Source organism: Hypanus sabinus, chromosome 20 (genome assembly GCF_030144855.1).
Source record: "Hypanus sabinus isolate sHypSab1 chromosome 20, sHypSab1.hap1, whole genome shotgun sequence".
Taxonomy (NCBI): domain Eukaryota; kingdom Metazoa; phylum Chordata; class Chondrichthyes; order Myliobatiformes; family Dasyatidae; genus Hypanus; species Hypanus sabinus.
This window is the reverse complement of record NC_082725.1, coordinates 50,879,991-51,024,169: the sequence shown is the minus strand read 5'-3', so window position 1 is coordinate 51,024,169 and position 144,179 is coordinate 50,879,991. Positions and strand designations below refer to the sequence as shown.

The following is a 144,179-nucleotide window of genomic DNA, read 5'->3' as shown; positions in this document are numbered from 1 at the left end:
GCCTTCCACACAGTGGCATTCTCCCTCTCCACCTGTCCATTTCCCCGGGGATTATAGCTCGTGGTCCTACTAGTAGCAATAACCCTAGCCAGCAGGTACTGGCGCAGCTCGTCACTCATAAAGGAGGACCCTCTATCACTGTGGATATAGCAGGGATATCTGAACAGAGTGAAGAGCTGGCGCAGGGTTTTTATGACAGACGTGGCAGTGGTATCGGGGCAGGGGATGGCAAAGGGGAACCGCATGTACTCGTCGATTATGTTGAGAAAGTACACATTGCTGTCGGTGGAGGGAAGGGGGTCCTTAAAGTCGACACTCAGTCGCTAAAAGGGGCGGGTGGCCTTGATAAGTTGTGCCTTTTCAGGATGGTAGAAGTGCAGTTTGCACTCAGCGCAGACTTGACAGTCCCTGGTCATCGTCCTGATGTCCTCAAGGGAGTAAGGCAGGTTCCGGGCTTTCATGAAATGGTAAAGTCGGGTGTTCCCTGGGTGGCAAAGATCTGCATGGAGGGCTTATAGCCGGTTCAGCTGTGCGCTGGCACATGCTCCCCGGGATAGGGCATCAGGGGGCTCATTGAGCCTTCCAGGCCGGTACAAGATGTCATAGTTGTAGGTGGAGAGTTCTATTCTCCACCTCAAAATTTTATCATTTTTGATTTTGCCCCACTGTTGGTTGCTAAACATGAACGCAACTGAGTGCTGGTCGGTCAGCAAGGTGAACCGTTTGCTGGCGAGATAGTGCCTCCAGTGCCTAATAGCTTCTACTATGGCCTAGGCTTCTTTTTCCACTGTGGAGTGCCTAATTTCAGGGCCTTGAAGCGTACGAGAGAAGAATGCTACCGGCCTTCCTGCCTGATTGATGAGGGTAGCAGCCAGCACAAAGTCAGAGGCATCACTCTCTATTGGAAGGGAATGGTCTTGTCCTCCACATGCATCGTTGCTTTGGCAATGTCCCCCTTAATGTGGCTGAAGGCCGCGCAGGTCTCGGCTGAGAGGGGAAACGCGGTGGACTTGATCAGGGGGTGGGCCTTGTCTGCGTAGTGAAGGACCCATTGGGCATAATAGGAAAAGAAGCCCAGGCACCGTTTGAGTGCTCTGAGGGTGGTGGGAAGAGGGAGCTCCAACAGGGGGCGCATACGGTCACGGTCAGGGCCGTTCTTCACAACGTACCCAAGGATAGCAAGTCGGGTGGTTCCGAACATCACTTGTCCCTGGTAAGGTTAAGAGCTTTGGCCACTTGGAAAAATCGTTGGAGCTTGGTGTCGTGATCCTGCCAGTCGTGACCGCAGATGGTGATGTTATCCAGATATGGGAACGTGGCCTTCAGTTGGCACCAGTCCACCATTCGGTCCATTTCCCTCTAGAAGACAGAGACACCATTTGTGACACCGAAGGGGACGCGCAGGAAGTGATAGAGCCTGCCGCCCGCCTTGAAGGCAGTGTAGGGGCAGTCCTCCGGGCGGATGGGGAGCTGATGGTAAGCGGATTTCAGATCTATGGTCGAGTACACCTTGTACTGAGCTATCTGATTGACCATATCCGCGATGCGGGGTAGGGGGTACGCGTCAAGCTGCGTGAACCTATTGGTGGCCTGGCTATAGTCCACGACCATCCTATTTTTCTGCCTGGTCTGAACAATGACCACCTGGGCCCTCCAAGGACTTGTGCTTGGCTCAATGATCCCCTCCCTGAGTAGCCGCTGCACCTCCGACTGAATGAAGGCCCTGTCCCCCGCGCTGTACCTCCTGCTTTTAGTTGCTATAGGTTTACAGTCGGGGGTCAGGTTGGCGAACAGTGGTGGAGGAGGGATCTTGATGGTGGAGAGGCTGCAAGTGGTGTCAGTAGCGCAGCTGTTGGCATGGTGCTGGGTGGGACGTATGGGTCGGTGTGTGTGTGTGTGTGTGTGTGTGTGTGTGTGTGTGTGGTCAGTAGCGGGGTATATGACGAAGTCCCACAGATCTGAGGATTTCTGACAGTGATTGGTGGGTGAGGTCCGTCATACTCCATTGTCATACTTTTCAGGCGGCTCTGGAAGTCGAGCCCCAATAGCACAGGGGCACACAGTTGAGGCATGACCAGTAACGCAAAGTCCTGATATTCTGTGCCCTGCACCACCAGTGTCACTACACAACCCCCCCCGGATGTCTGTGGAATGCGATCCAGAAGCCATGGTGATCCTCTGGCTTACCGGCTGTGTCACGAGTCCGCAGCATTGCACCGTGTCCGGGTGAATAAAACCCTCAGTGATGCCCATGTCAAACTGGCAGCTAGTCCTGTGCCTCTCCACCAGGATGTCCATCATTGACCTTGCGAGCTGGTGTGGAGCGCTTTGGTCGAGGGTCATGGAGGCCAGAGTTGCATCGCCGTCTTGGTGCCCGGTAAGCACCCATGGGTCAGAGGCGGGGAGAGTTGGTGCCGACAAAGATGGCCGCCCCCATGCCTCGCACGCGGCGGGCAGGCGAGATGGCGGTGACCAAGATGGCGACCCCCATGCCTCACACGCGGCACTGCTCGACCCCGCTCGTGGTTTGGACTTACAGGCCTTGGCGAAGTGGCCCTTCTTTCTGCAGCTGGAGCAGGTTGCTTCTCGGGCCGGGCAGCATTTTTGGGGGTGCTTTTCGAGTCCGCAGAAGTAACACTGCGCAGACTTGCGACTGGCAGCAGCTGTGGTCGACTCGCCAGCGGGTTGCGGGGTCTGCAGCGTCCACGGGGCCGGCGGAAGATCGCGCGCCTGGACAGCGTCAACGTTGTGCAGAGCAGCCTCCAGCATGTCGACCAGCTCGATCTCCAACTGTAAGGTAAGATCAGCGTGTTCCAGCAGCCGCTAGTGCACGTACACTGACCTGATCCCCGTAACTAAGGCGTCTCTTACTAGCAGCTCCGCATGCTGTTCCGCCATCAGCCCCCTGCAGTCGCAGGCCTGCACAAGTGTCTGCAGGGCCTGGACAAACTCAGCGCTTGACTCTCTGGCCCACTGCCGCCGTGTCGCTAAGCGATGTCTTGCTTAGACGGTGTTCACCGGCTGCCGGTATTGTCGTTTGAGGGCATCCATTGCACCCTGGTAGTCCGTTTGGACTCTGATCATGGAGTAGACCCTTGCACTGACTCTGGAGAGGAGAACCCTGTGCATCGTGGCAGGAAAGGTAACATGAATCTCCTCCAGGTACGATTCGAAGCATGCTAGCCAGAGTTCGAAAGCACTGCCAGCTTCCTGGGATTGAGGGTCGAGATCCAACCTGTCGGGTCGTAAAATGCTCTCCATGTTTTAAAATGCTGCTAATAAAATTGATGCACCATCAATACCTCTCGGAGATGGGAGGTGAACGATGGGCTTTTATTAGCAGCAAAAGGGAGCACGGCATCTTGGAGACCGAGGGAGGAGCAGTGCCTCCAATCGCCTTTATACAGGGATCTATGGGAGGAGCCACAGGAGCAGTCAGCAGAGGGGCGTGTCCAGACAAGTATACATAGTTTACCACAGGGCCCCTGCCCCCTCCTTCTTTAGTCCTGATGAAGGGTTTCGACCCAAAACGTTGACTGTTTCTTTCAACGGATGCTGCCCGAACTGCTGAGTTCATCCAGCTTTTTTGTACGTCTTGATTTGACCACAGCATCTGCAGTGCACTTTGTGTTAACTCATCTCCTTCTACCTTAGGCCATGAACTTATCAATCACCCCTGCTGTGGACCACTTTCTGGAGGTCCATGATGCTGACTTCTACAAAGAAGGGATCTGTATGCTCCACAACCGCTGGACCAAGTGTGTAAATGTCGGAGGGGACTATGTTGAAAAATAAATGTGCTAGGTTTTCTAAAACTGACTCCTTCTACCTTAGGCCGCGAACTTATCAATTACCCCTCATATGATCTCAACAGACTCACATCACAGTACATGGGAGAAATCAAACGCAGACTGCTGATCACTTTCTATAACACACACCTTCCCATTGCCTGTACCTTTAATTCCCACACTGACATTCCTGTCTGTGGCCTCTTACACTGCCTACAACAAGGACCACTGCAAGTTTTAAGAACAACTTCTCAATTTTCTTCCAGGCTTATAAGCAGTGTCGAGACTCAATAACTAAACATCTTGCTTTAGGAACTTTCTTTTTCTTTCTATTTGTATCATTTTATTTATTTAGAGATACAGTGCAGATGGATCCTTCTGGCACTTCGAGCTGTGCACCCAGCAACCTCTGACGGCCTCGATTTTACCCTAACCTAATGACGGGACAATTTACAATGACCAATTAACCTACCCTGTATGCCTTTGGACCGAGGAAGGAGATCAGGGCACCCAGAGAAAGCCTACACATTCCACAGGGAGAACGTACAGAGACACCGCAGTGGACACCGGGAATGAACTCTGAACCCCGATGTCCCAAGCCGTAAAACCGTTGCGCTGACAGTCCTGTTACCGCGGCACCCATCAGAGCCATACGTTTTTGTCTCATTATTTTGTCTCAGGTTTTCTTTTTCTGTTAGTATAGTCTGATTTGCTGGGTATGTTCTGCAGCCTCATTGTTAACAAAACATTATACAGTCAAAGCACAATGTGCTCCTCTCTGCTATTCTAACTGCTCCCATAGGCCTATTCATTCTCACCCTATTGGTGTTTTCCTTTGTTCTACAGTCCCTTGTATACCTTTACTGCTATTGAAAATTAACTTGTTTACTTTCTTCCCCAATACTGATTAAGGATCCTTGAACTAGATGATAACTTTTTATTTTTCCACAGATGCTGCCTGCCTTGCTTAGTGTTTCCAACATTTACTGCTTTATTTGAAGGCAGTAGTCACCCTGCCAACAGATGGCAGTGTAGTACACTTAACTGCATCATCCTTGCTGAGCCAGTACTGTATACATTATCCTTGTTTATCACAGGTAACTTTTACCTGCTAGCCTGATGGTTAACTTAATGGTCAGGCAACTAGAGATTGAGACAATTGACCTGGAGTTTGAGTTACTCTATCAAAGTACTTCAGTTAAATCATTCTTGTGTGACAAGTTAGTTTCATGAAACTACCAGATTGTCATCAAATCCTGACTTGTTCTGACTTTCCTTTGGCGGACACCCACATTTTATGAAAGAATAAAGCATGCAGATATGATCAATTCTCTGCATTGAGGAGATGTTTTGTTTCAATAACAAGGTTTTGTACAATCAGACTAAGAATTTTATCATCTGACACAAAATTATAATTTCTGTTAGAACAAGCAAATTTACCAGCATCTAAACTTGCCTGATTTTGCTGCAGACAAACAAGGCCTTATCTGAAAGATAATCTAAGAACTTTTGATATGATTTCTTTCATGGAAGTGAGGTTTCATTGGCTGCCTGATGACTGCATTGATCAGTCATGTTTGTTTTATCTTCCCTTTCACTGATCACGGATTATTCATCCTATGAAGACCTAAAGAGTTGCATTATGAAGATTAGATTATCATCACTTAAACTTCTTTAATAATACTGAGCCAATAATAATGGGGGTGTTTTTTATTTTGTGTGGAGCATATTTAAGGTGTTATCTAGTTGGTGCTTAGGTTATGAATGGACTTCTTTACTCAAGGTATTTCATAGAATTCTATCTTCAGACTGGGTTCTATAATGCTTGTGGGATGAATCTATTTTATCCCAGCACCTGTAGCAATAGGTCTATTTAAGATCAATATTCACTCAGTGGCATCTTTATTAGGTACCTCCCGTACTTAATAAAGTGGCCACTGAGTGTATGTTCATGGTCTTCTGCTGCTGTAGCCCATCCACTGTAACATATGGTTATTTATAACTATGCCTTCCTGCCAACTTGAACCAGTCTGCCCATTCTCCTCTCACCTGTCTCATTAACAAGGCATTGTCACCCACAGAACTGCCACTCACTGGATGTTTATTGTTTTTTTGCACCATTCTCTGTAAATGCTAGAAACTGTTTTGCATGAAAATCACAGGAGATCAGCAGTTTCTGAGATACTTAAATCACCCGTCTTGTACCATCAATCATTCCATGGTCAAAGTCACTTAGATTACTTTTCTTCCCCATTTTGATGTTTGGTCTGACCAACAAGTGAGCCTCTTGACCATGTCTGCATGCTTCTATGCATTAAGTTGCTGCCAGGTGATTGCCTGATTAGATGATTGTATCAACGAGGAGTACCTAATTACGGGGACCCCTGTGTATTTCATCACTAACAGATCTGTACATCTGAGCAGACACAACAGTGCTATAAAATATTACTATATATTAATGGACTATTTTGTGTTATGTGTTCTACAGATAGACTTCTTAATTATGTGGCATGGAGCAGATCTTTTGTTGCCCCTAAATCATTTAGCTCCTGCCTGGGGCCACAATGTTTACTCCAGCAAGCCACCTGTGCACCTGCAGAAGAAAAGCTCCCTCACTGCAAATTGCACTCACAGAATGGGGTAAGTAGCCTGTAAATCCTTGTTCCCAGCCTCACTGGATGTCAAAGTTACCATGAATGCTTATGAAAACCATTGATATAGTCACAATAAAGACAGAACAAGAATAAGATAGTGTGTTAGACATGGCTACTGGGACTTCAAAAAAGGGTCATTCAAAAGAGTTAAAAAACAGGAATTCATGGCAATCTGCTTCACTGGGTTGAAGACAGCAAAAAGCAGTTGCGGATGGATTTTGAACTGTTTGGAAATTAATATTATCTGGCTGATACTGCTGTTTATCACATTTTATTACTGACCTAGAAGTAGGTATTGGTAAAGCAATCTGCAAGACTGCAAATGAAAGGAAGATATGCATAAGTGTCAGGACTGAAGATCATGTTCAACTGTTACAGGAAAATATAGCTATGCTGAGGGAATAGACTTGTGATTAGAAAGTGGTGCTGAACTGAGAAAAGTCAGTGTTAACTATGTGGGCATTGTAACCAGTGGACATATGTGAACGTTATTTGGAAAAGAGCTTTAGCAATAATTAATGGAAATCAAGCTGAGCTGAGCACGTCCTACCCAGTAAAATCCTGAACTTCGAACTACCTACAGGCTAGCGTAATTTAAGTCACTTCGGCAGTTTTGTGGTTCTGCTTTAAGTCTTTCACCACTGCCCTGATTTTGACTCCTCCTTATCTCTTCTTACCAGGTTTCCATCCCTGACAGTACCACTCCCAACCAACTTCATGACCTCCTATCAGTCAAAAGATAAAATATAAAGGTAAGCTAGCGAATAATATAGAAGTGGATACCAGAAGTTTTTTCAGATACATACAGAGAAAAAGAGAGCAAGAGTGGATATCGGACCACTGGGAATGATGTCAGAGAGGTAGTAATGGGGGACAAAGGAATGGTAGACAAATTTTGCATCAGTATTTGCTGTGGATGACACTTGTGGTATGCAGAAATTCGAGCTTGTCAAGGACAGAAATGAGTGTAGTTGCTATTATGAAGGAGAAGGTGGTTGGGAAGCTGAAAGGAGTGGTGGTGGATGAGTCACCTGGACCAGATGGATTACATGCAGATTTCTGAAAGAGGTAGCTAAGAGATTGTGGAGACATTAGTAGTGATCTTCCACGAATCACTAGATTCTGGAATGGTTCCAAAGGTCGGGGAAATTGCAAATGTCACTCCGCTCTTTAAGAACAGAGGAAGGCAGAAGAAGACAAACTATAGGCCAATTAGCCTGACCTCAGTGATCGGGAAGATGTTGGAGTCCATTATCAAGGATGAAGTTTTGGGGTACTTGCAGGCACATGATGAAATAGGCCGAAGTCAGCATGGTTTCCTTAAGGGGAAATCTTGCCTGAAAAATCTGTTGGAACCCTTTGAGGAAATACCAAGCAGAATAGTCAAAGAAGAGTCAATAGATGCTGTTTACTTTGATCTTCAGAAGGCCTTTGACAAAGGGCCATACATGAGGCTGCTAACAAGGTAAGATCCCGTGGTATTACAGGATTTATATTAGCATGAAGATTGGTTGACTAACAGAGGTAAAGCTTGGGAATAAAGGGGGCCTTTTCTGGTTGGCTGCTGCTGACTAGTACTGTTCTGCATGGGTTAGTGTTGAAGCTCTTTTTTTCATGTTATATATCAATGATTTAGATGAGGAATTGTAAGTTTTGTGGCCAAATCTGCAGATCATACAAAGATAGGTGGAGGGACAGACAGTGTTGTGGAAACAGGGATTCTGTAGGTGGACTTAGACAGATTAGAAGAATGGACAAAATGGTAGATGGTTTATAGTGTAGGGTCATGCATTTTGCTAGAAGGAATAAATGCATAGACTATTTTTCTAGATGAGAAAATAAAAAAAGATCAGAGGTGCAAAAAGACTTGGGAGTCCTTGTGCAGGATTCCCTAAAGGTCAACTTGCAGGTTGAATCAGTGGTAAGGAAGGCAAATGCAATGTTAGCATTCATTTTCAGAGGATTAGAATATAAGAGCAAGAATGTAATGCTAAAGCTTTATAAGGCATTTGGCAGACTGTGCTTGCAAAATTGTGAGCAGTTTTGGGCCCATTATCCAAGAAAAGATGTGCTGGCATTGGAAAGGGTCCAGGGAGATTCACGAGAATGATAGGGTTAATGTATGTATGTGGAGCATTTGAAAACTCTGGGCCTATACATGGTGGAGCTTTGAAGAGTGAGGGGGGAGTCTCATTGAAACCCATTGAATATTGAAAGGCCGAGATACAGTGGATGTGGAGAGAATGTTTCCTATAGTGGGAGAGTCTAGAACCAGAGGGCACAGCCTCAGAATAGGAGGTTGTCCATTTTGAACAGAAATTAGGAAGAATTTCTTTAGCTCGAGGGGAATGTACTTTATGGAATGCATTGCCACAGACGGCTGTGGGCACCAAGTTATTGGGTGAATTTAAAGTGAAGGTTGATAGGTTTTTGATTAGTCAGGACATCAAAGGCTACAGGATAAGGCAGGAGAATGGGATTGTGAGGGATAATAAATCAGCCATGATGGAATGGCAGAGATCATGCAAATAAATATGCACGTGGGGTCTTTCATTGGTTCTATTATAGTTAATATTCTATGGATTTATTGAGTATACCTGCAAGAAAATGGATCTTAGGGTTGTATATGGTGACATAGATGTACTTTGACAACACATTTACTTTGAATTGTGAATGACCTAATTCTGCTCCTCTGTCTTATGGTTTAAAAGTGATAGTGTTGGCCAAAAGATTGACCAAAATAACGCAGGTGATATACAGTGACATATTGTTGCCAGCTCAAAAAACTACTAGATATACTTGTTCTGAACTACAATCGCTGCAATCTGCAGCCTGTAATTTCCTTTTAAGAAACATACTTCTGAACCATCAAATCAATCTAATGATTTTATGATCTCCTGAATGATTTAGTGAACTTGACTCTCAGGAATGCAGGTTTTGTAGCGTCAAAAGTTGGCCATTGCCAGCAGAGGGTGTGCCTGGCCGGACTTCAAGCCAAATTTAAGTGTCGAGGCCTGAAAATGGAAAACAAACCAGTGTTCAACCCCACTACTCCGTGCCAGCCAAGATCCTCTCTCTGAACCTGTCTTGTCTGCCTGCATTTGACCCATCTCCCTCTCTTCCTGCTGCTACCATTGCACAGCAGCTGCAGGTCTCTCAGGTTCCATGCCACCAGGTTCAGGAACAGTTATTGTCCAACAACCATCGGGCTCCTGAACCAGTTTCACTCGTCTTAGTGCTAAACTTACTTCACAGCCTGTGGATTCACTTTTGGGAACTCTGCAGCTCATTTCCTCACTATTATTTGCTTATGTCTTTTATTATTTATTTGCACGATTTTGCACATTTGTCGTAATTTGTTATGTGTAAGTTTTTCACGGAATCTGTTGTATTTCTTTATATTCCTGTGGGTGCCCGCAAGAAAAAAAATCTCAAGGTTGTATATGGTATACATATTTTGATAATAAATGTACACTGAACTTTGAAAAGTGATGATCAGTCTTGGCTTCAGTCCTACCACACTCCTCAGATCTCTCTTTTTGACAACTCCCCACATGTCCCATTACCAGGTCTGGACATGCTTTCTTGGCTGTTTTGCTGATAATATGATATTAAGGTTGCTTTGTGGATAATTAGGAATTACATTTAATATGATTAATGCTTATATGTTACCTGTAATAAAATAATTGAGTGAGTAGGTACAGCAAAACTTTGCTTGTGATATGGTGCAATATAAAAGATACTTAGCTGTAGGCCAAGTATCTTTTATGAAAGAATATGAATTTAAGTCACAAAATGGAAGGGAAAGGAAAAATGGATTAAAACTGGTCAAATTTGCTTTTAAAATACAGAGATTTGAAGTATCAAGTTTTTAAGCCATTAACTGGGCCAGAAATCTTTAAAGAACACTTCAGGGAAGTAGATGTTAACATCCCTAAGGATTCTTAAAATGTTTGTTTCTTCTGCTGTTACGAAATAATTGAAATGTACAGTAGGGAGCAATGATAATAAAGCCACAAGAAACCAAGCATTAGTAAAAGCAAGGAGAAAGTTCAGCAGAATTTGAAATGGTTTAGCTCGGACAGCAATTGAGTGATAAAATAACATTGATGGAGAGTGACATTAAAAATCTCTTGTACACTTCTCAAGAACTGCTATTTTAATGTAGTGTCACATTTGACTCGATGAACTTGTATTTGATTGTGACATTGCTTTTGGATTAGAACTTCCTAGAGCTTCCTAATTGATTGCTTGGGAAATTCCCACAGCAGTACAGTTTGGAGTCAAAGCATCCTCTGAATAAATGGACCAATTTCTTCATGGTAACAGTAGCAGCTTGTCTGACTTCTGCTGTGTTCACCATGGTGGAATGGACAGTGAAAAGGTATTCATATTCACTAAATGCTTGAAGCCTACTCAGTTGTGCCATTGAAACCATGGGTTTGGAGTGCATGGACATCAGGTATTGGGCCTTCTTTTGCCATGAATAAGTGAAACGTAGGCAAAATATTCTCTGGAGGGTATTTCAGGTCCCTTCATCAGAAAGAGGGAAACAAGTTGGTTGGAAGTGTCACTTTCACGCTGTCTCCCACTCCCATTCTGACCTATCTGACTATTTCTGTTGGTCATCATATTGGCTAAGGTTTTGTTCTTTAGGTATTCTGTCCCACAAGCTTAACAGCAGCAATAATGGGAATGCCTTAATTTCAGATTTTCAGACTTCCACCATGTGTAGTATTTGACTTACATTATCTTGTTTTCTCTCATTCCTAGTTCTGACTAAGGGTCTTAGGTCTGAAATATTAACTATTTCACTTTCCTCGGAACTGCCCAACCTGCTCAGTGTTTTCCAACATTTTCTGTTATTGCTTCACTAAAATTGTCATCTTGCTGGTTGTGGGATCAGCAACAATTGATATAAATATATATTTTTTAGCGATAACAGCGTAGAGTTGGCCCTTCTCGACCTTTGAATCATGCTGCCACAGCAACCCCTGACAAACCTGATTAACTGGAATCAAATCTTGGGACAATTTTCAATGACCAATTAACCTACCTGGTACATCTTTGGATTATAGGAGGAAATCAGAGGACCCAGAGGAAACCCATGCATTCCATGGGGAGGATCCTTACAGAGACTACCGGAGCTGAACTTGGAACTCCAACACCTTGAGCTGTAATAGTGTCGCTTTAACCACTACACTACCATGGTGCCCAAATGTATTAATGCAGCTTCGTGCAAGGACCCATTCCATTCCCTCAGTTTTTCTGGTTCTATACCATCTCTGTTGATTATGACACTTTTCACATGAGTACTTCCAAGATGTTTCTGTTGCTTTTACTCATCGATTTCCATTGTCTATAATTGTTAGGGCTCTCACCTGTTCTATTTCTTGCACATACTCTCACCCCACTCCTTCCATTCAGAGTAAGGGTAGGGCTCAGTCTCATTTGTTGAGAATCTCCATTAATTTCTGTTCTTATTTCAGTCCAATCTTAGTTGTCAATTGTAGTAAGTAGATGATGCTTATGTAAGTGTGTATTTAGAGGTTGAGCTCCAAGTCATCGCAGTATGTCCACTGAAGTGCATAGGTGTACGGGCTTTAAATTAAACATTCACAAAACCAATACAAAAACAGAAAATGCTGTGAACATTATTTCTTCCTCCCCTGTAGAGGCTGCTTGACCTGCTGAGTGTTTCCAGACTTTCATACATTAGATTTCACACATCTACATCTTTGCTTAAAAATTTCATCCGCAAAACCAACCTATTCTCACTGCATTACATTGCCCCTGATAATAAATGTCTATGACAAGACCTTAGAAAACATGAATCACATTCCATTTCATAGCAGCTACATCTCAATGTGGCAGGCATATTGATGAAACTTGTCGTTGACCTCAGTGTGCCTAACAGTCTTTGGCCTTCTGAGTTAAAGAAGGTTTGAATATCAAGACCTCAAATGTAGCATAAAGCCTACTTTCTGCTGGGCAGTAGTGATCCCTGTCCACCAGTACTCTTTTGAGACATGAACTACTGATAACAAACACCTCAAGACAATAGTAATATATCACAGATGCTGCCTCCATTAATCAGTTCAAGAAGGATAAAAGATCCATGTCAGTATCCTTTCTCAGGCCAACACCTCTAGCATTAAGGCCATAAAATATGCTCAATTGCATCTGATGGGCAGGACAATTTGTGCAGATGCTCAACACCTGATGCTTGAAAGATTCATTCTGTTTCAGCATGGCAAGATATCAGGTGGACAGAGTAAATGTTTCAAAGATGTTCTTTCAAAGGGCGTAACATACGTATTGATTCCCAGCTCAAAGTGAAGGAGTGTTTAAAATGACAGTAAGAACATTAAATCCCTTCACTCTGTCTCTCATTTAAGTTTTGTTAATAGTTATAACATTAATTTCCATAATGATTTTGTACGCTTTTTATAGCAAGTATGTTAGAACATAAGAAATAGAAGCAAGAGTAGACCATCTGGCCCATTGAGCCTGCTCCGCATTCAATAAGATCATGGCTGATCTGACCGTGGATTCATTTCCACCAACCTGCCTTTTCCCCATAACCCTTAATTCCCCTACTATGCAAAAATCTATCCAACCTTGTCTTAAGTATATTTACTGAGGTAGTCTTCACTGCTTCATTGGGGAGAGAATTTCACAGATTCACCACTGTCTGAGAAAAGCAGTTCCTCCTCATCTCCATCTTAAATCTACTCCCCCAAATCTTGAGGCTATGTCCCCTATGTTGTTCAGTGTTTCCTATCGATTTGAAGATCAAAAAACAACTTCACACCTATTCTATAAACTATCTTTGTACAATAACAATTGCTTTATTTTAGGATTTATTATGCTCTTTGATCATACACCTAGATCACTATTTCTGAATGGGATTTATAAAGTGGCAAAATTTAAATATTTTAAAGAGTAATATGGAGTAAATGTAAAATAAATTTATATGTGTATGAAGAAGTGCTGCGCATGCTTGATTCAGTATATTTTTTATTGACGGGAAGTTAGCCAATGGAACAGGAAAGAAAACTTGTCTGCTGTTTACACAACCACTTGACAGCATTAGATGAGGCAAATTTTGGGAAAGTTCAGCAGAATATTCTGCAAAGGACATTTCCTGCATCAGTCTTTGTGATGAGTAGTTGTGTTCATTGGAAGAAGAGTCACAATAAAAGTAACCTGAAACTACATGTTAAGTCATGAGAGATGCTGTGAGGTTATGTTTCTTAATATCAGCTTCCAGTTTTGATTGCCATGTCAACCAGTCATTCTTATACTAGTTTTCGCAGCTTCCAAGGTAAATAATTCTTCAAGTACAATAGTAGCTAGAATTTGCTGGAAGAGAGTACCTTCCCATTTTACTTTCACCTTCACTTGGAACATTTCTGGTCCTGTGAATTACTGGCTGTGAGCTTCAGTACCCATAATCTTTTTTTCCCTCTGGGAAATTGAATCAGAAACTAGAAGACATAGGTTTAAGGTGAGAGGGAAGAGATTTACAAGTGATCACTTCTTCACACAGAGGGTGGAGTGTATATGGAATGAGCTGCCAGAGGAAGTGGTTGAAACAGGTTGAGGCATTTAAAATACAGTGATATTGCTAGTTCAGTGTCAGTGGAAGAATATGTATTGTCCATTGGTGTATCTTACTGTACGCTAAATACTGAAATAAGACTCGTCAATCTCAAAAAGCAGTAAAGTCCCACTGCCAAAGCTTTCTCAAAAACAGGATTGGCATTGGTGGGAGATTTTACAAAATGATATGTCTACCCACCGGTGCTTCAGTGTGAATGGAGGGTTAATCTTCAGTACATCACACAACCAGTTACCAAGTAAAAAGCAGAATGGGCAACAAGCATAATGGACCAAATGGGAACAACACACACAAAATGCTGGAGGAACTCAGCAGGCCAGGCAGCATCTAAGGAAAAGAGTACTGTCAATGTTTCAGGCTGAAATCCTTCAGCAGGACTGGAGAAGAAAAGATGAGGAGTCAGAGTTAGAAAGTGGGGGCAAGGTGATAGGTGAAACCGGGAGGTGGGGAGGGGTGAAGTAGAGAGCTGGGAAGTTGATCGGTGAAAGAGATACAAGGCTGGAGAAGGGGGAATCTAATAGGAGAGGACAGAAGGCCATGGAAGAAAGAAAAGGGGGAGGAGCACCAGAGAGAGGTGATAGACAGGCAAGAAGATAAGATGAGAGAGGGAAAAGGGGATGGGGAATGGGGAAAGGGGAGGGGTGGGTGGCCATTATCAGAAGTTTGAGAGATCGATGTTCATGCCATCATGTTGGAGGCTACCCAGATGGAATATAAAGTGTTGCTTCTCCAACCTGAGTATGGCCTCTTCACAACAATAGATTAACATGTTGGAATAGGAATGGGAAATGGAATTAAATTGGGTGGCCACTGGGAGATCCTGCTTTTTCTGGCAAACGGAGCGTAGGTGCTCTGTGAAGCGGTCTCCCAATCTACGTCGGGTCTCACCATTACCAAAATACTAATCATTTGGTGAAAATAGGTGATTTGCTTCCTCACACATAAACAGCATGCCATATATTCCCTGAGTCACAACCAAAGCCAATGCACTCAGTTTGACAGTAAATATTTACATAGACATTCATCTTTGCTCATAGTTTTTGATCAGGTCTATAAACAGGTCTATAAACTGGTTTATAAACAGGTTTATAAACTGAGGAACGTTGTAGATATGTTGACAGTGATAATATGGTCAGCTGTTCTCTTAAACAGTTTGAACATATATTCTCTCAGGTGGCCACTGCCCTATGCCATATGTAAGACTCTGGCCCTTGTTACATTAGACCATGAGTGACCAGAGAGCATCACGTAATATGCTGGAGGAACTCATCAGGTCAGGCAGCATCTATGGAGGAAAATGAATGGTTGAGATTTTGGGTTGAGACCCTAAATCAGGACTGAAAAGGAAGTTTGCAGAAGTGTGAATAAAAAGGTATGGGGAGGAGGAGGAGTGAGAGCCGGCAGATGATAGGTGAATCCAGGTGAGAGGAGCTTGGTAGATTTGAGGGTAAAGGATGGGGAGTGGTGGGGGAGAGGAATGATGTGAGAAGCTGGGAGGTGTAGGTGGAAATGGCAAAGGACTGAAGAAAAAATCTGATACAAGAGAACAGTAGACTTTGGAAGGGAAGGAGGTGGGGAATCAGAAAGAAAAAGTGTGGGTGAGGGTGAGGTGAAGGTGGGGAGGGGAAGAGGAGGAATAAAAGGGCCACAGGCAAAAGGGAAAACAAAGGGAAATAAAGCTGACTGGTTGTTGGAAGTTAGAGGTCAATGTTGATGCCCTCAGGTTGATGATCACCAACTTGGAATATGAGGTGTTACTTCTCAGGGATATCCTGGCTGTTTTGCAGACTGAGTGAAGATGCTCAAAAAAGCGATACTCCAGCTGGAATGAGGTTTCACCAATGTGGACAAGGCTGTACCAAGAGCACTGAATGCAATAAAACACCAATGGATTCACATGGTAAGTGCTATATTCCAGCTGAGTTCTAGAGTTCCTCCAGCATTTTGTGTCTGTTGCTCCAGATTTCCAGCATTTGCAGTCTCTCTTGTGACTTGAGTGACCAGAGAGCCACCTTTGTCATATAGGAAACTCCATTGCCAGTTTGTATAGAGTAAAGTTCCGTAATGTGGGAATGGCCATATATCTGTTTCAGTGACGTTGTTCAGTGAAGATTTAGTGTGAGCTCCCTGGATCTTTTTCAAATAGTTCCATGGAATCTTTTATATCTGCCAGAATTTAATATTTCATCCAGTAGATGCCATCTTCAGCAGTAGAGCATTTATTTAGTACGCCAGTGTCAGTTTACGTTTTTGTTGGCAAATGTGAATAGGGCTTGCTGAAACTTCTGACTTAGATGTGAGAGTACATACGTTGAATGGAAGCTAACATCTAAATTATTCATGTTACATTGGCACATGGGAGTGGATCATTGAATTCCCCTTATGACACTGGCTAGATTTCAACATCTCACAATACTAAGTTCTCCACCAGCCTCACTCCTCTGCAGCCAGTAACTGACCTGTGACAAAGCTGATTTCCTCCACTTGCTCCAGAGTCATTGTGAACAGAAGGACAGGCTGTGTAAACTCAAAGTGGGCATGCATGATTCCATTCCACCTATGAAGCCAAAAGGTGTTTAGGATGCATTAGTTTTAGGTATAAAGATGTGGCCTCAACTCAGTTCCTTCTTAGAAGTTGCATGTCAAACCAGCAAAGGACAGTGAGCCATGCAAGGACTACATATTCCTTCTCCCTGAAGCATCTGTCTCGGTAAAAGTTAAGTCAAGTCACTTTTTATTGTCATTTCGACCATAAGTGCTGGTACAGTACACAGTAAAATCGAGACGACGTTTTTCAGGATCATGCTGCTACATGAAACAGTACAAAAACTACACGGAACTGTGTAAAAACAACACAGAAAAAACTACACTAGATTACAGACATACACAGGACTGCATAAAGTGCACAAAACAGTGCAGACATTACAATAAATAATAAACAAGACAATAAGCACAGTAGAGGGCAGTAAGAGGGTGTCATTCCAGGCTCTGGGTATTGAGGAGTCTAATGGCTTGGGGGAAGAAACTGTTACCTAGTCTGTTCGTGAGAGCCCGAGTGCTTCAGTGCTTTTTCCCAGATGGCGGGAGGGAAAAGAGTTTGTATAAGAGTCCTTCAAAATGCTGTTTGCTTTGCGGATGCAGCGTGTAGTGTAAATGTCTGTAATGGTGGGAAGAGAGACCCCGATGATCTTCTCAGCTGATGTCACTATCCGCTGCAGGGAACATAAAAATAGCCAATATAATATAAAAACAGCCAATGTAATCAAAGGCTGCAACCACTCTAGTCATTCTCTCCTCACCTTCCCATCGGACAGAAGATACAGAAGCCTGAAAGCATGTACCACCAGGCTCAAGGACATCTTCTGTCCCACTGTTATGAGTATTGAATGGTAGGATGGACTCTTGATCTCACATCTATATCATTATGAACTTGCACCTTATTATTTACCTGCACTGCATTTTCTCTGCAACTGTAACATTTTATTCCGCATTCTGTTCTTCTTTTACCTTGTATTACCTCAATGCACTTTTGCGATGAATTTGTCTGAATGACCGGTCTTCAAAACAATCAGGATCAGAATTGGGTTTATTGTTACTGACATACTGTAGTCATGAAACCTGTTTGCAGTAAGTCACAAAATAAATAAGTAAATAGTCAAATAATGAGGTAGTGTTCATTAGTTCAGAAGTTTGATCATGGAGCTGTTCTGTGAATTTTTGAGTGCCAATGTTCAGTTTCCTGTACCTCCTCCCTGATGGTAGTAAGGTGAAAAGGGCATGTCCCAGATGGCAAGGGTCTTTAATGATGGATGCTGCTTTCTTGAAGATGCCCTTGATAATAGGAAACATTGTGCCCATAATGGAAATGGCTGAGTCTACAACCCTCTGCTACCTCTTGCAATGCTGTGCATTGGATCCTCCATACCAGGCTCTGATACAACCAGTCAGAATGCTCTCCGTGATACATCCATAGAAATTTGCTAAAATCTTCGGGGCACACCCAGTATTCTCAAACTCCTAATGAAGTATATCCACTGGCATGCCTTCTTTGTGACTGCTCAATATGTTGGGCCCAAGATAGATCCTCTGAGATGTTGATGTTGAGGACCTTGAAGCTGCTTGGCCTTTTCTTGACTGATCGCTCAATGAGGACTGGTGTGAGTTCTCCAATTTCCCTTTCTTGATATCCATTATCAGTTCTTTGATCTTGCTGACATTGAGTGCAAGGTTGTTATTGCAGCACCGCTCAGCCAGTCAATATATCTTCTACATGCCATCACGTAGCCATCTGAATGATTTTCACTGTGTGTCAGTACATGTGACAACAATAAACTAATTTACCACTTTATGTCCATTGTGCAAAATGGGTGTATGCTGTGGGGTGGAGGGGGTGGGGGAAGGAGTGTGTGGTCCTTGAATGGTCCATTCTGCTATGCTGGTTTGCCATGCCCTTTTTGAGAAGGAACTACAGACAGGCTGCAATGCTTTTTTCCTAAAACTGAATATGTTTTGCATATGCTACTATGTACAATTTTGTTTACTTTCCCCTGCACTGCAATAATTATTGTGCTGGATGGATTCCAGGATGGTTTCCATTGTTAAGTAATCTTGGCATTACATCATTCCTCTTCTCCACTCAAATGTACCAGTGCAGTAAAAAGATGAAACTTTTGCATGGATTCTTTGTTGACATTTCTGGCATGCAAACACAAAACTTGCACTACCAGGATCTTCTCAAATTTTCAATCATCAGGAAATGATGAGATATATTAAAGATATACTGTATTGCATATTTTGAATAGTTTACTTTCAGGTTATGAATAATGAATTAAAGGCACAGACCTGGGACTGACTGATGTGAATCTAAATCTGAGCTCCTGCTAGTATGGCCTGATGTTGATCTAAATAAATTTTTGTCAGGAGCTAATTTATCCACTTAATGTTCTTCACTGGATATTTGGAATTGCTTGGGTGTGGGTGGTGGGAGAGAATGTTAAGATTTATGAACAAAAGTACAACTTCAGAAAGTTGTAATAAAAATCCAACAGCTCTTGTGGATTGTTGATTCATAGACTCTTAAATACATGGGAGTCATACAGCAAAGAAGTAGTCCCTTCAGCCACTGTGTCCCTATTGACAATGGAAATAATCCCATTTTCCTTCCAACGTCTCCAGCAACTATACCCTGTCTCAGAGGTTTAGGCAATTGTGTTAATATGCAGCAAAGTACCAATACGATTGTCTTCTACGTACTATAAATGGCCTTTGTTACATATAGCAAAACAGCCATGAGCATTTATTTTGCAACTTTAATGGACCTTCACTGGAGCTTGAACAAACTAATGAAACAGGTGAAAGGGTGGGGTAATCAAGAAATGTGTCTAAAAATCCCCCTGAGTTGGTGTTTGGAGTATTAGTGGACACAGGTTCAGGGAAGCCACCTGTGCAACTGAAGGCAGTTGATTAAAGAGAGAGGCTGTAGAAGAAACCAGAGCAAGTGGAAATGTTAGTATAAGGGAGCTGTAGGAGTGAAGATGATTATCGAGATTGTGAGGATGTATTGCAAATTTCAGACGTTGATATTTCAAAAGCAAATGATCATCAGAGATGGTGTGGACTGATTGATTGTTATATACATTTTGAAAACAGTTTTGATAGCAGGGAGAGAGTGGAAGTTGCAGCCAGACTTGAATAGCTGTAATTGACTAGATATTGAGTCAATTGAGCATAAGCAGTCCTATGGAGCTTAGACCATATAAGACCATATATTTTGGATATATACCTCAAGAATGATTGAAAAGAGATAAATATTTAATGAATATACTGATGGTGGCTGGTAAAAAGACTCTTACTAGGAAATGGTTATCACAGGAGAGCCCAACTTTAAATGCATGGATGGAAATTACAATGGACATTTACAAAATGGAGAAGATAACAGCATCTGTTAATCATAAGCTAGAACAATTTGATTCATACTGGGAAAAATGGTTTAACTACATAATGTCTCATAGGCCTGATTTTATTCTCACAAATCAATGAATATGTTGTAAAAAAAGATCACTCCCTACTTGTACGTAGTTTTTTTCCTTCTGTTTGTTTTTTTTTTCTGCTCTTTTCTATAAGTGTATATCTCAGATAAATACTTTATGGAGATCTGTGATATATATATATGATTATATGATATATATGTACAATGTCTGAAATACATCTTATGGAAATGTTTGTTTGATGATGAACTTCAATAAAAAAATAAGTTACAAAAAAAAAATTTATGACACATAAAGAGGATATTCTATCCATCACACCCGTTAGCAGTTTTAAAGGAGTGCTCAACCTAATGCCACCTTTCAGCACTTGATATGGGTCTTTAAATACACATCCAAGCTCAGTTTGAATGTGATTAGAGTTTATATGTTTACCACCCTTTCCGGCGGTGAGATCTAGGTCTCAAGTTTATTTTTCCTCATCTCCTCTCTTATCAATTGCTGTAAATCTACACTACCCTGATTTTAGGCCTTAATGTGGAGGAATTAAGTCCTCTTATTTACTCTATCTTAGATATTGGAAAAGAGCAGTACAGGAGTGAGCTAGGTCAGCTGGTTGTGTGATGACAGAACAACAACTTTGCATTCAACATCGGTAGGACTAAGAGATTGATTGTGGGCTTCATGAAGAGGAAGTCGGGAGAACACGCACCAGTCCTCATTGAGGAGTCAGTGGTGGAACGGGTGAGCAGATTCAAGTTCCTGGGCATCAACATCTCAGAGGATCTACCTGGGCCTAACACAATGATGAAGAAGGCATGCCAGTGGCTCTGCTCTGTTTGGAGTTTGAGGAGAGTTGGTGTGTCACCAGACACTTGCAAATTTTATGGATGTATTCCATCATACATTCTGACTTGTCACATCACACACTGGTATAGAGGCTTCAATACACATGACTGCAAATGGCTGAAGAAGGTTAAGGACTCAGCCAGCTCCATCACAAGTACTGCTCTCACTACCATCAAGGATATTTTCAAGAGGCCATGCCTTAAGAATGTGGCATCCAACGCTAAGGACCCTCACCATATGGGACTTGCCCTCTTCTTGTACTGCTATCAGGGAGAAGTTACAGGAGCCTGATTCAGAAACAGCTTCTTTCCCCCAATATCAGATTTCCAAATGATCCACGAACACCACTTCATTATTCCTTTTGTTTTGCGCCTGTATTGTATTTTGTAATTTATGCTAATTTTATATCTTTGCACTGCACTCCTGCTCAAATTTCATATTATATAAGACAATGATAATAAACAAAAATTCTAATTCTATCTGCCCCCCCCCCCCCGACCTCTCCCCTCTCAAAGGGTTCATACACATCAGTTAATTGTTCCTTCAGTCTTTGTTTCAACTCTAACTCCTGGTAACATCTTTAAAGATACACTACACCATTTCAGTTACATCTTTCCTTTGTAGCTAGACTATACACAGAGTTCAAACTGTGGGGTATATTTAATGATACGTCTAATTTAAATCTAATCTTCCTGTCCTCATTTTCAATGTTTTGGCTAAAAGAATAAGGAATCCTGGATGGCTTTCTAACCTGCTAATTGTTTACTAATTTGCCCACTTCTGAAACTACATAGACTGTAATTCATCAATGGGTTGTATGGGGTATCCAGGGAGAGGTAGCATCTCTGGTGAAAGGGCTTGTCACCATTCCAGGGCAGCTCACTCACCTTTGGTCCCCACCAGACACTCAGCTCTCACCTTTGGCTCCAAGTAGTTGTTTGCATGCAACCATGGTCACACCCGGTACACTGCTTCGACCAGTCAGGCTAAACCAGGTGATGGTAGCCAGCAGGCCTCATGCCCTGGTGAGATAGGAACATGCAAAGTCAGCTCCAGTGGACTGGGTGGATGAGATCTACAATAAGATCCAATGGACAGGAAGACTCTACTGCTTCACTCTATGGAGAGAAAAAAGCATGACAAGGCATAGAAGATAATACTGCAACCAAGGAAGATCCCAGTTTGTGATGCTGTTTGTATCACTGGACCTGGACTTCTGAGAGTGGAATTGCCCCAGTGCAATGGCTTTTCCTCTTTAAAAACTCTACTCCACAAGTTTCCTGTTATCATTGTACATGACAAGACTACCACAATTCATCAATTTACCTTTTCCTCCCTTTTTAAATAATAATCTATCATTTGCAATTCCAGTCTTCTATCACTATATCTTCAAGGATTGTAAGATCATTCTCTGGCCCTTTGCAATTTCTTGTCCTATTCTTCTTAATAAGGTGGGATATATTTCATTAACGTCAGGTGAATTATCCAGTTTTAAAGATGCTAAGCATCTTCACACATATTAATAGACACATTGAGCTGCATGGCATATAGAGGCCCTTTGGCTCACCACATTTATGTCATTTGTTTTCCCTACCTTCCAAATCCCATTTACCTGTACTAGGTCCATAGCCTTCTATGTGTTGGAGAACTTGTCTAGATGGTTCTCAGATGTTGTGACAGCACCTTTAGACAGCAAATTCCAAACTCCAACCACTCTCTGTGAGAATGTTCCTCCTCATATCCTCTGAACACCTTCTACCACTCATCTTAAACCAATGCTCTCTTGTCTTAAACAGCCCCACCATTTAAAAAATGTTTCTACCATGTAATCTATTCACAATTTTATATACCTACTGTACATCAGGACAAGCTTCTCCCTCCTCCACTGGAGAGAAAATAAACAAGGTTTGTACGAGGAAATCTTCAGATGCTGGAAACTCAAACAACATACACAAAAAGCTGGTAGAACACAGCAGGCCAGGCAGCATCTATAAGGAGAAGCACTGTCGACATTTCGGGCCAAGACCCTTCGTCAGGACTAACTGAAAGGAAAGATAGTAAGAGATTTGAAAGTAGTGGGGGGAGGGGGAACTGCGAAATGATAGGAGAAGACCGGAGGGGGTGGGATGAAGCTAAGAGCTGGAAAGGTGATTGGCGAAAGAGATACAGAGCTGGAGAAGGGAAAGGATCATGGGACAGGAGGCCTCGGGAGAAAGAAAGGTTGGGGGGTGGGGGGAAGCACCAGAGGGAGATGGAGAACAGGCAAACAACTAAATATGTCAGGGATGGGGTAAGAAGGGGAGGAGGGGCATTAACAGAAGTTAGAGAAGTCAATGTTCATGCCATCAGGTTGCAGGCTACCCAGCTGGTATATAAGGTGTTGTTCCTCCATCCTGAGTTTGGATTCATTTTGACAATAGAGGAGTCCATGGATAGACATATCAGAATGGGAATGGGACGTGGAATTAAAATGTGTGGCCGCTGGGAGATCCTGCTTTCTCTGGCGGACCGAGCATAGGTGTTCAGCGAAACAGTCTCCCAGTCTGCGTCGGGTCTCACCAATATATAAAAGGCCACATCGGGAGCACTGGACACAGTATACCACACCGGCCGACTCACAGGTGAAGTGTCACCTCACCTGGAAGGACTGTCTGGGGCCCTGAATGGTGGTGAGGGAGGAAGTATAAGGGCAGGTGTAGCACTTGTTCTGTTTACAAGGATGTGCCAGGAGGGAGATCGGTGAGAAGGGATGGGGGGGATGAGTGGACAAAGGAGTTGCGTAGGGAGCGATCCCTGCGAAAAGCAGAAAGGTGGGAGAGGGAAAGATGTGCTTGGTAGTGGGATCCAGTTGGACGTGGCGGAAGTTACGGAGTATTATACGTTGGATCTGGAGGCTGGTGGGGTGGTAGGTGAGGACAAAGGGAACCCTATCCTGAATGGGGTGGCGGGCGGATTGGGTGAGGGCAGATGTGTGGGAAATGGGAGAGATGCGTTTGAGAGCAGAGTTGATGGTGGAAGAAGGGAAGCCCCTTTGTTTAAAAAAGGAAGACATCTCCTTCGTCCTGGAATGAAAAGCCTCATCCTGAGAGCAGATGCAGCGGAGATGGAGGAATTGTGAGAAGGGGATAGCATTTTTGCAAGAGAGAGGGTGGGAAGAGGAATAGTCCAGATAGCTGTGAGAGTCTGTAGGCTTATAGTAGGTATCAGTAGATAAGCCATCTCCAGAGATGGAGACAGAAAGATTAAGAAAGGGGAGGGAGGTGTCAGAAATGGACCAGGTAAATTTGAGGGCAGGGAGAAAGTTGGAGGCAAATTTAGTGAAGTCAAAGAGCTCTGCATGTGTGCAGGAAGCAGCGCCAATGCAGTCGTCGATGTAGCGAAGGAAAAGAGGGGGATGGATACCCATATAGACTTGGAATATGGACTGTTCCACAAGCAAAAAGGCAGGCATAACTGGGATCCATGCGGGTGCCCATGGCTACACCCTTGGTTTGGAGGAAGTGGGAGGAGCCAAAGGAGAAATTATTGAGAGTAAGAACTTATTCCGCTAGATGGAGGAGATTGGTGGTAGAGGGGAATTGGTTAGGTCTGGAATTCAAAAAGAAGCGAAGAGCTTCGAGACCGTCCGGGTGGGGGATGGAGGTATATAGGGACTGGACGTCCATGGTGAAAATAAGGCGGTGGGGGCCAGGGAACTTAAAATCATTGAAAAAATTCAAAGCGTGAGAAGTGTCACGAACATAGGTGGGAAGAGATTGAACAAGGGGGGATAAGACAGTGTCAAGGTATGCAGAAATGAGTTCAGTGGGGCAGGAGCAAGCTGAGACAATGGGTTTACCTGGATAGGCAGGTTTGTGAATCTTGGGTAGGAGGTAGAAACGGGAAGTGTGGGGTGTGGGAACTATGAGGTTGGTGGCAGTGGGTGGGAGATCCCCAGAGCTGATATAGTTGGTGATGGTATCGGAGACAATGGCCTGGTGCTCCTTAATGGGGTCATGATCAAGGGGTAAATAAGAGGAGGTATCAGAGAGTTGTCACTGTGCCTTGGCCAGGTAGAGGTCAGTACGCCAGACAACAACAGCTCCCCCCTTATCAGTAGGTTTTATAGTGAGGTTAGGATTGGTGCGGAGGGAGCGGAGAGCAGAGCGTTTGGAAGGAGTGAGGTTGGAATTGGAACAGGGTGTGGTGAGGGTCAAGACGGTTGATGTCCCGTCGACAATTAGCAATAAAGAGATCCAGAGCAGGGAGAAGACCAGAGTGGGGTGCCCATGAAGAGGAGGAGGGTTGAAGACGGGAGAAGGGGTCATCGGTGGGGGTAGGAGAGTCCTTGTCAAAGAAGTAAGCTCGGAGACGGAGACGGCGGACAAAGAGTTCAGCGTCATGGCGTAAACGGAACTCGCTGAGGTGTGGACGAAGGGGGACAAAGCTGAGGCTCTTACTGAGGACAGAGCGCTCTGCCTCAGAGAGTTGAAGGTCAGAGGGAATGATAAAGACCCGGCACGGCTGAGAGATGGGATCAGAGGAGGGAGGGAGGCTGGTGGTGTCAGTGGAGAGAGAAGTGTTGGCTACTTTTACAAGTCTTATGCTACTTTTCCTTATAACCATAATGCTCCAATCCAGGCACCAACCTGGTGAACACTCTGCAGCACAACTTCAACACACCCTTTTTTGTGAGGGCAGATGCAAAATATTCTTTCAGAACTTCATCCAAATCTTCCACATCCATACCTTTTTACCCCAATAATGTTTACTCTTTTCTCTTATTCTGTTCATTAGTATTCATAAAAACATCTTTGAATTTTCTTTGAATTTATTTGCTTATTTTTTTTGTTGCATTTTCTTTCTTTGGTTGCCTTTTCTATACTTTCTATGGTCTTTCAGGTTTTGTGATCCTGGTGTCAGAGTTAAACTTTTCTTTTTTAACTTACCCTACCTTGTCATCGAGGAGGCTCTATATTTGGCTTATGCATTCTGAATACCCTTTCTAGGACCATGTGTACTCCGAATCTTTGTATCACCTTCCTAAATATTTCTTGTTTTAAAATTGGTTTAATTTGAAGAGGTAGTTTCCAATGTATCTTGGAAATCACTTCTTGGTCCAGTAACTTTGGCTGGATGCCAACTGAGAACATTGACTCCTATTTTATTTTATCTTTTTCCATATCTATTTAAAATCCAAACAAATTTTGATCACTGCTGTACCACAAAACTACTCTTTTCACTGTATACTTGTGCAGTTTCCTTCCGAGAAATTAAAATTCTGAACTGCCCCCACACTTGATGGGTTTGCTACATACTGGCTAAACACATTGCAAAGTTGCACTTAAAGAATTTTATGCCCTCTTTTTTTACACCAACTGAATCATTGTATATATTACGGTGATTGTAATACCCCTCAAATATTGCCCTGTGGAGGGAAATGGACAATTGACCTTTTCGGTCAAGACTCTTCATTTGGAATGGTCTCAATCCAAAACATTAATGTTAACTGTCCATTTCCCTCCGTATTGTTGCCTCATCTGCTGAGTTCCTCAAGCCCCTTTGTGTGTTGCTCCTGATTCCTGCATCTGCAGTCCTGTTTGTCTATTATTGCTTTAATGCTTTTGCATTTATCAGAAATTTACTCTTGTATCTCCCCATGGCTGATTGGAAGTCCACAATACATTCCCAAGAGAATGAATACCCTTTTTGTTTTGAAGAACAATGAACATAATCAGTTTCATCGAACCATGCGTACAAACTGAGGACAAAAGTGTAATTGTGCGATATCCATAGGCACAGTGAATAATTCATGACTTTCAGGATGGATGGTTATGAACCTGGGAGTTGACAAGGAGCTCAGGACCCTTGGAGAAGAAGGTAAGATGGATTTGCAGTGAGTGAGGATAAAACAGCAGAATGTTTTTTTTTGTTGCCATTTGAATGATATTGTACTTTGGAAAATGAGGGAAACTGTTAACCAGAAGTAGGAACAAAGATGAGTTGTTTAGTTTTAATAGGTCACAAGAGTAGCTTGAAATGATGTGCTTCTGAATTACTGTATTGTTTGCCTTTTTATTCATGATTAATTATTATTTAGTTTGGTTAGAATATTAAAATTACGCCAAAGTAATGAGTAAAGGGCAGATCCTTCACTGGTGCAAGGATAATGGGAGTGTTTGCTTTTGCTTGTATACTCTGAATCATCAAAACTTACAGCTTTATTACATTGAATGAAAATGTTTACTCAGAGCCCTGAGAAAATGGGTGCTACCCACCCAGAATTATTGGTTTAGCAGCATTAAATGGACTCCAATGGCCTTCTTTAAAGTAGATCCACTAATATATATGGGGCACCAATGAATGATGTTGAACTATCAAATTCCAACTCAGATGATTTTTTTAAAGAAATATTCAAATTATTCTTTCTTTTCTACTTTTATTTTATAGAAAACAAGTCTGTTTTAAACGTTGACAGTGCTTCTCCCTATAGATGCTGCCTAGCCCGCTGTGTTCTACCAGCATTTTGTGTGTGTTGCTGTTTTAAATGAGATAGATTTTGATTCAGTGGTCTTGGTTTGGTGCCTTTGATACCAGAAAATTGACAGACATAAATTCAAAGACAGTCGTCATTATTATTGTGGATTTGAACTCATCATATCCATGATGATCTGCAATCACCCATTTACTATCATCCAATCCTACACTCAACTCATTTTATTCTCCCACTTTCCCATCAACTCTGCCTAGATTGTACCATTCATCTGTACACTTGATGTAGTGTACAGTGATAAACTTACCTACCAGACTTTGGGATTAATCTTTAATTATCTTGCGGATTTTGGAGGAATCCAGAACACCTAGAACAGTGTTTCCCAAACTTTTTTTAGCCCACGTCCCCCCCAAAGCACTTTCATTCTTGCCAATGCCTATCTTAGGCACCATATACTTCCTGGCACCCCCATAGTGTAAAAACATGTTTACCATATGGTAACATGAGGAGAAAAAGATTCTGCTTTAAATTTTTATACGTCTTTTAACCTAGCTTACACAGTACATGTGTGCTGTACAGCAGCATTGATATCAATATGATCCTAGAGCTTGATGGTTTTTAGCAAGAGTTGAAATATCTGGTTCAAATTGTGACAGCAAAAGCCTTAAGTCACCATGTGTCATAATGTCCAAGCAGTTTCTGTCTTTTTGTGAATATGTGGTTCACTGCACTGGAGCCTCTTTCAACAGGGTAGGAGGATGGGAATGCAATGAAGAGGCTTTGGCTCTTCTCTAAAGACCAGGAAACTTCGTATGACAGTGAAGCCACATACCTCAAAAGCCAACATTTTCGAAAAGCATTTTTGCTTCTTCATCATTCTGAATTTCGATAATTTCTTCTTGCAAGCTCTCTTCCTGTACTTCCACCTTACAAAGAAATGTGTTAATTATCCAGTCTGGAATTTCCAGATTGTTCAAATACTTGAATTGATTTTGAAAATCCTTCTTCAGTGTCTGCAGATGTAAGCAGTACTCTTGCAAACCACTGTCTGTGAATGAGAGTTCCATACTTTCAATGAAGGGATTCTACATTCATGAGAACATTCTTCTCCCAATGTTTTGCTTCCAATTTTCTGTTAAAAGTGAGCTATGTACTTTTTACCTGGATTAAATTGAAATTCTGAACCTGCAGCTTCATATTTAGAGTGTTGATTTTGTCATACAGATCAGCTAGGCATGCCACATCTCCATGTAGAAGTTCAATTTTGTTTCCCAAGCTCTTTTCAACTTTGAGCATAAATCCAACCATGCTGTCAAAAAGATCAAAGAAACATTTTAAGCAGCAGCCTTTTGACATCCAGCACAGTTCAATGTGAAGAAGCAAGCATTCAAGCTCTTCATCATTATCTTGACATAGCTGGCATAATATTCTGCTATTTAATGGATGAGCTTTAATTTGGTTGATAGTGGATATTACAAGAGTCATGCTTTATGAAGGTCACAGGCTGAGGTTTTTGGCTGCGAGACGTTGACGATGAATTACACAATGGATTACAAACAGACTTGGAATTTCTGTTTTCAAAATTGTCACTAAACCAGCATGGCAACCTGTCATATATGGTGCTCCATCTGTGCACAAGAAATCATGTTCCTAATTAGAATACTTTTATCCTCAAGATACATTTTGAGCTTGTTGTAGATTGATTCTCCTTTGATATTTGTTTCTAACTTTGTACAAAACAGAATCTCTTCATAAATTTTTCCATTTTTGACAAACTACATGTGCCATTAGCAAAAAAGGTCATTTTTAACTACTTTGGCAAATGACACAAGTCTGCAAGGCTTTTCAAATTCTTCTTTCATCTTCTGGAACTGAATAATACCATGAGCAGCCTTTTCAGGGTGTCTTTTACGGAAGTGTTCCTGCAAACTCGATGGCTTCATGGCTTCATTAGACAGTATGGTATTACAAATAAGACACATGGGGCTAATTTATACATCCCCAGTAATGTCTGGTTGGTAAGGTCGGATGAGATTGCTGAGTTTCAGATGCATTGTGACGATGAACGCTCACTGCCAGCAGAGCTCCTGTGTTCCAGTGCTTCATCCTTTTTTGTTGTAAGTGCCTGTTCTACTCATGGTCGGTCAGCTGTTGTGCCTCAAGTTAGGATGCTGCCCCCCCCCCCAAGAATCTTGGGTGCCCCTCAATGACTTCTATTTCCCCTAACATCCCCCCTGTTGGGAATCACTGACCAAAAGAAAGCACGCACTTTCACCTTCTGCATAGATCGTGACACCTGAGGTCAGGATGTAATCCAGGAGCCGCCAGGCAGCTGTTCTGTGCTACTCTTGAATGTAGAACAATACAGCACAGGAATAGGCCCTTTGCCTCACAACATTGTGGTCAACCAGCTAGAAAGCTAATCAGAAACTCCCCAGCACCAATCCCTCCTACCATGTCCACATCCCTCCATCAGCCTTACATCCATATACCTATCCAAATGTCTCTTAAAAGCCTCAAATGTATTTGCCTCTGTCACCATATCAGGCAGTGCATTCCAGGTATCCAGGACTCTCTGAGTAAAAAATTTACCTCTCACATCCCCCTTGAACCTACCCCCTCTCACCTTCAATGCATGCCCTCTGGTATCAGACATTTCAACCCTGGGAAACAGATACTCTCTGAGCACTCTATCTATACCTCTCATAATCTTATAAACATCTACAGATCTCCATTTAGCTCCACACTCCAGAGAAAACAACCCAAGTTCATCCAGCCTCTTTTGACAGCTCAGGCCCTCTAAACCAAACAACATCCTGGTAAACCTTTTCTGCACCCTCTCCAAAGCCTCAACATCCTTCTTATAGTGGGGTGCCCAGAACGCCTATGCAATACACCAGATGAGGCCTAAACAGAATTTTATAAAGTTGCAACATAGCCACCTAACTATTAAACTCAGTGCCTCGGCTAATAAAAGTAAGCATTCCATAAGCCTTCATAACCACCTAATCGACCTGTGTAGCCACTTTCAACGAGCTAGAAGTTGGATCCCAAGATCTCTCTGCTCAGCAACACTGCCTCATCCTTGTCCTCTGAACACCCTAACGTGAGGACTGGGCGCTGATCTCCTGGTCCTCCATTTCCTTTTCTATGGTAAATACTATAGTTAAGTACTCAGTAAGTACCTCACTCACACTCTCTGCATCCAAGCAAATGTTCTACCCTTTATCCCTGAGTGGTCCCAGCTTCTCTCTAGTTATCCTCTTGCTCTTGATGTATGAATGTAAAGCCTTAGGATTGACCTTAATGCTACTTGCCAAGGACTTTTCAAGGCCCCTCCAGGCTTTCCTAATTTCCTTTAGTTCTTTTCAGGCTTCTTTATACTCCTCATGTGCTTTGTTTGATCCTAACTTCCAAAGCTTTACATACTTTTCCTTTTTCTTCTTGACTAAATTCATCACCGCTCTGGACATTCAAGGTTCTCTTATCTTTCCATTCCTGTCCTTCCTTCTAACCTTTCCTGTATTCTGTGCAGTTGATCTTTAAACACCCTCCACATGTCTGATGTGAACTTGCCAGAGAAAAGGTGTTCCCAATTAAGCTTCTTTACTCCTACCTAATGCCCTCATAATTTGTCCAGATCCAATTTAAAACTCTCCCACAAAGACCATACCTTTTGTTATCTATAGCTACCTTGAAAGTTAAGGAGTTGTGATTACTGTTACCTAAATGTTCACCAGGTCAGTCACCTGGTCAGGCTCATTACCCAACACAAGGTCCAGTACAGCCCCTCCCCTCATTGGACTATTCACATATTGATTTAAGGAAGCTTCCTGGATACAATTAGCAAGTTCTGCCCCATCTAAACCTCTTGCACTAAGAAGGCCCCAGTTTAAATTAGTGAAGTTGAAATCCCCATGACAACAACCATAATATTTTTACACTTTTCCTTAATGTGATTATATATCTATTCCTCAATGTACCGGTGGTTATTAGGGTGTCTGTAGTATAATTCTATCAGTGTGATTGTACCCTCCCTACTCCTGAGTTCCACCCAAATGGACACAGTGTCTGACCCCTCCATTATGTCTCCCCTGAGTGCAACTGTGATATTGTCCTTGATTTGTATGCAACTCCCCCCCCCCATCTCTTTTACATCCTCCTCTATCTTTTCTAAAACTTCAAAAAGCTGGTATATTAATCACCCATTCCTGCCCCTCTCTCAACCAAGTTTCAGTAATGGCTACACATCATAGTTCCATGTACTGATCCATACTCCAAGTCCATCACACTTACCCATAATACTCCTAGAATTAAAACACACATACTTCAAACTATCCAACCCATCTTACCTTCTTTTCCTACATGTGCTCAGTGGGCAAAGTTTATGGAAGACCTGGAGAATTTAAGGATGATTGATTGTTACAATTTTTCATAAGTAATTGGTGGGTCCCAGAGCAAATGATATATGGGAATAAATCTAATAGAGCACCAGAGATACGAATACTAAATATAAGTAGTTTATGCATGAAAAGACATAGATGGCTGGGAGATGTTGCAGGCAGAATTTGCATAAGCTTGTGAAACAATGATGACATAAGTTGACCCATTCCTTGTGGATGGAGACACATGAATATGCAGATATGTTATCTAGAGCAAAAACAAATTGCAGGAGGAGAAATCTCAGTAGAGGGATGATGAGAGTTAATTTAAGGGAATTGGGAGTGCAGGAATTCACATTAAAAGGGTTACTGGGCATGGGTGAGAGGGCACAGGTCAGGGTACTTTTAGCTTTCTCAAGGGATACAGGGTTTTTTTTATAGGATATGATGGATAAGCAGGAATTGTGTGTGTGTGTGTGTGTGTGTGTGTAGAAGAGAGAGACAGAATAGGTGAAGAGATTTAGAATGTAAGTCTATCGTCTCATCCACTCTCCGGAGAAGGTGGCGTTAATGCACCATTAAGCTGGGTGCCAGCTGCCGTAAAACAAGAAGAACTCAGCAGATCAGGCAGCATCAGGCAGAGGAAGAGGGATGGTCATGGGATCTTGCCTGTGAAGATTCCATGTGGAAAAAGCAATACAATGCTTTTGTTCTTCTCTGACAAATCTACATTTTCTTATACTAAGGCAACTTTTCTTCACAAAACTTTAGAAACAATGGATTCATTATTTCCAAGTCTAAAATCAATTACCTTTCATAGAGTTGTATTTGAAAGAAGAATGTAAAAGGCATCTTAAAGGTTAGGAGGAGAGATATTTTGGTGGGTGGGAAAAGGGGAGAGGGCATTTCAGAATTTGAGGTCTAAAGAGCACAAGGAATAGCAAGGAAACTGGGACACCTAGCAAGCTCGATCTGGAGGAGTGCAGACTGTCAAGAGAGCTGAAAACGTAAAGACATGAATTACAAGTAGGAATAGGCCTCTCATCTTTTGAGCATGCAGTACTATTCCATAAGATCAGGGGCTGATCTGAACTCCGCATTTCTGTCCACCCAGGTAATCTTTCACCCTTTGTTTATTATAAATCTAGTGCACTCTAAAAATATTCAAAGGCTCTTCTTCTGCCGTTGAGGAAAAGTTTAAGACATTTAAGATCACCTGAGAGAGAAAAAAATGTCATCCCATCTTTCTCTTAACTGGGTAATGCTTTATTTTAAGTAATGTGTCCTAATTATAGATTCCCCCAAAAGAGAATAGAACCTCTCCATATCAAAAACTCTTAGGATCTTTTATGTTTCAGTCATGTGCCGCTTCATTCTTTTGAACTCCAACTGAATGAGCTGAGACCACCTGAACTTTCCTGATAAGAAAACATACTTGTTCCCAAGTTTGTGTCCAGTGAATCATCTCTGAGCTGCTTCCTATAGGCTAACATTCTTCCTTAAATTATGAGACCAGGAGAAGTGGCCTTAACTGAAACACAAGTTCTACAGTTTCTTTGCAATTAACAGTAACATTCCATCAATTTACTGCTGGGTACAAAGTAGATGACTGAGTTAGGGATATGAGAATCCATGGAAAGCTAGATTAAGAAGTTCAAATTCAAAGAGTTCTTGTCCTTACCTACTGTACCTCCTCATGAACCTCATGAATGTTCAGCACAGCATTCTCCGCAACTTCCACCATCTTCAACGGGATCTTACCATCAAGCACATCTTCACCTCCCCCACTCTGTTTTCTGCAGGGTTTGCTGTCTCTGTGATTCCCCTGCCCATTCTTCCCTCCCCAATGACCTTCTTTCTGGCATCATCCCTGCAAGTGGGAGAAGTGCTACACCTGCCCATTCACCTCCTCCCTCACCTTCATTCAGGGTCTCCAAACAGTCCTTCCAGGTAAAATAACACCTTCATCTGCATATCTGTACTCTTAATGCTGCCCCCCCCCCTACATTGGTGAAACCTGACATAGATTGAGGGACAGCTTTGTGGAGCACCTTTCCATAACAAGCAGGATTTCCAGGGGGCCAATTATTTTAAATCCAATCCCCCACTCCATTCTAACGAACAGTTCATGGCCTGCTTTACTGCGGTGGTGAGGCCACCCTCAGATTGGAAAAGCAATACCCGGTAATTTTCCCCTCCCCCTTCTTCCATACCACACTCTAGCTGCCCTATTAACTCAGGCTATCACCTCCGTCTGCTGCCCTTCCCTTTCTCCCATGGTCAACTGTCATCTCTTCTCTTATAGATACCTTCTTCTTCGCCTTCCAGTTTCTCACTCAATCCCCCACCGACCTGTGCTCACCACTGGAATACTGTAGTGCCATTTGGGATCCCTACCAAACCATTCACATCAAAGTCCAGAGATGAGCTGCCAGGTTTGTTATCAGTGATTATAGAAAGACCAGTAGTGTTATAGATATGCTTCTCGACCTCAAATGGGATACCCTACAAAAACGCCAGGCTTTCTGCAATTTACAAGGAAACTTATTCATTAACTCCATTCAACATTAGTCACCTTTTGTGTAACCAGGACAGACCAGCAACCCGACAAAACCAATCCCTGAACTACAAGACCATCCAGACCAACAAGGATTGCTACCGCTACTCACTGTACCCCAGGACCATTCCAGTTTGGAACTTCCTGCAGCTGCTGATAGTAAAATTTTCAAGTCGCTGCTCTTAAACACCGCAACTTAAATTACAACTGCAAGCATAGCCCAGCAGCGGCGGTTGGTACAATAAGGAGAAGACACCTCATAACTTGTACTCCTTCCCTTCCCCCACTTTCCTATCGTGGCTTCTTCCTTTTTTAAATTTCTGGTCCAGATGAAGGGTCTTGGCCCGAATCGTCGCTTGTTTATTCCTTTCCATAAATGCTGCCTGAATTGCTCCAGCTTTGTGTATGTGTTATTCTGGATTTCCAGCATCTGCAGAATCTCTTGGTCAATTTGCATATAGTACATTACGATTCAACCTCTTGCTTTCATAAATAGTTTTTATAATGAATTTTAAAAGAAAACTTTAAAAAAAACTATGTGGGGAACTTAAATCGAGGAACGCAACAGTTCCGCAGAATTCTTTCCGTCTTACTCTGTTCAGTACAGCAGAGGTGAATATCAATATTTAAATTACTGGAAGAAGGAAGTTCTCTCCTTAACTTCCTGCTAATTCACTATATTATGGGTGGAGGTAGGTCTGACGTGGTGTCCGTTGGTTTTAAAAAGAGAACACCCCTCACTTCGCTCTTCAAACTATTTTTTCAGGAAGTTGGAGATATATATTCCGCATCAGGAAGTTGCAGATATATATTGCGCATTATATGGATAAACTATCCGAGGGATGACGCGCTGTTTCGTTGCTTGTGGCGTTTCGGTTGTGTGCAGTCTGTAGCTAAGCTGCAACAGCTGAGACGAGGCAGTGTACGTGCGTTGCTCCAACCCACAGTTTGGCTTTCATCATACCAGGATTAAAGAACAAACAAGCGGCTTTCCTCAACTGTACGTTGGGGTTGGATTTCTCCTTGTTCAGAGGTAATGCATGTTAAAATGTAACAGGTTTAATGTTGATCACTGTTAATCCTTACGCATTGTTCAAAAAATAAACAGCAGGTAGATTGACTAACAGAAAGCCCCATACAGTTACTGGCTACTAGGGGAGTTTTGCTTTTAGGGTTTGTGAGGAATCTCGGACATAGAATTTATGGATAAGGGCAAAACAGTTTGAATGTTTTCTTTGAAGATATAACGTTGTTTCGCGCAGAACTGTTAAGGTTTTAACAGGAGTTTCTCTACTGATAACATTCGTTTTTTTTTAATCACGGAATAGTTGGAACTGAATGTGTGTTGGCAAACTGAATGATTTCACCGACATCAGTATTTGGTTGATAACGTCAATGTCTAGCCAAACTTGCTTCAAAGCAAAAGGTGTCTTACAGACAGATTAACCCGTAGTAGATTGTAGTCGGTGTTTCTGAACACAATTAGATTATAAGAAACGTAACTTTAAAAAAAACTGTAGACTTTTAACGAGCGACTGTACAGATTTTCCCTCGTGTTGAGTCATAATCATCGTTATTGGGGGTTTCAAATGCATTGCGTGCAGATTTAGGGTTGCTCGGATAATAATCCAGAGGCAGTAGTTGCTGCTACTAATATTTAGATGGGTTATGGGGGGTTACTCAATTCGCATGTGATCTGGAAGATTAGTTGGTCGCTAAACTGAGTTCCAGTGATGTATATCGTTTATTTCACAGTTTACACAGTGCAGTTACAAACAAAACAAGAAAAATGCCGGAAGTACAGTACTCAGAAGTTTACTTTTTCTCTCAACAGAAGTGTTGTTTGAACTGAAATGTAAACACAAAATGCTGCAACGGTTCAGATTTTTAACTGTTTTTAGAGTTGTAGAGGCTTAACGGGTCAGGAACAGACTCTGGAAACGGGCACATTAGCTCCATCCAGATGAAAGGAAAGAGGGGAAATTGCATTTGAATGTGGGAAAAGTGGAAGGTTCCGTGTGACAGTATTTGGGAGTGGCAGTGGCCTACGTGGTGGAGGTGCATCTCAGAGAAAAGCAGTACTCATCTTGGTAAACAACCTTGCTTCACTATTTTAACCAAGAGAATTGTCTTCCATGATCCTGGCTACAGCTTGCATACTGCCAAAAGCCAACATTAATTAGGCACTCGAGTTATTGAATACTGCCATCACAAAACAACAAATAGCCAACCCTGATGCCTTCAATCAGGCTTATTTGAATAAATCTCTGCCCAGTTATCATCAATATATGACCTGTAGCACGAGGGGTCCCAACACAGTGGATCAGTATTGTGCTACATTTAGGAATGTCCACTGTTCGGTGCTCACTGTATTTTGGGAAATCTGATTACTTGGCTGTCCTCCCACTTGCATACAACAGGGGCTAATGAGCAAAGCTCCAGAGATAAGAGCAACAAAGAGGTGATAGCAAGAGGTAGATGAGCAGCTATGGGATTGATTCGAGTTGGTAGACTGGGCCTTGTTTGAGGACTCATCGGAGGATCTGAATGAATACACACGGTTGTCACACACTTTATAAAATGGCCATAGGCAAGTGTGTTCCCACAAAGTCATTCAGTCTTCTCCAATCAGAAGCCCTGGGTGAACCATGAGATCCACAGTCTTCTGAGGGCCCAACCAATGGCATTCAGGTCTGGCGACCAAGTAAGCTGCAAGAGATATAGGTATGATCTTTGGAAAGCCATCTCTCATGTAGCAAGTCTGGACCAAACTTGAATCATTCAAGGTGTTTGACACTCTGACAAGGCTTAAATGCTATTACCTCTTACTAAGTAAAGCCAAGTGACATACGGTAGATGACACAAGGCTTCACTTTCAATTGATCTCAATGCCTTCTGTGATTGCTTTGACCATCAAAACATGGAGGAACCCTCATGAACCCTCCACAGTCCCTGATGACCCATTGATTTCAGTCTTTGAGGCCAACAAAAGAGCATCGTTCAGGAGGGTGAACACACAGAAAACATGTGGCCAGATGGGTACCTGGTCAAATACTAAAGACCTGTGCTGATCAACTGGCTGCAGTGTCCACCAATATCTTTAACTTCTTGCTTTGGCAGTCTGAGGCTTCAATAATATCAGTGCTTAAGAAGAATGTGGTAGCCTGCCTCAATAACTATCACCTAGTAGGACATGCATCCATAGTGATGAAGTGTTTTGAGGAATTGGTGATGGCACATCAACTCCTGCCTGAGAATTGATGTTGATCTGCTCCAATTTGCCTACCATCACAACACATCCACAGCAGGTGTTATCTCAATGGCTCTTCACTCAACTCTGGAACTTTAGAATAGTGAAGATGCTCTTTATCAACTACAGCTTCATATTCAATATTATCATCCACTCAAAACTAATCAATAAGCTTCAAGACCTTGGCCTTTATACCTCCTTGTGCAAATGGATCCTCAATTTCCTAGCTTGCAGACTCCAGTCATTTCGGATTGGCAAAACATCTCCATTAGCACAGTTGTCTAAAAGGCTGTGTGCTTATCTCCTGCTCTACTCTCTGTACTTATGACTGTGTGGCTAAGCACAGCTCCAGTGTCATATTTAGGTTTAATGATGACTTGACTGTCATAGGCTGAATCGAAGGTGGTGATGAATCAGCATATAGGAGCGAGATTGCAAATCTGGTTGAGTAGTGCCACAACAACAACCACCTCTCACTGGATGCCAGCAAGACTGAGGAGCTGATTATTGACTACAGAAGGAGGAAACCAGAGGCACAGGAGCTGATCTTCATTGGGGGATCAGAAGTGGGGGGGGGGGGGGGGGGGAGGGGCAGCAACTTTATATTCTTTGGTGTTAACATTTCAGAGGATCTGTCTTGCTGCTGCCATCAGGTGGAAAATACAGGAGCCCCAGGACCCACACTACCAGATTCAGGAATAGTTATTAGCTCTCAACCATCAGGCTCCTGAACCAAAGAGGATAAGTTCACTCAATTTCACTTGTCCCATCGTTGAAATGTTCCCATAACCAATTGAACTTATTTTATGGACTCTTCATCTGATATTTTCAATATATATTTATTTTTCTTTTGTATTTGCACATTGGTTGTTTGCCCCTCCTGTTGGGTGCTATCTTCCCTTGATTCTATTGTTTTTTCTTGGATTTACTCTGTATGCATGCAAGAAAATAAATCAAAGGGTTGTATATGAAGGTCCTTCAGCCCACCATGTACACATTGACTACTCATACATATTAATTCTATTTTCCTTTTTATCTTCTATGCCTTCGCTTTTCAAATAGAATTTGAAATATGACTTAAATGTCATGAGGTGGTCTATCTCCAGCATATTTTAAGACGGGTAATATTGGAGTATAAAAGTTGCATTGTTTGCTGTGTAATCAAAACTATGTAGTCAGCTTTGAACTTGCTATTTGCTATGCATGTATCCAATTTAGTAGGAGAATGAAATCTTAAGAATGTAGAAGACAATGGTGTGTTAATGAGAGGTAGCTAAGAGATGTAGATTAGAACATGATTAAGTCAATGGGTAGAAACAATAGTGGTGGATGTACTTGTGATACACAACTGTAGACCGATTGGATATGCTAATGCAACGAAACCAGGAGATTGCCATAAAAATGCTATGTACACGGATCAGTGGGCAATCAGCGACTAGCTCAATGACTGTCTCAGCTTTGATTTGCAAATGAAAGTTTAATACTTCTTGAAGAATCTTCTGCGTCTCCTGGTTGTTTGTGCGGCACGAGAAACCATGACAGTAACTCCAGATTCCAGATTCCCTATGGGAAAGAAAAAAATCTGATTACCACTAAGCAAGCGTCTTACACATAGCCTTAGACCTTTGCCCTCTGTTTTGATACACTTTTGTTGGGGGGGGGGGAAGGTTTTTTACCTTCCACCCTATCTACACCCTTGTATTTTGTGTACTTCAAACTGATTCCCTCCCAGCAGCTTCTAAATCCAAGAAACACAAACCCAGCTTATTCAGTCTCCCATTTTAACTGTTTGCATCTTAACTCCATCCTCAGCCAGACCTCAGTGAATCTCCTCTGCAGTCTTCCCAGATGCTGTTCTGATTGTAGTGAGGTGATCAGAACAACTTTCTCTGATCCATTTAATGCTTTACAATTATTTTATAAAAGTGTTTCATAACTTCCCTGTTTATTCTGTACATATGTCCCATGTGTCTTAATCTTATCTATTCTCTATTCTGCTGTCTCAAGGATATTTTGATTGTACAGCAAGTTTCTTTATATTCTCCAGAGCCTTATCATTCATTGTGTCTTATTAATCTTCCCAAAGGTACATTGCTTCACACCTACAAGAATTAAATTCCATTTGCCATTGCTCTGTTCAATTTTTTAATCAATTCATCAATATCTTCTTGTAGTTTAAGACTGCTCTCAACATCACTTACACCAGTTCTCAAGTCATCAACAAATGTGACAATCAGGCAATGGTGGTGCTGGGTGCTATTGCTATATACTGCCTAAATCAGATAAGATTATTTCCCTGAGCCCTATTAGTTTTGCCCAATTGCCAACAGAGCAAGAAAGAAACAAAGGATATTTAGCAAAAAAAACATGCAAGACTCGCAATCAAACAATGTCTTTCACGCAGATGCTTCAGCCGATGAAGTAATTTCAAAGGGTGGTTATCATTGTGATGGAGTGTGGAGGTGGATATTTTCTGTGTGTAGCAGGTCATAATTTGGAATGCATTACCAGAAAGGATAGTAAAAGAAGCTTTCGAAAGTGCAATAACTTTCAAAATACAATAGGATAAATACTTGAAAGGTTTAAAACCACAAGTACAATGGATTTAAAGATTGCCTCTGATTCCATGTTGCTGGATGTGTGCTGTTGTTACCTACCAGTATTGGAATCTGTCTTGTGAAAATCAAGAACAATTGCATAGAAAGTCTATTCTGCTGCCTGCAGAAGGAAGCTTCTAAAGCTTGGAATTCAGTGACATGCTTAGAGGGAGAGAAATCATGATTTGACTGTTTAAGCCAACATACAGAGTTCTCTACATAATGAGAGAATTGCAGGTAAATTATGACAGTGTAACCTGGAGCAGCAGATTCCATTGAAAAGCTGAGATTTGTTGTACACAAGGAATGCTGTTTGTCTCAAGGTGAATGGAAGTGATTTTTTTTGTGGTATAAACAGTGTGTTTTTCTTTAATAGAGGGGAGTAAATTAAATTTGTCTTGGACTTCATTTTTAACCTGGACAGGAATCAAGGTAACATATGCGGAGAAGGGGTGACAGGGTGGTGCAGGGAGTGGAGCTGTTGCCTCAGCTCCAGTGATTTGAATTCAACACTGACTTCTGTGCAGTTTGCAGGTTTTCTGTGCCCATATTTTCATCTGGCTACTCGAGTTTCCTCCCAGATCCCAGAGATGTCCAGGTTGACAAGTTCATTGGCCCCCTTAAGATGACTCTGGTGTGAACAGTAGTGGTAACAAGTGGGAGTAGTTGGGAATGTGGAAAAAATAAAATAGGATTACTGTAGGATGGGTGCAAATGTGTGCTTAATGATTGTGATGGACTTGGTGGTTGAAGGGTCTGTCCCTGGCATCTCTCTTGTTAGGAAAGAAGAAAGACTTGAGTATGAGTTTTGATGTCATTGAAGTTGAAGCCAAAGGCTTATCCCATTATAGGTGATATAAAACTAGGGGATTTTGATGTCTCTTCTAACTAATGCACTTGGAATACAAATTCTTCTGTGTATCCCAAAGCTTTTGCTTAATCTCCTTAGCCTTTTTTGGCCTTGACAAACAAGTCAGCTGATTAATGGGGTCTTTATTATGTTTACTCTGAATCTGATAATATTATGTGAAAATTATTGTATCAGCAAAAACTGCATGTCCTATCACAAAACAAATGCACTTATTACTGCCAGTGGATCAGGAAGCAAATTGTGGAACTGTCGTCTTAAATGAGGGTGGGACTGTCGTCTTAAATGAGGGAACTGCAAAAGCTCAGATGCCTTTAGATAGCTTGCACAAAGATCAGGAAACAAAATAAAGCTGTTTTTTTAAAACTTTTTTTATTGTATTTCAAGTAGTTACAAAATAAAAGTAGAGAAAAAAATGTATATTACCCATCCCCCCTCCCCTAACCCCTCCCCCCTAGCATCCCTATAGAAAAAAAAGAAGAAAGAAAGAGTGCCTGGATATTGGAAGATCCCCACATGCTCCATGGAGTTCGTAATAACTTCAGTATATATATTTATTTCTTTCCCCAAATAACCAATTATTTCATCTATATTTAATCCTGCCTTTTGTAAATAAGGGCGCCAAATTTTCAAAAATGTTTCATATTTATCTCTTAAATTATAAGTATTTTTTTCAAGTGGAATACAGCTATAAATTTCTTTCTTCCAATGATCTATACTTAAATATGTATCCTATTTCCAAGTAACTGCAATAGCCTTTTTGGCTACTGCCAATACAATTTTTATAAATTCTTTCTGAAAAATAAAGCTGTTGAAGCAAAAGTGGGAAAACTGGTTTGTTGTTTAGTACTACAGGCGAAGAACAGGTAGATTCTAATACCTAAAAACAGGTGTGTCACATTTTACAAATTCATAAGTGTTAGTGTTAAATCATTGATATGACACTATACATCAATGAAGTAATGGCAGCCCTGTATTTGACCCCCCCCTCCCCCAGGTTGTGACCTTAGAAGTTACAGAAATTTCACCATACTGAATTCACAAATTACTACCCAAAATTTTGAGATATGGAAATAAAATATTGTGTGTGTGTGTGTGTGAGATTATTTTTCAAGGTGCATTTCTTGATGCATGTACAGATAATGTGCCTTCATATTAAGGAAAATTGCAATTGAGATGATTTTCTAGCAAAGCTTACCTTCCTATAGTATGGAGCAACATACACAAAATGCTGTAGGAACTAACTGAGTCAGACAGCATCTATGGAGGGGAATAAACAGTTGAGGTTTCAGGCTGAGACCCTTCATCAGGATTGGAAAGGAATAGGGCAGCAGCTTGCAGAAGAAGGAAGGGGAAGGGGCAAGGAATATGTTGGCAGGTGATAAATGAGACTGAATGATTAGGAAGGGGGATGAAATAAGGACCTGGGAGAGGTACGGGGCTGAGCAGGAGAGAGAAGACAGTGGGCCATTGAAGAAAGAAAATGAGTTAACAAGGATGGCGATTCCTCTACCCTCATAGTGAAATGTGTGACTTGAGTGTGCATTTGATGGGTATTGCAAGAAATTGGCATTGAAGGTGGTCCCATTACGTGTCACCTTTGTAACTGTCTACCATAATCCTGATTTATTGGTAATTTACTCATGTCTGGTTTCACACATTTGTTCCTTTTTTTAAACAACAGTTCTGCTTCAGAAGCCATCTGTACATAAACTTAGTGTTCCACAAAATTATCTTGACACTATTTTGTTTCTAATTTCCTATTTGTTGGTGTTTTTCCTAATTTTAAAGACCTTTACTTTCATCCTTCTATTTTTCCCAGTGGAGAATTATGGGAAAGGTTTTATCAATCTTAATACATACCTGGCAGTTGAAATGAGATTTTCTGCTGCAGCCCTCTTTTCATTCTATCCCCACCTGTTTCTGTAATCGTATTTGTTGGTCTTTACTTCCTGAGAACTACTGAGAATTTATAGTTTGGAACTCTGCTTCCCTCTTCCCAATTCATCAGGAGTTTAGTACTTGTCTAACTACTATTTCATTACTTTTTTAAAAAAAAAGTCCTTTTGAACATTTAAAAAATATATCTTGTATGCCCTCTTCCAAAATTCTAGAAAGCTTCATTATTTTTACCCAAAAATTGATTTAGCATTTCAATTTTACTTTTACTGCCTTACTCACTGAAGACTTTATTTCTTTTTGCATTGACTTGCAGTTGTCCTTTTTTTTTATTATTTCCTAATCTATTTACTTTTGACTACTTTCCATTTTTGTATTTTTGTTATTTTCAGAGTATGTTGTGCCCTTCTGTTTGTCCTTTCTGCTTGTTTTAACATGACGGCAACTCTAAAGTTAAGAAGAGTGGAGGTGATTTGGATTAATTTCTTTTCCTTCAGGCATGGTTACCATACTTGTACAGTAATATGTGTCTGAGACTAATTTCATGCACAGCTTGGAAGTCACCATCCTTAACAGGAGAAAAGCTGCAGATGCTGGAAATCCAAGCAAACAACAAAATGCTGGAGGAACTCAGCAGGCCAGGCTGCATCGATGGAAAAGAGTAAACGGTTGCCGTTTTGGGCCGAGACCATTCATCAGGTCTTGATGAAGGGTTTCGGCCACAAATGTCGACTCTTTACTCTTCCATTAATGCAGCCTTGCCTGCTGAGTTCCTCCAGCATTTTGAGTGAGTCACCATCCTTAGCTGGATACATTTTTTTTTGCAAACTACCCAAAGCGAGGTTATTGAGCACCATTTCTCTTAAGCAATTTTTCCTAAACACAGTAGCAACTGGTTTTATCAAGGTTGAACCAGCTTCTTCTCTTTTCTTGGGGAGGAAAAAGCAGAACTGGTAATTCTTGGCTTCCACGTACTTGTCATATTCAGTTCCAGAGCACCAGTTTCAAATTATACCTCCCATTCCTTTACCTTTTATTCTTTTGTGAATTTTGATAAAGAATAACTTGAGCCAGACATGTTTGTAGTCCATAACAGAATCTGAGGAAAAGTGATAAATGTTAAGGTCCTCGCTTTGTGACTTGTCTCTTCACTGAAGTTTGATACCCTGCACATGCTCTTGATCAATTTACTGTGTTGATGCTATCCCAAACACTTTGCTGTATGTCATCCAACTTGAATGTCCTCTTCCAACATCTTTAGCTGTTTATTCCCTCTTGCCAAGAAGCTATTTTTGATTGGCTCATGGGGAGCCTATCATATTGGTAGAACATTTGTGTGTCAGGGAGCTTGTAACCTGTGTCTTGGTTTTTTTTGTATTATCTGTCTGCAAGTCAATACAGTACTGTACACAGGACCTTCCAAGCTAGTGCCATGTAATGCATTGAAAGGTTATTATTGTGGAAGTAATGGTCTACAAATGGCAATAACATATCTCTTCACAATGCTATTGTCATTCCTTTCTGGATATCCTCTTCTCTGCAGTGCTGTGGTGTTGGTGCTTACTTGTCTCTGCTCTGTATTGTTTTTGTTGGAATTATGGAGAGCCAGAGCAGTAATACTGCAAGGCACTACATGCCTACAGTTTTTCTCCAATGCCTCCATCATTATTCCCCTAAAAGTGACATGTATTCTGAGGACAATCTCTATAGAATGCGGAGTGTGTTGGTTTTCTAAGTTCTGTTCCTGAGTGCGAGGCACTCATTTTGGTTGACTTTCCGTGCACGTATGCTTGTCCTGATGGTTTTTCTTGTAATCAAGAAAAGAGCAGAGTTACTAATAGCAAAGAGAAAGAATAATCTATAACTAGATTATGAAAAGAAAGCGTCGTGATTTTTGCATTGGACAGCTGTGTTTTGTCTCTTTGGTCACAAATTTTGCATGATCAGTACAAGAGAGGTTGTGAAGAACAGGTTCAAACCATGTATTTTTTTTCAAAATAAATGTGTTTCTGAGGAATGTAGTCCTTTGCTAAATTTAGTTTCTTCTATATATAGGTTAACAAGTCTATTTAAATAGTTTCATCAAGTGCTCGTGGAAAGTAATTATCTCTTGGGGACTATTTATGTCAATAAAAGATAGGGATGGTTTCTAAGTCAATAGTGGGAGTTCAATGTGAGAAACGAAATGATTCCAGATAGCATTTCTGATGACACATTAGTAAATGCTGGGACTCATTTTAATTGTCATGTACTTTTTGAGGGAGGAAGGCAAGTTTCAGTGTCTGTTTAAACCCTTTGCTAAGGTGAATGGGCAGACATGCAGTTGTTGAGCTGGAATATATCACAAGTTACACTCCAGCTGGAGTATTGCTTTTAATTCTGGCCACAGCTTTAGAGAAGGTTCAGATGTTTACAGGATAATGCAGTTTGCAGGGATCTATCGAATTCTAGAGCTTCTGCTATCTTGCCTTTTTTCCTGTTTGCATCAGGGCAGCCACTTGTACATGCTGTTCACAAAATGCTCCCCCCTTACCCCCATTGGTTTCACTTGTGTTGTCTGGCCCACCCAGAAGGCCAGAAGATGCAACATGATCCAGACATCACAACATTGCTTTGGACAAAAGATTAACTGTCCATTTTTGTCATTTCACTTGGTTGTTGACATTACCTTTATTCCACCCAGTGGCCTTCTCCATCATCATTACTTAGATTGCCCCTGCACCTCCCATAATGTGCCAGGTTTTGAGCAATTTCTCAACAAGGGTCTGGTAAAGTTTGCCAGTGGTAAGAAAGGAAAATGGTTTACAGGTCTTAATAGAGCAAGACAGATGAATAAGAAGCCAAAATGGCCTTGATCTATTTGTTGTAGGAGCTTGAAAAGTGGTAGCTGCTGTAATAGTTCAAAACATCCTGGATGTGTGAATGGTTCCAGTAGATAAAAAAAAAGTAGCTTGGTATCAGTCACCTGGGAAATGCAGGAATGCCTTAGTATGGAAGCAAATTCACAGGGCTTGTAGAAAACTTCACCATGTTTAGGCAAAGTTAACATAGATTTATGAAAGGGTAATGGTGCATGTGGACAGGATATAATCAACATGATGATCATGTAGAACCATTGGTGTTTCATGCCAGACAAAAACAATTGCACAAGCCATTTTGGCTTGTTATTCATCTATCTTACAAGAAATGTTGCTCTGTTAAGACCTATAAATCATTTTTCTTTCTTGTATTCTGGCTTTTCAGCGTAATGTAGTGCACATGTATTAGTTGGCTGAAGAGGATATTATAGGAATCAACAACCTGATGACATGAAAATCACCTGTGATGTTGGCGTACTATGCTTGAAATATGTGAATGGTATAGGACAGTTTAGGAAGGATAGAACTATATACATTGGAGTTTGACTGAAATATACAAGGTTTTGAGTAAGCTAGACAAGATGGGCTATTGTTTTGTTGTACCAAGTGGTCTTGTCATGCAGTGTAGAGTTAGCTGTTTGGGTCTGATATTGGGTGAAATTTCTCCAGTGGATCTTCAAAACACTCTGAATGAGGGCTGTAGACATTCAGTTTTTGAGCATATTTAAATCTTGAATGATTAGGTTCTTGCACTCACCTTGAAATCAATTGTTATGATTATCAGTTGGCAAAGTGGGTTTGAGGCACCTCACGGGAATAAATCCTTTTTGTTCTTGTATTTAAAGGTGTCATAGTTTTCTTGTTTCCTGTTTCTGCCTGTATTCTGGTTAAATACTTCTGGCAGAGGTGTTTAAGAGGGGGCTCGATAATAACTGAAATTAAAGAATTGTCAGGATCATGACAGAGAAATAAGGACTTGCTGGAGTTGATGGGCAGAATAGCAGTTTGTGAGCTCTCTGGGGTCTGTGTATGGGTACCTCTGTCCTGGTTTCTATTTTGGAGAGGAGAGGGGAAACTGTGTTGGTCTGTGGTCTCTAGTTGTGACAGCTTCTTGTGGGGCATCAGAAGTTCTGAGCGCTGCATTTGTTCAGTGTGGCTTGGTCAGTCTGAGAATGTGAAGAGGGTAAGGGGTACATGTAGAGGGGGTGGGCGAGGGGTAAGTGTAGCAAAATATGTAGACAGGACAAGAGAGACGTATGTCATTGGGGAAGTAAGGAGAGGTAGCTAAAATAAGGTGCCAGGCCAGATGTGGAGACCACAAGGAAAAGGGAACCTACGACCACAAGACAATGTGCTTGGCAAAATATTTTGAGGATACCTAATTTCAAGTGTTTTGAAGTACGTCAGTATTAATTCTAGGTATTACGCTTTAACCTTTGCTAAATTCTGAGTATTTCGCATGTTTAGCTATGCAATAGCCAATCAATTGATGAATTCGAATCGGTAACCATATTTGCGAATGTAGTACCCTGCTTTCGAGTATAAGTATGACCTTTGTAAACCGACAGATTGGGAGTTGGCTACCTTATGCCCGAAGTGCGAAGGGCTGCGAACTCCTCTCTGAATAAAAACTGTCTCAGAGGTAATTTGTGTCTCTGGTGTTTTTCCTCAACCGAGCAGGTTGACAAGTCCATGCACCAAGTACTGTGGACTTTACTTGGTTATCTCTTACCACCTCCAAAATAAAGTTTTCTTCCAAGGTTCTCCTTTGAGTAATATCTGTACAGATAACACGCAGCTTGTGGAAATGTTTTTGGTACAGAATGTATCAGAAAGCTATAAGAACAAAATTTGGTCCTTTGGACCTGAGTCAGAAATTGCACGAACAGCTGTTATATTGGTTATATTAATTACATGTAAATGGCATTGTAAAATACTGTAAACTGCCGATTCTTATTTCAGAAAGTGGTATGCTTTACTAGGGTTGCTACAAGCCTTATTTTTAAGGGTTCACTGAAAAACCTTGGTAATATTCTATTTTGGTACTTGATTGAATAATGGAGTACCTTGGTCTTTTGTTCCACAATCACTTCTAGCATAATTGGTCTTTCACTTGTTCATTCAACAATCTCCTATCATGTTCAACTTGTTGCTTGCAGAGTTGAACATTGGGTGATGCAAGTTCCTGTTCCCTTTTCCAAGTTTTGGCTTTGAATATTCTTTGTAATCTCATTCAAAGCTTAGCTTCCCTCCCCCCAACATTTCTTTGTATGGATATATAAATGCATTAATTCTTCAAACAAATAAGTGATGATATATGGCAATAGGCCATTTGTTACCCCTCTTTGCTTTCTCTTTTCAAAAGTTGGCTGAGTATGATACTGTGTATTGCCTCACTTCTATTTATTTCCAAGTATTTACTATCTTTGGTGGTGTTGGCTGTCACACGTTCTGCTTCTTCCACGAAAAGATCTAATAGATTCCTGTGGGGTGGGGGGGGGGGAGAAGAATAATTCTCCATTTCTCTTTTAAGTGGGCATGACAGGTTAGATTTGAAATGTTTCCAGAGACCTGAATGTGGGAACAAAGTTACAAGATAGAGGTGGTCATTTTGGTCTTCTGAGATGGTAGTGAATTTCTGGGAATGTTTATTTTTGAAGGCTATGGAGGCGAGATCATTAGAAGTATTTAAAATGGAGTGAGGAGACTTTGAAAGACTGGGAGATCGAAGATTGTGGTGGGGGGGAGGTAGCTGGGGAGAATGTGCACAGCAGGATAGTTGAAACAGATAAACTATGATAGTATTGAGTGGGTGTGGTGAGGAGAAAGGAGACGTGGGGCTGGGCAGGCTGAAGGCATCAGGTGGCCTTCTCCACTAGCTTTGTGTTGTTCAGATACATTTATAACTACCAGTTACCATTTAGTAAGACCATTGATTTTTTGGATTTTTGACAAACTGTCAAGTCGTATTGTTCTTTTTGCAGCAGGTGTAGTATTGACGTGTTTGTACGGCAGTTATGTTTGGACTATGTGAAGGAGCACTGGCTCTCTAGTAATGGTTCTAGAATAGGATCCAATGAAGGGAGATGATTAAATGTGTGTTGGATCACCATAGTTGCCAGCAAAAGCAAAAATGAAATTGGCAATATCAGAAACTTGAATATTCCAGATGACATTTCACTGACCTCTGGATTCCTGAGCAGCTGTTTGGGTGGAGTTGGCCTTTCCTTTTAAACTCTTCTTGGATGAGGTCTCCAGATTTTGGTAATGTCTGCACTGCTGCTCAAATCCCATGTCTGAGATGCACATCTTTATCCTGGGAGGATTGGAAAAACAGTATCAGCTGTATTTGAGTCAGTGCTACAGATCACGTACATGAAGAACAATGCTGCAATTCTGGAAGGTTTCCACGAATGTACATTGTTGCTTAATACAATCTGGGGGGGGGGGTGGGGGATGAAATGTTGCACTACATCTTAGAATTTCTTACTTTAATGAGACTTGCACAGTAAAGGAAAAACTTCATGGATGTTGAAGGTCACTGATAAGCAAAGAAAATGTTTGAAGAATTAGGGTCAGTCAGCTCCATGGAGGGAGTAGTAGTTAACCTTTCAACTGTCTAATGAAACTAACTTTTTTTCTTTTCACTGCTTCCTGTTCTATCTTTGTGGCCCTATTTCTTGCTCGTGTTAGCTGACTATCACGATTACATGTGTAGGACTTCAGAACTGGGTGCTGGACTTCAATCTGACCCATTGGTTTTGAGATAATTTACCCCTGCCTGTTGCCTGCTGTTGTGACTGTTTAGCACTCATGTAGACCTATGTTGCAGTTTTTACTGCCTCATTTTTGGACATCAATTTAGTGAAATAGGATAAAATTTAAAGGTAACATTTCATTTTTTTTAGATGTGTTTTACCTTTTTATCCCATTCCACTTCCCAGACAATTCTTTCAAAGTGAGGCAAGGCATTCTTTAAGATCTCCTGTCCAATAGTTATTCCTCCAGGTGACATCGCTAAAGTGATTTCACTTTTCATTACCCTGAAGTACTGTGTTGGGCTGACTAGTATCCAAATTGTTGATATATGCCCCATAGTACAATGGTGACTGCACCTCAAAAGTATTTCAAATGCTTTAAGCATTTTTGGGTCAGGCAACAAAAGCCACTTATTCAAGCTGGTGCCTGACAAGTAGCCTTTGCTTCATGCAGAATGATTAAAGCTCTAGCTTTGACTCTGTGCATCGTGCTTTAGTTCACACAAAGTGTGGGCTGTGCAACATGTCATGGATTCCAATTGGCAAATTATTGATATTATCACTGCATTATCAACTGTAGGCACTAATTAAGCATATTTTCGCCTGGAATTTCCTGGCAGCTGTGCTCTTTCCACTTGCACTTGTGTTGCACAGAGTGGCCTGTCTGGTAATGCCTTCCTGACTTGGTTATGGTTGGCAAGACCCTGTGTTCCTTGCAGCTGTAAACAACATAATGTGGCAGACACTGTAATGCTTTGACAGCTGGTTGGCTGAACTAGTCATCAGACAATATGCAAGTGTATGAATGTAATGGATAAACGACAGACACTATTGCAAACATTTTAAAAAAGGATTTTAAAATATTACCAAAAATGTGAGAAAACAAATTAAGCTAATTAATTTAAAATAAATATCTAATAACTGATACCATTCTTCATTGAAATGAATGCTCATTTACTCACATTGCCTTATGAAATAGGAGGCCCTTAGGTCTATGCTGGGTGTCTATTCATTACTTCTCTTAATTCCCATGACTTATCCTGCTGTTCTGTCCTCATGCTCATCAACCCTTCCCCACACCCCCTACTTCGATTCTTCTGATCACTCCCCGCTGAACATCGATGGCTCCTCGATAGAGATCATTTAGAGCACCAAGTTTCTTGGTGTTCACCTGGCAGAGAATCTCACCTGGTCCCTCAACACCAACTCCATAGCAAAGAAAGCCCAGCAGCGTCTCTATTTTCTGTGAAGGCTGAGGAAAGTCCATCTCCCACCCCCCATCCTCATCACATTCTACAGGGGTTGTGTTGAGAGCATCCTGAGCAGTTGCATCACTGCCTGGTTTGGAAACTGCACCATCTTGGATTGCAAGACCCTGCAGTGGATAGTGGGGTCAGCTGAGAAGATCATCAGGGTCTCTCTTCCTGCCATCATGGACATTTACACTACACGGCTGCATCCGCAAAGCAAACAGCATTATGAAGGACCCCACGCACCCCTCATACAATCTCTTCTCCCTCCTGCCGTCTGGGAAAAGGCACCGAAGCATTCGGGCTCTCACGACCAAACTATGTAACAGTTTCTTCCCCCAAGCTATCAGACTCCTCAATACCCAGACTGACACCTCAATACCTGACTCCTCAATACCCAGACTGACACCTCAATACCTGACTCCTCAATACCTGGACTGACACCTTACTGCCCTATTGTCCTGTTTATTATTTATTGTAATGCCTGCACTGTTTTGTGTACTTTATACAGTCCTGGGGTAGGTATGTAGTCTAGTGTAGTTTTTTTTTTCTCTCTGTTTTTTTAGGTAGTTCAGTCTAGTTTTTGTACTGTGTCATGTAACACCATGGTCCTGAAAAACGTTGTCTCATTTTTACTATGTACTGTACCAGCAGTTATGGTCGAAATGACAATAAAAGTGACTTGACTTTTTAACACCCTCATACACAAGATGAATTTACAAAACCAATTTAACTGCTCATCTTGCAGATAGAGGAAGAGTCTGGTGACCCAGCTGGGGAAAATGGGTCCCACAATCTCTTTGACCCACTTCCATCAGGACGGTGGTACAGAAACATTAGTACTAGGGCTGCTAGACTGGAAAACAGTTTCTTCCCTCAAGCTGTGAGACTATTGAAAACCCTGCCACCATCAAGGTCTTGCCACGAGGGCACTGAGCTATCGTTTACCTGTGCTGATTGTTACTACATGCATTTTGAATTGTATTTTAACTTGTATATAATTTGTAGTATAATATTTTGGTTTGTCTGCTCTGCGATGTCGGTTATGTGGGTGCATCCTGCTCCAGAGAAATGCTGTTTTGTTTGGTTGTATATATGTACAGTCAAATGACAATAAACTTGTTGAGATGAAACCCACACAGTCACAGGGAGAACGTGCAAACGTCATGCAGACAGCACGGGAGGTCAGCATTGTTACTGGAGCTGTGTGACACCAGCGTCAATACCGTTTTTGCATACACATTGAAGTGGGAACATGTGATGATGTCAACTGGTAGAGCAACATTCTGCACTGGAATAGTTTACGTGTACTTTCTTTCACACCAACAATTTCCTTGATGGTGAGCTGTGGCTTTCAGTGTCATCACTGGTAAGTTTTCCTCCATTTTGTACTTGAAACAGTATCCCACTTTGTCATTGCTGGAACTAGTGCCTGAGGATCTCTTCATAAATACTGCATGGATCCCTTCACCACAAGAGCTTTAGTTTTTCCTTCACTCGGAGCACAGATGTAAAAGGGCAATAAATCCCAGCCTTGCTGGTGGTGACCACAGCCCAAGTGTGAAGATATCTCAAGGTTCTCTGGCAAGTTTCCTACAGGCATTGAATGGAACCTTGGACAACTTTTTTGTCTGCTATGTTGGCAAGACCAGGAATGATGGAAAAAATGGGATGTTTTTAAAAATGTATTTAGATAGCAAGAAATATTCTTACAATTTTAATTGCATTATTTCTTGAAGGCTTCAAAGCATTTTTCATGCTTTTTGGAGAGTAGTCCATTTCCAAGGCTTGCTGTGAATGTAGGCACAGAAAGATCCCACAAGCACAAATAACCAGTTTATATGATGGTGGAAAAGATGGCGTGGCTCTTTAGGTTTTCTTCAAACATAAAGGGGATGGACATTTTAACCTGAAAAGGAAACAAAGGGCTATGTTTAAAATCTCTTCCATAGGACAGCACTGTATGCACCTTTAATGCAGTGTACTGGTTTTATAAGCTGTAAATGGAATGAATCAACATATGTCTTGCTCCCAAACAACTTAACCAGGTTCAGTTGCTTGAATAAGGTTATTCCAATGGAAATAATGGTTTGAAATTGTTGCATGATGTTGTAACAAACATGAATTATGTAAGAAAGTTGAATTGAAATGAATTTTGGTGATGTGTATGTGTAATTTATTTAACTACTTCAGTTGCTGTGCAATAGATTTGCATTTGTGGAGCTGATGATTACTCTATTTGTGGAGCTTACCTTTGGAGATTCAAATAGGTGGTTATTAATTTTTCTCTTGGATAATAAAGCTACAGCAGGTTTAAATGAGTTTCTGGAGTGGTCAGTTGGTAGTTTGGAGTAGTTCCCAATCATACTTGCTGCCTGAAAGTTCAGATACGATAGATTCACCAAGTGGATGTTCTCAATGTAGTGTGAAGCAGCTGAAGTGAGTGATGATACTCATAAATGATTGTTCAATCTTTATTTTATTCAAAACAAATTCAGTGATTGAGATCGTACATAAAAGAAAAAAGGTGAATCAACTTAGTAATGCTATGAGTTGATCTGTATAAAAAATGAGCAAGGCAAACTTTTTGCTGTATCTTGATACATATGTTGATAATAAACAAATCCTTAATATTGTAATTATTACAGGTGCCAGGACCGCTGGTGCGCAAACTCTCGAGAATGGAGACCGTTAGTAACAACCATCAGGTGGCAGCAAAGGGTTTATCGGTTGACAGTGAGTTGACTCTTGAGCCACTGATAACGTGCAAGCTCTGCCTTTGTGAATATGCTCCTGACAGAATGACCACTCTGGAACAGTGTAGCTGTGTCTTCTGTACCCTGGTGAGTGTTCTCAGTTGCTCATAACAGAGGGGAGCTTGTTGAATCTGAGCCTGGTGAATAGGTATAACTGAGGTTGTCTTCATTTTGACTGATCAGGAGTGATGCAGGTTTACTGTAAGTGGTAAATCTCAGGAACTTCCTAGTTCCCTGTCTCAGTCCCTGACGCATGTTTTATTGTCTCTGATCTTCATTCCAGTGTTCCCATAAATTAGTTTCCATAAACTAGAACTATTCCAAGCCCATTACTAGAGCATTTCAATCAAACCAACCTAATTATCTTCCTCTAAGCACTTAGATTATCCATATCCGCTTAATCTTTTTCTTTCATCCCCTTGTCCACTTTAATTTGATGGTTGATATTTTTTCTGCCTCAGTCATGAGTCTTGGAAGTAAAAAGCTTATACATCTCTGTGCAAGTAAATTTCTTCAGCACTTCCAAGTCCATTGTATTGCAAGTCAATCCAATGAAGAAGTCAGAGATTTTCTGGATGCTTCTGTATTTCTAATCATCTGGCTGCATCTAAATCAGGGTTTTCCAACCTTTTTTATGCTATGGACCAATACCATTAAGCAAGGATACTGTGAACTGTTCCAGGTTGTGAACCCTTGATCTAGATGAATCCTCACATCTATCTTTCATCTAGTATGTAGACTGTTTCAACCAATTATCTTGGTTTTACGTAAACTCTTCATTACTTCATGGTCTGTATCTCTGCCAGATTCAGTAACAGCAACCAAAGTTCACACAGGGTGACAATAGAATTGTACAGTCCTTCAGCCCACTGCATCCATACTGATCTTTTTGCCCAGCTATAGTCATCCCATTTGCCTACATTAGCTCTGGATCTTCAATGCCTTGCCTATTCAAGTGCCTGTTTAAGTGGGTCCTAAACATAGCAGTTATATCCATTTCCATGCCAATCTCTGTCAATCCCAATATCAACCACTTTTTGTGATAAATCAAAAATAATTTTCTTCTGGGATCACCTTTAAAGATCCTCCTCCTCACCTTAAACTTATGATCTCTTGTTTTGATACACCTATTATGAGAAAAGGATTCCATCTGTTCCTTTTAGAATTTTGTATGTCAGGTCACTCTTAATCTCTTGTGCTGTGCTTCAGGGATTCCCAACCTTTCTTGTTATGGACCAATACCATTAAGCAAGGGGTCCATGGACTCGGGTTGGAAACCCCTGCTCCAGTTAAATGAGCCTATAATTGCATTAGAGAGTGTACATGGAAAATTATTGTCTTCACAATTAAAGTTTAATGACTATTGCTACTCTTAGTGAATAGTTTATCTCAAATTTGCTGACATTGTGTCTACCTTTGGTTTAAAATGTGTATACTTTTATCTCAGTGTGTATAATGTTCTATTAAATTATCCAATAATTTTGTTAATCTTAACCAGATCATTGCACAGGATGAGTTGATGTGATCTTTCCCTCTTTCCCCCACCCCAGCAGAATCCTATTGCAGAGCCTCTTGGGGTGGGGGAGGGTGGAACTAGCTCCAATTTTGTTTTCCCCTATTGGTTTTAAAATCCAATTTTCTTTGCTCCTTTGTCTAACCTTACAAGTGATGTATTGTCAAAGACTTTACCAAAAGCGTCTTCCTCTATACCCTGCTCCCATCTTTCTCATCTGTGTGGAAAATAGCAGTAGGCCAAGCAACAAAAGTAAAGAGAGATCACATTTAACTCTGCCATTATTATTATAGATGGGGATCTCAAATCCATAGAAAAGACAATGGTTCCATTAACATTTTTGCAGAATATTGAATACACTGGTTTACCCTTCTGGACCCTTAATTTGATTCCAAACTCTTGGAAACATTTACAATCTGTTCACAGAACTATATTTTGGAATATTTCAATAAATTACAAGGTAATTTAGCATTCAAAAAAAATTGTATGGATGGAATTATGAGCAGAAATTTGTTTTGCTAACAGTTTCAGTTGCAGCAACACAGAATATTTATGTCTCTTAAAATATCACATTTTGAAGAGGAGCAAAGCCCAAGGTTCTCTGATGCAATAAACATAGCCACCATTTCAATGCTAAATAACTGATGTTCTTTTTTTCCTCCACCCCCCATGTTTGAATCATTAGTGCTTGACACAGTATGTAGAACTATTGATCAGAGAAGGTTGTGGAACTACAATCACATGTCCAGAGCTGGATTGCCCTAAAAATGGTGTCTTACAGGATGCAGAGGTAATAATATTTCGTGATTAATAGGAATTACCTTAACTGAGTTTTGGATCTAAAGTTGTAATATTTCTTCAATTTACAGTCATCTGTTAATGCAACTAAAAAATCAAATTGTAATGCCTCAACCAATCAATTTGTCAACCTATTTCTATTGGTATCTCAGTGAATCTGTACTCCCTGACGTGTGAAGGTAATTTGGAGTTCAATACCGTTGCGCTGCCTTCAGTATTTTACAAGATGCTGTGAACTTAAGGGAAAGAATGGAGTGAAAATGGAGCAAAACACTCCATTCTCCTCTTGGAGTTCTAATTTTTCCATTGTCACACAAAAATCTGAGAAACCTTTTTTTAAAAAATTGAACCTGGATTACTTTAGAAGTAACAAAGCAAACTAAAGAATTCTAAAGGGTTTGATATTGGACCCAGAGGAATAATGTGATTGGATTATGTATTAGTCTGCATTCTGTGCCACGCAGTGATACTGAATAGTGGAAGGAGGTCAGAAGAAACGAGGTGGAAATGCATGTATGCCAAAATACAAGCAGAAATGTTCTATGTTCCACTGAACAGTGCAACCAGAGTACAGTCTTGCAGCACTCCCACTGAAGAACCTGTTAATGTTTTTGCTAGAAATGAAAAGCCTTTACTTGTGAATTGAGGCATTATTTTTAAGACACTGTAAAGGCAAAAGTAAAATGTGCTTCATATCAGAGAGCACCTGTGGCTTACTTGGATCAACAAAATCACTCAGAGCCTTTGGAGAAGTTTGACTAATAGATGTTCATTTCGCATTGGCTGCATCAGTACCAGAATTCAGAAGCAGGCTGCTGTGGTGGAATGTTTGCTTGGCTCCAAGCATCATGTGCTGCCTTCCTGCGCTACATATATATATCTACTTTAGGCAAGCTTTCTGCATTATTGTAGAACATTCATGCAGGACCTCCCTAGGTTACCAATACCCAACAGGCAGACAATTGGGAGACAGGCTGGATGGATTTCTTGCCTGTTAAGGGGCTGCAAATACCTTCTGCTGCATGGGAACTTTCTTTGCAGAGATATCCAAGTGGTTCAGTTAAATGTTCTTGCCTAACTACACCTTGCCATTGGTTGGACTTTGTTTTTGTTTAAATATGTTGCTGAGTGATAGCATTTCTGACTTGTGGATTGTTCACATTATGCACACTTCTCAGGCACAGAACCCTGTTGTAACCTGGGGAGGACTTGTATGAATTTACTAAAGTGAGATTAGCATGCTTGTATCCAAATCCACTTCTATTTGTATGGTGACCCCTTGATAGAACTGATGACTTGTATCAGTGCAGGAGTTTTCCTGGCAGTGTTTCGCAGTGCATTTTTGGTAGCTTCCATGGGTGAAATTGTTGCTCCTTGGCTCTTAATTAAAATTTACAAATATAGGAGATATCATTGTCAAAGTTAATGAATGTTCATATGGTTAATCAGTATCTAAAAAATGGGCTGGGCTGACAAATGAATGTGGCAATCAGAAAATGGGAAGCTTTTTTCTGATGTGGCAATCAGAAAACTTCCTGTTGCTTGCTCGCGTTCCTAGTTTAGTACAATCCCCTTCCATTTTCCCAATGTACTTGGTTTGCCAAACTCATGGGCTAGGTTGAGAGTGGAATTGTAATCTCAGTGTCAGATTTATTCTGTTCATTCATTTAAGTAATTGTAAATTATCGAGCCAAATTGCTAAATCTGCCCCTCTGTCTGCCCTGACAATTAACTTTTATTGTTGATTGTTGAACTAGGCGATGGGCCCCTAGTTCCTCCTATCACCTTCCAGCCTCTATCCCACCATCTGCAAAATACTGGTGATCTTCCCTCTTCCCATTAAGTAGTGAGGCAGGGTTAATGTTAATGCATCTTTTACCTCTACAGGCAGTTTGACTCCTGAGTTATTTTAGCTTTTTATTCCTGGTTCCAGCATTTGCAGTTTCTTTTGTCTTCTTACTTCATGAAGCAAGGCAGTAGTGTGGCGGCTCATTTCCTAGCGTATGCGAACCGACTCACAATTAGATAGCCTACGGGGGTTTGCGAGCACAGAGCTTTGGAGCCTCTTCGCCATGGGGGGCCGGTTGACAGAGGCTTAAAAGTGAGGCTGAAGTTTTCGAATAAAGTTTTTCCTTCGACTGCAGTTACCGACTCCGTGTCGTAATTTTAGCGCTGTTTGTAGCACACCGCTACAATTGGTGACCCCGACGGTCCAAACGATTTTTGGACCAGAAATGACCGACGCCGCCTCTGTTCATGCGGTTTCGTTGACACTGCCGGGTTTCTGGACACAGCGCCCGGACCTATGGTTCCAGCAAGCCGAAGCCCAATTCCACGTTCGCCGGATCACCTCAGAAGACACCCGCTACTACTACGTGGTGGGCTCCCTCGACCAGGACACAGCTGCCCAGGTCGCGGAGTTCGTACAGTCGCCCCCGGCAGACGGCAAGTACACGGAATTCAAAGCCCTGCTCCTCAGGACTTTCGGACTCTCACGGCGCGAGCGGGCTGCCCGTTTACTGCACCTGGATGGCTTGGGCGACAGACCTCCATCGGCTTTAATGAACGAGATGTTGTCTCTGGCCGAGGGACACACAGGCCTCATGTTTGAGCAGGCATTCCTGGAGCAGCTGCCCGAGGACATACGCCTGCTGCTGTCCGACGCGGATTTCAGTGACCCCCGGAAGGTGGCAGCCCGGGCGGACTTGCTGTGGAACGCCAAAAAGGTGAGCGGGGCGTCCATCGCACAGATCTCCCAGCCACGCTCCCGGCAGCAAACCAGTCCAGGCCCGGCCGCAGAGCCCACTAACCCCCGGCCCAATGACCACTGGTGCTTCTACCACCAGCGGTGGGGCGCAGAAGCCCGCCGTTGCCGCCCGCCCTGCAAGTTCCCGGGAAACGCCAGGGCCAGCCGCCGCTGATGGCTACGGCGGCTGGCCATCGGGATAGCCTCCTGTATGTGTGGGATAGCAGGTCGGGACGCCGCTTTTTGGTCGATACTGGGGCTGAGGTCAGCGTTTTACCTCCGACAAGTTACGACACTCGCAGCAGGGCACCGGGTCCCCCCCTGAGGGCCGTGAATGGCAGCACAGTAAGGACCTATGGCACCCGTCAGGTGCAGCTACAGTTCGGCCCCAGCCAGTTCACGTGGGACTTCACACTGGCCGCCGTAGCCCAACCGCTTCTGGGTGCGGATTTTTTGCGGGCTCACAGCCTGCTGGTTGACCTGCCCAGGAAGAGACTGGTACACGCCGAGACCTTTCAGACGTTCTCCCTGGGCGCGGCCCAGTTGCCAGCCCCTCACCTCGGCTCCATCACGCTGTCCGACAACGACTTCACCAGGGTCCTGGCGGAGTTCCCATCGGTTCTGGCACCGCAGTTCACAGCAGCCATGCCCAGGCACGGCGTACAGCACCACATCCCGACACAGGGACCACCCCTCCATGCCCGTGCTCGGTGGCTTCCCCCGGACAAGCTCCGACTGGCGAAGGAGGAGTTCCAGAGAATGGAGGAATTGGGGATCATCCGGCGGTCCGACAGCCCCTGGGCTTCCCCCCTGCACATGGTGCCCAAAGCGACGGGGGGCTGGAGACCGTGCGGCGACTACCGCAGGCTGAACGAGGCTACCACACCGGACCGCTACCCTGTGCCGCACATTCAGGACTTTGCGGCAAACCTGCACGGCTCCCGGATCTTCTCCAAGGTCGACCTTGTCCGAGGGTACCATCAAATCCCGATGCATCCTGACGACGTCCCCAAGACGGCTCTCATCACCCCGTTTGGCCTCTTCGAGTTCCTCCGCATGCCGTTCGGCCTGAAGAATGCCGCACAGACGTTCCAGCGGTTAATGGATGCGGTGGGACGGGACCTGGACTTCGCGTTCATCTATTTGGATGACATCCTCATAGCCAGCGGCAGTCGTCAGGAGCATCTGTCCCACCTCCGTCAACTCTGCGCCCGACTGAGTGAGTACGGTCTTACAATCAACCCTGCCAAATGCCAGTTCGGACTTGATACCATTGACTTCCTGGGCCACAGGATTACTAAAGACGGGGCAACCCCTCTGCCCGCTAAGGTAGATGCGGTCCGCCACTTCCCCCGACCCACCACGGTCAAAGGCCTTCAGGAATTCGTAGGTATGGTCAATTTCTACCGCCGCTTCCTCCCTTCAGCTGCCCGGATCATGCGCCCCCTGTTCGCCCTGATGTCGGGTCCGAGCAAGGACATTACCTGGGACGAGGAGTCCGCCGCCGCTTTCGTTCAAACGAAGGAAGCTTTGGCTGACGCCGCAATGCTAGTACATCCCAGAATGGACACCCCTACCGCCCTCACAGTGGACGCATCAAACACGGCAGTCGGTGGGGTGCTGGAGCAGCTCATCGCAGGTCGCTGGCAACCCCTGGCGTTTTTCAGCAAACACCTGCGGCCACCCGAGCTCAAGTACAGTGCTTTTGACCGGGAACTGTTGGCGCTCTACCTGGCAATCCGGCATTTCAGGTACTTCCTAGAAGGTCGGCCCTTCACCGCGTTCACGGACCACAAACCGCTTACCTTTGCGTTTACGAAAGCATCCGACCCCTGGTCATCCCGCCAGCAACGCCACCTGTCCTACATCTCTGAATACACAACGGATGTCCGGCACGTCTCGGGTAAGGACAATGTCGTGGCGGATGCGCTCTCTCGCCCTACCGTTCATGCCCTTTCCCAAGGGGTAGACTTTGAGGCACTGGCAGAGGCACAGCAGGTAGATGAGGAGATTCCGAGTTACAGGACTGCAGTCTCTGGTTTGCAGCTCCAGGACCTCCCCGTGGGCCCAGGTGAGAGGACCCTGCTCTGTGACGTCGCCACCAACCAGCCCCGTCCGGTCGTCCCCGCAGCCTGGCGGCGACGTGTTTTCGACTCCATTCATAACTTGGCGCATCCCTCCATCCGGACAACTGTCCGGATGGTTTCCAGCAGGTTCGTTTGGCACGGACTCCGCAAACAGGTCAGTGAATGGGCCAGGACGTGCATGCACTGCCAGACGGCCAAGGTGCAGCGGCACACCAAAGCCCCACCGCAGCAGTTCCATCCCGCCCACCGGCGTTTCGACCACATTCATGTGGATATCGTGGGCCCCCTGCCAGTGTCGCGCGGAGCGCGTTACCTCCTGACTATCGTGGACCGGTTCACAAGATGGCCAGAGGCGGTCCCGCTCACCGACACCACCTCCGAATCTTGCGCCCGAGCCCTGATCGCCACCTGGATATCCCGCTTTGGTGTACCAGCCCACATTACCTCCGACAGAGGCGCCCAGTTCACCTCCAGCCTGTGGTCAGCTATGGCCAGCCTTTTGGGGACTCAGCTGCACCACACCACTGCCTACCACCCACAGTCGAACGGGCTAGTGGAGCGTTTCCACCGTCACCTGAAGTCGGCCCTCATGGCCCGCCTGCGAGGAGCCAACTGGGCGGACGAGCTTCCCTGGGTCCTTCTCGGCATCCGCACAGCGCCCAAGGACGACCTGCACGCCTCGTCGGCCGAGTTGGTATACGGCGCGCCCCTGGCCGTCCCCGGGGAGTTCCTACCAGCCCCGAGGGGGCAAGAGGAAGAACCCGCTGCAGTCCTGGGCAGACTTCGCGAGAAGCTCGGTAACCTGGCCCCCATACCCACTTCACAGCATGGGCGGCACCCGACCTGCGTACCCAAAGACCTACGGAACTGTAAGTTTGTGTTTGTACGAAGGGGCGGGCATCGGCCACCGCTGCAGCGGCCATACGAGGGGCCGTTTACGGTGCTCCGGAACAACGGGTCCACGTTCGTGCTGGACGTTGGGGGGAAGGAGGAGGTTTTCACGGTGGACCGCCTCAAGCCGGCCCATGTGGACCTGGCGCAACCGGCCGAGTTTCCGGCGCCTCGGCGCAGAGGCCGACCTCCCAAGCAGGTTCTGGCCCAGGCTGTGGACATTGGGGGGTGTATCGCCGGTTCTGGGGGGGGGTTATGTGGCGGCTCATTTCCTAGCGTATGCGAACCGACTCACAATTAGATAGCCTACGGGGGTTTGCGAGCACAGAGCTTTGGAGCCTCTTCGCCATGGGGGGCCGGTTGACAGAGGCTTAAAAGTGAGGCTGAAGTTTTCGAATAAAGTTTTTCCTTCGACTGCAGTTACCGACTCCGTGTCGTAATTTTAGCGCTGTTTGTAGCACACCGCTACAGTAGCACTTAAGGCCAGAACTGCAGGCTGTTGTGATTTTATAGTCATGCTGTCAGCATTCTGAACTTGGATGTTGCAGATCTCTTTTCTTTCTTTTTAAATCTTTTTATTAATTTTTAAGCAAACATAAATGAAACATGAATACAAAGTGTTTGAGAGTACATAGTTGATAGTTTAAATAGACATTCAAATATATAATAATCAATATATATAGCCTCCCAAACTCATAGTATTTATGAACAAAAGAAACAAAAAAAAAACCCAAAAAAAGAGAAGGAAAAAAAACACTACCCACATGGGCCATTGCATAATGTTAGATACATACAGTAGTGCCAATAACTCCGAACCTCCATCCAAATAATTAAGGATAATAAAAGTGAGGTTTAGGAAAAGACAATTTAACTCATATGAAAATGTTGAATAAATGGTCTCCAAGTTTCTTCAAATTTAACTGAAGGATCAAAAACAACACTTCTAATTTTTTCTAAGTTCAAACAAGAGATAGTTTGAGAAAACCACTGAAATATAGTTGGAGGATTATTTTCTTTCCAATTCAATAAAATAGATCTTCTAGCCATTAATGTAACAAATGCAATCATTCGTCGAGATGAAGAGGATAAACAACTATAATCCACCACTGGTAAACCAAAAATTGCAGTAATAGGATGTGGTTGGAAATTGATATTCAGAACTCTTGAAATAATACTGAAAATATCTTTCCAGTAATTTTGTAAACAAGGGCAAGACCAAAACATATGGGTCAATGAAGCAACATCAGAATGACATCTGTCACAGGTTGGATTAACATGAGAATAAAATCGAGCAAGTTTATCCTTAGACATATGAGCTCTGTGTGCAACCTTAAATTGTATTAGGGCATGTTTAGCACAAATAGAAGAAGAATTGATTAATAGCAAAATTTTCTCCCACTGCTCAGTGGATATAAGACAATGAAGTTCTTCTTCCCATTCTTTCTTAATTTTTTCTGATACTTCTGGCTGTATTTTCATGATCATATTATAAATGACAGCTACTAAATCCTTTTGACAAGGATTCAGAGCTAAAATTCTTTCCGTAATGTCCAATGGACATAGTTTTGAAAAAGACTGTAACTCATTATACAAAAAATTCCTAACTTGCAAATATCTAAAAAAAAATGGGTTTTAGGTAAATTATATTTATTAGATAGCTGTTCAAAGGACATAACACTATCATCCAAAATCAAATCATGAAAACATGTTATACCTTTTGTTTTACACACAAAAAAAAAGTTTGATCCATAAAAGAGGGCTGAAAAAAATAGTTAGATATTATAGGGCATGATAAAATAAACTTACTCAAACCAAAAAAATTACGAAATTGAAACCAAATTCGCAATGTATATTTGACTATAGGATTAGTTATTTGCTTATTCAATTTAGATAAAGAAAAAGGAAGTGAAAATCCTAAAATTGGAAACAATGAAAAGTCTTGTACAGATTTACATTCCAAATTTACCCATTGTGGGCAAGCAGCTGTAGTCGATTCTTGTGTCCAAAATATTAAATATCGTATATTAACTGCCCAATAGTAAAATCTCAAGTTTGGCAAAGCCAAACCACCCTCCTTCTTAGGCTTCTGTAAATATTTTTTTACCTAGTCTAGGATTTTTATTCTGCCACAGATAAGAAGATATTTTGGAGTCAATAATATCAAAAAAAGATTTAGGAATAAAAATTGGTAATGCTTGAAATAAATATAAGAATTTGGGTAATACCATCATCTTAATAGCATTAATTCGACCAACCAATGACAAAGATAATGGAGACCACCTGGTAGCAAGTTGCTTAATTTGGTCAATTAAGGGTAAAAAATTAGCCTTTAATAAATCTTTATGTTTTTTAGTAATTTTAATACCTAAATAAGTAAAATAATCTCTAACAACTTTAAATGGTAAATGTTTATAAATTGGAACTTGCATATTTAATGGAAATAATTTGTTCTTATTAAAATTCAATTTATAACCAGAAAAGTTACTAAACTGAGCAAGCAAGGACGAAATAGCAGGAATAGATCTCTCAGGGTCAGATATGTATAGTAACAAATCATCACCATATAACGATAACTTATACATCCCCTCCCCTCAAGTAATACCCAGAATATTAGGTGATTCACAAATGGCTATAGCCAAGGGTTCCGAAGCAATGTCAAATAGTAAAGGACTTAAAGGACAACCTTGCCTTGTACCACGGAATAACTGAAAAAAAGGAGATCTTTGATTATTGGTAAAAACCGAAGCCAAGGGTTTATAGTATATTAATTTAATCCATGATATAAATTTTGAACTAAAATTAAAATGCTGCAACATATTAAATAAATATGGCCATTCAACTCTATCAAATGCTTTTTCAGCATCTAAAGAAATGACACATTCTGGTATTTTGGGTGAAGGAGTATAAATAATATTAATTAATTTTCTAATGTTAAAAGATGAATAGCGATTTTTAATAAATCCAGTCTAATCTTCAGAAATGATTCGAGGTAATATATTTTCTAATCTAGTAGCCAAAATTTTACTAAAAATCTTAAAATCCATATTCAACAAGGATATAGGCCGATAGGATGCACATTCAATAGGGTCTTTATCTTTTTTAAGAATTAAAGAAATAGAAGCTTCATAAAAAGATTGTGGCAATTTGCCTATAATTAACGCGTCTTTAAAAATTTTACAAAGCCAAGGAGAAAGTATAGAGGAAAAAGATTTAAAAAATTCTGCAGAATAACCATCTGGACCAGAAGCTTTACCGGAATTCATTGAAAAAATAGCCTTTTTAATTTCAGTTTCCATGATAGGCGTATCTAAGAATACACTATCCTCTACTGTTAATTTTGGAATATTCAATTTCCTTAAAAATTCATTTATTATAGAAGAATCCTCAGCAGATTCTGATTGATATAAAGAATTATAAAAATCTTGAAAGGCTTTATTTATCTCTTTATGGTCGATCGTCAGAGTGCCATCTTGTTTACGAATCCTAGCAATCTGTCGTTTAACCGAAGCAGTTTTAAGTTGATTAGCCAATAATTTACCAGACTTAACTCCATATACATAAAACCGGGTTCTAGATTTAATTAACTGATTTTCAATCGAAGAGGATAATAACAAACTATGCTCCATTTGGAGTTCCACTCTTTCTTTATAAAGTTCTTTGCTGGGGGTCACTGAATAAATCTTATCAATTGCTTTGATTTTATCAACCAATGTTAATATTTTTGAATTAGTTCGTTTCCTAACTCCAGCAGAGTATGAAATAATCTGTCCATGAATCAATGCTTTAAAAGTGTCCCATAAAATTCCACTGGAGATCTGTGCTGTAGAATTTGTTGAGAAAAACAAATCAATTTGTTGTTTGATAAAATTAACAAAGTCTAAGTCCTGCAATAAAATAGAGTTGAACCTCCAAGATTTAGCATTAATAGATGAATTCATTATCTTAATAGATAACTTCAAAGGTGCATGATCAGAAATGGTAATAGTCATATTTACAATTGATAACATCTGTAACTAAACGGTGATCAATGAAGAAGTAATCAATTCTTGAATAATTATGATAAACATGAGAAAAGTATGAAAACGCTTTGTCATTGGGGTGTAAAAAACACCAAATTTCGAAAATTGCTGAATAAGTCATAAAGGAATTAATAAGAGAGGCCGATTTATTTGGAAGAGCTTGGGTGGGCTTGGATCTATCCATCGAAGGGTTTAAACAACAGTTAAAATTCCCACCCATTATCAGCCTGTACTGATTCAAATTGGGAAAGGATGTAAATAGACACTTAAAAAATTCAGGACAATCAGTGTTTGGAGCATAAACATTAACTAAAACAACTTTTTGATTAAAAAGTAGACCAGTAATAAGCAAAAATCTACCTTGTGGGTCTGAAATTGTTTCATGGTGTATAAAGGAGGTTGAAGAATCTATAAAAATGGAAACACCTCTTACTTTGGCTTGAGAATTCGAGTGATATTGTTTGTTTTTCCAAAACCTAAAAAAGCGTTGACTATCCACCTTCCTTACATGAGTCTCTTGTATAAAGATAACATTAGCATTCATTTTATGGATTACTTTGAATATTTTTTCCACTTGATCGGATGATTTAAACCATCAATATTCCAAGAAACAAAATTAATAACCTTATCCATATTGACTATATTTATTACAATTAACACATAAGGTTAAAAAAAAGATGAACTCATGAATCCGGAAGAGGGAAGTAAGTTCAAGGAGGAACTGGAAGTCACGGCACTGCAACCATCTTTGTAGTTTCATATGAGCCCATGAAGTGAAACTAAGCATAAAGCAAGCAAAAAGAAAAGAAAGAAGAAAAATCCCCCTCCCTCCACCCTCAAAACCCCAGGAAAAAAGCCAAAAAGAGGCAAGCAAGCAATCTAACACTAAAATTACCCCCATGTCTCAAGACGGCAACTCAAACAAAAAAAAAGTTGAATAAAAGTTACAAACCACCCATGTTATAAGAAAGGGTTGGCATAGCAAAAATTAAAATATAAGATTAGTATATATATATAAAACAAAAGGATTTAGGAAAAAAAATTAAAATGATAAAATCCATTAATGAATAATATTGAATTAGTGTTTTAAAAGAAAGTTTGAAACTTATTCAAACACATCAAAACGGATGTGACGTTCCAAGCACTAAGGTCTTTCGGAAAGAAGAAACGACATTTTATTTTAAAAAAAATCTTAATATTTAAACATTAAAAATATAAAAAAGTGTATACAAACTTAAAAGAAAACCCTAATAAATTACTTTCAAAACTAACAGATGAATATTATGAAAAAATAACAAACTCAGAATAAACCAAAAACGGACTTTTACCATGTATAAAAAAATACATGTAAGCCATACATAAAAAAAACATCATTTTATAAAAGATCCAAATCTATAAACTAATCATTACATTAGTCAACCCGATAAAATGTTATTCTTCAAGAAACCTTTGAGCATCCGCTGGAGATTTGAACAGCCGATAAGTTCTGTCTTCGAGAGTAACTCTCAAATGCGCTGGAAATAACAGCGCTTGCTTGTAGCCTTTCTGATGAATTTCCGACATAACCGATTTAAAAGCCATTCTTGCCCTTAAAACTTCGGGACTGCAGTCTTCCAGAATACGGAATTTAAAATCTTGAAAGCTGATCATACCCTTTTTCCGTGCAGCCCGAATCAAACGCTCTTTGGTATGAAGATAATGGATCCAGAGAATTACTTGTTGTGGTTTCAAACTTGAATCTGAATGAAAACGAGAAATGCGATGTGCACAGTCGATTATTAGAGGGGAATCCAGTACTTCTGAGCCAAAGACATCCATTAAAAATTTGGAGGAAAAAACAGTGAGATCGCCATTCTCAAATTTTTCCGGAATCCCAATTAACTGAAGATTTTGTCTTCGAGAGCGGTTTTCAAGATCAGTGATTTTAGATTTATAATGATCCATCTGTTGAGAAGTCGAAGTTTGCTGTTGTTGCAAAGTTTCAATTATACGATCTGTCTGGTGAGCGGCTTCTTCAAGAACTAAAATACTTGCTTGGTGTTTTTGTGACTCCAGTGTAAGTGCTTGAAGTTTTGCGTCAAATATCTTTAAAATTTCATCGAACGTAGAAAGCTTTGCGGTTAATCTACTCTCCAGTTTTCCAAGTCTGTTGTCCATAAGATTCACAATTGCTTCTAAAGTTACCGTTTTTTCATCTGTTTTGATTCCTCTACTTTAGACATTTCAGCCAGTTGAAAATGATTCAAACAGTTGAAAAAAATTTCATATGTTTAAACCCCTTTAGAATAGGTATAAAAAGATCAATTAGGGGGTGTTTGTAGGTTTAAAAAAAAGTAAAAGGATTGGAGCAAAGCCTAAAACTGCTTCACTCCATAAGTGCCAGCTTGAGACCTCCCGTTGCAGATCTCATGGCTGAAAGTGGCAACCAAATGGCACAATTGATTCTTGCATGAATTTTATTAAAGCTGAGTTTTTGCTTCTTTTTACCTTTTCAGGAAAGGTTGTGGCTAAATTATACAACCCAATTAAAAAAAAAACTATGGTTGTATTGAGGACATTCAAATAAGCAAAGGATACAGGCAAATGCTATTAGTGTAGATAGCAAAAGGTTGCTATGAAGAGCTGAAGGGCCTAGTTCTGTGCTGTGTGACTGACAAAATTGTGAAAATCCTCATTTGCTTCTAGTAAGAGCAAACAGAAGTTTATAAACTTGTAAATTTCTGGGAGGGAAAACCAATTGTTTGACTTGTATAAACACTTTTACTTTTTTAAAAAGCATTTAATTCATGCCATTAAATGATGTTCCAGGAATTCAACACTATAAAACAGGAACGTAATTTGTTTGGATGTGGGATCTCATATAGAAATGAGTCGGTCTGGAAATGGTTGGGTAAATTGCAAAGCCAGGAATGACTGAGGAGGAAGAAGGAAGCTGGTGGAGGGGATGGAGGCAGTAAGCTCTCTAAGGGATTAGATGAGGAAATCTGGCTCATGGTATTAAACGTTTGGTATCGTGGGCATTTTGTAAGTCTGTGCTTTAATACTTCCTTACGCCTGAAACATTAAAGAGCTGGGCATGAGGTTCAAAGCATGGCTAATCTGAGGGTGCAGGGAAATATAGAAATATTAGGTTCAAATATCTGTGTCTTAATAAGTGAGTGATGGAAGTGCATTGTTGAAGATTGAAATCTGCTTGTGTAGTTGGTATGATTTGTCATTTGAAGATCCATTTTTTGACCTTGACCGGTCCTGTGAGGTTATTGAATTTCTTATGACACTGCATCTACATCCTTGGGGTGTACTACTGCCACTGGCCTCCCTTTATTTCTGATCCCACTGGATTTTGCTAGCACGTTTGATATGTTCCTTGAGTTCTTGATGATCTATGATATCTCTCTCCATGGTCTGGCAATTTGTGCAATTCTAAAACCTTGTAGATTGGGTCTGTTTTACTTCCTCCACATGTCTGATTTGAGTGATAATACATACAGAATCTCTCTTTAAGAGTTTCAGGTTAGTTTTTAGTGGTGCTTCAAAGTTTTGGATTCCTGCCATCATCCAAGAAAGAGAATGCCAGTCATGGGTTAATGTGTATTGGATTCCCTCCATCCATTTTCAGATTCATGGGACAGCTCTCAATAAAACTATTCTCGTTAGGAAGTAAAATGCAGTTTTCCTTTAAAACGTTAAATGTTTTGAACATGAGATTCTGCAGATGCTGGAAATCACAAAATGCTGGAGGAACTCAGCAGGTTAGGCAGCATCTAAAAACATTCAATGTTTTGGGCTGAGATCTTTCAGGATTGAAAAGGAAGTTGGGGGGGGGGAGACAAAATAAGGTGATGGGGGAGGGGAAGGAGTACAAGCTGGCAAGTGATTTATGAAAGCAGGTGGGGGGAGATAGGTGAGGGAGGGGGAAGTAGTGAGAAGTTGGGAGGTGAGAGGTGGAAGAAGTATGGGGCTGAAGGAGTCTGATGGGAGAGAAGAATGGACCATGGGTGAAAGGAAAGGAGGAGGGGCACCAGAAGGAAGTGATGGGTAGGTGAGGAGAAGAGAAGAAGTGAGAGGGAATCCAGGATGGGGAATAGAAAAAGAATGAATGGGGCAGGAGGATCTACTGGAGATTAGAGAAAAAATTTTCATGCCGTCAGGTTAGAAGCCTACCCAGGCAGAAAATAACATCAGCAATAATAATATCTTATTTATAGAGCACTTTTCATATAAACAATGTAGTTCAAATTGGGATAAAATACAAACTTAGAAGTAAAAGACAAAATGATGTTAGTTAAAAGCAAGTTTAAATAAATAGGGTTTGAGCCGGTGTTTAAGAGTGTCAACTGAGTCTGCATCCCTTAAGTTGTTGAGTTCCACAGCTTAGGAGCATAGTTTAAAAAATTGCTGACCTGCCAATATTCTTTTGAGGTGGATTATTTAAATTTAAAAGACTGGCGGAAGAACATGAGCAGGATTATAAAACGAAATATGAGGTGTGCCTCCTCCAGAGGAGGCCTTAATCCACACATTGGAATGAGAAGTAGAATTAAAATAGGTGGCCTTTGGGGAAAGCCAGGCTTTTGTGGCAGTCCGAGTGAATATGCTTGACGAAGCAGTCTCCCAATTAATATTGAGACTCACTAATGTAGGAGAAGCCACACTGGGAGTGTCCATACAGTAGATGACTCTGACAGACTCTCAGTAGAGGTTTTGCTTCACCTGGAAGGTCTATTTGATGGTGAGGGAGGTGGTGAATGGGCAGGCGTAGCACTTTATCATTTGCAGGGGTACGTCACAGAATGGAGATCAATGGGGAGGGTTGAGTGGATAAGGAAGTTTTGTAGAGAGCCAACCCTGTGAAAAGCAGGGATTCTGAGGGAAAGATGTGTTCAGTGATATGGTCCCATTGAAGATGCCAGAAGTTATGGAAAATGATACACTGGATGTGGAGACTCATGGACAAAGGGAACTCTATCCCTGTTATGGCAGTGGGGAAATTGGGTGTGAAATGGAGAAGATGCTGGTGATTGTTGTTAGAAGAAGACAACTCTGATGTTCTGGAATGGAAAACCTCATCTTGAGAACAGATACAGCAGGGATGGAGGAACTGAGAAAACATAAATATTTTGACCCTGCTATTTTTAATCCAGTTTCTTAAAAGCTCTCTAATTCTTGTTACTCATGGTTTTGCTTGTGTTTTTATGATCCAGACTAGATTGGAAATCCATTCACAAGCAACAGATTTGTGACATGTTTGGAGTCATTAAAGCCAAGGGGCAAGCAAACTGAACAAATTGAGCATTGATAGGTGTCAGTACTGATGCCATGTGTTAGGGGAAAATCTAGTTTGAAATGGGGTCCAGAATAGACCCTACGAACTGTGCTGCTATTAAGAGAGGAAGCGGGAGGCAACCAGCACAATGAGAGAGGGAGAGAGAGAGATTGTTATCATGGTTCTCTGCCAGCTTGTTTACTTTTTCCCCGAGGTCACTTGCCTGCTTATAGAGCTCCTGCAGAAAGTGGAAGGTGGAACAGGTTGATGGACAGCTGGTGTCCAACATGGAGAGATAAAAGCCAGGGTTACACAGCAAGACACACCGAGACACACCACAAGTCACACAGTGTGGACACTGAATGAGCTTTGTTACACCTACAAGAAGGTGGGGGTTTTGGAGTATAGATTCGGGGAAATCGATCGGGGCTCACAGTGTGTGAAGGTGTGACCGGTGGGGAATTATCTGTGTGTCCATCCTTGCCTGGGTGATAATTCCACCACTGAAGAACGGTCGTAACATGGTCATAGTCGGTGACCACAACAGGACTTTGGAAGACAATGGGAATATCGATGGCATCATCTCTCACCTCTCTCTCTCTCTCTCCAATGCTACTCAACTAACTACCTTGATCCGAACTGAACTGTCTTCATCATGTCGTAAGACTGTACCCGTTTACCCCTAGGTTTGAAGGAGCCTAGTTTTGTTCCTATTTACACACATATATATCTTTATATATTGTTGCTAACCTGTTCATTATATTTGCATCTATATTACTGTATTGCTTAGTTACTAATAAACACTACTAGTTTATAGTAATACCAGACTCCAAAGTGTTTTCCATTTCTGCTGGTTCTTTAACCCGGTGTGGTAAACTATGTGTATACCTGTCTGGACACGCCCCTCTGCTGACTGCTTCTGTGGCTCCTCCCACAGACCCCTGTATAAAGGCAATTGGAGGCACTGCTCCTCCCTCAGTCTCCAAGATGTTGTGGTCACGTTTGCAGCCAATAAAAGCCTATTTTTTGCCTCCCGTCTCTGATGGTGCATCACCCGGTCACGGGGTACATGACACATGAAACAGGATTTAAAAAAAAATCAACCCTTCCTTCCCAGATATGAGAGCAGTGGCTTCCTGCAATTGTAAAAGATGAGATGCAAATTTTGATCATTTGCAGATGTAAATCAGATGAAAAGTGAACAGAATCAGATTTAATATCACCGGCATATGTCGTGAAGTTTGTTAACTTTATGGCAGCAGTACAATGAAATGCATGATAAATATAGGGGAAAAACTGTTACATTAAGTATGTCTATTAAATAATTAAAATAAGTAGTGCAAAAAAACCAGAAGTTAAAAAAGTGAGATGGTGTTGATGGGTTCAGTGTCCATTTAGAAATCAGATGGCGAGGGGAAGAAGCTGTTCTTGAATTGCTGAGTGTGTGCCTTCAGGCTTCTGTACCTCCTTCCCGACAGTAACAGTGTGAAGAGGGCATGTCCTAGGCAGTGGAATCCTTAATGACGGACACCACCTTTCTGGGGATACTACAGAGGCTGCTACCCATGATAGAGCTGAATAATATTTCAAGTTTCTGCAACTTTGATCTTGTGCAGTAGCTTCCCACCATTCCCCCTCCTGCCCCCATACCAGATGGTGATGCAGCCAGTCAGAATGCTCTCCAGGGTACATTTATGGAAGTTTTCGAGTGCTTTAGTTGACAAACCAAATCTCCTCAAACTCCTAATGACATGTAACCGCTGTCCTGCCTTCTTTATAGCTGCATCGTTATACTGTGGCCAGGTTAATTCCTCAGAGATATTGACACCTAGGTGGTTGAAGTTGTTCACTGTCTCCACTTCTAATCCCTCTAAGAGGATTGGTTTGTTTTCCCTAGTCTTACCCTTCCTAAAGTCCACATTCAGCTCTTAGATCTTGCTGACATTGAGTGCAAGGTTGTTGCTGTGACACCACTCAACCAGCTGGAATATCTTGCTCCATGATCCTTTGGTACTTTTCTACATTTAATAGCAAGCATGTAGCATTAAGGAGTACCGTTTTGTTACTGTTTTCGTGCAAGGCTGACACAGCTCTGCATTGATATTTTGCTTTCTCTGTGGGGCCTGGTTTTGGAAAGCACGTACATAATTTGTATGATGCAGGTGTGAATGAGTTGATTGACTAATGTGCAAAAACCAATTCCTGCAGATTGGCATACCCCCGGATCATGGGCTACACTCAATACTGAGCTGTTGTTAAAAATAATGTAGTTATGTCACTGTTGTGACATATAATCAGACTGGTTATATGTTGGGAGTCCTGGCCTGTTTGGAAAATATCTATTAAATTCAGCTGTTATATCAAACAAGTAGACATGGTCTTTAAAGTGAATAATATCTTGAAGAAGGGCGTGGGAGCCCAAAACAATGTGATTATGCAAATATTAGAAGAATGAACTAATTAAGTTAAAGCATCGACGTGACAAATCTTACTGCTACAGTGAAACTAGAGGACTGTTGTAATGCAAAGGAAGTGAGTGTAATCACGTTATAAATGGTGAGGAGCAAAAAATTGCAGATGAGAACCAGAAAGAGGTTGTTGAAAGGATGGGATTGGTTGGTGTACAGAAGGGAAGCTGAAATGTTTCACAACTGTTGCAGTGTGTTGTTATGTGAACAGGGAGCATCAGACGAAGTCATAGTGATAATACAAAGTACTTTGAGAGTTCTATCTGAACTTCACACTGTACTTAAGTAGCCAGAAGCAGGGGTTAGAAACACAAATGATTGCAGGTGTTTATCATCTTCCAGCTTTCAATTTGAATGGGGCAAAACATTTTTAAGTGCATGTCAAATATAGGTAAGGGTTTAATGACATAACTCACAATGAATAATAACTTCTTTTAAAAAGGTTTTCACCTGAAATGTGCTGGCCCTGTTTCAGGTATCTTGAGGGTAAATAATAAGGAAAGCCTCTGTGGGAAGAAAATCTGCTAGATGGTAAATGGAGCCTATAGTGCTAAAGAACCATCTTTTGAACATGCATCAAAAAATGCAGGTTGAAAATAAAAACAATTTTTTTTTCTTAAACATTTGAATGAATTTCAAGACCATAAGACATAGGAGCAGAATTGGGCCATTTGGCCCAATCAAATGCCTGATTTATTTTCCCTTTCAACCCCACTCTCCTGTTGTCTCCTTGTAACCTCCTATATTTTAATATTTCATATCTTGCATTTTTTGGGTAGTGGTTTGTAAATTCCATAAAGGCGAATTTCTCTTGCTGGAGCAGCCACAAAGTGGGAGGTCAGCCATAGTCTGCTTCAGTCTTTTGACAATTTGAGTGTTGTGCAAAGCACTGCACACATTACATGATTAAAATGTATTACATTTGATGCTTTTGAAGATATCTAGGTGAATATCAGTTTGTGTGCGTGTGTGTGCGTGCAGCGGGGCGTCATCATGACAAGCTTTTTGCTCCAATCTGTTTTGGTGATTGCTGATCGTACGGCGTGTCTAGGGCATCTGAAAACTGGCAGAGCCCATCCCTCTCCAGGTTTTTTTTTAACGAGGTCGAGTTGCTAGCTCAACACTCAACCTAGGCACGGATGGAGAATGTGCAAGGGAGCCAGCCGGATTCAAACTCGGGACCTCTCGCCCTGAAGTCCAGCACTGATGACACTATGCCACCAACTGGTTATTCATCTTGTATCTCTGCCTGCAGCTGAAGAAAGATAGATTTTCATTCCCTTGTTCCTTAAGCATCAGAAAAATACTGCTTGTATTTTAAGCAATTCCTCATCTCTTTAGTATCTGACCAGACATTACCAGAAATAGTGACTCATTGCTGTCACAGATTTTTGCCAAGTTCTCTACTGCACCACACCCACCCTAGTGTTTCATTCAAAACTTCTGAGTAGCAATCAAATAGTACACTGATTTAAACAATAAACCAAAATTTAAGTTCAAGGAGAGAATTATGGCTGTTCATATGACACTTGTTTCTTTTTGATTGAGATTTGGTTGTTGCAACAAGACTGAAACACATAGGATTTGTGAGGGAAAACCATTAAGAAGATCCAGGTGCTACATCAAAAGCCAGTTTACATTTTCATACCAGCTGATAAATCTCAATTTGCAATAATTTTTATGAAATTGTTGATGTTTTTATTTTAGTGTTTTCCTAAATCATCACCAGGAACATAGTACACCGAAAAACTGAAATTTTGCATAACTTTACAATGGGAAAAGTAAATAACAAAATGGAGTGGGAGTTTATTAAATGTAAGGGATTAAACATTTTCAGCAGCAAGGGTTTTTGATGTTGACTTGTCAACAACAAATCTGCTTTTGCTGTGGTTCAAGGACTTAATGAGCACTGTCCATAATATTAAGTTCATGAACTTGCCTCCCATCATGTCTCTTGCATCTACCTCCACCCTTCTCTGGTTCAATCTGCCTATTAATGCCCCTGCCTCATTCAATCCTCTAATCACCTTTAGCCCGTGTCTCTCCTTCCCACCCTCAAAGTGGCCATCTTCACTTTCCCCAAACCTAATGCAGGGTTTTGAGCTGTAACACTGACAATTCCTTCCCCCATTCCCACCCCTGTGTCCCTGCTCAACCTGCTGTATTCCTCCAACAAATTGTTTATTGCTGCAATTTCCAGAATCAGTCCTTTGTCTCCATTGTGCCACATGGAACAGTTGTATTGATGGAGGATTTTCATTTTGATTTGAATCAAGTGTAGCTGCTTTCAAACATCTGACTTCCAAGTGGGTGAGGGGAGGGAGGGTGTGGTGGCTTGAGGTTGGGGTGGAGAAGATGGGCTCATTTCCCTTGCACTTCAGAAAATTTTCAGGCTCTGTTTGGAAGATTTGTAAACCTATAACTATTGTTTATTTTTATTGAGATACAGGGCTGAATGGACCCTTCTGGCCCTCAAGTTGTGCTGCCCAGAAATCCCCCAATTTAATCCTAGCCTCATCACAGGACAATTTACAATGCCCAATTAACCTACCAAACCATACACCTTTGGACTGTGGGAGGAAACCCACACGATCACAGGGAGACATACAAACTTCTTACAGGCAGTGCCGGGAATTGAACCCAGGTTGCAGGTACTGTAAAGCACTGTGCTAGCCACCAAGCTATTGTGAACAATGCTAGCAATAAAACTAGGATTCAATATTTTAAGAATTTGCATACAAGGTAAATATTAATTGGGTTTTGTCTATATGGAACACATGGCACTTAATGTCTCTGTGGCTTTCATCAGACATCCTGATGCCAGAATTGTTGACAACATATGTTGCTAGAATAATGGGTTCCTTAATGGGGGTGGGGTGGGGGGCATTCCAGGGCAAGTGGGAATTTGGACAGATGTCTGGCGGAAGTGATGGAATTTCCCATGGCAGTATGCAAAGGATGGTGAAACCTGCCTTACTGCTTGTCTCTTTGTTTTGGTCACCTAACAAATTGCCTGTCTGTTTTGATCACCCAAGGTTAATGTCACGAGGCCTTGTCTGAAACTGACCAATTCAGTACAAGCCACCAGTCAAATCCACTTCCTTTATATAACTGAGTAACATACAGACTGATGTAATTTGACTTATTTCAGTTTGTTTGTGTGTTTTTGTGTGAAGATCCCAGATTCACTTCTGACTGTGGGTTAGTAAGTTAATTGGCAACTATAAATTACCCCTATTATGTAGGTGGATGGAAGAATCTGATGGCAGGAGTTGATGTAAATGTGAAAAGAGGTTACGAAGAGAATTGGTGAGGGGAATGGGGTTTGCTGTATGAGCTGACATAGACTTGATGTGATGAAATAGCCTCTTCCTGTATGGTAAGGAAATGTGTTATACTTTTGAAATTTAAAAAAAAACACGATTAGTTGATCCTGGAGCCAAGCACCAGTCCAAATGTGCTCTTCTGTCTGTCTCAGTGATACCAGTGTTTTGATCTAGTGAAAATGAAGGAATATATCTAAATGGAATGTGTTGTAACAAGGAGAAAATACAGATCTTTCCAGGCAGCTGTTATTTACATATCAGAGGTTTTGAAGTTTGTATCTGGAAATATCTATTTGAATGAGTAACCACAATGGGTGGAGCTTTTAAAAATGTATGCTTTAGTTAACTTTCTTGCTTTAACAGGAATTGATAGTTGTAACATGTTTTAACTGGAAGTGAAGAATACATTGTGCAATTTTTCCTTCTCTGGGAAGAAGTGGAATTGCAAGTTCTGGTGGGAATCCTTCCCAAAATCCTATTTTCCCATCATTAGTAGTACATATACATCCCAAAAAATCCTTCAACTAAAATCCATCAGTCCCAGCTAGCATGGTTCTGCCTTTCCATGCAAGATGTGGTGACATCATGGGCAATTAAGATAAGTGCCTTACATTTATTGATTGAATTGCAAAAAAAGTTGTTTATTTTCTCTGCACAGAGATGGCCCTATTTGCAAATGTATTTCATACCTTTTTTAAAGTGAGCTCCTTTTCGGTCTTGTTTAACTTGTTTTCTTTTATTTGTTTCAGATTGCTTGTTTGGTTCCAGCTGATCTGCTTCAGCTGTACCAGCAACTGAAATTTGAACGAGGTGTGCAATTTTTTTAATATGCAAAAATGCTCTCTTTGCTTCTCAACTGGTGGTTTTACCTCTTTGGACTCTTATCAATCTTTGCCTAATCATTGGGTCAGCTGGGGCTCTATTTCATAAATTTATTTTTCAAATCTAACATCTTAATCAGCTGAGGCTGCTAATCAAAGTTGGCTTGTTTGTGCTGTGCCTCCCTTTTGCCCAGATTTTCTTTATTTCTGGCTGTTTTGGAGTTCTTTTCTGCACGTGCTTTATCAGCTTCTTGTCTCAATTGTAAACTGATATTGTGACGTGTGCTATGTAAGTGGTGCCCTTTCAGACTCAGCTGCGTGGAAAGGTGCACACTAAATGGTTTTGGAACCAATTGTAATTTATTCTCATTCAATTTCCATTGTAGTACTGTGAATAAAATGGTGCATCCATCTCACCACTTAGTTTTGTGTGTAATTGATCCTTTTGGGGGTTAAATCCCCACCATTTTAAACTTTCATAGCCATGCGCAGCCTGTAAAATTGCAGACTGCCTGAGATGTTTAATCTGCTGCTGACAACAGGTCCTGGTTCTGGTCCCCTAATGATAATGAGGTGAAACGGTGGCCTGTTCACCCATCAACATAACGATGCTTTTTTTTTACTATGCCTGTTGGCTTTTGATATTCAGCTTTACTTCTGTCTTGGAAATGTTTTTGGGATATTTTTAGCAAAGTGCTCATCTTAGAATGTCACAGGTTTGTTATGCTTCCATTAAGATTAACAGATGGAAAAACATTGAACTGTGACCTTCATGCTTGACTTTCAGTGAGTTTCAGATCATGACTTCAAGAATGATTTCTTGGTGAATAGTTAGAAACATAGAAAAACTACAGCACAATGCAGGCCCTTTGGCCCACAATGCTGTACTTTAGAAATTACCTGGGGTTACCCCATAGCCCTTTACTTTTCTAAGCTCCATGTACTTACCATGAAATCCATTACTATCCCTAACTAGGTAGTTACCCTATTTATTCTTGAAAACAGTTAAACCACATGCATTTAAGTCAATCCACATACTGTAAGGGGAGGAATTTCCTTTCATATGCTAAATACTTAGATCTCTACAGCAATCACTCTTCTTCATTGCAGACCCAAGTTAGTTGAAGAAAAGAATTGGGGAGATGAGCAACATTTTCATATTGAACTCGACTAGCAGCTTGGGGACTCTGACCTAATGCTCTTGAGTTATAGGGGGTGGGTATGAAAGAAATCAGTCAGAGTTCCTGCTCCAGACCACTACCTATTAGACCTTCTGGAAGTATGCATAAAAACCTCTGCATGTTGTGCATAGTTATGATAACCCCATAATGAATTAGCTTTATGATATGGATGTTAATGGTTATTGAAGGGAGGTGCAAATGGAAGTTGATATTGCAGTCAGTTTACAAATCTCATTGAATGATGAAGCAGATTCAAGGGCCACAAATGTGTTTGTTTATATAACTGGCCACATTCATGTGACCAATAGCCATTGGAATATGGCATTAGAACTTGCGAAACTTTTTTTTCTAATCCATATTCTTAATGGATTAATTAAGGAGTTTGTCTGCATTTGAGAGGGCAGTGCCCTCCCTAGACCTAGAGAAGACACAGCCTCATAGGGGGTTGATAGAGGGATCAGTAAAGGAGGAGATAAATTTTATATAAAGGAGATATAATCCTGTCCATGATAGGAATGGGAAATGCTGAAACTTTCTACTTTAGCTTGGATAGAATTGTATTTTGTTCCACTCATAGTAAATAATCTCCCTTATTCATGATCCACCAGTAAATGTTATGTAAATCTTCCAATTTTCTTGGTTTATGGGCAGAGTCTGTTAATAGAATGTGGGGGCAGGGGTTGTTAGATGAGGATTAATATAGGATTATAGTGAATGGGTGCCTGCTAGTCAGTATGGATTTGTGGGCTGAAGGGACTGCTTCTCTGACTATATTTCCTTAATGACCAAGCCCCACTCTCTCCTTTCAGTGAATTAAACATTCTTAATTTTATTTGAATCTAATTCAAGTTGGTTCCATTCAAATGCAGCAATGTTCCCATCTGAATCAATAATTCTTCAATTTGGGGATTATTGTATATAGAAATACCCATTGGGTATTGCCCTGGAATTTGCAATTGTCAAAAGAACAACAATGGAAGCAACCCTCTCAAAATACTTGTTGGATCTAGTGGATATGTACACTTTCTGTCATATCCTATTCCTGTTGTATTTTCCCTAACATTCTGTGGATATATACATAATACACCTCTGACAGTAATATGGCAACCACTTTAACTCCACATTTTGCTATAAATGAGCTGCAGCACATCAATAAAACACCTCACCATTATCATTAAAACTTTCTATACTTGTATTTCCATATGCTTGTATTACTATCTTTTAAAACACAATTGATTCTACAGAAAGTGATAATGCTGGGCGGTCCTGTTAAGGCTGGGGAAATACATTCTGAAAATAATCCAACAAAACCAGTGAAAATGATGATGTGCAGTTTCTTTGGAAAGTATCTTGATTAACCTCTTGGATTTGGACACTGTTGGAATTCAAAACTTTTCAGAGTTGAAATAACCAGACAAAACACAAAAATTTCTAGAAACTGCAAGGGAACATGCCATTGTTTTTCCTCTGTAGACCTACTATTGTGTCTCTCTTGCCTTTTCCTGTTCATACTCTTTTCCTCAATCACTTGTCTAAAACATTCCTAAATGATCTCAACGTGATCACTCTCGTTCCCTGTCTATATCAAAAAATTGGACATTCTTCAGATGGCATTTACTTTCACTACCAACGCACCTTTATAACACTATGTTACAGGAGTTCCCTGGGTTATGAATAACATGATTTGCTGAAATCCAACTTTAGGCAAATTTACACATGTATTTTCCAGGCTAGTAATAATAAAATCTGTTAAAACCTTTATGCAGCATATATTTCCATTAATTTAATTATGGTTAGTGTCAGGGTGATTATCCAATGAAATTAAAGAATTATAGCAAATGTAGTTATATAAACAAAAAAATGTTTCTGGCTAATGGATAGTTCTCTCAAACAGCACCCTTGTGTAAGCTGTGTATAGCCTGTAGGTAGATTTTACAGTATAACCGTGTCAAAATTTGGCTTTCAGTTGTAGAAAAAGAATGAAGAGAAAATGTGTTGGTGTTCTACTGTTCTCTCCATCTCAATTCCAGAGTGTCTGCATCAGTTAAATTTTGTCCTATAGTTGCATGGAATTTCATCACAGTTGGTAGCAGAAATAATACGTAGTTGTCAATTGAATGAATTTTGGAGACAGAATAATTATCTCAGGGTTGTATTTTTGCTGTTTACTGATGGAGGTGAGGCTGTATACTGGTACGTTTATCCAACTCACTTTAGATGTGTTCATTGGGCTTCACTTTGTTGAAATGCCTCCACATAGGGAGCAATAATTCTCCAAGGATGGCCCATTAATGGTTTATATATTGGGTCTGATTAAGAAGTCCCTGTCATTTTTCCATTGACTCTACTATTTTACTTGGACAATGAAATGGTTTGTTGTGTCATGTGGTTAAGTCTACCACCCTGTACTACTCTGAGTATGATGTGAGGGTTCATCGCGTACCCAGATGGTAGACTTCCTTTTAACCACACCAGCAATGAAACTGCAATTTAATCCTTGGGTAGCACCATAAAAATGAAGGGAAAATTACGAAAATGGGAAGATACATTAAATCAATAGGGAAAGACAAGACCTGCAATGAACTGAACACAATATCTGATCTCCTGCTTGGAAAATAGTGTGGCAAGTATTAATCTTTAAAATTGTGATAACCCATTTTTCTCAGCAAGCAGGTTGAGGAGGAAATTTGATACCTTCTTGCTTGTTTGAGGCAATTGAGTTAACTGGATCTGAGTGGGAAGCTTAATGCATATGTTATTGCTTAAAGGATTAGCTGAAGTAGGGAGTAGTGAGGCTTGTGTGGAGACAGTATAGAAGTAAATTCCTTGAATGAGACCTCTACATCTACAAGGATATCTGATTTAAAATAAACCATGGGCATTTTTTAAATAAATACTGAATAGTTAACTGTTTGAATAAATCTTCAGGGGAAGTGCTGCTTTTTCAACTTTGTTTGACCTTTAGGATTTAGTATTGGTTCAACAATCCAATTGGGTTGGCCATGAAAAAGTCTGAAACATTTCAGAGGTTTTCTCAAGGGTAATTCAGAGGTGAGCAGAGAATTTGGCATTTAAAAAATAAAAAGATATAGTGTGATCCTGCAGCAGAACATCTTGAAACTTCTGAAATTTTAGTGGAACCATTTATTGGAGCACTTCCCAGCTCTATTTTGTTTTCTTCTTTGCGTCTAGATTCCTAGAACAAAAGGCAAGGAAAGTTCCTATGAATAAAATTCATGGCTAACAGTACTCAAAAATCAGACACTGGTAAATTACTACAATGAAATTAAATCTTCAATGCTTACAAATTAAACTTGAAATGTCACCATTTTCAAAATAGTAGGTATTCATAGGAAATCTTTAATTAGTTTAAGAAAAAATAATGACATTGCACAAAATAGTTCTTGTAATGAAATGCTTTAGATGGAAAAACTGAAAATACATGGCTCTCAATTATGAAAGCAATCAATTTTATGACTTTTATTTTTAGAAATCCATCTGGATCCCTCCAGGACAAGGTGCCCCAGAGTTCAATGTCAGGCGGTATGCCACATTGACGCAGGTGACTCTCACCAGGCAGCACCAGTTCAGTGCCCTTCCTGTTGCACACAGTTCTGCTCCATCTGCAAAGCCAGTTGGCATCCAGGACAAGATTGTCAAAAGAGCCAGCCTTTCATGCTTTCAAAAGGATCTGATGATGGGTAAGGATTACAAAACTTCAAAATAGTAACTTTGTTATTGGCCTGCAGGTGGATTTGTGAACTCCTCATTAATGATGCCATATGTGCGACTCACCCAGAGATGTCATGAGAAAATCAGTGTGATTTGTAACAGGGGCACTCCCAATGATTTTATATATCTTGCAGGTCTTTCTGAGCATATTTTACAGCTAAATAGCCACACTACATTTGTGTAACTTAGTAGAGCTGAGATGTAGTTTGATAAGGAAAACAATGTATATGTTTGTATATCTAAAAAAAACTTCTCATGTAAGGAATTAAATATAAATTGAAAAAAATGTATTCCCTGCCTAATTGGTTCATGGCATTACATATTTGGACGTATCTTTGACCTTTTAGACCATAATATTGTCAGATGTAGGAGCAGAATTAGGCCATATGACCCATTGTGTCTGCTCTGCCATTTCATCATGGCTGATCTAATTTTCCTCTCAGCCCCAATCTCCTACCTTCTCCCCATATCCCTTCATGCCCTGACTAATCAAAAATCTATCAACCTCTGCTTTAAATATACATAAAGATTTGCCCGCCACAGCTGCCTGCGGGAAATATTCTGCAGATTTGCCACCCTCTGGTTTAAGAAATTCCTCCTTATCTCTGTTCTAAAAGGATGTCCCTCTATTCTAAGGCTTTGTCTGCTGGTGTTAGACTCTCCCACCATAGGGAACATCCTCTCCACATCCACTCTATCACGGCCTTTCACCATTTGATAGGTTTCAATCAGTTCACCCCTCATTCTGAATTCTAGTGATTACAGGTCTAGAGCCTTCAAACACTCTTCATATAACAAGCTGCTCAAAGCTGGAATTATTTTCATGAATATCCTTTGAACCCTCTCCAGTCTCAGCGCATTTTTTCTAAAATAATGTTGTGATATACTAATACATCTGATTTTAGCTTCTCAAATTTCAGGGTGAATTTGATCATATGATCATTTTCTCCCAAGGATCCCTTTACCTTAAGCTCTCTTAATCAATTCTGGTTCATTGCACAACAGCCAATCCAGAATAGCTGATCCCCTAGTGGGCTCAACCATGAGCTGCTCTAAAAGGGCATCTCATAGGCACTCTAGAAAATCTTCCTGAAAGAAGTGTGGTAAGTGTTTAAAAGGGGTATATTTGGACCATTTTCCATGATGGTAAGTGGTCACACGTTGCAGTGTGATAAATAAACAATCTAACGATTCCTGGTGGTGTTGGTTAGGTTTATGTAAAGGTATCACAGAACTGGTTGCTTTAGCATCTCACCTAGAAACCCAAATTTAATATAGATGTGGATGATGTATTCAAGTGCTGAAATTAGCTCAAATTTTAAATCCCAAATCTTTTTGTATCTTTTCTCAAAACTTTAATATCTGTGTTCCCTGGTCCATGAATCATCCACTCATGTAAGTGGCATCTGTCCAATTACCCTGTTTAAATCAGTCATAATCTTGGACATCTCTTTCAAATCATTTTGGCTGTGGAGGAGTAGGGCCCCCCCCCCCCCCCAACCCTGTCCAGTGTGTGCTGTGTTTGTGCTCTTGGAAGCACTTTACAATAAATAAAATATTTATACAGGCAACAGTTTGAAGCCATCCTGTAATGCAGTCATAATGTCTGGCTCTGTGGATAAATCTGGTATTTTGGGAGCAGAGAGGTAATAGTGCAAGTACCATTTACTTCCATTCTTTGTTGTTGTTACAAACCCCGTAACTGGGTCACTTACCAGCAAAGATTGAGAGGTCCATTGAAGTCTGATGGTACTATTTTTAAAAGTCTTTATTTATAAAGGGGCACAAAAATAAGATTAATACAGACATTCAGATAAAATACGTCGTCAATACTCAATCGAAAAACGCGGGTATAATAATAATCATCAATTCAGCAATAGCTCTACCGTTTGTCTAGGGCAGGGGTCAGCAACCTTTACCACTGAAAGAGCCACTTGGACCCGTTTCCCACAGAAAAGAAAACACTGGGAGCCGCAAAACCCGTTTGACATTTAAAATGAAATAACACTGCATACAACGTTTTGTTTTGCCTTTATGCTATGTATAAATAAACTATAATGTGTTGCATTTATGAAATTGATGAACTCCTGCAGAGAAAACGAAGTTACATTTCTGCATGCAACAAAAACATTTTGAACTCCGAAAAAAAGACGTTGGGTTGAAGGTTACTTTTAAGTAAAATACTCAACGTCTATTTGAGTCCTTCTTGTATTTATGAAAAACGCCAAACTTAAATTTGCCGCCAGCAGCAAACCAAAAATAACGTCAGCCAGCTGTCAACCTGAAAAATAAAAGGACTATTTCACTGAACAATGAAAACATATGAATATACGTAAAATAATACGCAATTAAAATATTTATCATACTTCTTCAGGTTGACTCACACCTGACAATGCAGTCGTATTCAGTAGGGATGGATCGATGCTTAGGGGAGTGACCGGGAAGGATAATGTGTTTTTTTCCTCTCTGAACTCACAGAAGCGTTTCCCAAACGATGTTTGCATTGCGATGATTGCAGAATGTAAATACTCCGAATTTATCATGTCGTGACATTGTTTGAACTCTCTCAAATTGGGCAAGTGAGACAATGTGCCTTTCTGTAAATCTCTGGCAAGCAACGTCAACTTGCGCTCGAATGCAAAACATCCTCCAACATGTGCAGGGCTGTACGTCCTTTCCCCTGAAGAGCTGTGTTCAGCGTGTTCAGGTGCGCTGTCATGTCTACCATGAAGTGTAGCTTTTCCAGCCACTCTGGCTGTTCCAGCTCAGGAAAGTTGAGCCCTTTGCTGCCCAGGAAAGTTTTCACTTCTTCCAGACGCGCGACAAAGCGTTTCAGCACCTCCCCTCTGGACAGCCAGCGATAAAAACACGTTGTAGCGGTTGCTACACGCAGTCAGTAAACTGCAGTCAAAGATAGCTTTATTCGAACTAAACAGCCTTGCTTTTAAGCCTCCCTCAACCCGCCCCCCATGGGCGCGGATGCTGCAAAAGACAGGTACTCACAAACCCCCGTAGGCTATCTCCCTTAGCCTGAACGCTGGCTAATTGTGAGCCGGTTCGGATGTGTCAGGAAATGCGTCGCCACAACGTCTTATTTAGATTGTACAAGATCACCATAATCTTCAAATTTAGATTTACATTTCAAAAACTAACAAACTAACATAAAATACATATTAATTAAATACTGACCATGTAGCGGTGTGCTACACGCAGCGCTAAAATTACGACACGGAGTCGGTAACTGCAGTCGAAGGAAAAAAACTTTATTCGAAATCTTCAGCCTCACTTTTAAGCCTCCCTCAACCTGCCCCCCCCCCCCCACGGCGCAGAGGCTCCAAAGCTCTGTGCTCGCAAACCCCCGTAGGCTATCTTATTGTGAGTCGGTTCGGATGTGCCAGGAAAAGGGTCGCCACAACCAATTATTTCCCAAAGCAACAGGGAGCCGCAGCACAGACGTAAAAGAGCCACATGTGGCTCCGGAGCCGCGGGTTGCCGACCCCCGGTCTAGGGGATATTGTATTGTCCGATGGACAGTTAAAAGTCACTGTCCTTTCAAGCTGCAGCCTTTTGGGTTTAAGAGAGACGGTTTTAAACTCGCCCGGGTCTTTATGAGGCCAATCCGTTGTGTCGGGGGAGTTGGTTCCCCGTTGTTAGTTCCAAGTCGTTTTCCGTGGTACCAGCCACCAGCCCCCAGGCAAGGGAACCGAATGCACGTGGCTTCCTTCGAATGGCTTCCCGCTATTATGGGATCGCTAGCGTTTCTTCTGGTGCGTCTGAAAGGGGTTGTTCCCCCAGACCCACTTTTATACTTCCTCACGGGGTCTCAGATGTCAATCAGGTTGGGATGATGCAATCCCTCTCTCAACCAGCCCACTTTGCCCGAGGGCTTGCACGTATCATAGTCCCCAATCCACAAACGTGGTCTCCAGGAAACAATGGCCAGGTCTCTCTCTCTCTCATTTCCTGGGTCCTCTGACCCAACCCAATAATGCTCTTGTGATTCTCACAAAGGAGGGGGCTCCCCCGCACCCTTCGGCCCCTCAGAGCTGTGGTGCATTCATAACATTACCTACTTGCATTATTACCTTTCTGCCCCCAAAATACCAGATCAGGAAGCTATCAACTTCTGCCTTAATATACCCATGGTCTTGTCCTCCACCGCAGCCTGTGGCAGAGCATTCCGCAGGTTCACTACCCTCTGCTAAAGTAATTCCATCTTACCTCTGCTCTAAAAGGTCTCCCCTCAATTTTGAGGCTGTGCCCTCTAGTTCTGGATATCTCTACCATAGGAAACATGCTCTCCACATCCACCCTATCTAGTCCTTTCAAGATTCAGTTGGTTTCATTGAGATACCTCCTGCATTCTTCTAAAAGACATTTTTATATTTATCACTATTTTCACTCTGGGACTTGGTCAACTCAAATATGTGGTGGGTACACATTTGGGTGAGGGGGTGGGTGGGCAAACTAGAAGAGGGGAATCCTATTTTGTTGAAGAAGCTTACTTTGTGAAATGAACTGGTTCAGTGTTTCAGCAGCTGTCCTTGTGGAATCAGTGATTGCTTTGGGTGTTTCATGTTTTACAGTCATATATCATTCTAACCTCTTGACATTAAAGACTCTCTGTTTCATCAGAGAGATGAGCACAAAGCAGTAGCCATCAGCACCCCCAATCCTGGACTATAGAACTGGGTACTCTGGTACCTCCCACAGTCCCAAGACTTGCTGCTTAGTAGGTTAATTTGTCATTGCAAATGATCCTGTGATTAGGCTGGGGGTAAATTGGTGGGTTGCTGGATGGTGAGGCTGAGTGGGCAGAAGGGCCTGTTCTTCGCTCTGGCTTTAAATAAATAAATAATTCACCTTTAAAGCAGGCGAGGGATGGCAAAAATAATTGTATTCCTCATGTCATGACAGGCATCTATGTCTGCTAGACTGACCGTTGCCTCATCTATTCAGTTATCCCCATCAACACTACCCCAAAGCAACTTCATCAATGTTGATCTCATGGTACTAAAACAGTAATGTTGACACACTCAAGGACCACACAAAGGCAGTTCTCAGAAATTCTTTGGCAACTCCATGCCTCAGAGTCCATTGTTTACAGTTGTCTCAAAGTCAGTTATAACTGGGACCTGTGAGGAGACACCTGGGTTCTTTAACAAGAAGAATCAAGACTGGTTTAACTAGAAAGAACATGAGTGGGGTCAGCGGGTGACGCTCATGGAGTGAGTACTGTTTTAGATTCGCTCCATAACCTTTACTTTTTTTAACCTTTGATCACCCTTATTCAACTAAAGACTCTTGCTATTTTTTTGGAATTATCGTTAAGAGTTTATTGTGAATTTTTGAGGATATGCAATCAGAAATGGCTCTTAGATCTAAAGGACGAGAACCTGGGCGGAACCTGAACGGTAACTGAAAGAAGCAAGCTCATCCGCAACGCACTGAATTAACTTATGAACTGTTTCTGGAGGTTTTGGATAAAAAGTTTCATGAAATACAACAAATTTTTAAACAAGATATAAAGGCTTTTCAAGATTATATGGTTAAGACGGATTCAGTAATTGACCAGCAGTAAGTTCTTATCACATCTCTGCAAGAAGACGCTCGGAAACGGGATTTGATAATTGAAAAATTGCAACAAGATTTAATTTCAACCACTAAACTGGTGGAAACACTTAAAGCCAAGAGTGTCAACTTTGAGAATCAGTCCAGAAGACAGAACCTACGTATACTTGGTCTCCCAGACGGCATAGAAAAAGACGACCCTTCGAAATATCTTGCTCAACTTTTAAAAGATGCATTCCCGTTGGTATTTCCAGATAACCCTCCGTTACTCGATCGCGCACATAGAATTATGCGTCGATCATCGAGTGCTCCAGCTAAACCTTCAGTTGTAATTGTCCGGTTTCATTACGTACACGACAAAGAACAACTTATTCGTGTGGCTCGACGGGTAGGATTGGTTAAATTTCAGGATTACTATTTCCATTTGGTAGAAGACTTTAGTCCTGAAGTAATGAAGGAAAGGCTTCTTTTTAAACCTCTGATGTCTGAATGTTATGAGAAAAATCTAAAACCTGCGCTCTTATACCCTGCGAAGCTCAGAATCTCTCCGCCGAATGCTCCGCGCCAGGTTTTCCTTTCTACATCTGAAGCGAGAAGTTTTCTGAAGGAGAACTTCCCTACTGCTACAGACACTCATCTCTAATAAATGAGTGATTCTGATTGTGTAAGATGGTTTTCGATTCCTCAAACCAGATTTAGTTTCTGGCTATTGGTGTAGGTTTATCCTATACTTTATATTTAAGTTAAAGTGTTCTTTTGTCATATTAATCGGTCTGTTTTATACACTTTAACCATTATACTATATTGCTGACTATTATTTTTGTTCCTTCGAAGGTGTATTTTTAACCCTTCGAAGGTGAATTCTTTTTTATTAAGATGGTGGTTTTTTGGAAACATATTCTTGTTTTTTTTTAAGATGGTGTTATTTTTTTTCTCTCGTCTTCTTCCTACAATGCATCGCTTATCACAGTTTAAATATTTTTTGATTTGTTTGGATTATAACCCGATTTATAAGCTTTTAGTGATTATATTTTTGTTTTTTTTTAAACAACCAAGTATATTAAGAAGTATGGTTTTAGTATAGTGATCATAATTTTTAAAGTCTGGGTGGATTTTTTTTATATATATCCTTTATATATGGAGTGGTCTTCTGCTGATATGGGGGTGGAGTTAGTCTCTTTTTTTCCTTTTTCTAGCCATACTTTGGCTTTTTCTTTTCTTTTTCTTGTGGAGGTGGGAGATGGTCTGTTTTCTAACTCTATTTTTCTTTTAGCAGTTTGTCTTAGTTTTTTTATTTGGGCTGTTTTTGAACTTCAAATATGTCTACGATGTCATCACTTCCGGGTCCGCTCTCTATTTTTGTTCCTCTTCCGGGTGTATGAGTTTATAATTTGGTTAACCCTTTTATACCGAAGGGTTGATTTTAGAAATATGGCTCAGACCATCAATTTTGTGTCTTGGAATACTAATGGTTTAAACCATCCGATTAAATGAAAGAAGATTTTCAAAGTATTCCAAAGACTTAATGTTCATATCATTTTTGTACAAGAAACTCATGTGAGGAAGGAGGACAATTATCGCTTTTTTAGGTCTTGGCGGGGTCAACAGTACCATTTGAATTCGAATGCCAAAGTAAAGGGAGTTTCAATTTTTATTGACTCCTCTATTGCATTTGTCCAATACGATATCTTTTCGGATCCGAATGGTAGATTTTTGTTAATTACGGGCTTACTTTGTAATAAAAAGGTTGCTATGGTTAATGTTTATGATCCAAATATGGATTGTCCTGATTTTTTTAAGTCCTTATTTACTTCTTTACCTAATCTAAATGAATATAAGTTAATAATGGATGGTGACTTTAATTGTTGTTTAAATCCTTTGATGGACAAATCTATATCTACTCAGACTTTACCCAATAAGTCGACCACTTGTATTAACTCCTTTTTGACTGATAATGGAATTTTTGATATTTGGAGATTTCGGCATTCTAAGGACAAAGAGTCTTCTTTTTTCTCACATGTTTATCATTCCTATTCGAGAATTGATTTTTTTTAATTGACTCTTGTTTTATTCCATCGGTAATTGGTTGTAATTATGATATTATACCCATCTCTGACCATGCTCCATTAAAACTTTCTATTAAATTTACGGATAAAGCTTCTAATGCTAGACAATGGCGATTTGACTCTACCTTACTGCAAGATCCGGATTTTATTAAATTTATGAAGGAACAGATCGATTTCTTCTTTTCAACTAATTCCATGGATGATATTTCTTGTGGAACACTTTGGGACACTTTTAAAGCGCATATACATTGACAGATTATCTCTTACTCTGTTGGTCTGAGAAAACACATTAAGAAGGAAACTCTTTTATTGGTTGATAAAATTAAAGAGATTGACAAGAAATATTCGATCACTCCTAGTAAGGAGCTTTACAAGCAAAGGGTTGAACTTCAAACAGAACATAGTTTATTACTTACATCTCCTATTGAAAATCAATTAATGAAAACCAGATTTGATTTTATATACATAGTGATAAATCAGGTAAACTATTAGCTAGTCAGTTGAAGAATGCTTTGGTTAAATGTCAAATTACTAAGATTCGTCAGCAGAATGGGGATTTGACAGTTAATCATGATGAGATAAATAAATCATTTCAAGATTTTTATACCTCCCTGTATTATTCTGAATTCCCTCATGATCATAATACCATGTGTGATTTTCTTGGGAAATTGAATTTTCCAAAATTATCATGAGATGATCTTTCAATATTAGATACTCCTATTATGGATACAGAAATTAAAGGGGTTATTTCCTCCATGAATTCTGGGAAAGCACCAGGTCTAGATGGGTATACAGTAGAATTTTTTAAATGTTTTTCGGCTACTCTTTCTCCTTGGTTATGCAGGGTTTTTGAAGAAGCAATTAGATTGGGCAATTTGCCACAATCTTTTTATAGATCTTCCATTTCTTTAATACTGAAGAAAGATAAAGACCCTACTGACTGCGCATCCTATAGACCAATATCTTTATTGAATGTAGATTCCAAGATCTTTTCCAAGTTACTGGCATCCAGGTTGGAGAAGGTATTACCCCAAATTATTTCAGAAGATCAAACCGGTTTTATTAAAAATCGCTATTCTTTTTTCAATGTTAGGAGATTATTGAATATTGTTTATACTCCTTCACATAGCACTTCAGAATGTGTTATTTCATTAGATGCGGAGAAAGCATTTGATAGAGTTGAATGGCCTTACTTATTTAATGTGTTTTAGAAGTTTAATTTTAGTCCAACATTTATTTCCTGGATTAAACTGATTTATCACACTCCAGTAGCCTTGGTGTTTACTAATAATCAAAGATCTCCCTTTTTTCATTTATTTCAGGGCACTAGACAAGGCTGTCCTCTTAGCCCATTATTTTTAATATTGCTTTAGAACCTTTGGCAATTGCCATCAGAGAAACACAGGATATTTCGGGTATTAATCGTGGGACAGATATTCATAAGTTATCTTTGTATGCAGATGATTTATTATTATTTATTTCTAATCCTGAGAAATCTATTTCAGCAGTTTTATCATTGTTGGCTCAATTTAGTGATTTTTCTGGGTATAAGTTAAATCTTCTTAAGAGTGAATTGTTTCCTTTGAATAGACAGGTCCCAATTTATGGAAACTTACCTTTTAAATTAGTTAATGACTCTTTTATTTACTTAGGGATTAAAATCACAAAAAAACATAAAGACTTATTTAAGATTGATTTTGTACCCTTAATTGATCAGATTAAATGCTTGTTTACTAAGTGGTCACCATTATCTTTATCTCTGATAGGAAGGATTAATGCTATTAAGATGGTTATTTTACCTAAGTTTTTATATATTTTTCAAGCGGTACCAATTTTTATTCCGTAATCTTTTTTTTGCTAATGTTGATTCAAAAATTTCCTCATATATATGGCAGAGTAAAAATCCCAGGTTAGGTAAAATATACTTACAGAAGGCAAAGAAGGAAGGTGGGTTAGCATTACCTAATTTCAGATTTTATTATTGGGCAGTTAATATTAGATATTTGTTATGTTGGTTGAAAGATGGGGGTGGATCTTTCGGCCCTTGTTGGGTGAGTTTAGAAACTAAATCTGTATCAGCTTATGCTCTGGGTTCTATTTTAGGGACTTCTCTCCCTTTGCTCTTTCTAAATTGCCGAAATGAATTGATAACCCGATAGTTAAACATACTTTACGTATATGGTTTCAAATTCGGAAATTTTTTTGGTTGACTCAGTTTGTTTTAAGTATTCCTATTGTATCCAATTGTTTTTTCCACCCTTCAATTATAGACCAAACTTATTCGGCTTGGAAGACTAAGGGATTACTATGATTTTCTGATTTATGTTTGGACAATTGTTTTATGTCTTTTGAGCAATTATCTAATAAATATAATTTGCCTAGATTTCATTTTTTTAGATATTTACAGATTAGGCATTTGTAAAATACTGTACTTCCTACTTTTCCAAATTTTGTGTCTTCAGATATTTTGGAGAGTTTGTTTGAATTAAACCCTTTTCAAAAAGGGCTTATATCAAAACTTCATAATATAATTATGAAGATACTTCAGAGCCCCTTTATAAGACAAAAAATGATTGGGAAAGAGAGCTTAATCTTATATTTCCTATTGAGAATTGGGATAGAATTCTTCAATTAGTTAATACATCATCTATATGTGCCAAACGTTCATTAATACAGTTTAAGGTCGTACATAGGGCCCATATGTCCAAGGATAAATTAGCTCATTTTTATTCTTATATAAATCCTATTTGTGATAGATGTCAATCTGAAATAGCGTCTTTAACTCATATGTTCTGGTCGTGTCCGCTTTTGAAAAAATATTAGAAAGATATTTTTGATATCTCTGCGGTATTGAACATTGATTTACAACCCCATCCTATTACCGCAATTTTTGGTTTACCAATGATGGACTTACTTCATTTATATTCTTCCGCCTGTCGAATGATTTTGTTTCTTACTCTAATGGCTAGAAGATCTATTTTGCTGAATTGGAAGGAAATTAATCTTCCCACTGTATTTCATTGGTTTTCTCAAACTATGTTATGTTTAAATTTAGAAAAAATTAGAAGTGGTGTATTTGATACTTCTATTAAATTTGAAAAGATATGGAGACCATTTATTCAATATTTTCATATGATGTAATATGACCCTGTTTCAAGCCTATTTGATTTTCCAGCTTTAATTTTATATATGTTGAGAGGATCGGAGTTGATGACACTGATGATTATGTATTCTTGTGAGATATTATAAACAGCCCTTTATTTTTTTCTTTTTCCAGTTTTTCTTTCTCTTTTTTTTTGCTTTTATTTCTTTATTAGCTATTAGATTATTAGTTTAGTTTTTTTGCATAATATTTTTTCTCTTTTCTGTTTTTTTTATATTATATATTATGATATACCCAGATTTACCTTGTTCATCTATATACTGTATCGTTCATGATTTGGGAATATTTATACTGTAATCATTGCTTATGTATTCTTTCATGTTCAATGGAAATGTGTATGTTTGTAATCCCATTACCTATATATCAATTGTATTTTGTTGATATTATTAGCAATAATAAAAAGATTGAAAAAGAAAGAACATGAGTCAAAAGAGCCACAGCTAACCACAAATATAAGGCATCCTGGATTGGAAGCTTTGAATTTCCTCATGGGAAAACAAGCACCTGTAGGCAGAAGTCCAGCAGTAAACTTGTGGCCTAAAAACAGATAAATTGTAGAGAATACAGCAAGAAGTACTCTGAAGACCAACTTAACCATGATTCTGTCCTAGATGTGACTGCTTTTCACTCCATTCGGCAGCCTATATACTCTTGACTGATGGGATGTGTAAAATGCCCAGAAGACAGTGAATCTCAGGGTAATATATGTTGAACTGTTCACTCTTTGATATTAAATTTACTTTTGACTCTGACTTTGAAAATGGCTTCAAAACTAAGGTCTTGGAAATATGCAGTATCTCTGCTGAAACAACTGCTTATAAAATGTTTGGATGACAAAACAGGGGAGAAGACTTTGTACTATAGATCTGGAGGTCTGGGTGGAAAAAAAAACAGACACAGAACAGGTCAGGCAACGTGTGGAAAGAGAAGCAATTAGCATTTCAAGTCCAAGATCCTTTGTCAGTTCAGAGTATTTCCTGCATTTCTCTTTTCGATGTGATAAGCCTTGCACTCAACTTTCACTGGACAAAGGTCCTCTATAACTCTCTGTTCATCTTGCTGCCTTCAGCATTAAGGTTCATAGTGAGGCCATGTAATGTGTGTACCTCCTCCTGGGAGCCTCTTTTCATTGAAGGTAGAATGATGATGACATTTGCTAGTGCCTTCAATGTGCCAATGCATCCTTTTAGGAAATGGGTATTTGAAGATGAGGATTTTGGATCTGGGACAAAACTCATGATGTACTGTGCAGCTGTGGTCCCATTCTTCTCTAAGACCTGGACCAACCGCAGAACCTCCAGGTATTCAAAAGATCCCACTAACTGGGTCTTAGCAAAGTGCTCCAAATCCACCGGAAGGCGAAGTGATCCAATGCCAGCATCCTCCTCCAGGCCAATGTTCCTGTTTTGAGAACCCAGTTATACTTAGTTTGCCTTTTTGATCAGGCCATGTCATCCCCATTCTATTCTGAGCTCAGCCATGGAAGGAAGTTACCAGGTGGACAAGCAAAGCTTCAAGTATTAATTATTTTTTTTAATCACTTTGAATAAATGCAACAACTTCACTGACTCCTGGGAATTCTTGGCCTATGGCTTCTCAATGTGAAGTAGCAGCATATAAACTGGTATTAAGTACATCCATACCAAGCCCTGTGTAAAATAGTGGAAAGAGAACCACCTCACACACTACCCACCCACTTGGCCAGTTGGCTCCCTTTCAGCCTATCTGTAGAAAAGCTGGAGTCTGGCTCTATACTTCGCAGTCCCCCTCTATAATAAAGTCAGTCATCTTTGATCTGAAGGGGACTACTCAAGGAGTGGATGGAAATTTGGATAGATTAATGAATGATGTTGCAATATTGGGTGAGTTTGGCTCAAGACTTGTATCACCTACCCTTTACTGCTTTCTTTGTGGTGTTGTATCTGTCATATTGTGGCACCTATAATCCTGAGTACCTTAACTTTCAACTTCAGCCTCTCCTCCCTCCCTTACTTAACTATCACCATCCTCATCTTGATCCAGCTATCACTGCCTTCTCTTGCTGCACTCCTTTCCCTCACCTTTTATTACTGGCCATCTCCCCCATTTCAAGGTCTGATGAAGAGTCTCGACCTGAAATGTAGACTGTTCATTTATCTCCACAGATGCTGCCTGACCTGAGTTCATCCAATTCCTTTGGTTGTTGCTCCAGATTTCCAGCATCTGCAGTTTTTTTGTCTCTTTTTCAATTCTTTGTTTTCTTTTGGCTTTGCATTTTAGCTTTATAACATTATTGATTGTCTAGTCTTTCTGCAAATGATAAGAATACACGTTGGTTTCAAAATTCATGGTCTATTTATACTATCAATGCAGCTAATTAGGATATTCTAATCTGGCTCAATCCTCTTCTCAATGGAAATAATTTAAAGAAATAATTCTTAAATAATAGACTCATAATTTCCCTTGGCTTTCCTACGCAATCCAATGTTAGGATAGCTTTCTTTCTACTTGTAATTGAGTAACAAAATAAAAAGATGTGTCATTATCCAAACGTACGAGTTTAAACTAGAATTAAGTCACCTGGACTCCCGAGTCCTTCAACCATTTAGTTAAATAAATGTGGCTGATTTTTGCTATTAATATGCAAACACGAAGAAATCTGCAGATGCTGGAAATTCAAACAACAACACACACAAAATGCTGGTGGAACGCAGCAGGCCAGGCAGCATCTATAGGGAGAAGCGCTGTCGACGTTTCGGGCCGAGACCCTTCGTCAGGACTTCCAGCATTTTGTGTGTGTTGTTATGCTTTTGATGTTACAGCTTTATAGAAAAGCCTCAGAGGTTAGCAATTTGAAACATAACAAAATACTAGCAACACTCAGCAGGCTGGATAACATCTGTGGAAAGAGAAATGGTTAAAATTTCAGATCTGGGGTCCTTCCTCTGATTTGTTGAATGATTCCAATATTTTCTATAATAATTTCACTACGTGTTTGCATAATCTTATGAAGTACAGCTTTCTGATGTTTGTTTCAACTTGTTTAAAGGTTACAACTTGTAACCTTGTATTGTTAATATAGTGGATTCCAGTTAATTGAGCCACTGGTTAATTGGGGCAGCCATTTATTTGGGACAACTAAGAACACAACCTAATTGAGAAAATGTTTATTTGGGACACTATGCCACTTAACTGGAACAGGAGCCTATTGCTGAACAGTTTCTAAACTAGTGTCATTCACATGCACTTGCATGCCATTAGACCAGTGTTTCCCAACGTGGGGCGTAATTTGATTTTTAAGGGGGGCAATTCGAGAATGAGTTATTAACAGTGAATTTTTTCTATTAAGTCTGTGTGAGTATGAGTGTGTGTGCTAGTTAATACATATGTGTATATACAGTATGCATATATAAAAATACTTGTGTGTATGTACATGTGTAATTGCATATGTACTGTATATATAGTGTATCACCATCATTACAACTATCAAATGGCTTTAATAATTAAATTAATGAATTGACTGATGTAGGAAGGAACGAATGAACAAGTCCAAATGCGTAAGAATGCTGCTTTTTGCAGTAGCTTTCGGTTCTTGGTGGTGTGAAGGTGTGTACATTGCGTCAACTCTTTTAAACGGTGAATCTGTCTTTGTATGCTGTAGAAACGAATCGGCATTGTTTTATTTATTTATTATTATTATTATTTTAATATCACTTTATGTTTTTTTTTACAATTTCTTAATAATTTCTTCCTCAGAACTTTAACAGTCCTTTGGTTCTTTTATTTTTCTCTTTCATGAATGCCATGTTCTTTGGAAGCTTGTTTAAACCAAGTTAATGGTCTTTTAGGCTTCCTCCAGGTGAATAGCAGTTCACTTTTTGAATAATAAGAATTATATATCACCACAGGGGGCATCAGGATTTTAGAGATGATTAGGTGGGGCATGGCCAAAAAAAGGTTGTGAACCACTGCATTAGACACTACACCATCTTCAAGTGAGCACTTATCAAATACTATCAGTCATGTGTGTTTGTCTCTTTAAAAAAAAGCAGTTTTTTTTTGTAACTGATAGTTGATAAGAAATAAGCGTAAGATAATTCGGAAAGGTTTTGCTCAATGCTGTTTTGAGCATTCTGGCTTGGAGATACCAGAAATGGCTGAGAGTTGAAATGAAACTATTTCAGTACTTCAAGTTAAGAACTATGAAAAATTCGAAGAAATTGACAATTCCCTTGAATATTAGAGAGGGCACAGCTTTGAGGTGCTTGGAAGTAGGTACAGAGGGGATGTTGGGGTTAAATTTTTTACTCAGAGTGGTGAGTGCATGGAATGGGCTGCTGGCGATGGTGGGTGAGGTGGATACAATAGGGTCTTTTAAGAGGCTCCTGGATGGGTACATGGATCTTAGAGAAATAGAGGGCTATGGGTAACCCTAGGTCACTTCTAAAGCAAGTAAACATTTGGCACAGCAATGTGGGCTGAAAGGCCTGTATTGTCTGTAGGTTTTCCTGTTTCTATTACATGAAAATAAATATTTGGAGGATGCAGTAATCAACAGCATTACATGTAGGCAGACCATTGTCTGCACTGGGTATCTGTGCTGATTTTGTTCAATTATAGACAAAAGAACGCAAAGCAGATGAATCACTCTGCCAATACATATTAGGAACTAATGCATAGTTTTATAGTACATTAGTATCATTGGATAATGTTCTAATTTGTTCTGTTTCATTTATATACATAACTTATTTGCTAGTTTGTCTTTTTTATGCCTTTTTAACTATTTATATGAAACTCTAGCTTAATTGGACCAAAATGTATGGTCCCAATGTATCCCAGTTAACCAGAATTTACTGTACATTCTGTTGATGTGAAATCTCCTGCATTTTAAGCATTGGGTACTTTTTTTAAAAAAAGTAACTCTTTACTCTATTGAATCGTGTGAATTCACAACTAAATTTAAGATAACTGATTTTACAACTCATGCATTTTACTACATTGTGTATTTGTAACAATCTAACTTTAAAAATGGATTTATTGTCATCTTTTATAATGAACATGATTAACTTGGCCTGAGTCCTGCTGAAGAGTCTTGGCCTAAAATGTACTCTTTTCCATAGATGCTGCCTGGCCTACTGAGTTCCTCCAGCATTTTGTCTGTGTTGCTTGGACTTCCAGTATCTGCAGGTTTTCTCTTCCTTGTAACTTAGCTTAATATTGTCATAGCCAGAGGAAGTAGTGGAGATAAGCACTCACTAACTATTAAATGCTCTCAATGGCGTGCGTTTCAAATAGCCTCTGAAAACCGAGTCCAGCACCTGGCCTTCACAGCTTAGCTACTGAGCCCGGCGGAACTGTTTCTACTGACAGAAGGGGCAAAAGTGAGTTACTGGTGCCTAAAAGGAAAAAAACCAGTTGCTTTGGGCAGATGGAGCTCATTAGCCGTGGTTGACAGCTCATCTAAGAGAAGGAGAACTCTGATCTCAAACTTCCTATGCTTTGTGGCTATACCCACTCATGGGAAAGGCTTTGGAGTAAACCCTGAGGGAAAAATTCAGAGCTGCAGTCACTAAGGCATTTTTACATTGAGTTCAGTGCTGACTGGCAAATCCTGCGATGTCACTGGTGCCAAATTGTATCCGTCTATGCCGTTTCTATGGATTCATTAGGTGCATAGAGAGGGGGAGCCTCCTGTAAGGGGCAACAGCTTGCTGTCCATATTATAGTGCCCTAAGCACGGGAGAAGTACTGGAGGATTGGTGGGTTGCAAATGTTGTTCTCTTGTTCAAGAAAGGGAGTAGAGAGAACCCAGGAAATTAAAGATCAGTGAGTTTTACTTCAGTGATGGGCAGGTAGTTGGAAAAGATCCTGAGAGGTGGGATTTGTGAGTAAGGCATTTGATAAGGTTCCTCATGCAAGGCTCATTCACAAATTAAGGAGGCATGAGATGACTTGCTTTGTGGATTCAGAACTGGCTTGCCCACAGAAGGCAAAGGGAGGTTGTAGATGGTTCATATTCTGCATGGAGGTCAGTGACCAGTGGTGTTCTGCAGGGATCTGTTCTGGGACCCCTCCTTTTTGCAATTTATTTATTTAATAAATAACTGACCTGTGTTACTTGTCAACGTTGCTTGGATTAACCCTAAGCGTCATTTAGGTGCACCTGGACAGGCTGTGGGATGGCGTCATTGAGGTGTGCCTGGAGGAGGCGTGGGGATGGCATCATATAACAAATGAGCGTAAGCTTTTTCTGTTGAATTCGGGAGGTTTCTGAAAATTTCTGCAGCTAAGTGATGCAACGGACTGTGAGTTACCCGCAAGAGAGTGAGTTGAGTTGAGTTAGTTGAAGAGTTCACTACAGCAGTGGGCATTCCCAATATTTCTCCGTGTCCAGAAGATTGTGATAATTTGCTGCATGCAGTGCATATTGGATACGTGACTATCACTTCGTATGATCCATACTCGGATTTCTGGAGTATTCTGTGGCGACCACTTTTTGTTAATCCATACATGGATTCAGGTGTGACCACTTGTGTTAAGGAATGTTCCGTGACCATCACCTTGTGATATCCCTATGTGGATTTTGGAACTTAGGCATAACTTTGGTATCCCTGCATGGACTCTAGTAATTGAGTGACGACCACTCAACTTCTGGAATCTTCTGTGACTGTCACCTCGTTATCTCTGCATGGATCCAGTGTGTTATGCGACGATCACTTGTCCTCTGGAATTTTCTGTGATCGTCACCTTCTGCCATCTTGATGTGGATTTATGAACCCTTCCTCACAGACAGCTGTACCTGTTTCCATGGATTCCGGAACCTTCTGGATTGCCATTCTAGGACTCTGTTTGCGTAAGACTTGGGAGGAACTGTTTCCAGACCTCCACAGTTTGTGAGCTAAGATGCATTGCACTGTTAGTTTTTGGTTAGGAGAGCAATTGTTTTAATTGTCTAAATTTTGGGTAGGTATTGAAAACATATTTGTTAACATTAAAATCTGTGGTCTGTGGTCTATGGCTGCTGGCACGTAACACCTGGATGAAGAAATTGAAGTGTGGGTTGGTAAGTTTGCTGATGACATAATGGTTGGAGGTGTGAATAGTCTGGAGGGTTATCAGAGGCTATAGCAGGATATTGATAGAATGCAGAACTGGGCTGAGAAGTGGCAGATAGAGTTTGACCCAGTTAAGTGTGAAATAGCTCATTTTGGTAAGTCAAATTTGAACACAGAATATAGTATTATTGATAAGACTTTTGGCAATGTGGAGGATCAAAAAGATCTTGGAGTCCATGTCCACAGGACACTCAAAGCTGCTGCACAGGTTGACAGTGTTGTTAAGAAGGCATTATTCAACTGTGGGATTGAGTTCAGGAGCTGTAGGATAATGTTACAGCTATACAAAACCTTGTTCAGAGATTGGAGAACTGTGTTCAGTTCTGGTCACCTTACTACAAGAAGGATGTGGATACTATAGAAAGAGTGCAGAGGAGACTTACAAAGCTGTTGCCTGGATTGGGGAGTGTGCCTTATGAGAACAGGTTGAGTGAACTCAGTCTTTTCTCCTCGGAGCGACAGAGGATGAGAGGTGACCTGATAGAGGTGTATAAGATGATGAGAGGTACTGATTGTGTGGATAGCCAGAGGCATTTTCCCAGGACTGAAATGGCTAACACGAGGGGGCATAGTTTTAAGGTGCTTGGAAGTAGGTACAGAGGGGATGTTGGGGCAAGTTTTTTACACTGTGGTGTGTGTGTGGAATGTACTGTGGATGGTGGAGGTAGAAACAATAGGTCTTCTAAGAGAATCTTAGAAAGGTACATGGAGCTTAGAAAAAATAGAGGGCTAGGGTAGGGTAATTCTAGGCAGTTTCTAGAGTAGGTTACATAGTTGGCACAACATTGTGGGCCAAAGAGCCTGTAATGTGCTGTAGATTTCTATGTTCTATGCCCTGGCTGGTATATCGTAGACGGCTAGGACGCCATATCCGTGATCGATCCTGACCAACTGAGGACCTTGTGAATGTAGCTTCACATTGTCATATGGAAATTGCCTCAGGCAACTTCTTCAAAAATGATCAAACATTGTTTTAGCGATATTGGTTGTTTTTCTATTATTGCTTGGTGGATTTTGTTTACATTGTACAGGACATAAGCTTGATATAGTGTCATGGTTAATGCCATGCTTTACAGTACAGGCGACCTGGGTTCAATTCCAGCTGCTGCCTGTGAGGAATTTGTACATTCTCCCCATGAACGCATGTGGTTTCCTCCGGGTGCTCCAGTTTCCTCCCATAGTCCAATGGCATACTGGTTGGTAGGTTTATTGGTCATTGTAAACTGTCCCATGATTAGGTTAGGGTTAAACCACAGGTTGCTGGGCAGTGTGGCTCGAAGGATCAGAAGACCCTGTAGTTCAATCAATAATAAATGTCTCTTCAGAAAGACAGCACTCCTGACAGTGCATTTCCTTTCAGGCTGGAGTTAGTACTGAAGTTCTGGAGCCCTGGAAGGATGGAAGCTACTTCTAATATAAAGCTGACTTGCAAGATGTAATAGCTTGTAAATATGCTTGATTTCTTTGGGATTGTATGAAGTATGGTAGCTCAACAACATGCATCCTTTAAATCAGTGAAACAGGTTAAGAAAATTGACAAGTAAGTCAATAAACAAATCTGTAATTGAAACAAGTGAAGATGTTTTAGGGCAGATGAATAAAAACTTTGACAAAGAAGAGGTATTTAAGTTTCTGCTTTGTCTTCCTCTGAGGCAGGGGTTCATTCCCAACTTGGGTCCACAGATCCCTTGCTTAATGATGTTAGTCCATGACATAAAAAATGTTGGGAACCCCCTGCAGTCTGAAAGAGAAAACCAAACGAGTCTTTTCCCTTTTTTTTTGTTTTTGCTATTCTATTTGAAAGTAATTTAGTTAAGATTTCTAGACCAGCTTCTGGAGTGAATGAATCAGCATATTACTGAAATGTTACTACTGTAAACTTTCAAAGGGATTTCAAAACTGGTAAACCACTTTGTCAGATTTTGGATGAGAAAGGTTTTAATCAATAGCTTGGATATTTGTGTTTTGGAAAAAAGAATCAGAATGGGTTAATATACAGATTTATGAATATTTTGATAACACAATATAGTCTCAGTTAGTTAGTATGAAGTCACCTGAATTGTATTATTATGTTAATTTATATTATACACAGGATTATTTTGGGATCAGGCTCTCTGTTGCTTCTTCTGTTACTTAAATTGCAAGATAAATGTTATATTGTTTTCCTTTGCTTTCTTCCATAGTTTTCTCATCAGCCATGACACAGAAGCTCCCATCAAACAGTGTCCTTTATGTCATATCCTGATCGAACGAAATGAAGGCTGTGCCCAAATGATGTGCAAAAATTGCAAGCATACCTTTTGCTGGTACTGCCTTCACAATCTGGATGTACGTATATTTTTTCAAATAACTGCTGCACATTTAAGGACTTACTTGGATCACACTGTATGTTTTTTATTAAAGTTTCTTCAGGAGTTAGTATCAAGGCAGACAGCCTGACTGAAGGTGCACCCATCTATGCAGCAACTGATCTTATGTCAATACATTTGAACAGCACTGCCATTGTTAGTCGCATCTTAAGTTACCCAGATAGCAGATTGAGGCATGGTAAACAGTGCCAATTTCTGACACCACATCCTTCCTCTCACTTCTTCCTCTTTCGTTTTGGGACGCTAATTACCTCTCTACCTTCACATCCTTGTTGAGCGTCCGCCCTTTAAAAATATTACTAATATTTAGACTATTTCTTTGAGCATCTCCATTATTATTGTTTTTTGTTACTAGGATTCTGAAAAACCTTAAAATATTTATCTTTGCTAAATGCACCATGGGAATGTATTTAGTTATGCTAACAATAATAAATTAAGAATGCTTTCAACCTCATTTAGGCTGTGAACTATAGAAAACTACAATGAATGAATTAAGCATTAACTTAAAAGGCTAATCTACACACTGTGTAGTTGATTATAAACTAAATCAGCAAGTTGTTGAAATTCAGTAGAATGTGAAGGCTCAATATGATTAGTGGATGACCTGTACTTTTCAGAATGATATTTTCCTGAGGCATTATGACAAAGGACCATGCCGCAATAAGCTTGGCCACTCCAGGGCTTCAGTCATTTGGAACAGAACCCAGGTGAGTGCAACAGAAGTTGGAGTTGGAATTGCTTAAATTTTGACTTGATGTGGTATAACAGGCATTTTGGCATAGAAAATTGGATGCAGTTATTGGTAACAGTTGTGGGGCAGGATACCATAAGATATAGGGGCAGAATTAGACCATTTGGCCTCTTTGAGTTTGCTCTGCCATTTCATCATGGCTGATCCAATTTTCCTCCCAGTCCCAATTTCCTGCCCCTTTGTGCCCTGACCAATCAAGAACCACACTGTTGTAGTGGGATTGAATTATCTTTGTGAATTGCTGTCCAATTTGAATGCTCGTTATTAAGACCATAAGAATAGGAGCAGAATTAGACCACTCAGCCCATTCAGTCTCTCTGCATTCCACCATGGCTGATTTATTATCTCTTTCAACCCCATTCTGCCTTCTCCCTGTAACCTTTGACACCCTAACCAAGAACTATTGACCTCAGTTTTAAATATACTCAAACACTTGGCATCCTCACACACCTGAGGCAGTGCATTACACAGATTCACCACCCTCAGGCTAAATGAGTTCCTTTTTATCTCTGTTCTAAATGGATGTCCCTCTATTATGAGGCCATTAGTCCTAGACGCACCCACTATAGGAGACATTCTCTCCACATCCACTCTGTCTAGGCCTTTCAATATTCCAGTGCGATCATCCCCTCATTCTTCTAAATTCCAGTGAGTACAGGCCTAGAACAATCAAATGCTCCTCGTGCTTTAACTCTTTCATTCCCAGAATCATCTTTGTGAACAATTCTTATCCTCCACACCTTCTCCAATGCCAGCACTTCTTTTCATCGATAAGGAACCCAGAACTGCTCACAATGCTGTAAGTGTGATCTGACCGATGCTTTATAAAACCTCTGCATCACATCCTTGCTTGTGTATTCTAGTCCTCCCAAAATGAATGGTAACATTGCATCTGCCTTATTCTAGAGGCTCTGCTTTGCTGTGAGATTATGAAGGGGCTTAGGTTGAGATTTCTGTTTGTAAAAGTGACTGCAGTGATGGATAGTATACTACATAATGCTGTGAGAAATGAACTGTGGCATAAGCAACAGTGTGTGTAGTTTAATTTGGAGAGTGTGCTGTGTTATTTAAGGGTGCATGCCATCATTCAAAATGAAACCTATTGGAAAATATAACAGAGTGGCTCATTATCAGCCTCCCACAGGGTAGCTTGGAATAACTTTGCGTTAAGAATTGTGTAACTTGATTAATGGTGCTATGGGTTAAAGAAGAACTAATGGCCTTGTCCTTCTCCCCTTTCTCCTGTACAGGTTGTAGGGATCCTGTTTGGATTAGGTCTGATTGTACTGGTCACATCTCCACTTCTCCTTCTGGCCTCACCCTGCATCCTCTGCTGCGTCTGCAAGTCCTGCAGGAGCAAGAAGAAACACAACCGTCCGCCTTCCACTTAAGCTGGAAAAGCTGCCTGATCCCGTCTTCCTCTGGTGGCAAACTACCTCACTTCACCTGCTTGTGGCTGCTGGGTCAGTGCCATGCAGGGATGTTTTATAGAGGATTAGTCAGGACAGAGGTGAGGGTTGCTTAGCATATAGTAACTGAATCAAGTAAGCAAAATGGATTTAGTGGATGCATTTTGGCAATATTGTCCAAACTATCTTTAAAATCCAAACTTTTACAGCCTCTGTTGTTCATAATCTGAAAATTGTATGTTTTCAGCTGTTTATTAGATGTTTTTGTGTGAGATTTTCACCATTAGACCAACTGCCTATCCACCATATCTGTTATGATTTGGCCTGACCACTTAGGGATAGAATAAAGTTTAGAATTACAGTTTCATTAGTTCCCATGAAACTATGTTGTTCGTGCCTACATCTTGTTATTCTGCTTTTAAGGGAGCCTTGGGCTCTTTCTGGCATTTTGAGGTTTAAAGGTATTGTGTATGAGATGAGGAACTGCAATTTCTTACTACTTAGCCCACATTCTGATACCTGTTCCTCTGGAGTGTTGTTTAGGTTTCACTTTTTCCATTTGGTATTGCAAATTATAGCCTGGTACAATCAAAAGGATTAAGTTGCACGATAGGGTGATAAATTTAGTTCTGTTTTATGCTCTATCAAAGAGGCCATAGGAATGTGGCACAAGGCGGTTCTCTTTGTTGCAACACTTGTGGTCTACAAGGTGTGGAAGGTGAGGCAGAAACTATTTATATGGAAACATGGATTTTAAAGGAAAATGCACAATGTCTTAAATTGGGCTAGAGTATTTACATCATGCTGCCAAATTAAGGTAACTGCATATGGTAAGCAGAAATTCATATCAGCTAACAATGGTATCCTGGAAATGCTTGACAGATCAATGGGGAGGAGGAGGGGAAGAGAGAATTAAAACTTTAGATTAGTTGTATTTTGGGATTTTGATCAATGAAAGTTTCATTGACCTGAAATGGTTAATTATTTCATTCTCTGAGTGTTTTCTGCTTTTATGTCTGATTTTCAGCATTTTCACTATTTTACTTGCAACATTTGTGTTGAGAATGCCATCTTTAGAAAAATGGGCTATCTTTTAGGAATTTTACAATATTCATATAGTCCCTGGTTTTAGCGGCAGCTGACGCTGGATTTTGATTGGTGTTTAATTCATGACATGGAGTTTTACAGCATAGAACAGATCTTCATGGCAATTGCTTTCTGTAGGATCTATTCACTCTTTCCCATCTCCCTTTCCCTAAGGAGGAAGGATAAATATTGCACATTCCACTTCAGGATTTCTTTTAGGTAATGGGTTCACATCCTATTGACACCTTTTACATATTAATTTATTTTGTTAATAAATATTTCCCCATCTTATTAATTTAATTTCCCCAATGTTATGATTTGTAGAATTCTCTCCCTTCCAGACTTCCAGACTTCACCTTTTTTTGTCCAGGAACTTCCAAATCTCTGCACCCCTTTTGGAGTTCTCCATTCAGCTCTAGATTCTTTGTGCATTCCCCCAAATTTTGCTTAGTATATGTGGCTGCAAAGAGAGCTGTATAGTTCCCAAGTTATGAAATTTCCTCCCCAAACATCTTTATTTCATGTTCTCACTGCTCTTTCCTTTTTGATGTGACTTGATGTTTAACTCTGACTAGAAGCACATGATCTGATGTCTCGGTTCACAATTTTTGTCTGAAGTGCCTGTGAGACCCCATAACATTGACAACACAAAGGACTGGTGTTAGGCATGAAAAATGTGTCCCTCTACTCTCATCTCGTGCATAATTAAAGCCTCCCTTCCCTCTAATCATCTAATTAATCTCTTTGCTTCAGCTATTAAACCTTGACAACTCTATTTTAAATCTACCATTCTTTTAATCGTACTGTAATAATTTGTTCATTTAGCCATTAACAGTTCCTAACAAATTCCTGTGTTTATTTTTTAAAAAGGACTTCTTTCTTTTAGAATCTTATTTGCTTCCATATAGAAACATAATTTATATTGAACACTTTCAAAAAGTGTGTAGGAGTCTACTGTTTAGAGTTGGTCTCGACTAGTCACTAACTTATTTGCAACAGTAGAGTTGTAAGAATAAGACTGATTGAAGGTGAGATTTTAGAGGGAGAAAAATGTGAACATTATTGCAACCCTACACAATATTCATTGACACTAAAATTAATTCCACTGACAGGGAGTTGATTCAAAAAATAAAAGGAATAAAATGGTCCCTGAAGTAATCTTTCCAAAGTACAGAGCATAGAGATAACTAGAGACTGAAGATTTCACCTACCTTGCAGTGACAGCAGCTGTCACAGTGAGCTGAAGCAACCTGCGATATGAAACAATACTCTCTGAGGGAAAAGTTATCCTAATCTGGAAATCTGTGATGTCCTGTTTGTGTTTGAATCTACCAATTTTCAGCCTTGTTTACTGGCAAGACTTTTGAGAACAACTATGCTTCAATAATGATCCTGTGAAAAAGATGAAAAGATCTGCCATAGGCAAGAGGGAATCATAAGGAAGTCTCAAAGTTCCTTTATCTATACTGACAAATGTTGGCTTTCTTTGTGCACAGATAAAGGTTTTGAATCTTTTTTATATAGTAATAACTTTAGATCATGCTATAATGACAGATTCTGTCCCAGCATGACATTAAATGTTAAAATCAGCCAAGTACTTGTAGAAAATTTGCATAGTAAAATAAAAAATGGGTAGATGGTGAATAAGCCATTTAAGGATAACTTTTAAAATGATTGTGTTCTGTATGCAGAGCTTTGGGCAGTGGGAATATTTAGGAAAAGCTTCTTTGAACACACTCTCTAGTGACAAAAGTAAAGTTCTGCCTTTGGTCAGAATTGTGCCAGAGTTATCTCACCAATGCTTAGAACAGTAATATTGCAAAATTTGATAATGACTGATCATTTGTTTTTAGGCAAGAGTCCATTTTTTTTTTGCCTGATAACCTTCCAATGAACTCTAGGTGCTTACAGGCTGCTCTATCGGTGTACCCCTTCCTTTGTAGGTATCGTCCTACTTGCAGGGAAAGTGAGGGAAAGTGTTCATAAACCACCAATAACACTGTCCTAAAGCACTTTGAAACCAGCTATTCAGTTCCAAAATGTAGTTATTGTGGGAAAAATAGCAGCCACTTTATGCCAGCAGCATTGTAACAAGATGTAGGTCTGTTGATGGGTAAACAATGCCCATACTCCCAGACCTTCCATTTGAAAAAGGAAATCTTGATGGACAGTTGTTGTGATACAGCCCATAGCAGTACAGGAATCTGTACTGCATTGGAATGTCAGCCGAGGCGGTGCACTAACATTCCTGGAATAGGGCTTGAGCACGTGACGTTCCAACAGACATATTAATTTTGCAAAAATATATACTGTTTTAAAAGTGTCACACTTGCCTCTGAATCTGAATGTTATGGGTTCTGGGTTACACAGTAATTTTAACAGTGATGTTTTATCTCTTGTATTTAAGATTTTGCATATCAGATGTTGTGCATTGACAAGGCTGCCTGTGCTGGAGTCCTGAGCACTATCTCTACAATTAGACACTAGTTGTCAAGGTAGTCAGATGAAGACTTAGTGCATTAATATTACATTACATGAAGACTTTATACCTAAATGTCATAATGTTAAACAAACAAGCGACGTTCAGCTTTGCAGGGACGGAACAACTTGCTTTTCTAAATCAATGGCCTCACAGATTTGAATCTGAATAGTTTTCGGGTCAATGATGCTCAGCCCTCCAGCACCAGAGGTAGTCATTTCAAGGGCCAGTGATAAACAAGGTACTGATCAGCTGTTAACTGAGAGCTTATGTTAGGATGTTTCGTTTCTTACAGAGAGCTATTGATCTCTGGAGAGAACAGGGTGGAAAGTTGGCTGAAACAAGATTGCTGGACTCATTTAAGAAACATCCATACTCTGTAGTCCAGAATAATGAAATCCACTGAGCAGAGTGGCATTCTATAGGGTGATAGACACTGAAGAGTGAGACTGAGATGTAGGGGATTCAGGAAGCAGCCTGGCTGTGGCAATAAAATTTGAGTATTGTATTGTCGTGGTTCAAATCTCAAATGCTACATGCTTGAAGCACTCTATAGCCTGCATTGCTTCTTACAAGGTACATAACTGAAGGGGGTTTACTTTGTATTCCACATGTTACTAAATATCATTGTGGCAGAAGACAACTCCATGAGTTGACCTGACTAGATGGAGTTTATTTTAACCATATTGGGGAATTTCAGAAACTGATGATTTGGGTTGGGAGAGTTTATAGGAGTTCTTTTAAAAAAAGAAAACAAAATAGCAAGCTCAAGAAAATGCACAATTAGGATGGGTCACAACCCTCTTCTGGAATGTGGGTGGATCATTTTAAAATAAAGATTAAAATATTTAAGTTTGTTCTAGTTGGTTAAGTTTTGGAAAGCCCAGGTCCTGAAGGAGGTGACAACTGCAGAGGTAGGTGGGTCCTTGCACCTGAATTTTCTGACCTCAAAGTGTCTCTGTCTCTACCCCCCGCCCCCCAACCTCAGGGTCATGGAGACGGAGTACTTGTGCTTTGTGATTCCATTCATCCCTTCATGCCTGTCCTGTTCTTTTTTCAGATCGTTGTACCTCACTATTCTGTTCTTGTTCCAGTTGCACTATGGCAGACTCCTTGTCATTGTTGCATGGGGTGTGTCTGTCATATTTGTGATATTTGGTTTCTTTCACATAGCAGAACAGAGCAAAGCAGGGCTTTGGAGATCGGGCCAGACAATTTCAGTCTAAACAGCCTGGTCCCTAATTTTAGATCTAATTTCATTGCTATGTACATCAATAGCACTTTTATCAGTTTAATCAGACTCAACATAATTTTGTACTTTGAGTCCAACATCCTATTTGATATAATTGTCAAGGGTGCCATTAATGGGCTATTATTACTGAAGGGAGAAGTGGGGGGACATTTATGGGCTATCACTACCTGGGAGTGTAATAGTCAGCTGCCATTTTAATCTGCTACAGTCCTTTTGGTGAAAGAACTCATAGCTCAGGGAAGTGATGAGATCCAGAATTTAAAGCCATTGACAATGATGGTACTTACTCAAATGAGGAAGATCTGCAATTGGGAGGGAACATAGAAGAACAAGATCGCAATTGTGTTGGAGCTCACTGATCCAGATATTTGTTCCTTTCCATCTGAGGGGTGTAGACATGAATGAAGTTCATGGTAGGCTAAGCTTTTATATGTCAAAATGTTGTTGAAATGTGGTGATGGTTGTAGGGTGGGGTGAGGTGAAAGGAATGTCTGTACATTGGACCCCAAGTTTGTGTTGCACTTTGTTTTATAGGTTATTTTCACCCCCTCCCCATCCCACCACGCACACGAAAATCAGGCTAGGGACCTATAAGGGGAGAGTGGGCAGAATGTGATAGCGCAGGTCTGGAGCAGTGCCCTTTGAAAAAATTGCTTTGTGAACCAAGTGGTTGTCGTTGTCCAAGAATATGAAAAGCAAGTTTATGAATTGTTTGAAGACAAAAAAAAGCCCACACTTTATTCTGGCAATGGGTATTAAATACCGTTGGCTTTACCTGCGGGGATATCTAACATCCAAAGAATCCTGTGACTGTTGTGGAGTTTATAGTTCTAGATGCTTTCCTGAGGTTCCACCAGGATATTGCAGTTTAACAGCCAATTCAAGCCGCCTTCCTTCCCCGTGTCCCATATCTTCCAACTGAATGGAGAGAAAGAACTGGTTAATAAAAATGAGGGGGAGGCAGCAAAAGTCACAACCTTTCCAAAGTTCCAGTGATTTTATTATTTCCACGGGTGTTGTTCACAGCAGTAAATGTAGCAATTTGTGGGCTGTTCCCGAGGATTGGCAAACTCAGCTGCAGCTGCATCCTCTAATAAACTGAACAACACTTACAGCTGCCGTACGCTTCCCTCGGCAACTTCAATACCATGCCTGTATGTTTCTATCGGGGGAAAAAAATCACGAGAACAATATTACAAATCTATGCACCTTACAAATACAGATAAATATAAAGCTCTATGTAATTGTGCCATATTGCTGAATAATGTTAAAAGTTTGTAAGAAAAACTTAGTTTTGAAGCTTATGTATATTTTGTTAGATATAAAAATAAATCTATTGCTTTTTATTGACTGTTTTGTGACTTTTTTTAAAACTGGAATTTGGCAGCCATCCTTTATCAACTATATAATGGAAGAATAGGGTGTTCTTTGTCATTTATTTCCTGTCTGACTGGAGTGTCTGAAAGAAATAGTGGTCTCCCATTTAAACCACAGAAGTTAGGTAACAAATGGGAAACTGAAAATGATGGGGTGAACAGAATAGGTAAAATAACACGAGTAATGAGTGTACATTTGGTATTCACCGATTCAGGAAAATTATTATATTCCTTTGTCCTTTGAACTTCATTTTGAATAGTTTAGAGCCATCACCTATTGGATATGCTTTACCTGCCATCCAGGTTCATAAGACCTGCAGTGGCAAAGAAAACTACTCGGTTGTGTCAACCATCAGTTCTACGCACTGAGTGAAAATAATCTCTAACATGTATGGAAATAGTGAATGGGCAGCCTGTGAAGAGATGTTTTGCTTCACCTACTGTCTCTCCTAAACTCCCTGGAATACGTCTATCTCCTGTGGCTTTTCATTCCAGGAAAAAATGCCACCCCCCTTCTCACAATTCCTCCGTCTCCGCCGCATCTGCTCTCAGGATGAGGCTTTTCATTCCAGGACGAAGGAGGTGCCTTTTTTTTAAAGAAAGGGGATTCCCTTCCTCCACCATCAACTCTGCTCTCAAATGCATCTCTCCCATTTCACGCACATCTGCTCTCACCCCATCCTCCCACCACCCCACTCGGGATAGGGTTCCCCTTGTCCTCACCTACCACCCCACCAGCCTCCAGGTCCAACATATAATTCTCCGTAACTTCTGCCACCTCCAATAGGATCCTACCACTAAGCACATCTTCCCCCCCCCCCCCCGCTTTCCTCAGGGATCGCTCCCTACGTGACTCCCTTGCCCATTCGTCCCCCCCTCCATCCCTTCCCACCGATCTCCCTCCTGGCACTTATCCTTGTAAACGGAACAAGTGCTACACCTGCCCTTACACTTCCTCCCTCACCACCATTCAGGGCCCCAACAGTCCTTCCAGGTGAGGCGACACTTCACCTGTGAGTCAGCTGGTGTGATATACTGCGTCCGGTGCTCCCGGTGCGGCCTCTTATATATTGGTGAGACCCGACGCAGACTGGGAGACCATTTTGCTGAATACCTATGCTCTGTCCGTCACAGAAAGCAGGATTCCCAGTGGCCACACATTTTAATTCCATGTCCCATTTCCATTCTGATATGTCAGTCCATGGCCTCCTCTACTGTCAAGATGAAGCCAAACTCAGGTTGTTGGAACAACACCTTATATTCCATCTGGGTAGCCTTCAACCTAATGGCATGAACATTGATTTCTCTAACTTCTGTTAATGCCCCTCCTCCCCTTCTTATTCCATCCCTTATTTATCTATCTATCCATTCATTCCCCCCCCCCCCCTTTTTACAATCTCTCTCTCTTTTGCTCACAATCACTCCTTGCCTGCTCTCCATCTCCCTCTGGTGATCCCCTCCCCCTTTCTTTCTCCTGAGGCCTCCCGTCCCATGATCCTCTCTCTTCTCCAGCTCTGTATCACTTTTGCCAATCACCTTTCCAGCTCTCAACTTCACTCCACCCCCTCCGGTCGTCTCCTGTCATTTCAGATCTTCCCCCTCCCACTTTCAACTCTCTTAACACAACACACACAAAATGCTAGTGGAACACAGCAGCCCAGGCACAATTGGTAATTATCTTACAGAACATTATTTTTGTGTTGAGGTACACTCAGTGGTGACTTTATTAGATAACTCCTGTACCTAATTAAGTGGCCACTGAATCACAGGTTTATTATCACTGGCATATGTCGTGAAATTTGTTAACACAGCAGCAGTAGTTCAATGCAATACATGATATAGAAGAAGAAAAATATATAATAAAAATAAGTAAATCAATTACAGTATACATATTTTGACTAGATTAAAAATCATGCAAAAAACAATGTACATCAAGAAAGTGAGATAGCGTTCACGGGTTCATTGTCCTTTTAGGAATCTGATGGCAGAGGGGAGGAAGCTGTTCCTGAATCGTTCTGTGTGTGCTTTCAGGCTTCTGTATCTCCTACTTGATAGTCACGGTGAGAAAAGGGCATGTATGTTTTTGGTCTTCTGCACACTGCTCTGTGTAAACTCTAAAGCAGGGTTTCCCATCCTAGGGTCCACAGATCCCTCAGTCAATTGCAAGAGTCCATGGAATAAAAAAAAGTTTGGGACTCCTCCCCCCCCCGTTATGGGACCGTTGTGTGTGAAAATCCTAGGAGATCAGTTTCCGAGATACTTGAAACCACTCTGGCACGAACTTAGATACCATTTCTTCTCCTTACTGATGTTTGGTCTGAACAACAACCAAACCTCTTGACCACAGCTGCATCTTTTTATGCATTGAATTGCTTCCACATGATTGGCTGATTAGATATTTTCATTAATAAGTAGGTGTACCTAATAAAGTCACCACTGAACCTACATTCTGATTCTAACCAGAAGCCAGAAAAAGGGCATGCAGTGACATGGGAATTTGAGACTGCTGCATGATCAATTCAGTCCACAGTATATGCATAAACCTATCTCGATTGTGCTCAATTTGATTGCACAATTAAAGTTCAAAGTACATTTTAATATGTTGCAGGCATACTCGACAGATCTATAGAATAGTAGCTATAACTGAACCATGGAACAACTACAGGGCATTCAGTCAGACTACAGAAGACAACAGACTGTGCAAATGAAAAAAAGAAAAAAATAATATAAATAAATACTCAATAAATATTGAAAACATGAGATAAGGGCCCTTAAAATTGAGTACAGCAGTTGTGGCAATATTTCAATGATGGAGCAAGTGAAATTATCCCCTTTGGTCCAAGACCATGATGGTTAAGAGGTAATAACTGTCCCTGAACCTTCCAGATGGCATCAGCAAGAAGAGAGCTCGTCTTAGGTTAGCAAAAGTCAGTCAATTCGAATGCTACTTAACCCACTGCGTGGTCATTATTTTTGATCAGTTCGTTCAGTTTGCCTCTCCCAGGTTTCAGACCATATTCACTTTTATCAGTTACATAAGAGTATGCTCGAGCTGCTCAAAGTCTTGAGCAACACACTTATGGTGCCTTAGGAACTTGGCCAGTCAGGCGGCATTTACGGACGGGAATAAATGGTCAACAGTTCAGGGTGAGACCCTCCATCAAGATTGCACACATCAATCTCTCACAGCAGTTTTCAAGGAGCTGTTAGACTACATAGTGGAATAGAGTTCAAACGAAGCAATCAGGGTAGTCGGGGCATTCTGTGTGCAATAGTTTCAAGGAGCTTTTGTATTGTGGGGGAGGGAGTTCAAAAGTGAGCGGGAGTAGTTGGGGCATTTGGTGCACCACAATTAATGAGCAGGCATTGGATTGTGTGTAATTAGGCACTTGGCAAGGGCCAATAAAAAAAAAGTTGGGGTTTAAGTGACGTTGCCGTTGTAGGAGTAGGCCAGTGTTAGAGCAGGGAGTTCAGGCTTTGACTCATAGAGGCTTCAGCGAAAAAGGGCAAAGGCTGTAGGTAGATATTTTCATTTAATTTTCATTCCTTTCTTATTGCACAGTTAGAGCAGTTGGACTGGTAGGCAGCAGAGTGGAGTGCTCTTGCAGGATGTGGGAATGCAGGGAGACCTCCGGTGTCCATGATGATGACTACACTTGCAAGAAGTGCAGCTTTCTTCGGACTGTATTAAGGAATGGAACTGGATGAACCCTGGATTATTCAGGAGGCCGAGGGACTGATCGACAGGGCATACAGGAGGTGGTTGCACCCTACATGCAGGACACGGGTAACTGGGTGATGGTCAGGAGTGGGAAACGGTATAGAGCGCCAATGCAGAGTACCCCTGTGGCCATTCCCTCGGCAGCAGGTCAACACCTTTGGATATTGTTGGGGGAAGTGGGGGGTGGGGAGAATGACCTCGCAGAGGAAAGCCACAATGGTCAGGCTTTGTGGCTCAGAAGGAAAGTGGGGAGAAGGGGTGAGCTTAGTGATAGGCAGTTCAATGGTTAGGGGAACAGACAGGAAGTTCTGAGGATGAGATCGAGATTCCTGGATGGTATGTTGCCATGCGTGAAAAAGTGAAATTTTGAGAGTACAGTGTTTGTATGTTCCTGTTAGAATAAAAGGCAAGGATACATGTTTAGGGAACCTTAAAGTTTTCAAGAGATATTGAGGTCCTAGTTAAGAAAAATGAGGTATATAACAGGGATAGGTGGGTAGGAACAAATGAAGAGTAAAAGAAATGTAAGAGAACACCTGAGAAGGAAATCAGGAGGGCTAAAAGAAGGCATGAGGTTGCTCTAGCAGACAAGGTGAAGGAGAATCCCAAGAGCATCTACAGATATATTAAGAGCAAAAGGGTTGCAAGGGACAAAATTGCTCTCCTGGAAGACCAGAGCAATAATGTATGCATGGAGCTGGAAGAGTTGGGGAAATCGTAAATGGATTTTTTTTGCATCTATATTTACTTGAGGAAGTTACCAGGAAAGTTGATGAAAGTAATGTAGTAGATGTTGTCTAGATGGACTTTAACAAGGTCCCACATGGGTGGTCGGTCAACAAAGTTCAGTAGGATGAGTAGTAAGGTTCAGTCACTTAGCATTTAGGATGAGGTAGTAAATTGGATTAGACATTGGCTTCATGGGAGAAGACAGAGGTGGCAGTAGATGGTTGCTTCTTCTGCTGGAGGCCTGTGACTAGTGGAGTGCAGCAGGGATTGGTACTGGGTCTGCTGTTGTTCGTCATCTATATCAGCAGTCTAGTTGATAAGGTGGTAAACCGAGTCAGTAAATTTGTGGATGACACCAAGATTAGGGGTGTAATGGATAGCAAGGAAGACTATCAAAGCTTGCAGCAGCATTTGGGTCAGCTGGAAAAATGGGCTGAAAAATGGAAGATGGAATTTAATTTCTACAAGTGTGATACGTAGCACTTTGGAGGACAAACCAGTGTTGAGCAGTAGGGCACTGAGAGATGGGGTAGAATAGAGGGATCTGGGATTACAGGTCTATAGTTCTTGGCAGTGGTGTCACAGATAGTTAGGGCTGTAAAGAAAGCTTTTGGCACGTTGGCCTTCATAAATCAACGTATTGAATATAGGAGTTGGGATGTTATGTTGAACTTGTATAAGATGTTGTTGAGACCTACGTTAGAGTATCGTATGCAGATTTGGTCACCTACCTATAGTAAAGATGTCAATGAAATTGACAGAATGTAGAGAAAAGTCACAACGACGTTGCCAGGACTTGAAGACCTGACGTACAGTGAAAGGGCAAATAGGTTAGGACTTTATTCCCTGCAACGTGGAAGAATGAGGTGATCTTTGACAGAGGTATACAAAATTATGAGGAGCATAGTAAGGGTATATGCAAACAGGCTTTTTCCACTGGGGTTGGGTGAGACTAGAACTAGAGGTCATGGGTTAAAGGTGAAATGTTTAAGGGGAACATGAGGGGGTATTTCTTAAGTCAGAGTGTGGACAAGTTGCCAGCAGGAGTGGTTGATTTCAACATGTAGGCCTCCATTAGTCACGATAGACCATGGATTTGTGCTTTGGAAAGTTTCCAAGGGCAGGGTTTTTTAAAGGAAGGCCGACAGTTGCCCAAGCTGCAATTCTCCCCTCTCCACACCACTGACATTGTCCAAGGGAAGGGAATTAGGACCCATACAGCTTGGCACTGGTATCGTCGCAGAGCAATGTGTGGTGAAGTGCCTTGCTCAAGGACAAATACGCAGCCTCAGTCAAGGCTCGAACTAGCGACCTTCAGATAACTAGACAAATGCCTTAACCACTTGGCCACATGTCAATGTGATTTCAACATAGATTTCTACATTTAAGAGCAATTTGGAGAGGAATGTTGATCAAAGGTGTACAGAGGGCTATGGTCAGGGTGTCGGTTGATGGGACTAGACAGATTAGTTTTTCAGCCTGGACTGGACTGATTGAATGACTGCTTGTGTGCTGTCATGTTGTATGACTCTACAGCTGTTGCTCAAGGCTTCCAGGATCTGATGTGAGAATCCAGCATTTTGTGTGTGATGCACTAATGATCAGACACCTCAATGAAATTGAATGTCTTTCCTCCTCTATTGCAAACAAATTCAACTCTTATTTTCAACTCCCATGCTGTCTGTACAAGTATCCTCTGCTGCTCATATCACAGATCTATCTGTTAATATTGTGACTGTCTATTTCTTGCTACAGGTGGATAGAGGTGCAGGTACAAACATAAGATCTTTAATTGAAGACTGCGACTTGCGGCTGAACTACAGTGGCAAGTAATATAATGCATTAAGGTTACCACATGGTTCTTTCATTAATCAATTTACAGGCTTATTAACTTTATTTAATAGTCTTTTGTTTTATTTTCCCAAGGCATTGTTAGGGTTTTTCACATCGGTTCAGGAACCTGATGGAATGTGAAGTATGAATAGTAATAATTTTTAAAATTAAAAAAACAGCTTTGTACCAAATATCTGCTGTCTACAGGGTACTGGCCCACGGCAGGAGGCTTGCTACGCGGGAGATGGTTTGTAAACTAACGTGGCCGTGCAACATTCTCACAACACAGTCACAACTCAGTGATTAGAGCCCAAAGTGGACACAGAGTTGAGTCCCAGAATGCAGAAAAAGGACAATTTTCTCTACACTGGTCTAAAGGAGTGATTGCGTCTGCCAGGATGTCAGTGACTAAGGAGTGTACAATAATTAATTATAGGAAAATCCTCAGGGAGTGGTCCTTGTGTAACAGGAGGTAAGCCAAAGTGAAGTTGAGACAGAATCAAAGGAACACCATTGAAAAATTCTGGGAAGGTGATTCATCAGCACAGAGCAGACGTGTTGGAAGTGGAGGAACATGTATGTTGTCAAGGCAGATTTGAAATATTAATAACTTGTGATGAGCAGATTTAAAAGCATGCTTAAAAATGTTCAGCAAATCAGGAAGCATCTGCGGAGGGGGAACCTGTGTTAATGTTTCTGAAATAAAAACTGAAATTCTGGAAGAGGGAGAAACAGCACAGATGCTGGAAGTAAACCACAAAATCTAAAATTCAATGGTGTGCCTGGAAAGTTGCAATATGCGTATTTCCTAATGGCGAAGGAAGGGGCCATTTGACCTATTCAGCTCACGCCTGCTTCCTGAGTGATTCCACTCCTCCCATAGATTTTTTATTTAGAGATATAGTGCTGAACAGGTCCTCCAGGCCCATTGAGCAGCACCACCCAACAACCCACCTACTGTATAAACTATATTCTAATCACAGGTCAGCTTGCAATGACCAGAGTATCTTTGGAATGTACAAGGAAACCAGAGCAGACAGTGGAAACCCACATACTCATGGGAAGCACTTAAGAGCTTCTTACAGGTGGTGTTGGAATGGATCTCTGGTCTCTGACACCCCGAGCTATAGTAGTGACATGCCAGCCGGTACGCTGCCATGGCTCCCCACTTTGGTTACCTCCTGTTTCATAAGGACCACTCCCTCAGGATTTTCCTGTAATTAATCATTGTAAGCTCCTTAGTTACTGACTCCTATAACCTATTCTCTTTTCAGAACAAATTTAGAATAGAAAACTTAGAACATTTAAGTGCAGTACAGATCCTTCAGCCCACGGTATAGTGCTGACTTTACAATGTACTCTGTTCAATCTAACTCTTCCCTCCTAAGCAGTCCTCCATTTTTCTATCATCCGTGTGCCTATCTAAGATGTTCTTAAATGCCTTTAATGTACCTGCCTCAAACACCACCCTTGGCAGGGTGTTCCATGCCCATGCCACACTTATTCCTGACATCCTATTCTTCTCTCCAGTCACCTTAAAATTGTACCTGTTTGTATTAGCCATTACTGCCCTGGGGAAAAAGGTCTCTGGCTGTCCATTTGATCTATGCCCCTTATCATCTTGTACACCTCTGTCAAGTCCCTGCTCATCCTCCTTTGTTCCAAAAAGAAAAGACCAAGCTACCTCAACTAATTTTCATTAGGCATGCACTCTGTTCCAGGCAGTGTCCTGGTAAATCTCCTCTGCACCCTCATCAAAGCTTCCACATTCTTTCTATAATGAGACAACCAGGACTGAACACAATATTCCATGTGTCTAGTCAGGGGTTTATAGGGTTGCAACATTATCTCACTGCTCTTGAACTCAATCTCACAACTAATGAGGGCCAATACCCTTCTTAACAAACATATTGTTAACACAAAGTACACTGCAGATGCTGTGGTCAAATCAATACGTACAAACAAGCTGGATGAACTCAGCAGGTCTGGCAGCATCCGTTGAAAGAAGCAGTCAATGTTTCGGGTTGAAACCCTTTGTCAGGACTAAAGGTGAACATCGAATTCTCCAACTTCTGGTAATTCCCTCCCTCTCCCTTCCCCATCCCACCTCTACTCTGTCTCCTCTTATAGCTGCCTATCACCTCTCATGACTCTGCCTTCTTCTACTACCCATAGTGCTTTCCCCTTAGATTCCTTCTTCACCTCTCCTGCCTATCCCCTCCCCCACCCCTTGATCTTTCCTCTGATTGGTTTTCCACCCTCTCCCCACCTTCTTTATAGGGCCCCTGTCCCCTCCTTCTTTGGTCCTGACGAAGGGTTTCGACCCGAAATGTTGACTGCTTCTTTCAACGGATGCTGCCCGACCTGCTGAGTTCATCCAGCCTTTTTGTACGTCTTAACAAATCTATCATGCTGTGTGGCAAGTTAAAGGAATCTATGCACGCTGGCCCCACATTCCTCCACACTGCCTTCAAATTCAAGCTTGCAAGATGAATCACTCCAACTTACACTTCTCAGCCCAGGTCCTGGTGGAATACATCGGCAGAATGTGCTCCATTTGCTACCACCATCTGCTTTCTATGACCAAGCCAAGACTGCATCCACGCAGTCAAATTTCCCTGGATCCCCTGCCCCCTAGCTTTTTGAATGAATCTACCATGGAAAACCTTATCTAACACCTTACTAAAATCCATATCCATCACATCCACTGTTCTACCTTATGTGCTTTGTCCGCTCCTCGAAGAATTCAAACAGGTTTGTGAGGCATGACCTGACTGTCACAGAACGGATGCTGACTATCCCAAATCAGACTATGCTTTCCCAAACGCTCGTAAATCCAATTTCTAAGAATCTTCTCAAATAATTTGCCCACCACAGGTGTGAGACTTACTGGTCTATAATTTCCAGGGTTATCCTTTCTTGAACAAAGGAATAACATTTGTCACAATTGTAAGCAAGATGGGAGAGCAGAAACCTGATTGGATGAGGGCTAACCAATCAGGAGGTGTGGACTATGGGGTGGGGGGGGAATAAATTCCACCGGACTAAACATGCCCAGGCTGTCATGGTCCTGGCTGGCAATTCCCCATCTTGCCATTATCTCATTGATTGTGCCTTAATTCCTGTCGGCTGATTCCCTGATTGCTAGTCCCATTAATTACCGCGTACCTGATTCCTATTAGTGAACATAGGGTAAAACTTGGGCGTCACAGCCATGCACTGCCAGATCGTCAGTAAACTCTTGTGTGAGTAAACCTCATTTCCTGTTTCCTTAGGACCATCAGTTCTAAGCTCCATATCATTTCCTGGATACTCTACGTAAACCTTGTCTCTGTGTGAAGACTCTCCTGGATACCGGTTCCCCGTTCGCGACTGCGCTGACACCTCATGACTCTGCCTCCGTGCCTGTGTCCTGCACTTGGGTTCGTCCCCAGCCTCGTCCTGGCAACAGAGACATCATCCCTGATGAAGGTGGCAGTTTGTCATTGAAACATAGGTTATAATTGATACCTGTACCTGGCTGGAAGCCCAAGAAGTTTATTTGTTTCCAGGGCCCTGTCTGATCCTTGCTTCCTAAACCTTAAGTAAACTTTCTTCCTCTTGACTAGATGTTCCACATTTCTTGTGAAACATGGTTCCTTCAAACTACCATCCTTTCTCTGCCTCAATGGGACAAACCTGTCCAGAACCTTCTACAAGTACTCCTTAAAGAATCTCCATATTTCCATTGTGCTTTTCCCTGACTACATCTGTCCCCAAATTATGCTCCCCAGTACCTGCCTAATCGCAGCATAATTCCCTTTCCCCAATTAAGTACTTCCCCATTCCATTTGCTCCTATGCCTGTCCAAGGCTATAGTGAGTTGTGGTCACTATCTCCAAAATGCTCTTCCTTATAAAGATGTTACCAGGGCTTGAGAACCAGAGTTATAGGGACAGATTGAACAGGGTAGGACTTTATTCTCTGGAGTGTAGGAGAATGAAGGGAGATTTGATAGTTATACAGAATTATGAGGGGTATAGAGAGAGTAAATGCAAGCGGGGTTTCTCCACTGAGGTTAGGTGAGACTAGAACTAGGGGTCATAGGTTAAAGGTGAAAGGTGAACCTGAGGGAGGAACTTTTTTATTCAGAAGATAGTATGAGTGTGGAATAAGCTGCCAGCAGAAATGGTGGATACAGGTTTGGTTGCAACATTGAGAAGTTTGAATAGGCACGTGGATAAGAGGGGGAAGGCTATGGTCCTGCTGTGGCTCGATGGTACTAGGCAGTGTAACTGTTTGGCATGGACTAGATGGGCTGAAAGGCCTGTTTCTGTGCTGTATCTTCACTGGGGTAATTTGTAACAGCCGGTTCACATCATAACCAAAGGTTGAACAGTTAAGCAATTCTGAAGAGATGCACTCCTGCAGGAGCTTTGTTGAAAGAGCTTATAGTAAGAAAGATTGGGAAAAAAAAGTATTGGGGCAAAGGTACACTTTACATGACACCAAACTAGGCTAAGAGTTGTGGGTTTGCTGGTTCTATCGTGGATCTTGAGCACCCTCTAGCGACCATTTAATGAATTCCAGCTACGCTCAGTGGCTGTAAATGCATCTGGTGGGCTTGTTAATGAAAAGAGAGACCATTCAATGACTTCCTTGTAACCAAAATTGCCCCAGTACTTAACATATAATTTTAACACCTGATGTGTAACGGAAACATACAGATAATTCCAGGACTTAAAAGACTTCAAGTGCTCTAAACATGATGTATTCTTGCGGATTTGCAATGCTGAGTTGTGATCTGAGGTCATTACTATGACAGAAGGGTTCAGCGGCTGCATCAGGATAATTATATAAGGGACCACAATCTCAGAGGTAAAGCCCAGTCATGAACTAGTGAAACCAGGCACCAATACTCTATATTAAAGGAAAGAAAAGCTGGAATGCATCTCAGTATGAATCGGAAGCCATTAATATATTTTAACGTGTGAAATCATTGACACTGAAGGCAAATAAGGACTCATAGTTGCTTTCCTGATGACACTGGGGAGATGTGTCAGAATGGACAGAAGGAACTAAGGGCCGCAGATGTTGGAATCTGACCAGTTGTAGCCTTTTGTGCTCCACTCATACCACCTTCCAGCCTCTTTCTCTAGCTGCACCTTCTCCTGCCCCACCTGGCTCTGCCTGTCCCCTTTTTTAAAGCTTCTTTCTCCTTTTGTCTTTACCTTTCACCTGTTAGCCCCCACCTCACCTCTTTACAGCGGCGATCTCTCCTCTACACTCAACCCGAAATATCGATGATCCCTTTTCCTCCAAAGCACTACAACATGAAAAACAGGCTCTTCAGCCCAGTTAGTCCGTACCAAGCTGTTATTCCTCCTAGTCTCATTGATCCACACCTGGACCATAGCCCTCCATACCCTTCTCTTAAACGTTGCAATCAAACCACTTCCACTGACAGCTGACTGAAGAAGTTCCCCATCAGGTTTCCCTTAACAATTCACCTTTCACTCTTAACCTATGACCTTTAGCTCTAGTCTCACCAAACCCAAGTGGAAAAAGCCTACTTGCATTAACCTTATCTATACACTTCATGACTTTGTGTACTGTACATCTTATCAAATCTCCTTTCATTCTCCTATGCTCCAGGAATTGTCCTAATCTATTTTACCTTTCCCTATAACTCAGATTCTCAAGTCCCAGCCACATCTTTGTGAATTTTCTCTGTACTATTTCAACCTTATTGATATCTTTCCTGTGGATAAGTAACCAGAGCTGCCACTAAACTCTAAATTCAGCTTCACCAGTGTCTTATACAACTTCAACATATCATTCAAGTCGTGTACATTGATTTATGAAGGACAATGTACCAACAGGTCTCTTTATGACCCTATTTACCTGTGATGCTGCTTTCAAGGAATTATGAATTTGTATTCCTAGATCTCTCTGTTCTAAACCACTCCTCAGTGCCCTGCTGGTCACTGCTTAAGTCCTATTTTGGTTTGTCCTTCCATGGTTCAACAACTCACACTCATCTGCAGTAAATTCCATCTGACATTTTTCAGCCCATTTTTCCAGCTGAGAATTTGCTGTGCTTCCCATTTTTTTTGGTTTTGCAACATATTCTTCCACTCTGGTCAGTATTGCACTGAAAAAGCAATTTCTCCAAAAACACTCCCAGAATGCTTTACATATATTGCCCATTGTAACTTCACCTCTCCCATTATTATTTGGATAGAAATTTCCCATTAACACTTGTCCACAGTTCTTGTAGCTCTCTGTACATTCCATGCAAATCTGTTCCCTTATCCTTTTGACTAAGTCTAAATGTGGAATTACGCTAAAGTTATAGTGGTACTCCTACAGCTTCTTAAAACTAATTGCATGGATTTCACCCTTGACATCTCAAAGGCACCCACAGTCCACCACTGCAGTATTCATTGCTGCCATCTACTTTCCTTGCATTTGTTGATTCTAGGAATAACTGCAACCAGACCTCCACTCTCTTGATCCAAGCCTCTATTATCGACATAGTAGATTCCCTTGAAGCCAGCTCGTGGTGTAACAGCGTCCACACTGGAATTTAAGGTGAGTGGTCCTGAGTTTGAACCCGGCTGGCTCCTTGCATTCTTTCATTCGTACTGGGCTGAGCATTGAGCTAGCAACTTGGCCTCATTTAAGAAAAAGCAAACTAGTGCTGAAGAAATGGCAAAGTTGTCACCCAGTGCACCACAAGGCACGGAGAGGAACAATATGATTCCCTTGAAACCATTTGCACCTACAGCTTACCAATATCATTCATCATGCATTGTGCTCTAACATTACCTACTCTGCAAAGCCATCTTTGATCTTGCTGTTTCCTCCTTGGTTTGGTTCCAGGTAATTCTGCACTATTTAGAGATATTAGCTTCTCCCAGTCCTTTGTGCACCTTCTATCTTCTATCCGCATTTTGCTGAAACTCTTGCATTGATTAGTTGTAAAATATTTGAACAAATTGGGATTGGGAATCTGTGTACTATAATATCTTTGGTGAGTACAGTATATCTGACCCTAACTGCATCAATGATTCATGGTATAACAAAGCTACAATTTAATAGCAAAGCCATCTAGTAAGCTCTTAAAACAAAACTACTGGCTGGTAAAATATGGAGTCAAATTGATAATTGACCAGATTATATTCCTTTTTAGCTTCCACAAGAAAAATATGCTCAGCAGTTTTTCACAAATGTTGCTGTCAATATCACACCACAGTTATGTAGTTACAGAGGGAGAGTCCACTAGTGTTTGAACACTGCATTTACTACAAGAACCTAGACAGCATCTAACACTGAGAGAAAACGGGTGCTGCAGTTAATGGAAAGCATGCAAAAGGTTATTTAGAGTGACTGGGCAAATGCATGAAATTCTGGGCCATTAGACATAATAAATGTTTGAAGAGTAACCACTTTTCCTGACACTCCTATGCAGCCATTGGAGATCTGTAATGCATGAACTGCAGCAGCAAATTGCATGCAGCAGACTCCCAGAAATAATGACTTAATACAGATGATGTTTAACAGGTTGGTTGAGGGACTAGTGTTGGTCAGGACACTGTCCTGTCTCTTCTTTGAAGTGGAGTTACCATGTTTATGTGAGGGAGTGAACGGGCATCAGCTTCGGTTGCTGAGTGAATGACCGCATCTCTGAAAAGTGCAGCGTTCCATTATGGCTCGACAGATTTCCAGAGTGGGACAACTGAATCAGCATTGGCATGGCCACAGTTGCTCACCTATAGGCCAGGTAGCTGTTCAGAATGGGAGAATGGAAGTCATTTTATCCCTGGTGTCTCTCGAAAGCAGCTGAAATTTTCATTTTGGCTGCTCAGCTGATTTAAATGAAGCAATAATTTATGACTGACTTACACTGTTATCAAAGACTGGAACCAGTAGAACCGGTTACTGAAGAATTACATGAGCACCCTGTGACCTTTTTACAAACTTCAGATGGCCAACTTGTCAGTCAGCCTGGCTGACAGTGGGATGTCCTGCACAGATATGGAGTGGAGACGAGGGAATAGGAAGGGGAATGTGCTGATATGTGCTGATATGAATGATATTGGACAGTGGGCAGGAACGTTGGTGTTTAGGAGAGTTCCAGGTGGCGTCAGAGGGCAGGGATAGAAGATGGAGTTCAAAGTGTATAGATGAAAGCTGACTGGGGAAGTTTATTAGATTCAGGGAAACACTCCTGCTTCTCCTGGCTGCACAGTGAAGAGCTGCTGGGGGTCACCATTGTCCTGGCAATGGGGACACACTCAGGAACAAATTTCAGTCTTCAGTTCTTTTTTGTCCCCACTTACCTTCTAGGACTCCCCAACCCTAGGAAATCCAGACGGTCTTGGCTACAATAATAATAGGTAAGTTGGTAGCCTGACTGCTTTAAGTGACTGGCCTGTATCCTGGATGCCTAAACCCTCACCATCGCAAGGGAATTATCACCATTTACCAGATATTTAGTGCTCCGCCATTCGGCTGATCTGTTTGAAATTAGCCAGCCAGTTGCTGTAGCATTTAATATCTGGTAAAATGTTGATTATTCCTATTTTCCCCCAGATGCTGCTCGATCGGCTGAGTTCCTCCAGAAGATTGTTTGTGCTCAAGGTTCCAGTTTCTGCACTCTTCTGTATCTCCAATATTTGTATAGTTTCTGCCTTCTATATATCACTGATCCAGCAGTTTCTCATGGTCTGAAGTTACTCCAACAGCTTACTAGCTCAGCCTCCAGAGGCCCACCAACTTGTAGGGTTCGGAGGCTTGTGTACCTCAGTGACCTGGAGAGCTCTGTTGGCTGGAGTCAGGGCCTCGTGCTTTGGCTATTGGGAGGGTCCCCAAGCCAAACAGGTCAAAGGGCAGAGGCCAGACTAAGAGTGGTCCACTCGTCCTTCAGGTTTGGGGGTTCAACTCAGGGCCAACAACCCTCACTGATCAAACAACATTGTTACAGAAAAGTCAATGACCTCTGGCTGTCATGGTAGTCCTGAGTCTGCACCCAGGACTCGCATGACTGACAGTCGTGAAAACCAGGAGGAAGGTGCTGGCACGGTGAAGGAAGCCCTGAGATGGAGGACCTTCATTACTGTCCCAAATGGACAGGAAGCAAGTAAGATACTAGCTCAAGATCAGGAAGCTTTTTGAATACAATACTGCTTTGTGGAATACAGAAAGGACGGATTTGATAGAGGTTTCATTAGGGCAATGATACATAGATAAGGAGCAGAGTCAAGACGTTCTTTCTGGTTGTAATAACATTTGTGCAGAGGTATTAGAAGAAATATTGAGATGGATGCAATTGTACCTTTTAAGGGACAGAGAGACTTGTGATAAACAAAGTGTTAGAATATGAACAGAAGATGCAGGAAATGGAGTTAGACAGCATTTGTAAAGAGAAACATTGCATTAATGTTCCAGATTGACAGCCTTTCATCTGTTGAATGAGAACACTGACTATTTAAAGGTCACTACTAGTCTGTGTAATTGTTTCTGCTATTGTTGGCTCAGTTCTGCATCGTAACTAAAGCCAAATCAGTTAGAAATGGGTGTCTCTACACACTCACTCCAGCAGGTGGAGTGCTAGTAATCTTGTGACATCCGGCATAGTCATGTTCAGAATGAATTCTGACCAATGGATATTGAGGTCGACCAAGTTTGATTTAGTAACTTTAGATCAGAAATGATTTGAGATTTGAATCCTAAGTCATTTTGTTGTTTATCAACATGGATTGTTAAAATGCTGTGGGGAGGTATAATTAAAAAAAGCCAATGGAAGCTTGGTCTTTATACTTGTATAGCTGCTATACAAAGTCTCATTTGGAGACCACTTGAAGTATTGTGGTCTGGCTGGGTACCTCACGTTCAAAAGAACATATGGTCTTGGAGGAAGGAAAGCTTAGATACGCCAATAAGGACGACAAGAATTACAACAGGTCGTCAAAACTGCCTAACACATCACTGGCATTAGCCTACCCGCCACTAAGGACGCACGTACAAAAAGGTGCTGGGAAAAGGCTAGCAATATCATGAAGGACCCCACCCGTCCTGCTCAGACTGTTTGTCCCACTCCCTTCAGGGAGAATGCCACAAGTAGCATCAACATTAGACTCAAAAACAGTTACTTCCCCCAAGCAATAAGGCTGATCAACACCTCCGCCCACCAACTCACCCCTCCACATCCCTCACCACTATTACTTTATCATTTCCTGTCAGAGTCCCCTAATGTACAGAAACTCCTGTGCCTAGCATTACTTAATGCACACACAGTCAATCTATGTATATAAGCTATCTTATATACTTATATCATGTGTTTTCTTTATTATTCTGTCCTTTATCTTATTGTGTTGCATCAGATCTGAAGTAACAATTATTTTGTTCTCGTTTACACTCATGTTCTGGAAATGACATTAAACAATCTTGAATCTTGAACATCCAAACAGAGATTACAGAAAAAATTCTGGAATTTAAGATGAAAGTTGTTCAAACTGTTAAAGACATTAGGGTGAAGTGAGAGAATTGATATGTTTCTGTTAGTTGGAGGGCCCAGCATTGGTGAGTGTTGTTGAAAAGTTGGCTGTAAGGTATTTGAATCACAGCATCACAGAGTTTAAGGCATTGAATAGGATAATTTGGTCCACCGACTCAATGCTAGTTCCTCTTTAGGCAACCCAGTCAGTCCTATTCCCCTAGTATTTCCCCAAATCCATGCAAATTGTTCTCTCTCAAGCACCTATCCAGTTATTTTTTAAGGACACCAATTTATTCCACCACCTTTTAGAACATAGTTCTGCTCCCAGAGTGAATGTGTTCTAACGTTCATGAAAGCTTACCTCATGCCCTTCTTGTAACTTCTTCCCAATCTGTGTTGCTGGGTCTTTGAATGGAAAGTTTTTCTCTCCTACTCTGTCTAAACCAGTTACGATCACACACTGTTGAATATTAGCATATTTTCTCGAAAGAGAAGCAGCCTCAACAACATCTATCTTGATCTCATAGAAGGAGCTACTTCACAGCAGCTCAAACAACTCCATCTGGTTTGCTTTTTGGGAGAGAAATGTATTAGAAAAATCATGTTATTAGATTTTTTTTGTTGGTTGTTCAGGAACTGGACGAAGCCTGCACAATTCTTTAAAATGTAAAATAAATAGTTTGCATCATCATTGAAGGACTTGGTTAAAAGCTATTTCTTCTGACAACTTTCCTTGGTTCTATCATCTATGTTGCAATGATACCTTTCACTTCTAGTGACTTCAGATAGTTAAAAACCTGAACTTTACAAACCAGCTCACAGCCATTCACAGTCCTACTCTTCTGCACAAAGTCCAAGGTCCTAGGAAGAAGAAAACCTGAACTTTACAAACCAGCTCACAGCCATTCACAGTCCTACTCTTCTGCACAAAGTCCAAGGTCCTAGGAAGAAGAAAACCTGAACTTTACAAACCAGCTCACAGCCATTCACAGTCCTACTCTTCTGCACAAAGTCCAAGGTCCTAGGAAGAAGACATTCAAAAGTTTCAAAACTTCAGGAAAGCAAGGCACAGGAAATTCATTTACGATGGAAGGAAAAGGGTAAAGCATTGAAGATGACCTGTAGAAACAGTTTGGATTAGTTTACTTTGCTCTGAATCCAGTGTACGTTAAGCAATTTGGATGAGTGAGGAAATTGGGGTTGTTCTTTCAGGACAGAGAAAGCCGAGAGTTTTAATAGTGGTGTTTACAATTTTAAGATTATGATTAATATGATCTTGTCATATGTGCATAAAACATTGAAATATACAGCAAAACGTGTTGTTTGCGCAATAGCAAGCAGTCCAAAGCTATGCTAGGGACAGCCCACAAGTGCTGCTATGCTTCTGGAAACAACATAGTGGTTGAGAAAAGAGAGACAGCCTATGTTCACTGGGTAAGAGGATGAATAATTTAAGTATTTTGCTTTAAACTTCTGACATGCAATGATGTGATTTTTCTTCCACAGACAGCTGTGAGGGTGGTGGAAAAAGACTCCATAATAATTACCAAAAGGAAAAAGTAGAGGAACAAACAGCATGAGTCTGGGTCTGGGAAGAATGATAACTCTTTCAAAGGGTTGACATTGGCACACACAGCTGAATAGCCCCCTTTTGTGGTGTAAATAAACCCTGAATGGAACCCTTGACCAATTCTTCATTTCATTATTCTTTTGTCTTCTTCTTCTTCGGTGATTTGGGCATGACTGGCAAAGCTAACATTTAATGCCCATTCTTGATTGCCCTTGGAAAGTTGGAGCTACAGTCCTTTTCCTTAAATTCTTTCAAGGGATGTGGGTTTCACAAGCTGAGCTATCCCTAAGTGATCTTGAGAAGGTGGTGGTGAGCTGCCTCCTTGAATGGCTGCTGTCCTTCAGCTGCATTTTGGGTTACATGTAAAAGTACATGAATAGCATACATCATCACGCCACCACGTCACAAGAGTGGATCTCGCTACAGTAAAACCAAAGCATGCGTGTTTATCCCAGTCTCCCTGTGTTTTTCTTTTGATTAGTTTTGGAGTTATAAAACATAACAGGAAAGTTATTTGAAGGTGTTCCAAGGATTTGGATATATAAGTATTTTGATAGACTGGCACTGATTTGGGATCGTCAACATGGCTTTGTGCATGGTAAGTCGTGTCTAACCAATCCTAGAGTTATTTTTGAGGAAGATCCCAGGAAAGGTAATAAAGACAACAGAATGGTAATCTATTCATGAAGCTGAAAGATGTTAAATGGATTTTTTGCATCTGTATCTACTCAAGGAATTTACCAGGAAAGTTGATGAAGGCAATGCGTTGTCTACATGGTCTTTAGCAAAGTCTTTGACAAGGTCCCACATGAGAGGTCGGTCAAGAAGGTCCAGTTGCTTGGCATTCAATAAAAGGTAGTAAGTTGGATTCGACATTGGCTTCATGGGAGAAGCCAGAGGGTGGCAGTATATGGCTATTTCTCCTGCTGGAGTCTTGTGACTAGTAGGGATTGATGCTGGTCCATTGTTGTTTGTCATATACATCAACTATCTGGATGATAATGTGGTAAACTGGATCAGTAAATTTGCAGATGACACTAAGACTGAAGGTGTAGTGGACAGCGAGGAGGACTCTCAAAGGTATTAGTGAGGCCCAGCGTGGAGTATTGTACGCTGGTTTGGCCACCCTCCTACAAAAACGATGTAAATAAAATTAAAGGAGTGCAGAGTCAATTTACAAGGATGTTGCCAGTATCTGAGGACCTGAATTATAGGAAAGGTTTGAATAGGTTAGGACTTTATTCCCTTGAACATAGAAGATTGAGGGGAGATTTGACCTCGGTGTACACAATTATGAGATAGGGTAAATTCAAGCAGGATTCTTCCACTGAGGTTGGGTGTGTTTACATCTAGAAGCCATGGGTTAAGGGTGAAAGGTGAAATCTTTAAGGGGAACATGAAAGCGGAACTTCTTCACTCAGAGGGTGGTGGGAAGTGGTGGATGCAGGGTCAATTTCAATAGTTAAGAGAAATTTAGATAGATACATGGATGGGAGGGGAATGATGGATGGGTGCAGGTCAATGGGACGAGGCAGATTCATGGTTTGGCACAGACTAGATGGGCTGAAGGGCCTGTTTCTGTGCTATAGTGTTCTATGACTTTATGTCCAATTATACTGCCAGAAACCCCATATACTGTACTTAAATTAGTGTTGCAAATAAAAGGCTCAGCAGATGGTAGATCTCTGTCTTGGAGTCTGAAGGAAGATAATTTGAAGTTTGTATCCCTAGTGTCGGATCCAATACTGGCCCTGGAAATGTCATCACTAAAAAGGTTATATAGTTATCAGCACATTGCTGTTTGTGAGATCTTGCTCTGGTTGGCACTAATGCTCCATTCATATAATAGATTTTAGGACCTTTGTAATGTCCTGGAGAAGTTGCCATGGGGAGATAAGTCTTTCATTTAAAAAACTTTGCAATACCGAGTTCTGATGTAATAATATCCCAGGGAAGGTCCTATATAGAGAAATGTTTTTTTTAATTTAAAGAACTCCATAGTGATGAGTCTGTCTGCCTTCTAGTGTACACCCAGAAAGAGAAGAACAGCGCACCAATGCCTTGGAACCACACACATTTAGAATGAACCGCCAAGACGAGACTGTGTGCAGCAGCAGTAAGAAGTGCATGTCCCAAAGATAAGCGTGCTTCTCTAAAACGTTTGGGTGCTGGGCATTGGTCATGCTGTTGAGGATATGGTGGCAGGAATGCTCCAGGCATAGAGGCCCACCACCAAGCCCAGCAGTATCGATGCTGTGCCTTATCACAACAAATACAAGAGTCGTGTTTTGCCAAAGTCCAGCAACATTGCCTGGGCTTGTACTTCTCTGTTGAGGTTCAGAACCAGCGCAGCAACCAGCAAGAGGACTCATAGGCTCTGATCAAGCCCATACCATGTGCATGCAGACGGCTTCTCTTCTCTACCATTTGCTGATGTGTTCCTCCTCCTGTTACTGCCAACCATCAGAGGTGAGGGCTCTGCTCTCATAACAGTGACAAGCTCGCTTGTAAGTACACCAGTGCCCTACGTGATGGGTCCAGATGCCAGAATCATCACCAGAGAATTACTATGAACTCTCTGCTGAGTTACTAGTTCCTCCTGCCTCACAGTGAGCACAAGACAAAGCAGAAAGGACTGGCTGTTGAAGGGCTAGAGCTGGGCAGCTCAGTGTGCCTGAGAATGAAGGAGCTCTGAAATCCGAGTATATGGCACTGACCACGTAGATACACAACTGACAACCATGGAGGGGTTGTTCATTCAAAGAATGAATGCCAATTGAATGTTTTATTCATGATGAAGGGAAGTAAATTCCAAAGTAGGAAGCTCACGATTGAGTTATCTAGGTTGAATCATATCAGCAGTGCTCTGTGTAGTATTGGTATTCTTGTTAAATGGAAGGATGTAAATGAGTTGGGAGCAGTTCAGAGAAGGCTTACTGCTTTGATACCTGTAATGGGTCAGTTGCTGTAGGAGGTAATGTTGGACAAGCTTGTCAGGTGGGTGGGGTGGACATGGAGAGGACGCTGTATCTTGTGGGTGAAACTAGAACTAAGGGTAACATTTTACAAAGAAAGGGTTACCTGTTTAAAGACAGCGATGAGGCAATTTTCTATTTCTCGCAGAAGGACACGGGAATGTTGCTGGACTTTGGCAAAACATGACTCTTGGATGTCCTGCTCTAGGGTCTCAGACTGAAACGTCAACTGTACTCTTCTCCACATATGTTGCCTGACCTGCTGAGTTCCTCCAGCATTTTGTGTGTGTTGCTTGGATTTCCAGCATCTGCAGATTTACTCTTGGATTTGTTGTGATAAGACATATCAATACTACTGGGCTTCTATACCTAGAATCTATACCTAGTAGGTATAGAAGATGTCTGCCGCCATAATCTCAACAGCATGACCATGCAAGCATTTCAGAGGAGCCTGCTTATCTATGGGACATGTACTTCTTGCTTTTGCTGCAACAAGTGGTGGTAACAGAGTCTTTAAAGCTTAAGGCAAGAGTAGATCATTGATAAGCAAGAGGTGATGGGTTACAGGAATCAAGGTTGCAATCAGATCAACGGCAACTTTTACTAATCTTTACTGACACTGGCTCAAGGGGCTGAGTAGCCTCTTGTTGCTCTAGTTTGTACGTGTTTGGTTAGAACACCAGCCCACTTGCACCATTGGGGCAGTAGCCTCAGGAAGTCTCAGGTCACTATGTGAGTGCAGTCAATCACTCGTCCAGCAAGAGCCAATGAATTATTTTCACAGTCATTTTTTAATAGGTGATCATTATGGTAAGATTCTGCACACTGCCAATAAGGTCAGTGAGAACGAAAGCAGGAGATGCTAAAAATATCAGGCAGTGTCCACGGCAGGAAGAACAAGACCAAATGGAGGTGGATCTTCCCCCAAGTTGCACTCAGCCCTGCTAGCAGATAAACACGAGCCTGAATGCTCCCAAGCAGATGCTGAAGTGCAGTTTTCAGCCTAGCAAAGTGTCTGCCCTGAGGTGCCTGTGCTACACGGAGTAGAAAGGGACAGCACTAACCTGAAATGATTTCCCCCAGCTTTTGTCTGCAACCTTGCTCCCTGACGATTACACAACTGAACTACTGAAATAAATGGAAGAAAGCTGGCCATGTGAGGATTTTTATTTGAATTCAGTTCTAATATTCGTGTGTGTATGTGTGTGTGTGTGTGTGTGTGTGTGTGTGTGTGTGTGTGTGTGTGAGTGTGTGTGTGTGTGAGTGTGAGTGTGAGTGTGAGTGTGTGTGTGTGTGTGAGTGAGTGTGAGTGTGTGAGTGTGAGTGTGTGTGTGTGTGTGTGAGTGTGAGTGTGTGAGTGTGAGTGTGTGTGAGTGTGAGTGTGTGTGTGTGTGAGTGTGTGAGTGTGAGTGTGTGTGTGTGTGAGTGTGAGTGTGTGAGTGTGTGTGTGTGTGTGTGAGTGTGAGTGTGTGAGTGTGAGTGTGTGTGAGTGTGTGTGTGTGTGAGTGTGTGAGTGTGAGTGTGTGTGTGTGTGTGAGTGTGAGTGTGTGAGTGTGAGTGTGTGTGTGTGTGAGTGTGAGTGTGTGTGTGCGCACGCACATTTAACCTGTTCATTTGAAAAGTTTTTAATAGTTTAAGACATTTTAAATTTCACTTCTTAACCAACTCCAAGTGATTTAAAGTATATAGACACATAAAACTGCAGATGTAGTAATCTGGAATAAAGAACAAAGTTCTGGAAGAACTCAGCTGATTAAGCAGTATCTGTGGTGGCAGAGTGATGGTCAGCCTGATGAGTGGATGCGTCACTGACGTGTGTAGTAGTCAGTGACACCAGGTGAGACTCTCCAGCTGTTCACGCCACTCCATCTGCACCTGAAGAGTGTCTGCACTCATTGCGTCTCTGCCATCATCTGAAAGCATAAGGAAACAGCCTGGTCCAATAGCAGGGAACCAGCGATTAGAAAACACAGTGAGACGAGACTCAGAGCTTGATCCCTTCAGTGGAGCTGGGTAAAAGACAAGAAAAGTCTGTCCTGGAGGTTGTATAGCACAAAAGTAAAAAAACATTTTTCCCCCAAAGTTGTGGCACAATATCCCTTGGGCAGGGTAATCAGCTACACAAGTTTCACCTTAATATCTCGTCCAAATAAACTACTGTCTGCCCCAGTTGAGATCAGTAAGAGAACTGCATTACCGCATCCATTCCAGAGAACTGAGTGCACCCTGTAACAAGTAAGTGAAGCTCGATCTATAACAACAGAGTTCAATAAAATCCACCCACTATCTGCATAGATTAGGGGACATACAGGACACAGAGCTGCCTCACAATCTATAGTTTGATTTCTGTTCTAAAAAAGCTGGGTTGATTTACCAGGCGTGAAATAAGAGGTCAGAACTAAATCCAACTGTACATTGTTCAGAGTTGACAACCGGGTGTGAGAGTGGACTTCGGGTGCGTAGAAAATTGTTAGAGGCTGCATTCAGTGGCAAGCAATTGGAAGCCAAGGAGTTATAGAAATAAACAGCATGGAAGAAGGCCTTTCAGCTCAACCTGTGTATGCTGATTACGTTATCTATCTGTGCTCCCTTTGGTCCACATCAAGGAGGTGATGGGCAATTCTCCACCAACCAACGCTTGGGGTCCGTTCTGCTGTAAGTGACAAGAGCTAACCTAACACACAAAGTTGCCTTTAACAGTTCCCTGGAGAAATTATTCCTTGCTGTAGTTCAGGACGTGGGTTCTGTTCACTCATGTGCTTGCAAACTCTGGAGGATAAATTTGATTACCCTGGGAAAGCTGTGTTTGGTGGGGATTGTGATTCACGATTAGATTGAGTCTATTGTTTTCAATTCAGACCTCAGGCTGCGCAGTCTGTGTTGACAATAACCATGCAGCTCTGCGGTTTCTGTCCTCAGCTTGAACCCTGCAATGTGAAGAGCTTGTGACACTCAGGGCTAACCTACTCTAATTGAGACAAGTACACATTTCATGTGATTGGAAATTCAGTTTACAGATCTCAGTTTTTTCCAGAAGAGATCAAATAGCTGCAAAATGTGAGAGAGAACCAGAGAGTGGGTTCCAATCTGGCCTGAGATGCACAGGAGCCCAAGAACAGATCAAGGGGGGGAAGAGTTACAAAATGTGCTCTAACCATGCACGACCAAAACACCAGCCAGCCAACTACTCAAATCCCCTGGGTCTAAATACCCAAGGTGTTTATTAGTAAGCAACAAGATCCAGAACCTAAAAGTTCTATCATAAAAGAACCAATGTCAAATTTTTAAACTTGTGTAATTACAGTAACAATTAATCATAATTTTGGCTAGTAATGTGAAAGTAGACCATAATTCTTTGTTTAATGCGGTGGAGGGATTCTTCCGACTGGTGGGCGATGTTCAGTAAAGAGGGAATAATAATCAGAGCAGTCAGCTCATGAAAGGCAGTAGTGTTCTGCTACCAGCGTGTATACACTAATCTTCTTACTAGAACGACATCCCGCACAATGCACGGTCGCTTTGCACACAGGTGAGCTGGCACTACTCTGCTGGCCATCCTCTTTGTTCTTTTTTAATTTTAAGAAATTATATACTGACAGTTCTAAAGCGATTCACTGAGTTAATCCTGGAATGAGAGAGTTACCCTACAATGAACGGTTAAAGAAGATGGATATGTAATCTTTGGAGTTTATAAGATCAGAGGGCAATCTTATTGAAACATATGGAATCCTAAAGGGGAAGGAAAGTGTAGAAAATGAGGTGTTTCCACTACTGAGAGAGTTGCTTAGGGAACATACACCAGATGTAATTAAGGGCCAATCATTTAAAATTGAGGTGGGAAGGAATTTTCTTTTGCAGAGGGTGGTGAACTTCCAGTTAAAATGGTGTGGCAGCTTACTGGTAGTTCAAAAGGCAAGAAATTTGACTATAAAGGATTATTAATTACATCTTTTCTGAGGTAAGCTGTGGTAAACTATCACCACAAGCAGTGATGAAGCAAGTGGAGATGAAGCTAATTCAGAGGATGGGCCGCACAGGTGCGTTGCAAAGCTTTGAAGACTGAGTTGTTGTTGCTGTTGTAGTTGGAGTGAGTGATTTGGAGGGGAGTAGATGCAGAAGAGTTTTGATGCCCATCCATCTAACCTGGGGGTGAGGCTGAATCACTTCAAGCGCTGAGCAGACTTGGTGTGATTGAGAATGGCTTTGGGCCAGTGTCTGGGTCCTGAAGTTAGCCACTGCCTAGTACTTGGACAAGTTAAACACCAGTCCAGACTGACAGGAAAGCCCAAGTGTCCGAGACAAGGGTCAGGCTGATTTCACTCGCTCTCCCGTGATGTCCGTTCATCTCTCGGTGGTGAACTGCTCTGCCTGCTGTGCTACTGAGACCGAGGCTTGGGCCTACTCCGGCTGCTCGGAATGCTGTCGCTTACTTCTTTTGGTTGCATGATTGTGTTTTATTTCTTTTTCTCTTTCTCTGTGCAGTGATTTTGGTCTTTCTTTTATTTTTAATTGTGTTCTTCAGGTTTGTGGCTGCCTGTAAACAAACAGATTTTAAGCTGCAAAAATTTATATATTCTTTGATAATAAATGTATTTTGACTTTGATCCTTAGAAATCTCTGCCCCCTAGGGCTTGTGGAAGCTAGAACATTGCGGGTATTTAAAGTGTAGGTAGATATATTTTTGAGAGATCAGAAAGTTAAGGACTATGGGTATTGGAACAGAAAATAAGCCCAGAGAAGCTTAGCAATGATCATGTGGAATAGTGGGGCAAGCTTGCTGGGGTCAGGGGGCCTACTCCTATTGTCTTGTACTCTTCCTGTGTTTAAAACCAAGACATTACCTGTACCATGCAAAATAATACATGTCTGTCCTCTCCTTAAGGCCTGTCATATGTCCTGTCCCCTTTCAACTCATTGACCATCACATTTAGGTGAACGTTCTCTACATTAGTTAGAAGTATAATTCTTTGTTTGCTTTACATTTAAAATAAAATCATTTTTCTATCTCCTCTGTTTATGGAGCTTCTTTGATGCTTTCACCCTGCTATTGCAGAGAGAGAAGCAAGAAGCTGGCAGAATAATAGCTTTCACAGATGCCCGGTGGCATTATGCAACCCCCAACCCCCCACCCCCGCCCCACCGCTCCTCCCTTCATCTTCCTTGTAGCTGGCAACGGTGCCAACCTCTCCCACGAAGACCACTAATGACTTGCAGCTGTGCCAGTCTTTGGGGCAATGCCATTCATTATAACTGCCGGGGTGGTAGTCAACACCAGGTGCAAGCAGGACTAGTTTCAAGGCAAGCAAACCCCCACGACTGCCCCTCTTGCATCACGTTGTGTCATTTTCTGTTGATTCTTGCCCAGCTATTTAGTTCTGAGAGAAATTGAAAGTGTCTTTCAGATTACATTTTCAATAAAAGCTGATTATAACGATGAGTGTGTTTAAACTCAAACAACACCATTGCTGTTAGTTAACGAATGGCCTGAGAATGGGCACAGTTACTCATTTGCCACAGAAGTGCCCTTGTTAAGGACAAGGGCTTCATTTCATTTCCAGTCACACAGGCAAGACAGAGTGTCAGACTGCTGGTCACAAGCTTCGCACAGCTCTTTGTGCTCTGTGAAAAGTTCTTTCATTGCAGCACACTGTGGAGGTCGGCAGCTCCTGTTTGAAACTCTTTTATTCTCCCTTTCTCGTGATTCCATTTCTTTTCGGATCTATTCAATTACTCCTTTTGCTGAAGCTGCCTCCTTTTCATGGAGTTGAAGTGCATGTAGTGGGCCACTACACTGAGGGCTGCTCATTAGTAAGTATGTGCTTGCCTGCGAGTCATCTAACACATGCTCCAACAGAAAGTTTAACATGTCAATAGTTGCAGGGGAAATGATATCATTCCTAACTGTAACTGTGAGAAATAATTACTGGAGGCTCAGTAGAAAGGTTTATTCGCCCACTTTCAATTTGAAGCGAAGTTTAACATAATGGATTAAAGCTCTAATCTCTGACCTTTCCACTCTGAGGCCTGGATTTAAATTCCTTCACAGAGAGTTGATGATGAAAATGTCTTCCTTGTTGCCAGTTGCCAGGCACTCCAGGTGAAGAGAGTTCAGGCAGTTGTGACCCTCATTCTGCTTGGCGTACATCCACTAAACTGAAGTGATTAGAATTCAGCTCCGTTGTCACAGTCCTTCCAAATGCTGTGGCAACGAGGGTTGGTCACAGATACAGCATTTTCTGCTGATTCATCTCTGTCCTCTCCAAAAAGCAACCTGCCATCTAAAATCCATAAGGCACGAATGTGAAGGAATCACACTATCTCCACCGCTTCAGCAACACAACAGGAACTCGACACTATCCAGGACAAAGCAGACCACTTTAACATCAGAGCATCTTTCATTCACTCCTTGTACTATTGCACAGCATCGTTGCAATGCATCACACCTCAGTGCATGGTGGTCAAGATTTCTTTCATGGAACCTCCTAAATCCAGTGACTTTCCACCGTTCACTTCTCATTACTACCATCAGGGAGGAGGCACAGGAGCCTGTAGACACACACAATCAATAGTTAAGGAACCTCCCACCATCAAGTTTCTGAATGGACCATGAACCGACAAACGTTACCTCTCTTTTTGCACAACTTACTTATTTTTTATATGTAATTCTTACTGCAACATAGTAATTTTTTATGTATTGCACTGTACTACTGCAGATGCCAAAATAGGCCAAAGTCAGCATGGTTTCCTTAAGAGGAAATCTTGTCTAACAAATCTGTTGAAAATCTTTGAGGAAACAGCAGGCAGGACAGACAGAGTTGGTGGATGTTGTTTATTTGGATTTTCAGAAGATCTTTGACAAGGTGCCGCACATGATAACAAGATAAGAGCCCATGATATTTCAGGAAAGATACTACATGGATAGAAGATTGGCTGACTGGCAGAAGGCAAAGAGTGGGAATAAAGGGGCCTTTTCTGGTTGGCTGCCAGTAACCAGTGGTGTGCCACAGGGGTCAGTGTTGCGACCGCTTTTTTGCGTTAAATATCAATGATTTGGATGAAGGAATTGATGGCTTTGTGACCAAGTTTGCGGATGACATGAAGATAGGTGGGGAACAGGTAGTGTTGAGGAAGCAAGGTGTTTGCAGAAAGACTTAGGAGAATGGGAAAAGACGTGGCAGGTGGAATATAGTTAAGGGAAGTGCATGGTCATGTACATTGGTACAAGGGATCAAAGTGTGGACTATTTTCTAAATGGGGAGAAAATAAAAAAATCAGAGGTGCAAGGGGATGTGGGAATCCTTGTGCAGGAACTCTGACAGGAACACACAAACACTGTACTCTCAAAATTTCCATTTTGAAGGCCAGCCACTTGTCAAGTACATCTTTTCCAGAAAGCAACCTGTCCCAATCCACACTGGCCAGATCCTCCTGATGCAATCAAAACTTGGTCTTTCTCTAATTTAGAATCTCAACTCAAGGACCACAGCAATGCTTTTCCATAATTACCTTGGCATCATGATCACTGGATGCGAAGTGTCCCCTGACACAAACTTCAGTCTCATTCCCCAATAGGAGATCTAGCTGGCACTCTCTAGTTGGGACTTCTATGTATTGATTAAGGAAACTTTCCTGAACACACTTGACAAACTCTATTCCATTCAGCCTCTTTACAGTATGGGAGTTCCAGTCAGTATGTGGAAAGTTAAAATCACCTACTATCACAACCTCCATGTTTCTTTCAACAGTCTACAAATTTGTCCCTCTAAATCCTGTGGACTGTTGGCTGGTCTATAATATAAACCCATCAACATTATCATATAGTGGCTCTCTTATTCCTCAGTTCTACTAATAAATCCTCATTAGACAAGCTCTCCAGTCTGTCCTGACTGAGTCACTGCTGTGACGTATTTCCTGACCAGTAATGCCACACTTCCTCCTTTAATCCCTCCAGTTCTATCATATTAAAAACCCCTGAACCCCAGAACACTGAGCTGCCAGTCTTGCTCTTCCTGCAACCAAGTCTCACTGATGTCATGCTTGAACCGTGCCCTGAACTCATCTGCCTTTCCTACACATTGAAATACACGCAGCTCAGGACATTAATCACACCTCACATGACCTTTTAATTCCTGACTTTGTATGTAGGCCACACCCACTCCACTATTTCTTCCAGTGTTCTGGTTCCATCCTGCAACTCTAGTTTAACTTCCCCCCCCCCCCACCACCCCCGTATAGCAGTAGCAAACCTTCCCCCTAGGTAGGATATTAGTCCCCCACAATTCAGGTGTACAGGTGCAAACCATTCCTTCTGTACAGGTCCCACCTTCCCTGGAAGAGAGCCCAAAGACCTGAAAATCTGAATCGCTCTAGACTGCACCAACTCCATAGCCATGTGTTAAAAAACTGTATGAACTGCCTGTTCCTGGCCTCACTAGCACACAGCACAGGTAGCAATCATGGGATTACAACCCTGGCAGTCCCGTTTCTTAACTTAGCACCTAACTCCGTGAACTCGCTTTGCAGAACCTTGTCACTGTCCTAACCGTGTCATCGCTACAGACACGGATCATGACCTCTTTCTGCTCACTTCAGCACTGCGTGGACTCGATTTGAGATGCCTCTGACCCTGGCACCCAGGACACAACAAACCATCTGGGAATGTTATTCTCATACACAGGACCTCACCAATGAACCCCCTATCACTACAGCTGGCCTCTTCTCCCCCCTCCCTTCTGTGCCACAGAGCCAGACTCATGACAGAGACCTGGTCACAGGTCATTCCCCCAACAATATCCAAAGTGGTATACTTGTTGACAAGGGTACTCTGAGCTGGCTGCCTAACCCTTTTCCCCCTCCTGATGGTCACCCAGTTACCTGTGCCCTGCATGTACAGAGGTGTAACTACCTCCCTTTAGCTTTCCTACCCACCTGGCTTCACATACCCCATTCTAGTGATCCTCCTTCCCCTTCCCCATCTTTTTATTCTGTTGTCTTCCCCCTTCCTGTCCAGTCCTGAATAAGGGTCTCAGCCTGAAACATTACATTTCATATAGATAGTTCCTGCCGAGTTCAGCATTTTGTGCGTTATCCTCCCCACCCCGTATGTCCTGCCTACCAACCCCTCAGCCAGGTTCAGCTTCAACTCCCTAACACGGTCTGTTCGAAGCCTGAGCTGGGGGCCCTTCCTGCAGGGGTCAGCAGGGGCACTGGAGGGATTTCTGCCTTCCCACATCCTGCAAGAGAAGCATTCCAGTATCCTGTCTGACATTCCCACTGCTCTAAGTGTGCAATAAGAAAGAAATAAAGAATATATAGCAAAAAAAAATCTACCTATGGCCTCTGCCTATCCTTGCCAAAGCCTCTATGAGCCGATGCCTCAACTACCCACTCCAACACTGGCCCACTCCCAAAAAGGTACTTAAACCTAATTTCTTTTTATTGGTCCTTGCCAAGTGGCTAATTATAAGCAATCCTAGAGACTGTGGTGCGCAAGATGTGCTGACTGCCCCCATTTGCTTCTTTTAAACTGTCTCTCTCTCTATGCAATCCGCTGTCTCTTCGTGATTATGGTACCCGAAATGTCTAGGTGGTCTTGTCCATTGCACTTTGTGGTTGTTGATGTGATGTGGGCTTCACAGGCAGATCCAGCGTTTACTTGTCCAATCCTAGCTGCCTTGGTGGTGAGCTGTCTCCTCGAGCCACTGTAGTCTTTGAGGTGCGGGAACGCCACAATGCCGTTGGGGAGGGGGTTCCAGGATTTTGACACAGCCAACCTGAAGGAACAGCAATCTCTTTCCAAGTCAGAATAGTGTGTGGCTCGGGGATGGTGGTGTTCCCACACTGGCTGACAGAACCCATGGGTTTAGAAGGTGCTATCTAAAGAGTCCTGGCGATTAGTTGCAGTGCAATTCTGTACTTGTGCTTTTGTGTCTCCAAACAGAAACCAGTTGAGACATCGGAGCTCGTTATCAGTACCGTGTTCACAGATCAATAACAGAATAAAAAAAACTGCTGAATAAGCAAGCAGAACAAAGTACAGGGCAGTTGGATTTCTTTTGTTCATGCCATTACAAAAGCACAGCTGCTTACAGAATGAGCTAAGTGTTTTTGTGGATTCACTTAGAAGAGACACAAAACCTTTACGAAAGCCTCTGCCATGGAAATGTATCTGCTAGCAACACAATTAACAAGAAGAGTTGCTTGAGAGGCTTTCGTTGGCACCCTTTTTGACAAAGAAATAAATCTCTTTTTCTTTGTGCTGGAAGTACAAGGAGGAACTGAAAGGTGGCAGATCCCTGTGAGTGTGATAACAAGCATTTTCCACACAAGCTTCAATGCTGTTGTCAGGAATACTTTTCCCAGAAACAGTTGCACCTTGCAGTACTCAAAGCACTTGAAGAAAGACCCGGTGGATTCATGCACTGTACTTAAACACACGTACCATTTCCGAGATGTCACAGTTCAAAGAGAGAAGTCCCAGCCCAATAACCACCTCTCTTGACGAGGGCAGTTCCTAGAAGCAAAATTTGGTGAAGTGACAGAATACACAAAATGCTGGAGGAACTTAGCAAGTCAGGCAGCATCTATGGAAATGGATAAACAATCGACGTTTTGGGCCAAGAACCTTCCTTTGTGTTTATGATCTGTACATGATGAAGACTTACCCAACTAGTTGAATGTCCAGCTATGCCCTGAGTTCATGTTTCATCAGAGGGGTGGAAATCCCACCTCTGCTGCTTTGGTCCAAGCTCCGATTTCGGGTGCTGCAGTGTGGTTGAACTTCACCATCCTGACTTAGTGAGAGTGCCCCCACTGAGACACAGCCACCTGCGAATGTTGTAGCCCAGTTTTCCAACACGCTTGTCAACCCTAGCTGTTAATGAAGGACGTAGCCTGTCATTATCACTGTGTGCTCATGCTGGTTTATATCTGTGTGTCTGGGCTCTTGTGTTGCTGCCTCTTGGTAGTCACATTTTTCCAGGGAGAGAGAGGGCTGGGCATTTACTGTTGCCATGAATCCTGGACTATCAAATAACTGTGAATCATGCAGTTTTTAGTGTCTTCCCAGATATTTGCCAGTATTGGTGACAGTAATACCTTAATTGCGCTGTCAGTGAGGCACATTGACTTCTGCTGTTTGTAGTTGAAAGACACATTGCACTGTCTATGACACTCTATCCATGTCAACATTACCCCAATTCCCTCAATGTTTACTATAAAATTGTAAAGCATCAGCTTCACCTCATGCACTTGCTTCTTTTCCTCAGGGCTGTTGACCATGGTTTAGTTAGAGCACTGTCCCAGCAAAATGTCTTATTAATTTCCTTTTTAGATTAGTAAGAGTTACTAATACTACATCACAGAGGACCAACTAAAGTCATTCAAAATGCAAAGGGATATCTTTTGTGTGTATTACTGAAGAAGTGCCATGCTGGTCCAAGTAATATGGAATACATATCAAACCCAAGTTTTGTTTTCCCTTAAAGGTGGGCAGTGAAGATTTCCTGGCAACACTTGGAAGAGTAGGAATGTTCTTGGGGTGAAATCAACTGTAGTCCTCTAATGGTGAATGAAAACCTTTATATGAGAAGCTAATGAGGTACAATCAAATTATTAAGAACATGTCCATTTAATCATACAATTCAACTGCAAAAATAAAGCACTTTAATTTATCAAAATCCTCCTGTAACTCCAGGATATCCCTTATAAAAGAAAGGCTTGCATAGAAGTTATTTTTCATGTTGTTCCAAGGCTTTGCAACCATTGGCGTAATTCTTTAAGTGTCGACACTGCAGGAATGCGGGAAGCGCCGGAGCCTGTTTATGCACAGCGAGATCGCACAAACAACCACGTGGTAG

At 41.3% G+C, this 144,179-nt stretch overlaps 1 protein-coding gene and 1 long non-coding RNA gene across 2 annotated transcripts; both read left to right on the top strand.

The window, feature by feature from the left end:
- The first annotated feature begins 6,282 nt into the window (after positions 1-6,282).
- On the top strand, positions 6,283-12,790 carry LOC132378522 (uncharacterized). Its single transcript, XR_009507087.1, has 3 exons — positions 6,283-6,428; positions 7,123-7,194; positions 11,521-12,790. It is a non-coding gene; the product is annotated as an uncharacterized LOC132378522 (long non-coding RNA).
- A 22,218-nt stretch (positions 12,791-35,008) lies between these two features.
- On the top strand, positions 35,009-110,954 carry LOC132378519 (E3 ubiquitin-protein ligase RNF144B-like). Its single transcript, XM_059945474.1, has 8 exons — positions 35,009-35,343; positions 53,439-53,633; positions 55,745-55,849; positions 77,410-77,470; positions 82,153-82,363; positions 102,472-102,616; positions 103,275-103,364; positions 104,659-110,954. The coding sequence occupies exons 2-8, from the start codon at positions 53,472-53,474 to the stop codon at positions 104,797-104,799; spliced, it is 915 nt and encodes a 304-aa protein (XP_059801457.1). The 5' UTR covers positions 35,009-35,343; positions 53,439-53,471; the 3' UTR covers positions 104,800-110,954.
- The last annotated feature ends 33,225 nt before the right edge of the window (positions 110,955-144,179 follow it).

Bases quoted from the DNA above. Each gene is read 5' to 3' on its own strand.
- LOC132378519 (XM_059945474.1), top strand. From the start codon at position 53,472: ATGGAGACCGTTAGTAACAACCATCAGGTGGCAGCAAAGGGTTTATCG. The intron at 53,634-55,744 runs GTGAGTGTTCTC...TTGAATCATTAG, and splicing joins GCTGTGTCTTCTGTACCCTG to TGCTTGACACAGTATGTAGA. The intron at 103,365-104,658 runs GTGAGTGCAACA...TCTCCTGTACAG, and splicing joins TCATTTGGAACAGAACCCAG to GTTGTAGGGATCCTGTTTGG.